This window comes from Accipiter gentilis, chromosome 29 (genome assembly GCF_929443795.1).
Source record: "Accipiter gentilis chromosome 29, bAccGen1.1, whole genome shotgun sequence".
Classification (NCBI taxonomy): domain Eukaryota; kingdom Metazoa; phylum Chordata; class Aves; order Accipitriformes; family Accipitridae; genus Astur; species Astur gentilis.
The window spans coordinates 4789024-4928136 of NC_064908.1; the positions used below are offsets into that span (position 1 = coordinate 4789024).

The 139113-nt window shown below is 52.0% G+C and overlaps 6 protein-coding genes across 8 annotated transcripts; 2 read left to right on the forward strand and 4 right to left on the reverse strand.

Annotated features, from left to right (window-relative positions):
- Positions 1-1366: 1366 nt before the first annotated feature.
- On the forward strand, positions 1367-44888 carry ITPR3 (inositol 1,4,5-trisphosphate receptor type 3). The gene is made up of 58 exons (XM_049833305.1): positions 1367-1803; positions 9853-9923; positions 13913-14034; positions 17238-17324; positions 17511-17669; positions 17802-17900; positions 18033-18116; positions 19076-19222; positions 19613-19708; positions 20958-21008; positions 21593-21735; positions 21917-22016; positions 22328-22488; positions 23197-23338; positions 23582-23743; positions 23890-24062; positions 24191-24310; positions 24473-24655; positions 24740-24991; positions 25256-25400; positions 25558-25705; positions 26015-26211; positions 26352-26481; positions 26767-26824; positions 27034-27199; positions 27365-27529; positions 27738-27806; positions 28256-28381; positions 28556-28678; positions 28865-29065; positions 29429-29680; positions 29778-29903; positions 30220-30345; positions 30466-30586; positions 31349-31533; positions 31671-31819; positions 31976-32084; positions 32256-32346; positions 32582-32751; positions 33417-33591; positions 33674-33858; positions 34216-34416; positions 34835-34945; positions 35245-35340; positions 35608-35709; positions 35999-36085; positions 36760-36870; positions 37402-37594; positions 38595-38720; positions 39245-39417; positions 39531-39695; positions 40183-40375; positions 40879-40974; positions 41418-41542; positions 41818-41983; positions 42696-42856; positions 43375-43536; positions 43878-44888. The coding sequence occupies exons 1-58, from the start codon at positions 1715-1717 to the stop codon at positions 43944-43946; spliced, it is 7995 nt and encodes a 2664-aa protein (XP_049689262.1). The 5' UTR covers positions 1367-1714; the 3' UTR covers positions 43947-44888.
- Positions 44889-45847: 959 nt separating this feature from the next.
- Positions 45848-49692, reverse strand: LOC126052520 (ubiquinol-cytochrome-c reductase complex assembly factor 2). The gene is made up of 4 exons (XM_049833311.1): positions 49486-49692; positions 47178-47252; positions 46748-46817; positions 45848-46026 (listed from the first exon to the last, which is right to left on the reverse strand). The coding sequence occupies exons 1-4, from the start codon at positions 49621-49623 to the stop codon at positions 45932-45934; spliced, it is 378 nt and encodes a 125-aa protein (XP_049689268.1). The 5' UTR covers positions 49624-49692; the 3' UTR covers positions 45848-45931.
- A 1290-nt stretch (positions 49693-50982) lies between these two features.
- IP6K3 (inositol hexakisphosphate kinase 3) lies at positions 50983-61228 on the reverse strand. The gene is made up of 5 exons (XM_049833310.1): positions 61017-61228; positions 55831-56053; positions 54618-54790; positions 53804-53979; positions 50983-52543 (listed from the first exon to the last, which is right to left on the reverse strand). The coding sequence occupies exons 1-5, from the start codon at positions 61213-61215 to the stop codon at positions 52073-52075; spliced, it is 1242 nt and encodes a 413-aa protein (XP_049689267.1). The 5' UTR covers positions 61216-61228; the 3' UTR covers positions 50983-52072.
- Positions 61229-70749: 9521 nt separating this feature from the next.
- LEMD2 (LEM domain nuclear envelope protein 2) lies at positions 70750-85713 on the reverse strand. 3 transcript variants are annotated; one of them, XM_049833306.1, is made up of 9 exons: positions 84041-85713; positions 82668-82708; positions 81880-81955; positions 80551-80627; positions 79823-79902; positions 77318-77463; positions 76161-76262; positions 75967-76069; positions 70750-74772 (listed from the first exon to the last, which is right to left on the reverse strand). In XM_049833306.1, exons 1-9 carry the CDS (start codon positions 85659-85661, stop codon positions 74622-74624), a joined length of 2397 nt encoding a protein of 798 aa, XP_049689263.1. In that variant the 5' UTR covers positions 85662-85713; the 3' UTR covers positions 70750-74621. The 3 variants fall into 3 exon arrangements, with proteins under 3 accessions (XP_049689263.1, XP_049689264.1, XP_049689265.1); XM_049833307.1 differs by lacking the exon at positions 84041-85713 and adding an exon at positions 83264-83868; XM_049833308.1 differs by lacking the exon at positions 84041-85713 and adding an exon at positions 82845-83868.
- An 82-nt stretch (positions 85714-85795) lies between these two features.
- On the reverse strand, positions 85796-94731 carry MLN (motilin). Its single transcript, XM_049832908.1, is given in 6 exon segments — positions 85796-86006; positions 88900-88918; positions 89843-89908; positions 91452-91560; positions 92962-93078; positions 94615-94731. Coding segments are annotated over 6 exon segments (639 nt in total).
- Positions 94732-111247: 16516 nt separating this feature from the next.
- LOC126052329 (green-sensitive opsin) lies at positions 111248-117322 on the forward strand. Its single transcript, XM_049832879.1, has 5 exons — positions 111248-111839; positions 113694-113862; positions 115419-115584; positions 115708-115947; positions 116159-117322. Exons 1-5 carry the CDS (start codon positions 111479-111481, stop codon positions 116288-116290), a joined length of 1068 nt encoding a protein of 355 aa, XP_049688836.1. The 5' UTR covers positions 111248-111478; the 3' UTR covers positions 116291-117322.
- The last annotated feature ends 21791 nt before the right edge of the window (positions 117323-139113 follow it).

Below are 139113 nucleotides of genomic sequence, written 5' to 3' on the forward strand. Positions count from 1 at the left end.
AATGAGAAAAGCATCATGCTTTTTTTTTTTTTTTTTTTCCCCTTCCAATATTGTTTTTACAGCAGGCAAGTTTTAATTAAAGTGAGGAACTAGGACACTTGTGCTGTCCAGAAGATGCTCTGAGGATGTGGTCCTTTTCCACCAGTGTTATACTGAGAACCTGGAGCTGCTCGCCCAGCCCTGCAGCATTGGGTTGACTGTAGAAGCGCTTCTTATGGGCTGCAGGGACCGGGTGGGCTTTGGAGGGATGGGGGGCACTCCTCGCTCACAGCTCCTGGTAGTGATGGGTGGGTTGGGTGCGGCAGTGCTGGGTGAACCCCGTGGCACTGTCAGGTCGGACAGGGCTGGGGACAGTGGCTGGAGTGTCACCCTGGCTTAGGGGTCCCGGGGGAAAGCTCCTGCGTCGAACAGGGGGAAGTTTTGTGCAGATGTGGCGAGAGGATGGCGAAGCGGGTATCAACTGCACCGGTTTGGGAGCGGCAAGCTGGCAGGAGCCGGCTGGGCTTCAGGAAGCCTCCAGTGCTCGCCTGGGGCGGAAAAAATCCAGTGAGAGCTGCCTTGTCCTCACCTGGGGCTTTCCCTGCTCCGGGCGGTGCAGGATCTCCGTGTCTGCCCCACGCTGGGGGAAGCGCTGGCCCAAGGGCAGCTCTTGGGGTGTAGGAGCAGGGATGGGGATGGAGAACCGCGGCTCCTCCTGTCTGGTCCTGCCGCAAAGCGAGGAGGAGGATGGAGCGAAGGGTGAGAGCAGGTCCTGGGGTGGCAGGAGGGGGGGGGCTGCGTGGGATAGGGGCTGGGTGGAGGAGCCGGGAGCCTCAGTTTCCCTCTGCCACGGGTGGGAGGATGCAGGGGGCTAGGGGGGGGAGCAGGTAGATCCCAACTGCACGGGCTCCTCGCTTTCGGTGGTGGATCCCGAGTGGGGCCGTGCTCGCCTTTGGCTGTGTCGGCGTGGGGGGGGGGGACGGGACACACACACCCACACACGACACAGATACCCCACGACCCCCATCGCTCCCGAGAAAACCCCGGGTGCCTTTTCCCAAGCGGTGGAGCCCCGGCCGAGCAGAGTGACTTGTAAAGACCCCGACGGGACCGGCTTGGGGGGGGGGGTGTGGGGGGGTCCGTCCTGGGGCGCAGGCACCGAGCACCCCGGGGGGGGGGGGGGGGGGGGCGAGATCCCACCCGTGGGGCCCGGGGACAGTGGCATGCCCCCCCCCACCCCCAAGGCGGGAGGCGGGTAGAGGAGGGTGGGGCCTCTTTTTGGGCATTCCCCCCCCCCTCGGGGCGGCTCCGGTTCTCCTCCCAGGCCAAAAAATATTTGCATGCTTTTTCGAGCAAGACTTCCTGCTCGCCCTCCATTGGCTGCAGGTAGAAAGCTGGGCAGAGACGGAGACACGGACAGCCGGACAGAGCTCATGCAAACCTCTAACTGAGCTTCATCCCCCCCCCCCAGTCCTCCTCCTCCTCCTCCTCCTCCTCCTCCTCCTCCTCCTCCCCGCGGCCGCCCGGCTCCCTTCCTGCCCAGCACATGTAAAAGTTGTGCGTGGGGCTCTCGCTGCCGTCCCGCTCCACGTTTGCTGCTCGTAGGGAGCCAGGGAAAGCCGGGTTGGGATAAAGCACCCACCCCGGAGCAGGGTTTCCCTCGCCCCATGCTGGATTTTGGGGAGGGGAAGGGAACTTCGAGAAGAAGCGCCGCCGCACCGGTTCGAGGGCAACCATGAATGAGATGTCAAGTTTCCTGCACATCGGGGACATCGTCTCCCTGTACGCCGAGGGCTCCGTCAACGGCTTCATCAGCACTTTGGGGTGAGTGAGATGTTCCCGTGTCTGCCCGCCGGCCAACCCGGTCCTGGGGACAGCCGGCCACCACGGTGGGATGGGGATGGGACAGGACGGGAAGGTGGTGCTGAGCCTTCAGCCCGGTGGGAAAGGGGGCCGGAAAGCTCTGGGTGCTGCTGCAAGGATGGGTGCAGGTGCTGGGGAGGGGAGGCTGTGTCCCTCCGGGCTCTCCTCCGGGTCCAGTCGCTGCCGGGGGCGGGAGGTGGCCCTGGAGGGACCCCGAAGCCCACCCTCTCCAGCAGCCGTGGCCAGAAACTGGTTTTCCCCCTATTAGCATCGTAGAATCGTTTAGGTTGGAAAAGACCTTTAAGATCATCGAGTCCAACCGTCAAGAGGCTGGGGGAGACGAAATGGGCTTAAGCAGCGTGAGGGTTGGTGGCATTAGGAAAGGGTTGTGCGTGTGGCTGAGTGGGATGGTTTGGGCGGCCGGGATCCTTCCTGGGGCACGGCGTGATTAAGTGCTTCCAGCCCTGTGTGGTGTGGCTGGAAGCTGCCGTCCCCTGGGACAGGCAGCAATGGCTCTTGCTGTCCCCAGTCAGGGTCCCCCACACCTGGTGGTCAGCGGGAATCGCTGCAGGGTCACCAACACGCGGGTGCCCATGGCCACCAAGTGCTGCTCAGGACCGGAGGGACCAGGGCACTGCCAGGTCCCGGCTGAGCCAACTCCTTGCAGCCTCCTGGACGTGTCAGCACGGGTGAGGGGATCTCGCAGCCTGAGCTGGGGAGACGAGCAGAAAGCTCGGGGACCCATCCCTCGTCCCTCCTGTTTCCATGCAAGCCAACGGTGCTGCGAAAGCAGCATCCGGGCAAAGCCAGACCAAGACCTTCAGCGATGCCCTTCTCCATCCACTGGCTGCTTGCTCCCGCCGGGAGTGTTTGCCGGGCAGCACGGAGATGCTGTGTTCCCTGTGGTGGTGAGGGCTCTAGCAGGGCCGCTGGATGCCCCTGGGCGTGGGTAGGTTTTTTCCTTACCCCGAAGCAGGGACCCAAACCTTGCCCACAGCCCCAAGCGGGTAGACGTGGGTCTGTGCCAGCGCGCCTGCCCCATGCTGCGTGTAGGAGAGGCTGAGCTCAGCCAGGAATGCTGACTTGGATGGGATTCCTGGGGCAGGAACTGCCCGGCTCTATAATCTGTGATGAATGCACTTGCTCCCACATGCCTATGTATAACCGGAGATGTACATACCTTCGCCTACACGTGTTCGCGCACCCAGCGCTGGGCACACGCAGCCTCTGGGTTAATGCCCACCGAAGCCTTCCTCCCAAGTGGCTGCGGGATGCTGCCCAGAAATGGGCTGCTGGGTGCAACTGGGTGCAGACCAGGGCACAAAATCCCTGTGCGTGCAACTATACGGTGTTGGGCAGAAGGTCCCGCAAGTGCAGGATGCAGGCTGGCTGTGCCCAGCCCTTCCTGGATGGGTGAGAGGACATCCCCATGGTCCTTTTTGGAGAGGTCTCCTTGTAGCTGGCCTGCTCTCCCAGTGCCAGAACCATCCCAAGGCAGGGACTGCAGCCTTGGCAGCTCAGCGCTGAGCACCACTCCAGCCTGTCTGTGAAATCCGGTCTGGAGGAGGCTCCACTGGGACCCAACACTGGTTATTAGCCCACGCAGCGTGTCCCAGTGGCTCACCAGGAGCTGAATTAAGAGGTGTTTAGACTCTTTGGAGCTCTGATCCCTTTGCATCTCCGGCCCCCAGCTCCCCCTTTTTGTCAGGTGCTTGTCTAGACTTACTTCCAAGGAACTGAAAAGCAGGGCTTGCTTCGAGAGCCTCTTCTCCCAGGCCCCAGCACAGCTTTTGCTGGGCAGCCCCACTTTCCCGGGGTTTTGCTTTCTCCGGGTTTTTTCCCGCCCTCTGAAATTGTTTTCCCTTGTGCCCCATGACCTGGAAGACCCAACCACACCTTAAATCACTCCTGCGATAAGGGACTGGGTGACTCACTGAGAGTGCTTCTCCCTAGCCCTCCTGCCACGGCTTGGGACCTTATTTAGCTCATTTGCAAGGCAAATAGCTCTACCAGCCCCACGCCGGGTGCTGTGTGCCCAGCTGAGCACCCTGCCAGAAGCCCTCCCTCCATTGTTCTTTGCAGAGGGACTGGTTTTGGCTGTGGGATCCTTGGTCTGCAGTGGGATCCTCTGTTTATAGGGGATGATACGGAGTGTCTCCAGGTGCTGGTCACAAGTGTCACATTAAGGGATGTACCCCAATGTGCTGGTGCCGTGACATCCCTGTGCCAGCATCCCGGCAGGGCAGTGAGCTCTTCCCAGGAGCGCTGCTGGGCTCCTCGGAGTATTCTGGCTGATACGGGTGTGCATGTCAGCTAAATACCAAACCAGTGGCGCTTACAGGTGGTGCTGCTGGGAACACGGGCCTCTGTCCATCTGTGCTCGGGATGCACCGCTGGTGGGAGGCAGAGCGGAGTTTGGAGTCGCTTGCACCAAGCTCCTCCGCAGCCGTGTTTGCAAAATGCCCGGAGAGGCTGAGGAAGGGGAAAGGGGTCTGACGAGAGCACGGGGAAGGAGTAGGGTGTGCGCTGGGGATGCTTCCTCCTGCCTGGATCTGCTGCAGCTCATGCTTCACCTTAAACCCATTAACCCCAGTGCTTCGTCACTGGTGGTGTCTGGCCCAGAAGCAGTGGGTCTGGGAGCCCTGCTGCTCCGGTGACAGCGTGAAACCCTGCCCTGGTCTGCCGGGAAATGGGCCAGGAAGGGTCTCGTCCTTCAGAGGGACTGGGTGCCATCGTTTGCAGGAGCTTGCCAGACTCTTAGCAGCTCTGCCATGAAAGTGGCAGCTTTCCTTTGAGCCCCCGGGTACCTGGGGGTACCTGGGGGCTGGACCAGTCACTTGCACAGCACCAGACTTCCCTCATGAGACAGGTGTCCCACGGTCAGTGGGATGCCTTGAAAAGCAACAAGGAAGCAGCATCAGGTCCCTTATTAACACTAAGTCTCAATTTATTTTACTTATTTTATTTTACTTTATTTTATTTTGCTTTATTTTACGAAGTGCTTTCCTCCTTTTGTACGGGGAACTTGCTGAGGATGGAGGAGGTTGGTGGTAGAGGTGGGGGGAGCCCTGCAGCCCCCCAGCTGAGCCTCTTCTGCTCCCAGCCCCTTGAATCCCACTGTCGAAGGCCCCCGGGCACAAACCCTTCCCTCCTGCACACCCTCTCTGCAGTGGGCGTTTGCTTTTAAGGAGGAAAAACATCCCACTGAAGGGTGGGGAGTACTCCTGTGCGCTCAAGTGCTGGGTTAGGTGGGGGAAACACTGAGCCAAAATACCCAAACTAGCTAAAATGCTGAAGACAGCCCAAAAGGAGAAGGTTACTTACAAAGTCCCACGGGAAGGCAGGGTGAGAGCTGGCCGCTGAAAAGCAGCAGCACCCCGAGGTGCCGGGGGAACGGGGGTGAGGGCAGCCACGCTGCGGGTCGCATCCCTCGGCCGTGCTGCTCAGCGCCCTGGGAGCGACACGGTCCCTCGGGGGAGATGGGGGGACGGGGTGGGTGAATTGGAGATGCCAGAAGTGGTTTGGGGGACATGGGAAGGTGCCCAGGAGGACTTTGTGAGATTCAGGGACCCAAGGGTGGTTTGGTCTTGCCTCTTGGCTCGATTTGAGGCTACTCTCGGGTTGGAGTTGGGGAAAGGCTCTGCGAGGCTGCCCAACTTCACCGCGGTGGCTTCGCTGCTGCAAATTAAATGTGTCTGAGGAAATGGCAGCTTGAAACAATTTGGGACAAAAGCAGCCGCCTGGGTCAGGGATGTGGGGTTGGCGCTGAGCAGCAGCTTTGCCTGGGCATGGCACCCCACCACGGGGAGCTTGTATGTGCAGCTGCTTTGCTGCTTAGGGACTATCGCTGGTAACTCCTGGGAGATCTGTGCTTGGGGAGAGGGAACTTTTGGGACTGGGTCTGGGATGGGGGGAACAGCCGCTGACGTGGAGTGCCCTGTGGGGATCATCCAGGCAAAGCAAACCAGTGGCCAAGCAGGGAAAAGACCTCAGAGACCTTGATTTGGTTCCTGCTCCAGCGTGATGGATGGGGTGATGCTGTGAGCCCTGGGAGACGCCGCTGTCATGAGTGTGCCCATCTTATCCTGTGTCCCTGATAAGCCAGCACTAAATGGCCGGAGCCAGAGAGGAGTAGAAATGCAGTGCAGGTGCCTGTGCTTGTCAGGGGGATGTGCTGCCCCATCACTGCCATCCCGGGGGGCTCCCAGGACCCACCGGGCTCTCGGGGACCGGCACTGTGGGTTTGCAGAGGGGAAGGGCCGGTAGCAAACCTGCCTGAATGGCACTTGGCTCTTTAAGGTGAAATAACACCTTTGATAGCTGTAATTTTGATTGCAGGTGGATTTTCAGGGTGGAGCAGTTCAGGGAAACACAGCTGGTTAAAGGGTAACTCCAGCTCTGCCGGGTCAGGACGAACTCGTCTCTGCGGGGAGAAGCATGCGAGGCCAAGAGCAGCTTCCTTCTCCCGGCACCGGGAAAGCAGGAAAAAAGCTGCATTTTTGTGGCTGCCCTGCATTCACTCACTCACTTCATTTTATTCCTCCCCATGGGCTCAGTGCCCATCCTGCACCCCAAGCTGGAGGGGCTGACCTGGCCCCATGCCCAACGGTGAGCTGTCCTCCTCCTCCTCTTCCTCACCTCCAGGGCTTGGTGGGCTTTGTAATGGGGTGCTCCTGCCTGGGTTGGGGCTCCCCTTCTCCCAGAGCATTCCTTCCCCGTGCATCCCTGGACCATGGCGTGCCGGAGCTCCCCTCGGCATCGGGTGCTCCGTGGCCGGGGAAGACTCCCTCCTCTTCCTCAGCCCAGGTTCAGCGTTGCAGGAGCCGTGCCTCCACGTCAGCCCCAGCTGGCCACTGTCCCCAGGGAGGCTCAGGGTGTCCGACCGCCACAGATTGCAGTGCCGGATGAGTTGCTTTTCCCCTGACCTCCAGCAAAGGCTCTGCCTCGCACGAGGCCAAGCGTGCTGGCCCCTGGCCAGGGAATCACTTTGTGCTCCATATTTTAAAGCATGCAGAAAACCCCACTGGAACCACGGCGATGACTTGCATGGCTTAAAGCTAAACAGATGCTCGCCCGTGCTTTGCTGGGCTGCGGGCAGCAGGCTCATCGATGCACAGGATCCAGCCCCTCGTGCTCCTTGGGGTTAGTTTGAAAAGGCAAAGCGTGAAGTTTTCATTGGTACATCCAGCCTGCTGCTTCACTCAGGATCTTCCTCCAGGTGCTCAGACACCAACAGCCCGTTTTCTCATTAACACCTGAGAAACGAAAGCCGTGCTCCGCGTGCCCGGCATCCTCCCCGCAGCTCGGCGCGGCAGCGAGTGCCCGCGCGTCCCTGCTGCTCTAATAGCAGAGGGAGCTTCGCTTTGTCCCATCCCGCTGCGGTAATGCCGGTTATTAGTGGAAGCGTGTCTTGGCCGCAGCAGTCACCCAGGTGACTCATGTCCACCCTGTCAGAATCCTTTTATTTTCAGCAATTTTTAACTGAAGAATGTTAGTCCAGAGTATCAGTTTAATAAAAATAACACTTTGCATTCCTGCAGAGCGTGTAATCCTAGGATTAAAGATGCTGAAGCGGCCTTGAGATCATTAACTAATTAAGACTTCCAGCCTAGCAGGTCACTATCTCTAATCCTGCCTGGTGAAGAGGTAACGCGGGGCATGGGGAAGCGGCAGGCGAATGCTGCAGGCAGAGCTGGTGTGGGTGGGAGGCTCCCGTGCTGTTTACTTCGTCACTGAAAATGGGCCACACAGGTCAGGTGTTTCCTCGGGGACCCCTAGCCATGACGGTGGAGGATTTTTATTTTTTAAAGTGCACAGATGAATTAGGCCCTCTGCTTTTGTAGGCACTGGTGAGAGCTGGGCATGTGCCGAGGGTCAGTGCTTTACTCCGTGAGCCTGACCCGTGGTTGGTCAGGGTTCGGCCCTCGGTGGTCTTCACTCCCAGCAGCATCAAAAGTGTTTGTTCCTCCCTGTCCCCCATCAAAGTAATAGTAATAGAAACCAAAACCACCTACAAGTGGCACCAGGGCTAGGCTGAGGCTTTGCATATCTCCTGTGGCCTGGGACGTGGTACAGTCCCTGTCCGCAGCTGCCTCTGCTCCGCTCTGGTTTTTCCTCTCTTTACCTCTTTCCCTGCCCTCCGGACCCTCCATGCCCCATAGGAGTTTGGGAATGTGCCTGACTGCTTCCCTGCTGTCATGGCCCATGGAGAAGGCATTGTGTTTGGGCAGCCCCTGGTCAGGAGCCCAAAACCCCTTGTGCTGCTGACCACGAGTGTTTGCAAAGCCAAGGCAACCCTGTCTGGCGAACAGCTCACCATGTCTTTACTGAAACCTCATGGGGTTTAGTTTTCTTTTTACAATCTGCTGGGTCTTTGCTAATTGTTTTTAAGCTAATGTTGCCACCAAAAGCATTAGAGAAATTGCTTTTCTCTCTTTATTTGAAATCGAAGGTTAATCTCTCCCAACCCTGGAGCTTTAAAGAGAGCAGAGTGCTGGTGGTGGGAGCAGTGGCAGTGCTGGGTGTTCAGAGCACCCTGCACCTCTGCTGCCAAGGATGCAGCAGCGCTGGGGTCCCCTGGGTCCCAATCCATCAATGTGGAGGCCAAATTCCTCTCTGCCGAGCTATTGAAAGGAATTTTCCCCTCCTCCGCAGCGGCTGGGCTGGATCTGCGAACGGGATATCTGTCTCTTTTTGCCAACCCTTTTGCAGCACAGCGTGTTCATCTCCAGCAATGTTTTGGCTGTTTGGTTTGCTGGGGGGCTTGAGAGTCCTTTGGGGAGCAGAGGGAGCAGCACGGGCTCCGCCGTGCCCTTTGCTGCCGTGCCACATGCACGCATCTCATTTCTCCAGGCTGCGTCTTCCCTCCTGTCCCAGGGACAGAGCTGCCCCCATGATGGATGCTCCCTCCCGGGATTCCTGCATCCACTCGCACACTCACCGGCTGCCTGAATTCAGCCTTCGCAGGTGGGGACACGCTTCTCACTTCCTCACCTGGGGCAGGAGCGTAGTTTCTCTCGCTGCCTTGCTTCCCAGGGGCTGGGAGAAAGCGGGCGAGCGGGTACAGCCTGTCTTGCTGGAGCACCGAGTTCCCTTGAAAGCCTCGTGGGACCGTGCAGACCAGCTCTGGGTGGCCCCGGTGCCGCAAGCCCCTCCGTGCTTTGGGCGCCGAGCAGAACCCTGTGCTGGGTTATGCTTTGCTGTTCTTGGTAACTTTGAAAAGCAACGTCCCACCCATCCCGAAATCAGCCTTCGCCACCAAAGGCCAAGCCTGCAGGATTTTGCTCAATGCTGGGAAAACAAAGAAGTGAGCAGGGAGGAGACACACAGCCCTTTGCATCTGATGGGCAGAGCCAGCACCTCTGATCAGATAATAATTAATAACTGGTTTTGGGGGGCCCCTGCCACCTCCATCTGTGGCACTTACACCCTCCATGTCCCGGTTTGGGGGAGCTCCCAGCCAGAGAAGGAAAACATTGAATGAAAGTTGAACTCATCACATTTTTGCCAGATTAACAGCGAAATAACGTTGCAGCCAGTGCACCGTGCCGGGGTGTGGATCCGGCTCAGCCAGGAGCTGGCCAAGGCAAGATTCGCTCCAGCGGGACGCGGGCATCGGAGCCTCCCGCATGGGTCACCGAGCAAAGGCCCCGGGAGCGTGGCTGACGTGAAGCATCGTGTTTCTTCGCTGCCGATTTGTATCTGCTGCTGTTTGCCCCGAGGGATTGGGATGAAAAATGCACGTGAAAGAAATGGCAGGTGGTGGCGAACAAGGGGCGACGTGTTCGGAGCAAGTGCCCGAGAGTGGCTGCTTGCTCCAGGAGCTGAGCGTTGTCATGCTAAATATTTATAGAGTGCAAATGGGTGGGAAACAGGAGATGCAGCTTTTGATGTTGCTTTAGGCCAGGTGACAGTGGTGCAGTGCTGTGGTTTGTGGCGAAGCCGTTCTGCTCACTGGGGCCCCGCTGTCATCTCGTTGACACCCTGTTCCTGCTTTTTGTCCCCTTGCAGGCTGGTGGATGATCGGTGCGTGGTGGAGCCGGCCGCCGGTGACCTGGACAACCCGCCCAAGAAATTTCGAGGTGAGACTGGGGCCGGGCTGGGGCAGCTCCATCGCTGCCGTGAGCAGCCTCGGGGACGATGCTGGCCCTGAGCATCCATGCCAGGGATGGGGACCGAGGTCCCAGCTATCCCAGCTAGCCTGGGGCTGGGAGGTGCTGCTTGTCTTTTGCGGAGGAGCCCAGAGCATTCTTGGACAGCCTCCATAGGCTTGTTTCTGTGGCTTGACCAAACCACCTACCCTCCTCTGTTTGCCTCTGGGGGCATTTATGCATTTATTGGAACCGCCTCCATGGTGGGATGCTCCTTGGGACCCCTTAGTCCAGCCCTAAGGAACAGGGGTGGCTGGGAACTGTTGTCTGCAAAGGTGGGCCTGATCATCCCAAAATGCATCCCTAGGGATGCTGGCAGCTGGGCGTCTACCCACCAGGAGCCAGGAACAGGAGGGGACAGACAGAGGGGCAGTTGCAACAGGCAAACTATTTCAAGGCAAGCCTGTTAGCACGCAGCACTAATTACATCTGCTGTGCTTGGCTGCACCTCAGAGAGAGCTGAGGGATTAAGCCACCCATTTATGAGGCAGGCAGGGCTCAGGGAGAGACGGTAAATCCCGATCTATCCTGGGCCATCACATTTTGTGCCGTGTTGTCTCCTCCGGTGCTAGGGGCCGCGCTCCTTATTTCCCATTTGGGCAAGGGGCAGCCCCAGGCAGGAATGGGCAGGAGCAGGCAGCCACGGCCAGGTCCAGGCGGAAAAGGGATGAGTCAGTGGAAGACGGGGCAGCTCCTGGCCTGTGGAAACAGTCTGGAGAAGCCAGGACGGGCTGCTGGGAAAAGCTTCCCCTCCCGCTTCCCCGATTTGCGAGCCCTGGGGCCGGTGAGGTGGCCTCAACCTTCGGGCTCCCCAAGGAGCAAACGGCTGCGCCGAGCCCATGGGCTCACATCTCTGCCCTATGCTGCACCTACCTGGGAAATGCTATTTTTGTGCCTGGCTGCCCCATGTGCTCCACAGGCTGCCAAATGCAGGGGAAGAGCCATGTCCCAAAGAGCGTTCCGGTTGGATTTGAGTGCCCGGTGCATGGAGTATATAGCTGGGGAGTGTACATAGAGCTGTGCTGTACAGTGAGAAATTTCCCCAAACCAATGATAGCATTGTTGGATTTGGGGATTGGTCTAGGGCAGCTGTTCCTTGCATCCCAGCTACTGTAATTTCAGGCCCCTTTTTAAAAAAATCTTTTAAAATATTGGCTCTCCACTCTGCTTTGTGCCTCCACCTTTTTCTCAGGGTGGCTTTAACATCCCACAGCAGGGTGCCCTGCAGGCACCCTTCCCCACGGGGGTCCCACCCCACGTAGCAACCTTCTTCTCTGTGGGAGCTGTTGCCACTAATTGGTACATGGGGCCGATTAACGAGCCATCCCACAGCTCCCCAGAGTCCCGCAGCCCTGCACAGCCCAGGGAGCAGTCCTGTTCCCCGACATCGGTGGACTTCCACCTGGGGCTGGATGGGAAGAACTGGAAGCAGCTGTGGGGCAGCCGGTGCAAACCTCGTCCTAGCAGCCACACCGTCTGTCTCCCTGCCTGGTCATGGGCGGGTGTTGAATCTCTTTTGCAGGCAAAGGTCTGGTCTAGACTCAGCCCCGCTCCATGCAAACCCTATCAGGATATCCAGCTGCTTGTTTTAATGGCCGGAAAAGTAGCGGTTTGCCTTCTCGATAGCTATCACCGCGAGGGAGGTAAAAACAACGGGCTGCTGCTGTTTCCCTGCAGCAGCAGCAAGAGGCTTAAGAGCATTTTCATGTGCTGTTGCTGTCCCCATATCCTGTGGCCGGACCCTGCCCTATCCTGCGTTGCGGTGAGCCGCACACGGGTCGTGCCGGGGCCTGGCTCAGCTTCCCGGTGGGAAAACAGGACCCTTCTCCCGGAGTCAGGTCCAAATGGTTTTCTGGAAATGCCAAAAGGCGAGGGACGCCTGGCTCGGTCGCCTGCATCGCACCGGGTCTCGGCCGTCCGAGAGACGCCTGGCACCTCTCAGTTATTTGCTTTTTTTTTTTGCGATTTCTTTCCCCTCCAAGGTTCTTCCCAGCCCCGCGTTCAGGCACATCAGGAAAAAAGCAAATAAAGCACTTCAATCCTGCGCTACGCAGGTGCTGTGATGGCTGTGAGGTGAGCCGGCAGCGAGACCCCTGGCCGTGCCGCTGCCCGAAATACCCCGCTCCCCTCGCTGCGGGTTTGCAGGAGGTTTTGCCTCCGTGGCCGTGCTGGGTCGTGGCAGGTCGGCTGAGCATCGCTTTGCCGAATTCCTCTCTCCGGGCAGTGCTGACGTGGGAGTTTTCCTCGGCTTCCCTCTTTGCTGCCTGCCGTCCATCTTGCAAAAAATTGTTGGTGCTGAGGCCTGGGTGCCAAAATCTCCAGCTTCCAACACAGACTTTGCTGGAGCCTTTCTGTGTGCAAATGGCTTCGTGCCTCAGTTTCCCTCCTTGCAAAACAAGGCTTAGTATTGAGACGGGGATACGAGGCAGCCCCTCCAGGCAGGGTGTACTTGAAGCCAGGGGTTTGATTTGCACCTATCTCTTAATAGCTTTGTTGTTTTTTTTAAACTCCCCCCCCCCAGTTTCTAGTTGCTACCAGGTCCTTTTGCAACCTAATTAGCAATTTAATGAAAACGATTTAAGGTGCTGCAGGTGGCCCAAGTTGTTTCTGTAGCCCTGCTCAGAGGCAGTGGGAGAAGGCAGCCAGGCATTGCAGCAGCTACGCTCAGTCCCCGATTAAAAGCCCGGCGTCACGGCCTGCATGGCATGGGATATGCCATTAGCAAATAGACCTGTAAAATGAAATGTGAAACTTGGCCTCTTCCCAGCAGCCCGAGCCGGTGAGAACTGTGCTCTGCGCTTGTTTGTTCGTCACTCCCAGGTAAATAAATACGTGCTTGCCAGCGACTCGGGACCGGGGCCAGAGATGGAAGTGATTTTTTTCTTTTTGTGTCTGAAGTTTCTGGGCTGCTATTTCAGGCGTAATTAGGGCGATCCAGGCTGCAGAGCCCTTCCTGCCCTCGCCCCGTGCAGCTTCCAGCCCCGAACGAGGGTTTGGGAGATGCAAGTGCCTCCTTGTCTCCAGACATCTGCTCTTGTGCTTCAATTCCCAAAGCCTGGAAGTGGGCGTCCGCACTTTCTGCCCTCCATCCCAGCCACAGCAGCCTGGGGAAAACCAGGGAAATCGGGGCAATCTGCAGAGCACGGATACAGTGCAAGTGTTTGGAGGAGCTGGGATGCAAACCTCTGCCCTTCAGGTCCCCAAAGTGTTTCTTTTAGGACTTGAAATGCAGCTGTTGACATACAGATTTTAGGAGCGGTTGCTTGTAGTTTCCAGCACTGGTAACTGAGGCTCCCCATGAGCTGTCATGGGAGAACAGCAGTGTGTTTGGAAAACCGGAGTATCCCGATGGCCCGGTCACTGCAGGGCAGCAAATCGTGATCCTGCTGGCTCCTCATGTCCGATGGGTAGGGTAGCAAGGGAGATGTGGAGACGTCTGCTCACGTCCCGGTCTCACGGTGCCCGTGTCCTGCTGGCTTCCCTGCCTCCCTCTCTCCCTCCCAGCGACATCCTCTCCTCCTTTGGTACAGCTGGGCTTCATCAGTACTTTTTCTCCCCCTGAAGTTTTCCTTCCCAAATTGCATAGCCATTTCCGATGGGAACACTTCTAATCGCGAGTCCAAGAAGTGGAGTCACTCCTGGACTCGTTATTTACCCTGATTTGAAACTGATCCATCAGCTAATATAAGGTGACGTGATCATCCACCACTCGCAGCCGTGTCTCCCTTGGACCCCCAGCAGCAGATGAGGTTGTGGTGGGTTAGGAGGACCATCTCCCAGCGGTGCTGCTGGGACAGGAGCAGTGTCCCAGAGGAGCACTCGCTCCTGCCCCTCGGTGATGTTGCCCCAACTGGGGACACACTGGTGGCTGGTGACCACGTGGCTGCTGCAGCCTCACGCTTGCCTTCTTCTCCTTCCAGATTGCCTCTTCAAAGTATGTCCCATGAACCGCTACTCTGCCCAGAAGCAGTACTGGAAAGCCAAGCAAACCAAGCAGGACAAGGAGAAGATCGCGGATGTGGTGCTGCTGCAGAAACTCCAGGTGAGCAGAGTGGATGGTCCCTGTGGGTTGGTGGGATGATGACATCCAAACCTCTCACTGTGCCAGCCCTGGTATGTTTTGCTTCCCAGAAAACAGCCTGCACGGAGGCCAGGACCTGCCCTGGGTTTTGCTGTCCTCAGGGTGTCCCTCTGCTCAGCTCTGTTGTCTCCTGTCCCACTGCCCTCCCTTCACCGTTGACCATTAGTCACAGCCCCATTTTCTAGACGAATGGCTCCTGTGGCTGTCAGCTCTTAATTAATCATGCCATACGGTGTCTAGTGAGGGGGTTGGGGTAGGAGCTCTGTAAGGTGCTTTGCGCTGGCATCTGCAGGACTGAGGGTTGTGGTTCCAGATAGATTGGCCCCCAGGGATGCATGCTGCACCCTGGGTTGCCCTTCTTATGCAATGCTCTTATCCAGCCTCCGATGTGAGAGGCAATTCAACTTTGGATCCTGCCACAGGCTCCCGACAGCTCTTTTGCTTTCGTGCCATGCCTGCTCAGGTGCCCTTAGTGCAGGGGCGAGCCCTGGGCAGCGTGGCATGGCCACACTTAGTCCATGCTATGACAGCGTGGGGTGAATATAGCGGTGACCAAGGAGCCACAGATGATTTTATTGCTCCCAGTGCAAGGGAGATGTCCGAGGGAAGACCTGCAGAGAAGGATCCAGGGGACTGAGCAGGCGGAGAGAGGAAGGGAGGGCAGCAATGCTGCTTTTGGGATGAGAGGTGATGTCCACCTGCCTTTCTACCCTTGCTGCTGTGCCCAGTCTTTGCTGTCTCAGTCCTTCTGACGCTCCTTGTGCAGAGGACCCCATGGCAGAGCGGGCAGAGGTGCTCTGTGAGGGCAGCCCCGCACCCCCCGCAGCACCCAGGGGTGCCTGGCACGGAGGAGGGAGCTGCTGTGGCCAGGACTTGCTCCAAAGGGCTGTGGAAGAGTAAGGCTCCTGTTTACTTCCACGAGGTTTGGAAAAGGCCCATGTTAAACATTGCATAATCGCCTCAGACAGCTGGCGAGGTCCCGAGGATGATTCATAAAACCAAAGCTCAGGAGAGATTCATTAAATCATCTCATCAGGCTTCAAGCCCAGCCCCACCGGTCCCCCCGTTTTGCCTTTGGGGAGCGAGGTCTGATGCAGTGTCCGGACAGGGCGTCCCGGCTTGGTTTGGAGATGCCGGGACAGGGTCAGTGCCTCCTGCCATGTCCAGCTGTGCATGGTCACTGGCGTATGGAAACGCTATTTTCCTGCTCCAGTTAGACTGTAACTTGTAATGTCGACAGCTGTACTGGCCACGACTGGACAGAGAGGCTCATTTCTGAGCCTGATTGATTGCACCTTGGTTAAGATTTGTCTTAAAGAGATTCTGAAATTTCCTTGCTCCTTTCTGCTGCTCCCGGTGTTGCCCTTTTGGCAAACGCTCCTTCGCATCCGGAGCGGAGCACTCGGGAGCCCGGGCAGGGAGGAAGCTCTCTGCAAAGCGCTGCCCGTGCTGCCACAAAGCCCCTGGACGTCCTGGCAGGACACCGGACTCCAGGCTGCGATTTATCAGCATCGGCCGCAGGCTGAAAACATCTTCCAACCCCCGGAGATAATTTCCTGAAGCAGAAGCAGCCCGGGTCTCGAGCAGAGAAACTCTGCCCGGCTGTCTGCAGTGCCCACGGTCGCCTTTCTGAGCTTGTGCTCTTGCGCTGTTGGTTTTAAGTGGGTTTAAGGCTCGGTGTTTTCTCTGCTGACTAATTGTAGGTACAGCCAGATGCAGTGCAGACACGCCATGGAGGCTTTCCTCCCGCTCTGCTGACGTCTCCCCATCCTCCCTGCACCGTCCTGGGCTGCCCACCCCAGTGTGCGTCCCTGACACCCCATCCTGCCATGGCTTAGGAACAGACCCTGTCCCATCCAAGGGACAGGTTGGGAACATGAGCCCCCATGGGCTTGTGAGCTTGGGACAGCCAGTTCCCACTCCCGGCCCCACTGGCTCTCAGCAAGGAAGGAGCTCAGATCTGGATGTGGATTTAGGGCAAGCCATGCTGCTGGATCTCTCACCGGAGCCAAGTTGCTCCATGGGGTTGTTGTTAAACTCGCAGCTCCACATCAGTTCGGGATTTCTCGGCAGCAGGCTTGTTTTCCTGATGGCAGCATCCACCACCATGGGGCTCACATCCCCAGGTGGCACCCAGAGCTGTGTGGGGACGGAGGGTTAACTAAAGTGGTGGCAACATTGAAAAGAGCAAAGGGTTTGTACTGCCACGCTGTGTGCCAGATGCGTTCAAATCCCCAGCATCACCTGCTCAGGCACTCGCGGACCGGCTGCCCCATCTTCCCAGTGCGGAGTCACAATTCCAGTTGTGTTTCCCAATTCCTCTGTCCTCAAGTGAAAGGGGATGAAAGCAGGATGGGAAAAGGTAGATGCTCTCCCAGCTCCATCCCTTGCTACCGTTTCCCATCCCAGCTGCGGGGGAATACTGGGCTGGTGCTGCCCAGGCTGTGCCTGGGCTGGTGCCGGGGCTGTCGGCGCACCCTTGCCATTCCCAGACAGATCTGCTGCGGGAGCAAGTTCCTGCCTTGCTCCACATACATCGACATCACTCCTCCGACTGTCAGAGCAACCGCATGGAAAATGTCTGTGGTTTTGGAGAAAGGGGCTGCAAGCAGTGCTGAGTAATCCACTCTTAGGGCATCTTGGCCAGTGGGGACCCATCCTGCTGCATCTGCTGCAGCAGGTCTGGACCTGCAGCCATCTCTGGGCATGGCACCGTGCCTTTTGCTTTTTGGTCTTGGTGCTGCCAGGAGCCTCCGGTCCCCACGGCCCTGCTGCAGTGGGACTGAGATGGGTGCGTTGCCCCAGTCCCTGGCCTGTGTACAGAGTCCCCTTTTGGCGCTGCCCTGTAAGACCTGCTGGGGTTTTGGGAGAATTTCAGTGCCATTTTGTCCCTGTCCTAATTTTTAAGTCCTCTGTTTAAAGCTTGCATGGACTTCATATGGCTGCTCAGGGCCACACCGTGGTCCTAGGCTGAGCTCTCAGATGCTGAGGACCATATTGTAGCTCTGGCCCGTGTTGTCTGGGGGACAGAGGGATGCTGAAGCTGCATCCCAGCCCGTCTTCTCCTCCCCATAGCTGAGGGTGCAGGTGGCCCCTCTTGGGGCTTGCTCCTGAGGAGTGAGGAGGGTGCTCCTACACTCAGCTCTTCTTCTTTTGGCATTCAGCATGCAGCCCAGATGGAGCAGAAACAGAACGAGACAGAGAACAAGAAAGTGCATGGCGACGTGGTGAAATACGGCAGCGTCATACAGGTACGGGCTCGCTCTCCCCTCCTCTGCGCTCAGCCGATGAGTTTTGGGGGAGGATGCACAGATCCAGCACGTGCAAGCCAGGCAGCTGCTGGGAAAGGGCTCACAGGATCCCTCCTGGGTATGACCAGCCCTGGGGACCGCAGGGGGCTGTACTGTCACAGCTCACCCCGGCGTTTGCCTTTCCAGCTCCTCCACATGAAGAGCAACAAGTACCTGACGGTGAACAAGCGGCTGCCGGCCCTGCTTGAGAAAAACGCCATGCGGGTGACGCTGGATGCCACCGGCAACGAGGGATCCTGGCTTTTCATCCAGCCCTTCTGGAAGCTGAGGAGCAATGGAGATAATGTGAGCATGGGGCCAAAATGTCCCTCAATGAAGATGTGCAGAAAGCGGCGTGCGTGCTGCCTGCCAGGGCTCGCCTCCCTGCGGGGTGCCCGGTCTCATACTTGCTCCCTGCTTTCTCATTTTGCTTCTCAGGTAGTTGTGGGAGACAAAGTCATCCTGAACCCCGTCAATGCCGGGCAGCCGCTGCACGCCAGCAACTACGAGCTTGCTGACAACGCCGGCTGCAAGGAGGTACGGGGAGGCTGGGCTGGGGCCAGGCTGCCTGTATGGGGTCTGGCTTTTGGGGCTTGCCTGTTTTTTTTTCCTTTTTCTTCCTTTTTTTCCTTGTCCCAGGGATCACGACCTCGCTCTCTTGCTCTTCAGGTGAACTCAGTCAATTGTAACACCAGCTGGAAAATCAACCTTTTTATGCAGTTCTGTGACCACATGGAGGAAGTGCTGAAAGGGGTAAGGAAGGAGGTTCAGCTGCTGCCGGCCACCCGGGATGTGGTGGGCTCCGGGCACCCGGCCCCGGTCCCCTGCAGGGGCAGGACGTGTGAACAGCCGTTTGGCTGTGTGACAAGGGTAGAGGAAAGAGATCCTGCCTTGAGGACCTTAATTTCTAGGAGAATTCATCACTTGGAGAACTTAACAGCAAGCTAGAGTTGGATATTTTAGTATCTCCTGGCAGCAGGTACCCAGGGGGGGCATGAAATTACCCTCTGCCTTATTGTATTAAATTGGCTCTCAAGGACAATATGAGGCACACGTAGTGCCAGCAGCAGCTTCTAGCTGCGAGGACAATTTTCAGCTGTTTAGCTGTGCAGCATGGCTGGCTGTTGCCTGGGAAAGGAACTTTCCCTGCAGAGCTATTGTTTGGGGCTGAGGTCCTCCAGGAAGCAGCTGGATGGATATTGATTGTTATGATCTTACAGACCCTCATCCCCAGGGGCCTCACTTATCCCTGGCTTCCCGCATCCACTGTGTCCTCCTCCCCGGGGCGTTAATGCCTTAAACACGTTGGTGAGCAGAGCCTCTGCCCCGTCCAGGGGTGTAAAATGGTGGGTTTGCACCTATTTTACAACCTGAGGAGGGGAAGCAGAGAGAAGTGACTTGCATGAGTAAAAGGAGTGATGGCGTTGCAGAGTGAAGGGTGCCCCGTGCCCATGCAAGGTGCCCTTCCCTGGGCTTAGAGGAGCATTTATGCTGCTAGAGGCAGGTTTTAGACCAGCTCGGGTAGGTAGAACTGGAAAAGCTGATGGTGTCCTGCGATGCCCAGGCTACCGTGGTCCTGGGAGCTGTGCTCTGCTCTGGACCACGTACACGGGGGATCCCATCACCATGCAGGGTGGGGGGTTGCAGGAGGAGCTACATCAGTCTGTAGGAGAGCCCCATCCCTGGGTCTCACTGCTGTGTCCCGGTGCCAGGGGGACGTGGTGAGGCTCTTCCACGCTGAGCAGGAGAAGTTTCTCACCTGCGACGAGTACAAAGGCAAGCTGCACGTCTTCCTCCGCACCACCCTGAGACAGTCGGCTACCTCGGCCACCAGCTCCAACGCCCTGTGGGAGGTGGAGGTGAGCGGGAAGGGGATGCAGCGCGTGTCCGTGGGCTTTCGGGGTACCTCCGTGGGTTGCTGCACTTTCACTGGGGGGCGGATGTTGCTAGAAGCAGTGGTTATTTCTATACATTTTCACTTCTGTTAGCCGAACTGCCCTGGTGAAAGCTGGTGCAAGGCTCGAGCTCCATGAGAGCACTGGGAACCAGAGCTGCTGGTGGTTGGGCACCAGTATCTGTCTGAGCTTTGCGCACCGAGTATATTTACTCGTGGCCCCCTCTGAGATAGGATGGAGCTCTTATCATCAGCGTGTTTGCCCGGGGTCAGCAGAGGCTGGGAGACAGGAACGGTGTCCCAGTTCCCCATAGCCCCGCGTGCCACTGGCTGAGCTCTCCTCTGCTTCTCCCAGGTGGTCCACCACGACCCGTGCCGAGGGGGAGCCGGGCACTGGAACGGCTTGTACCGATTCAAGCACCTCGCCACGGGCAACTACCTGGCAGCGGAGGTAAGGGGACAAAAAAAGGGTCACAGAGACCTGCCCTGCCCTTGAGAGGCTGGTACCATCCCTTATCCCTTGCAAAGGCAGTGGCCACCCACCCTTAGACAGAGCAGCGATGCCCAGGATTGCCTCTGGCCCCACTCCAGTTTGCTTTCGGAGGTGTCCTGCCCTGGGCTCCTTAGTGGCTCCTTCTTGCTTGCAGGAGGCATTGGCACCGGGGCTGGGAGCATCATCATCATTTGCCCATTTGCAGGGCTAGGCTTTCCGCCTGAAATCCCCCACTCCGCAGTGCAGGGGTTTGCTTGCCAAAATTGCTTTTCCTAGCTCCCTCCTCTCCTGGCCCAGGGAGGGCAGGATGGGGTGGCCAGGGCTTTCCTCTGTTTGCCTGCTCTGGGCCAAGGGACTGCACTGGCACAACCTCCTGGTAAGATGGAAGCGGGAGAGAATTCATCCTGCTGCGTTTAACTCTTCCTGATCAGGTTTTGCCCATCCTCATCCTCTGGTCCACAGCAGCATCCAGGGCTGTCCTTGCCTGGGAAGGGTGTGGGCAAAATCTGGGCCTGGAAACATCATTTGCCAAATTTTTTTGCTCCTGTTTAAGGCCAGCTCAAGGCCTCCTGATAGAGGCACAAAGAGGTTTCCGCACTTAGATAATGTGGTTTGTACGACACAAATGAGCTGCCAGGACCAAGGGAAAGACTGTTACACCCTGCTGCCAGGGGAGCAGGGATGTACCGCGGGGGATCTTGATGCACCGTGTACCAAAGGTGCTCCTTAGGCTGGAGAATACAACCCAAGGCAGCCCCCAGGGCCCTTTCCACCACTGGCAGGATGGAAAATAGCAAATGCTGGGGCTCTGAAATGGCTGCTTTAAACCAAAAGACACTCACCTGACATCTTCTGCAGAGGAAAGAAGAACACAGAATGATCCCCATCCCTGGCTGGTGCTGCCCGGCTTGTGTTGCTCACTGAGACCTCAGCCTGGGGCTTCAAGGGATTTACAGCAAGAGCTCGTCTTGCTGCAACACAGAGCCCTGGGTCTGCTCACCAGGGCTCACCCCGTCCCGCTCCTGGGGGACGGAGCGCTGTGCACTGGGTATGGGTCGCGTCCTCCAGCCCCATCTGGGCAGGTTTCCTCTCTCTGCGATGTGATTGAGGAAGGCAGGAGTAGAGATAACACCCCGTCCTCAGGGTTTTGGAGGGACCGAGTGGGAGGACTGATAGCTGTCTTTCATCTCCCTCTTTAACTTTTCAGGAAAACCCAAGTTATAAAGGAGACGTGGCTGAGCCCAAAGCAGCGCCCACGGTGAGCTGTGTGCAGCATCGCTAGCAGAAATGCTGCTGCCGCTGCCTGAAATCACGCCGTCTCTTAGACTCTGCTTGAAAGCAGGGAAATGCCCCAAAACAGAGCCTGCCGCAGGGACAGTGCCCGTGCCGTGCCGCCGGGTCCCGCTTGGTGCCGAGGCTGCGGCCGGAGGCTGCGCCGCTGCCCAGCAGAGCATCCCTGCGCTGTAGAGTAGCATCCCTATGTCCCGCTTGCGAGAGGACCCTGCCGAAATCTCTTGGAGGGGTCCCAGTGCATGTTGGATCCCCAGGCCACGGGGAAGCGCTGGTAGAAGAGAGATTTGGACTTTCAGGGGGTTTTTCTGTTTGCTGTTGGTGATATACGGAGAAGGGGTGGCCTCGTAGCTCAGGTGCATCGTGCCGCGCTTGTGCTCTTGCAGCCCCTCGTGCGTCTCCGCGCTGCGAGGCTCAGCCCGGCATCCGAGCGAAAGCTTCTGCTCTGAGCGTAGCCGCTGCGTGTCTCCTCCGATGCCGTGTGCGCAGGGAGGCTGGGCTCGGCGGGGCGGCCGCCCCACGCCGGGGTTAAAGCCCCTTTCCCTGGTGCAGGGGGGCAGCGGCCGTGCCAGCCGCAGGAACACGGGGGAGAAGATCAAATACCGGCTGGTGGCTGTGCCCCACGGCAATGACATCGCCTCCCTCTTTGAGCTGGACCCTACCACGCTGCAGAAGACGGACTCCTTTGTCCCGCGGTATGTAAGCACGTGCCGCTGCAGAGGGGTTGAAATAAAGAAGGGAGGCTTAATTGTGTGGTGTGAAACTTTGGCAAGTCTGTTCATGGGGCGGGGGAAGCTTTGCTGGGCGTCGGGGGAAATGGTGGGTGCTGGTGTGTCCACGTGGGGATCGCTCGCCAGGACACTGTGCCATTTGCAGGAACTCCTACGTGAGGCTGCGCCACCTCTGCACCAACACCTGGATCCAGAGCACCAACGTGCCCATTGACATCGATGAGGAGAGGCCCATTCGCCTCATGGTATGGCCCCGCTCCCTCTTCCCATGCGTGGATTTATCCCCTGCTCCCCAATAGCTCTTAGCATGCTCCTTCCCACCCAGCAGCCGGGCTTTACCCAGGGACTGAAATACCCTGATGATCCAAAGGGGTGGCTGGACACCAGCCTAGAGCCCATCCCGGTAACCTAGAGCCCATCCCAGTAACCTAGAGCCCACCAGTCCTTCTGATAGGGATGAACTGGGCCACTGACTTCACCCGGGTTGATGGCAGATGGTGGGGACATGCTTGGCATTGCCCTGTCTGTGTGATGCTGCTTCCCCATTGCTTCCCAGCTGGGCACGTGTCCCACCAAAGAAGACAAAGAAGCTTTCGCCATTGTCTCCGTGCCCGTGTCTGAGATCCGGGACCTGGACTTTGCTAACGACGCCAGCTCGATGCTGGCCAACGTGGTGGAGAAGATGAACGAAGGTTTTCTCAGCCAGAATGACCGGAGGTAAAAAAGTAATTTCCCCTGGGAGATGGGGCCCCGCTGGGCTCCTCCAGGGACTCTCCAGCATCGCTGCAGGATGGGGCCCCTGCCTGGGTCTTTGTGCCAGCGCTGTCTTGCTTTCCTGCCCACAACCCAAATCCACGCCTGCTTCTCCCAGGAGTCTGGCAAGGAAACCAGATAACGCCGCAGCCCCGCTCCAGCCCCTCCTTTGCCGCTAGAAAAATATCCGAGGGGCTGAGAGATGGCCCCATGATAGGGGCAGCCGGGTTAGTCATGGTATTATTTTTAGGTGGGTGGGTTCTTGGTGCTTCCTGAGCAAACACAGATTCCCCGTGGGACTGAGCGAGCCGCTTCCGCCCTGCCAGCCCGCCCTGTGCGGGTCCCGCAAAGATGACTAAGGGGGCAGAGGCGTTAAATCCAAAATACCCTGCATGAATCATAAGCAAGAGCCCCTGGCATTTACCCCGGCACATATAGTTTCCTTAGGAACCATAGGGGCTGTAAAACCTCTTGCTTCAGGGCAGCTATTAACCTAGAGCAGGGAGGGCAGGATCGGCCAGCAGCTTCCCTGGCAGTCTTTTGAGCCCTGAACGTGGGCTCTTTGGTCTTCCAAAATGTGCCGGCATCATTGCAAGGACCCCGAGCCTGAGTGGGCTGCGTGGGGTGGGTGAGCAGCCCCCCCCAGCCCACTTGCACCATGCCCCTTTGCAGATTCGTGATCCAGCTGCTGGAGGACTTGGTGTTTTTTGTCAGCGACGTCCCCAACAATGGCCAGAACGTGCTGGACATCGTGGTGACCAAACCCAACCGGGAACGGCAGAAGCTGATGCGGGAGCAGAACATCTTGAAGCAGGTGAGTGGCCCTGGGGCCCTGCATCTGAGCAAGGCGGAGGTTCTGCAGAGATGTCCTGTTCTGCCCAGGACCACGCTGGAGACCAGGGATCTGGAAAACCCCGTGGAGGAGGTGTAGCTGGTCTCCAGCTCATGCCCCAGTGGTGCACCAAGCCCTCCGGGCAAGCACGACTGCTGTCCAGCCATGCATGGGGGTGGTGGTGTGGAGGGGGACACAGCACTTATCATCTCTGCTTTTGGGCAGATCTTTGGGATCCTGAAAGCCCCCTTCAAGGACAAGGGCGGGGAAGGGCCCCTGGTGCGGCTGGAAGAGCTGTCGGACCAGAAAAATGCTCCCTACCAGTACATGTTTCGGCTGTGCTACCGCGTGCTACGGCACTCCCAGGAGGACTATCGCAAGAACCAGGTGCATGGAGGGGGGTGACGGGGGGAACCCCCATCCCGCCAGGTGTTGCAAAGCCCTGGGGGGTGCCGAGGTCTTGGTGGGGCAGGGGAGCATTGCCAGACTCCAATACCAGCCCTGTGCACTCACCGCCTCTCTGCCTACTCCAGGAGCACATTGCCAAGCAGTTTGGCATGATGCAGTCCCAGATCGGCTACGACATCCTCGCTGAGGACACCATCACGGCCCTGCTGCACAACAACCGCAAGCTGCTGGAGAAGCACATCACGAAGACGGAGGTGGAGACCTTCGTCAGCCTGGTGCGCAAGAACCGCGAGCCACGGTGCGTGTCCAGAAAGGCCCCGTCCCAAAGGGCTTTGTGCTGCGTGATGGGTGGGATGTGCCTCAACTAGAGGTGGAGAGAGCTCCTGGGGACCCCCCCTTTCACAGCAAGTTGTCTCTGTTCTGTAGGTTTTTGGACTACCTCTCGGACCTGTGTGTGTCCAACCACATTGCCATCCCTGTCACCCAGGAGCTGATCTGCAAGTGCGTGCTGGACCCAAAGAACAGCGACATCCTCATCAAAACAGAGTGAGTAGCCAAGGGGAGAGGTTGTCCACGTTCAGGCTTTGGTGCCTGGCCTTGCCTTCCACCAGCTTCCGCGGTGCCCTGGTAAAACCCTCGTCACCCCTTGAGGTGCAGCCACTCTCTGCCCATGGGAGCATCTCCAATTTTACCCCTTTTCTGTCCTAGGCTGAGACCAGTGAAGGAGATGTCCCAGACCCACGAGTACCTGAGCATCGAGTACTCGGAGGAGGAGGTCTGGCTCACCTGGACGGACAAGAACAACGACCACCATGAGAAAAGCATCCGGCAGCTGGCGCAGGAGGCCCGGGCTGGCAATGCCCATGACGAGAATGTCCTCAGCTACTACAGGTGATGATCCCGCGGCATCTTCTCTCCAGGTGAGGGTGTAAGGGTTGCATGGCCTCACTCCCTCTCCCCCTCATCCCTGGGCAGGTACCAGCTGAAGCTCTTTGCCCGCATGTGCCTGGATCGCCAGTACTTGGCCATCAAGGAGATCTCCCAGCAGCTGGGTGTGGACCTGATCTTCCTCTGCATGGCAGATGAGATGCTGCCCTTCGATCTCCGGGCATCCTTCTGCCACCTCATGTTGCACGTGCATGTGGACAGGGACCCCCAGGAGCTGGTGATGCCCGTGAAGTTTGCACGGCTCTGGACCGAGATCCCCACGGCCATCACGATCAAAGAGTGAGACACATTGGGGCTCGCAGCGGCTTTGAGGGACAGGGCAGGGGGTGGGATGGCAGATGCCATCTAGTGTAGGGACTGGCTTGGCGGTATTTGTGGAGTGACTTCGGTAGGTCTCAGCCTTCACAAGGAAGTGGGCTTCATCAGTCGGGAGCATCGCTTCTGGCCGTGATGGCTCAGCAGCTGCCTGGACAGTGCTCCTTCCAGGCTTGGTGCGAGGATACTCGCTCCCATCCAGCGCACCCCCACCATCTCCCCTCACAGCTACGACTCCAACCTCAACGTCTCACGCGATGACAAGAAGAACAAGTTTGCCAGCACCATGGAGTTTGTGGAGGACTACCTCAACAACGTGGTGAGCGAGGCGGTGCCCTTCGCCAACGAGGAGAAGAACAAGCTCACCTTTGAGGTGCGAGTCCTGCTGGCACATTGCAGGATGCAACATGGTTTGGCTGCGGCTGCCTCTGCAACGAGGGTGGCTGTGGCGGCATCCTTCTGCTCCACGTTTGTTTCTCCTGCTCAGCCCCAAGCACGGCGGGGTCTGGAGTTGCCTTGTCCTTCCCCAGGTCGTCAGCCTTGCCCACAACCTCATCTACTTCGGCTTCTACAGCTTCAGCGAGCTGCTGCGCCTGACACGGACACTGCTGGGCATCATCGACTGTGTCCAAAACCCCCAGCTGATGATGCAGGCCGTCTACAATGACGAGGTGACGGGTGAGTCCCTGCTCCAAAACCAGGCATGGTCCTGCACGAAGGTGTTTTCCATGGTCTGCCCAGTGCTTTCCAGTTTTGGCTGCGAGAAAACAAGCCGCTGATTTGCTGACATGGAAGCTTTGGCTGGGTCTGTACTGAGAGACAGGACGTGTTGAGCATTTGGCCATGCCAGAGAAATGGCCGGTCCCTCCTACTTGTTCTCTGATTAATATCTACAGCGTTTTCCACTCTAAGTGGGTCCTTCCATTGGTCCTCTGCCACCTCCCTTTCCACCTGCATTAACTCTGCCCACTGTGGCTGCCTCTGTAGGGAAAAACGTGCGGAGGTCAATCCAGGGCGTTGGGCAGATGATGTCCACCATGGTGCTGAGCAGAAAACAGTCTATCTTCAGCCCCCCGAGCCTCAGTGCTGGGTCTGCCCCGGAGCAAGTGGACAGAGGGAGGAGCGTTGAGAACGAGAACATTGTCGTGATGGAGACCAAGCTGAAGATCCTGGAGATCTTGCAGGTTGGAGCCGGTGGGGATGGAGGAGCACTGTGGAGCTGTGGGTGGGACCTGTGGGATGGGGTGGTATGGGGAAGACATGGTTTTCTGACAGCTGGCATGAAGAAGGCACTCACTTTTGCTTTCTTCTTTACTGCTGCCAGTTCATCCTGAACGTGCGGCTGGACTACAGGATTTCCTACCTGCTTTCTGTCTTCAAGAAGGAGTTTGTGGAAGTCTACCCCATGCAGGACAGTGCAGCTGATGGGACGGCTCCAGCCTTTGACTCCACAAGTAACTCTTCCACTTTGCTCCTGGTACACCTTCAACTCAGCAAGCCCCACAGGCTGGGGACACACAGGCAGTGGAGGTGACAGCTCCAGAAGCTCTCCAGCCACCACTGCTGCTGGCAGGGAGCGTGGGGGGGATCAGAGTTTGTGCAGATGGGGTGAGGTGTCCTGTGTCCATCATGGATGCTCGGAGCAGAGGCCAGGGAGCTGGGCTGGTTCCTGCGGGTTTCTGCCAATGCATGGGGATCCTGTTGGCTGCCCCTTCCATCTCCCTGTCCTCTCCCTTCAGCTGCAGCCATGAACCTGGACCGGATCGGCGAGCACGCAGAAGCCATGTTCGGTGTGGGGTGAGTCCTTGCCCCCTCCAGTGCGTAGTTAGCCTGGCCATAGGGCTCTTCCTCTCCTGTCCATACTGCTGAGGCTGAAAGCTGCAGGTGATGAGGAAGATGAGGCTCTAAAGGCTAATGCAGCTGTCCCCATCAGCCCCGAGGGGTGACTGAGTGTACGCAAGCTCCCGTGTGGCTGCTAACACCAAGTGCTTTCATCCCGGCTTCAGGAAGACGAGCAGCATGTTAGAGGTGGATGATGAGGGAGGGAGGATGTTTCTGCGGGTGCTGATCCACCTGACAATGCACGACTACCCGCCACTCATCTCCGGCTCCCTGCAACTCCTCTTCAAGCACTTCAGCCAGAGGCAGGAGGTCTTGCACACCTTCAAACAGGTAACCCCAGTGGGATGCCGCTCTGGAGCGCCTCTAAGCCCACGCTTGGCTGTGGGTGCAGGACATGGGATGAGTCCTGGTCCCTTTGCTTGGGAGGGAGGTCTGGGAGAGGAGAGGAATGGGGTTTGTGCCCCAAACTGGAGACCCCTGGAAATGTCGCGGCAGGTTCAGCTCCTGATCTCAGCCCAGGATGTCGAGAACTACAAGGTGATCAAGTCGGAGCTGGACAAACTCCGCACCATGGTGGAGAAATCGGAGCTCTGGGTGGACAAGAAGGGCAGCAGCAAAGGGGACAGCACGGTGGATGGGAACAAGAAGGAGAAGAAAGAGGTGAGAGCCCTGAGCAAGACCCTGGGAACTGGGCCAGGAGAAGAGTGGGAGGCAGAGGTGCAGGTCGCTTCAATCTAACACCTCTCGATGGGCTGTGCACCCCTCTCCCTGGAAGAGGAGGGTCAGGGAGGGTCTCGTGGGGTGTAGTTATGCCCAAGGCTCTGGAGAAGTGCAGTGGGACCCTGGTGCTGTTTCTGTCCCCTTGCAGCATGCTGCCGATGAAGAGGTCATTGCTCCAGGAGAGAAGAGCAGCGAGAACTATCAGATAGTCAAGGGGGTAAGTGAGACCGAATTCTGTCCCCAGGGTTGTTCCTGGAGGCACGGCCAGTGATGTCTGCCTGGCCTGGGCTCGTACGGGTGCACCAGCAAGAAGGAAAGGGTGAAATCATGGCAGGGATTTCCAACCACTCCTGTGGCTCAGTAGAAAAAGTCCAAGCCAGAGCTCGTTCCTGCCAGCTCGGCACAAAGAGGAGCCCTGTTACATCCCCAGGGTTCATGAGTGAGCCTGGCACTGAGGGGACTGGAGGGGAGGGAGTTGGTGACAGGTACGAGAGCTCTCTGCATGGCACTGCAAGGGGGATTTCTGAGGGGGCTGCCAAGATTTGCGAGTGATGCAGGGAGCAACTGGGTTTATGGAGAGCACATCTGGATTGCAGGCAAGCCCCCAGTGCTGGTGGCCATCCTGATGGGCTCAATTCCCCTCTGCCATGGTCCTTCTCTCCCCAGATCCTGGAGCGGCTGAATAAGATGTGCGGGGTCGGAGAGCAAGTGCGCAAGAAGCAGCAGCGCCTTCTGAAGAACATGGATGCCCACAAAGTGATGCTGGATCTGCTGCAGATCCCTTATGAGAAGGTAGGTGGGCAGAAGCTGGCTGGTCCTGAAGTGCCTAGGGCAAGGGGTGGGGGATGCAGGGACCGCCCTGCATGGCTGGATCCTTCAGCTGAGCAGGGCAGGAGGGGCAGCAGCCTGCTGCTGCTCTCCATCCCTTGCCAACTCCGGGTATTTCTCTTCTCTGCCCTTCATCAGGGTGATGCCAAGATGATGGAGATCCTGAAATTCACCCACCAGTTCCTGCAGAAGTTTTGTGCTGGCAATCAGGAAAACCAGGCCCTGCTGCACAAACACCTCAACCTGTTCCTGACCCCAGGGGTAAGAAGAGGGGACCGAAGGGTGGTCGCAGGCAGCAGCACTGGGAGAGACTTCAGTACCGCTCCTGGGGCTGAGAGCAAGAGTTACAAAAGCCAGGAGAGGACCCCAGGAGAGGAAGGGTCAGGGCAGGAGGGGAGGCTGTTCCTCACAGTCTGCTGGCCTCACTCTGCTCCCCTGGTCCCACAGCTTCTGGAGGCAGAGACGATGCAGCACATCTTCCTCAACAACTACCAGCTCTGCTCAGAGATCAACGAGACGGTGCCACAGCACTTCATCCACTGCGTGGCCACCCACGGCCGCCACGTGCAGTACCTCGACTTTCTGCACACCATCATCAAAGCCGAGGGCAAGTACGTCAAGAAGTGCCAGGACATGATCATGACCGAGGTGAGCACCTCTTCCCCCAGCCCATGGGGCGTGAGCGTGGGGTGTAGCAGGGCATGGCTCCTGGGGGGTGTACGGTTGGCTTCTTCCTTGAGGAAGAGCCTTCCCGGCCATGCTGGCTTCTCCCTGGAGTAGGAAAGATCTCCAGGAACTCAGTGCAAGGTTCAAGAGCCCATAACCGTTTTGGAGTCCCAGAAGCTGTGATTTTTTGATTGCATGGCAAATGCCTGGTTTTCCCTCTAAACGCACAGCCCCTTCGCTGGCTGCCGCCTCTCATCGCTCAGCTGCAGAGGACACCATTTTCTGCCTTGTTGAGGTTTCTGAGTCTCCTCCTCCAGAGCAGTGACCGCTTACCCTTCCCTGCAGCTCACCAATGCCGGGGATGATGTGGTAGTTTTCTACAACGACAAGGCTTCACTGGCCACCCTTCTGGAGATGATGACAGCAGCCAGGGATGGGGTGGAGGAGAACAGCCCGCTGATGTACCACATCTCACTGGTGGACCTGCTGGCTGCCTGCGCAGAGGGCAAGAACGTCTACACAGAGATCAAGTGCACGTCCCTGCTGCCCTTGGAGGACGTGGTGCGGGTGGTGACGCATGAGGATTGCATCACGGAGGTACGGGGTGCCCAGCGAGGAGGGTTACCAGTGGGTTTTGCACTGATTGCCTTCTCCTGACGGTGCCTGTGCCCTCCATCCCCGCCTCCCCTGGCAGGTGAAGATGGCCTACGTGAACTTCGTCAACCACTGCTACGTGGACACGGAGGTGGAGATGAAGGAGATCTACACCAGCAACCACATTTGGACTCTCTTTGAGAACTTTACCCTGGACATGGCCCGGGTGCGTGGGGAGGGTTGGGTGGGAGGGACACAGCAGCAAGAGCTGCTGCATTGGCTGGGGACGGGGTGGTGTCACAGAGGCTCCCTTGAATTCTGGGGAGCCGGTCGTGGGGCATGGGCACCATGGGGACTTGCGTAGCAGCCACACTGCAGGCTGGGGAGCAGTCAGGGCTCTCTGGTGTAGACGCAGGAGCTGTGTCACCAGCCACGTCCCTTGGCTCAGCAAGGTCCCAGCAGCACTGCATGCCAGCAGCATCTGGCCAAGATGCATGCTCGCCTCGTTCTGGTACCATCAGCATCCTCCCCTCTCCTCACAGATGTGCAAGAAGCGAGAGAAACGCCTGCCAGACCCTACACTGGAGAAGTATGTGCTGACGGTGGTGCTGGACACCATCAATGCATTCTTCAGCTCCCCCTTCTCAGAGAACAGCACCTCGCTGCAGGTAATGAGGTGCTGCATGGCTAAGCTTTGGCCGGGGAAGAAAAGGGGCTCACTGAGGCACCCCAAAGCAAGGTCTGGACACACCTTGCACTGATACATACCTGCCCGCTTTCTCCTGCAGACCCACCAGACCATCGTGGTGCAGCTTCTCCAGTCCACCATGAGGCTGCTGGAGTGCCCCTGGCTGCAGCAGCAGCACAAGAGCTCGGTGGAAGCCTGTATCCGCACGCTGGCCATGGTCGGTAAGGAGCTGCGCCAGAGCGATGCTCCGTTCCCCACGGACCAGGAGGATGCAGCCACCCTTGGCTGCCTCTGCTCCGGCAGCAAGCAAGAGCCATTGTCCCTGCTGCGGGTCTTGGCAGGGTGCCCTGACGAGAGGCTGCCGGCCAGGAACGGGGAGGTTTGGCTCCGGGGTGTGCTTTTTCTGAGCTACATCTCCAGATGTGACCAGGGTGGCATGGGGATAACTGAAGCCTGCGCTTGGCTGGGAGATCCCTGGTGTGTCCCTGCCGGTGAAGGGGCTGGAAACAAAGCCAGCATTTATGGTGGTTTTCCCTCACCAGGACTTTGCCCTCAGCCTGCTTGTGGCTGCCTGGCTCAGGACAAGCCTTGTTAGCACTGAGTCACTGTGTGGAAAGGATTGCTCGGTGGTTAGACACTGGGTGGGGATTTCCCTTTGTAATTGGAGGCAGGGTGCTTCTTACAACATCTCCATGCTGGGCTTTCCCAACCAAAAACTGGATGTGGTGCCTCTTTCCGTCCTACGTTGGGCTCGGGGGGCTGTGGGCAATGTTGTGCTGCAATGGGGAGGGATGGGTGGAAATACTCCACCACTCCGCCCCTCTCTAGCCTGGCGGAGTTTACTCTTGTATTTAACCCAAATTTTCTCTGCTGCAAATGACGAGCTGGTGAAGGGGTGCCCAGCCCAAGGCAGTGTGGTAGGACCCAGCCGATGGGGTGAGCTGGGTCATGGCTGTCCCCAACCCTGGCTCCATCTCCTGCAGCCAAGAGCCGCTCCATCGCGCTGCCCATGGACCTGGATGCCCACGTCAGCTCCCTGCTCAACAGCAGCTCCACCAGCACCGTGCAGAGGAACACGTCCAGCTACAAGACGGCCACACGGACCTTCCCCCGCGTCTCCACCACCCCCAACCAGTGGGATTACAAGAACATCATAGAGAAACTGCAGGTACAGGGCAAGGGAGGAGGTGGTGGCATGGATCAGTGCATGATAGCAAGAAGGTGTTGGTGTTGCAGGGGTCCCTCTCCCGTGCTCGTGTCTCCTAGGCATGCACTGACCCTAAAGGTGTGTGCTGTGACTTGTAGGACATCATCAACGCCCTGGAGGATCGCTTGAAACCACTGGTGGAGGCTGAGCTGTCTGTCCTAGTGGATGTCCTCCACCGGCCAGAGCTGCTTTTCATGGAGGGGACGGAGGCATTTCAGCGATGTGAGAGCGGAGGTTTCCTGTCCAAGTGAGGATGCTTTGCAATTACCCAGGGATTGCTGGGAGTTCTGGGAAGGGCTGGTGACTTTCATCCTTTGTGGGTTGTGCATCTTGGTGTGTGCCTGCAGCCTGGAGGGACCCCCTTGTCCCTCTCGGTTGTGTGACGGTGGCTCTGCTGTGCCAGGCTGGTGCAGCACACCAAGGACCTCATGGAAACGGAGGAGAAGCTGTGCATCAAGGTGCTGAGGACACTGCAGCAGATGCTGGTGAAGAGGAACAAATATGGCGAGAGGGTGAGCACCATGATCCCATAGCATGTCCTCAGCCCTGCTCCTTGTCTGTGCAGCCCCCACTTCCCAGGCTGGCAGTGCCCTCCCCGCTGCAGCCCAAAGGTGCTCAGCCCCATTCCACTCTAGCGCTGACCCTGGCTTTGGGAGATTCGTGACGTTTATTTGTCTTGGCAGGGCAACCTGCTGCGGAAAATGCTCCTGAACAATTACCTGCAGAACAAGAAGTCCAGCTCCAAAGGGGAAATCGTGGATGCTGCTGGGGGAGGTGAGTGCCCCTCTCCTGCACCTTCCCTGTCTCTCTGTGCTGCTCTCATACACCTTGAATTCCCGGCTCCCAAGCCGTGATGGGATCAGGTCTGTAGCTGGTTGCCATGCCTCCACCTCCATGGAAGTAAAGGATTTGGGGTGTTGAAGGGATGGGACTGAGATGCTCCTGGCAGTGATTTATTTATTCTCCTGCTCTACCACAGCATCACATCCATCCGTGTCCTCCCATGCAGGCCAAGACCAGGACTGGTCCGCTATCGCTGCTGTCCAGTGCCGGCTGGACCGAGAAGGGGCCACCAAGTTGGTGGCTGACCTCATCATGAACACCAAGAACGAGAAGATCTTCCAAGAGAGCATCCTGCTTGCCATCCGGCTGCTGGACGGAGGCAACACTGAGATCCAGGTGCTGAGCCCCGGCTGCACTTTGGGCACCAGTCCCAGGGGGACTGGGCAGCCACGATTTCATGTGTGCGGTGTAACCATCCCAGCACTTAGAAGATGTGGGTTGGCCCCTGGACAGCAAGCTTTGCCAAAATACTGTTCGGTTGCACGCGTTTGCTGGCTGTCTGGAGGAGGAACTGCAGAAATCTGTCTGGTTTTGAGTTTTCCAGCTCCGTGGCTGGGTCAGGCTTGAGGGCTGGATGCTGCAAAAGGGGCAGGTTGTTGCAGGTTGTTTCTGGAGTAATGCTGATGCCCTCTGCCGGGTATTGCTAAAATGGCTCAGGGCTGCAGCTCTTGGGTGGTAACTCATTGAAACCTTTATCCCAGGGAAGCCAAAAACTTGTACATGCAAAACCAGTAGGGTTCCAGGCCTGGAGCTGCTGTAATCACCGCTTGCTCTGTCCCTAACCCTGCTTAGGGTAAGGGAAAGCACAGTGGCAAGGTATGATCCACCCCCATAAATCCAAGAGGACTGTGATGTCCAGGGCTGTTGCAGGGAAATAAACCTGCTCACCAGGTTCCTTCGGGCAAGGTCTTGAGTGCCAGAGGCTACCAAATCAGAGGGGCAAGCAGGGACAGTTTGGACCCGGTGGTGGAGACTTGAAGGGCTGTCCTCCCTCCTCCCAGAAATCCTTTTACAACCTTATGACGAGTGACAAGAAGTCTGAGAAGTTCTTCAAAGTTTTGCACGACCGGATGAAGAAGGCGCAGCAGGAGACCAAGTCTACAGTGTCTGTGAACATGAGTGACATCGGGAACAAGCCTCGTGAGGACAAAGACGAGCCTGACCCTGGCACCAAAGGTATGGGGCCGTGTCCCCTTGGTAGGGCCAATGTCTGACTCATTGGATAGCCTGATGCTAACGAGGTCGGATTGCCCTCTAGGACGAGGAGACACCTTCCTGATGCCTGGCACCCCCTCCCGATTCCCGATGGCCATAGGATTTCGGAAGGGCCATGACACTGGGGAGCAGGGACAGAACAACGAAATGGGGGTGACGGTCCTGATCATGGAGCCCATCCTGCGGTTCCTGCAACTGCTCTGTGAGAACCACAACCGAGACCTGCAGGTTGGTTATGGATGGGGGTCAGGACAGAGGCCATGGGACTGAGGTGTGGGAAAAGCTGGGCTCTGCCCCAATTTGATCCAAAAAGCCATTGCACCAGCCACTCTGTGCCTCAGTTTCCCCATCTGTAAATGCACCATCTCTTACGAATAACTTTTGGTGGTGTGGAAGGAGCCGTTCACAGCACGACTGTGTCCGTGGGACTGAGTGCTGCTCTCGGAGGTCTGTACGTTACACGCCCCAGCCCAATTCTCCATCAAACTGTAGCTGGAGGGGACGTCGGGAGGGGGATCAGGACTGCCCCCCCCCCCCAACAAAGTGATGCTGCTCAGCCCCGTAACTGCAGATTTTGCTCGGCAGAACTTCCTCCGGTGCCAGAACAACAAGACCAACTACAACCTGGTGTGCGAGACGCTGCAGTTCCTCGACATCATGTGCGGCAGCACCACGGGGGGGCTGGGGCTGCTGGGTCTCTACATCAATGAGTACAACGTGGCCCTCATCACCCAGACCCTGGAAACCCTGACCGAGTACTGCCAAGGGCCCTGCCACGAGAACCAGGTCTGGGGGTATCCCTGCAGGTCTGGGTCATTCCCGACATGGCTGGGGCGTTTCACACTGATCAGGGATGCCAAAGGGAGGATTTAGGGGAGATGCGTGGGAAAGCAGCAGGGACAGGGCCAGCTTTTGGTTTCAGGGCGTGAACAGGAGTAGAACATGGGCAGCAGAGGATGTAGGGTGCACAATGAGTTAGGAGCTGCTGCTTGGCTAGATAATATGATGATGTAAATGGGGGTTAAATAATATAGTGGTGCAAATGGTGCCCTTCCCAGGGAGGCAGGGGGGTTGGGGCTCCCAAGGTAATCAGGCAGAGTTGGTGCTGTAGGCAGGGCACCGTTCTGGACCTGGGCTGCGTTGGAGGGTGAAGCTGGGAGGACCGGCAGCATCCGTGGGATAACACATTGCGTTGCTCCCCCAGAGCTGCATCGTGACCCACGAATCCAATGGGATCGACATCATCACAGCCCTCATCCTTAATGACATCAGCCCCCTCTGCAAGTACCGGATGGACCTGGTCCTGCAGCTGAAGGTGGGCAGAGCCTCGGGTTAGGATGGCGGCATGTGTGTGTGCATCACTGCGTGGGCTTGCTGGCATGGCTGTGGGGTGAGGTGGCTGCTGTAGTGGGGACTGTGCGTGTGTCAGGTCCTCCAGTGTGAGAGCGTGTGGGCTTGGTGGGACAGGGCTGGTGCATCTCCACTGTGTGAGGCTCAGCTCTCTTTAGTGCGGGGGGAGCTACAGCTGACCAGGGCAAGGGGGTTTCCATCCACTCCGAAGCCCTGGGCAGCGGCAGGGCACAGCTCCCCTCAGCAAGGACTTCTCCTCCCCAGGACAATGCCTCCAAGCTTCTCTTGGCCCTCATGGAGAGTAGACACGACAGCGAAAACGCCGAGCGGATCCTCATCAGCCTCCGCCCGCAGGAACTGGTAAGGGCTGACAGTGAAACACTCCCAGCCTTGCCCCACTGAGCCCCCAGCCTTCCCCCTGTCCCATTGCTAGACCTCTTCTGCCTGCAGGTCCTGCTGCAGTTTCTGGTTTGCAATCCAAAAACCATCTTGTCTGCCATACTGCTGGTCACCATCTTCTGCACAAGCATCCTCGCCTAATGGTTCTCCCAGAGCCATTCATGGCCAGAGGAGGAAAATGAGGCAAGGACATGGGGAGAAGCTCACTATCCCTGTGCTGCCTTCCAGGTCGACGTGATTAAGAAGGCCTATCTGCAGGAGGAGGAGTGTGAAAATGCCGAGGTTTCCCCCCGTGAAGTCGGCCACAACATTTATATACTGGCGCTGCAGGTACTGAGCTGTGACAGCAGGGACCCTGCCAGGCTGGGCTCCCCATGCTGTGCTGGGCTCCCACTCACTGATTTGCACATTTTTCTCTACATTTATTTACATTTCCTCCAGCCAGGCTGGCCTCCTTAGGGAGGCATGGCTGGGAAATGTGCTTTCGGCTCCTGTGAAAAGCCAGCCCCCAGGCTTGCCAGCCGTCCCGCTCCCCTGTGCACCCTGTGTCCTGCTCCCGTGTTCACCGGTGGCTGCTTGCCGGTCTGTGCTCACCCAGCTATTTCTGTCGCTCTTCCAGCTGTCCCGACACAACAAGTCTCTGCAGCAGCTCCTGAAGCCGGTGAAACGAATCCAGGAGGAGGAAGAGGAGGGCATCTCATCCATGGTACAGAAGGGCCTCGGGAATGGAGGCAGTGTGCCCTGACCCTGACCGGAGACTGCAAAAAACTGCTTCTCCCACCCTTGCTGAGTCACCCTGGGTTTTGTTGTTTAAGTTTTGAAGGGGTTTAGTATTCCCCAGGGGGACTAAAGAAAGAAAGACATATCAGTGTGCTTGTGGCCCAAACTACAAGCCCAACGGCATGTGCACCTTTTATGACCAAGCAGTGGAGAGCTGTATTTGCGGGGCTCCCCAAGGAAGGCTCAGCCGTAGGGTGATGTCCAGCTTGTCACAGGGACAGGCTGGTGGCCCTGATGGGGTCCTGCTGGTACTCGCTTCCCTTCAGAAAAGGAAGGGCTGAGTCCTTTGCTGTCATTTCTTGCCTATGTACCTTAGATGCCAAATGAGATTCAGCAGTAATATGATTTCCCCGGGGTTTTATGGGCATTGATTTGTAATTTGTGGATTAGCAGCATTTGGATGTAATTATTGCAGGGAATTGAATGGCTGTCACCTTAGGGAGGACTCGTACCCCTTTAGGAAGCTTTAATTCATTTGCTTTTCCCTGAAACCTCATCAGCTTTGGTAGCTTTTGAGGAAAGCTGTTGTCAGTGCAGAGTTAGACCTGACTCTCCCGGCTGAGGCCACTCTCATCCTCTCTTCTTCTCCCTGCATCCCAGCTCAGCCTAAATAACAAGCAGCTGACGCAGATGCTGAAGTCGACGGCCCCGGTCCAAGAAGAAGAGGAGGACCCGCTGGCGTATTACGAGAAACACACATCCCAAATTGAGGCAAGACCTCAGTTGGGTTGGGTTGGGTTATGGTTGGGTTGCCATTATGCACATGGTTGGTGAATCCCACCTGTGCTCCAGCTACCTCGTGCCTGGTTATTTTTCACTAGGAGTCTTCCCATCCCTGTGCCAGCAAGGAGCAGACAGGCTTTTTGCTTTGTAGAGGGCTGGAGGCGTTAGCAGAGCCCATGAGGAGCGAGCTGAGGGAAGGAGCTGCCCGCCGTACCTTTCTTTTTTCTCCCAGCAGTGGCGGGGATGCAGCCGATTCAGCAGCCCCATCCTTGCTTGTCGGTGCAGATCTCCTTGCAGATGGGCCAGCAAGGGTTCATGCGCTCTCAGTTTTCGTCCAGCACAGCCAGGGCTGCTTTTGCTGGGTCGATTTGAAGTGTTATAGACAAGTGGCCGGTGATATTTGGATCCCGGTGGAGTGGGAGGCAGGAGGGGAAGGCACAGCTGGGTCTAGGAAAGGAAACCAAAGCCTGGCAGGAGCAGGATCTAACGGCACCCTCCCCTTCACCCTGCTTCCTGCAGATTGTGCGTCTGGACCGAAGCATGGAGCAGATAATCTTCCCGGTGCCTGGCATCTGCGAGTTCCTCACCAAAGAGACAAAGTACCGGCTCTTCACCACCACGGAGCAGGACGAGCAGGGCAGCAAAGTCAGTGATTTCTTCGACCAGTCGTCCTTCCTTCACAACGAGATGGAATGGCAGAAGAAACTGCGCAGTAAGAGCAAACCAGACCTTCTCTTCGGGCTTCCCCCGGCCAGCACAGGCACTTCCAATAGCCCCTGTCGTGAAACTGGGAAGCAGCCCTGCTTTGAAAGGGCTGCAAACCCTGGCAGCAGCCTGGCAATCACATCTCTGAGCTCCTTGTGCCCCTTGCTCTTTAGAGCACAACACACTTGGCAGTTTGCAGGGACTGGAGGTTAATCAAGATCCCAGGGATGTACTTCCTCCATGCCTGTTAGTGCAGTTCCTCGGTAGTCTGAAATGCGTTTTACAGCACATTCCCTGGGATTACACCCGCAGGTGTTTTCCCCTGGAAAGCCCTCTCTTCATTTGTTTTCAGTTGCCTTCTCCAAAGCCAGGATCTAGCAGCTACATATGGGAAATAACACTTGTTTCTCTGCACCCTGCAGAGCTGCTTAGGTGCTTTCAGGGCTGCATTGGGACAGAAATCCTGGCTTAAAATAACAGGAGTGCAATAAAGAGTCACACTATAAATACTGTGAGGCAGCTAAGGAGTAGTGTAGCAGCTCTGAAAACACTTGCAGATCCGGTCAAAACTATCTTAGGAATTCGGCAGGAAACAAGTTTCCAGTATGGATGGGAAATTGCTGGCTGGGTCTCCTCTGGGACCGAGCACCAGCGCTGAAAACACAAAGACAGTGTTGTTTTGAAGGACGTGAGCAGTGAGGCTGTAGGAGATGGGAGATGAGGAGGGTGAGGAGGAGAATGGAGCTGATCTGATTCCAAGGTGCCAGAGCAGGTCAAAGGGCAGAGAAGCCAAGAAATGTGAGCAGTAACATTTTGAACGTGCACGGCTATTTCAGCAGAGGATGAGGGTGCTTTTATTAACATTTTGAAGAAAGTGGGAGACAAGGGCCCCCTCCGGGCCCGCTAGCTGTACTGAGCTGAGCCCTTTGGATGTCTGGGAGGACAAAGCCTTCCCCGGTTGGCACAAGGTTGGCTGAGATTTGTGTGTCTGCCTCCTCTCCCTCCAGGCATGCCGCTGATGTACTGGTTCTCCCGCAGAATGACACTCTGGGGAAGCATTTCCTTCAACCTGGCTGTCTTCATCAACATAATCATTGCTTTCTTCTACCCCTATGTTGAAGCCACTTCCATGGGTAAGTGCCCCAGCATCTGCTGCTCCACGAGGTGGAAGAAAAAGGGGACCTTCATGTGCAGGAAAACTGGTCGCCTTACCTGTACTCCCCCCACCCTCGGTCACCTTGTGACTTCTAAATCCCCAAGTCCTTTCTGCTGATCGAAGGAAGGGATTGAGTCAAGATTTCCGTTGCCAGCCCTCCCGCTCCTTCCTTGTTAGGGAGAAGTCTCTTCTCCCTGGGCTGCGCTTTCCGTGTTCGTAAAATGGGGGAAGCAATGACAGAATACGTACCCAGCTGTCAGGCAAAGCCTCCACCATTTACAGTGGTTTTGAGATCTTGGCTAAAAGGTGTTAGAAAAATGTATCAGTAAGAACCATCTTAGTCAATACTAGTCTTTGCAGTCAAGCATAATTTCTCTCTTTCTCCCCTCTGATAATCAGCACATTAGTTTTTCTGGACAGTCAGGACAGCAGCACAGTGTCCGACTGCCAGCATGCGTTTAATCTCATGCCATTTAATTGCTGTGGGTCTTCTCTTCCCAGGAGTGCTGGATTCCCCACTGATCTCGCTGCTCTTCTGGATTCTGATCTGCTTCTCCATCATGGCCCTGTTCACTAAGCGCTACGGTGTCAGACCGCTCCTTGTGGCACTGATCTTGCGATCGATTTATTACTTGGGGATTGGACTCACTCTGAACATACTGGGAGCTCTCAATGTAAGTTCTCCATATGCTGGAAAAATAGTGTAGCAGCCCATGACACGGGAGGCTGTTCTGCATTCGTAAAGTGCAGCAAACCCCACTCCCTCCCATTTCTGGTTGTTCCCCAGTTGACCAACAAGATTGTGTTTGTGGTGAGCTTCGTGGGCAATCGTGGGACCTTTATCCGAGGCTACAAGGCCATGATCATGGATGTGGAATTTCTTTACCATGTTGGCTACATCCTGACGAGCGTCCTGGGACTCTTTGTGCACGAACTCTTCTACAGCATCCTGGTACTATAAATGCAAAAGTTTGGGGCACAGAGATAGCCTGTCTGCCCTGTTAGAAGCTAGAAGGTTCCTGTGACACCTTCCAGGGGCTGATTGATAACAGCAGCGAGAACAATTCACTGTGCTCTAATCTTTGTGTAGGCTGATCTTTCTGCCTTCTGACAGTATCTGTTACTGTCTCTCTCCTGGTCTTCTGCTATCTCTCTCTTTCTAATCTCTACCGTGTACTTTATCTGGGTCAGCTGGGAGACAACGTGAGCTGGTGAGGGCAGAGGCAGGGTGCATGTGTCCTATTCTTGGCTCTCCTGCATAAGTCACTTCATTCTTCTCTGCTTCCCTACAGTAAGCTGGGAAACTTAAATGCTTTATGTGAAAGTTAGTCAAGGTCTGCTGAATGATCCAAGATCTCAGGATAAAAGGGGACGTAGGTAGGCCAGGCATTATCAAGAAAAACACCCCGCCGCATTTCTTTGCTCCTGGGTCCTTTCAGCTGTTTGACTTGATCTACCGTGAGGAGACCTTGTTTAATGTCATCAAAAGCGTGACACGGAATGGGCGCTCCATCCTGCTGACAGCCCTCCTGGCTCTCATCCTCGTCTACCTCTTCTCCATCGTGGGCTTCCTCTTCCTGAAGGATGACTTCATCCTGGAGGTGGACCGGCTGCCAGACAGCAAAGCCAAAGGTTGTTCAGCCCTTGCCCTCGTTGGCTGCGGTGCTTGGGCTGGAGAGGGGCCAGGCGGAACGTGGGTCCCCTTCTGCAGCTGGACCGTTGCATGAGACCCTGCTCCCTCCCCGCTGCAAAAGCATGCACGTGTCTCCGTGTGTGTGCATGCATCATAGGTTGTATACCCTTGGCGCAAACTCCTGGTAGCACTGGTTTTGGGGTTAGCAAAGACAGCTGCCTGTGCCAACTTAGGGACCTTGTGCTGCAGAGAGCAGGGTTTTGGGGCTAGGAGTGATTGCAGAGAAGGGGCTGGACAGCTACAAATGAAGTTTTAGCACTGTAGAGGTCTTACTGAAACTTGAGCAAAAGAAAAGGCTAGGAGAAGAATGCAAAGCAAGTTTTTTTTCAAGAAGGTTGACAGCTACAAAAAGAGGCAGTTGAAAAGCACCTATGACAGCAGTGAAGAGCTTTACTAAGGCAAGCTGATGCTCTGACAAGGCTGCGGTCTCCTTTACTTGTAGATGACCCCCTGGGGATGCAAAGGAACATGGAGACCTTCATGGAGTCATGCAGCGGTGACAAAATTAGCTGCTCTGCTGTGCCCACTGCCTTGGAAGGTAAGTGTGCTCATTAGAAAGGTTGACTCTGTTAGTGGCAGAGTAGGTTGGCTGCCTGGTTTGTCAGCGAGCTCAGAAAAATCCTAGCTTTTCAAAGATGGAGAGAAACCACCCACTTTCTGGCACGTATTAGGCAAGAGGCCTGCAAATTTTGCACTGACCCTGGCATAAAAAATGAAGTAGATTCAATTTAGTCATAAAGAAAGTGGGAGCTTCAGGAGCACTCAGCCAAACACCTCCATGGCAAGAAGCAAGCTGGAGGAGCGGCTGGGAAGTTGCTGGCTGGGAGATCCACAACAAGCACCTGCTCCCAGGAGATTTGCCACTGCATCACTGCAGCAAGAATCATCCCTGCAGCTCTGGCTTCTCTGTAATGGTCTGGTACTTAAGCCCTGTCTATGCTCTGTGTTTTTTTGCTTTTATTTCCCCCTCTGGTACTCTAGAAACAGATGCTGACCAGTGGGAACGTGCCTGTGACACGCTGCTCATGTGCATTGTCACTGTCCTGAACCATGGCCTGAGGAACGGCGGGGGCGTGGGTGACATTCTGCGGAAGCCATCGAAGGATGTGAGTTTGGGCAGTACGTGGGGACCCCTTTCTTCTGCTAAGTCCTGCTGTGTTTACTGCTGTGCAGCTGCCCTCCCTCCCTGGGAACTGTGACACCTCCAGCTCTATGCCCCACACTGCCCTCCAGTGCTTTCCTCCTCTCTTCCCCTAATCACGCCCTTTATTCCTTCTCACCTGGTACCCTCAGCCCGTGGCCCGTTTAATGAGGCAGCAAGGTTGGCAGGGCTAGAGGAGAGGTGTGCGAGACGCACATTTATCCCCTTCATCCATTACAGGAGTCCTTGTTCCCTGCTCGGGTTGTCTACGACCTCCTCTTCTTTTTTATTGTCATTATTATCGTCCTTAACCTCATCTTTGGGGTCATCATCGACACTTTTGCTGATCTGAGGAGCGAGAAGCAAAAGAAGGAAGAGATACTGAAGACCACCTGTTTCATATGTGGTGAGTTCTGGGACCTCAGTGTACAGGAATTGCCTCAAAGCTCTTCCTCTCTCCTGAGGTTGAGGGAAGAAGTTTCAGCTGGTTTCTGGTTTTCATTTGGTTCACAGCAAAAGTTAAAATCTGTTCACTGATGGGTCACTGCAGCGTGAGGAGGCTTAAATAAGGATACAAACTGAGAGGGGAAATTATCTGTCTTGTTCCTCGCCTTCTGTTAATGAGGTGTTAAACTAAAACACCACATTGTGGGGTTCTTGTCCCTGTGCATCTATCACTCCTGAGGCCATCACTTAGCGGAAAAAAAGCACCAGTTATTAAGGAAACAAAATACAGAAAACGTTCTGGAATGCTTTCAGTCATCAGAAGGCATCCAAAAAAAAAAAGAAGGGGAAAACCCACTAAGTCTAACTGCTGTTTTCTTAAAAGATCCACTGGGCGCATTTTATGCTTTTAGATATATAGGCAGGAAGCATAGCTAGTAGTACTTTAAATAGAAGCCGTCTGAATACACAACTGTGTTATTTCCACCGTTTTGGATGCTTGTTGTGTGCTAAATGCCAACTAATTATTAAAAGCACTTCTTGAAAGTCACACCTGGGAGAGGATGCAATTATCTGTACTTCCTTTCACATTCATTTGCTTGCTCACTTCTTACCTTCTCCTCCCCTCCCCATCTCCTCCCTCCACCTTCTCTGTTCTTGACTGCCTTTCCCAGGACTTGAAAGGGACAAGTTTGACAACAAGACAGTGTCCTTTGAGGAACATATTAAATATGAGCACAACATGTGGAACTACTTGTATTTCATCGTGCTGGTGCGAGTGAAGAACAAGACAGACTACACGGGGCCAGAGAGTTACGTGGCACAGATGATAAAGGTACGTGTCTTCTCAGGGTAGCTCTTTCACTACTGCAACCTGCCTACCCCGGGGAAATATTTGAGAACAATGGGCTTGCCAAAGAAAAACAGTTTTGAGAAGGAGCTTTTGGAAAATATTTAATAATGTTGTTGTGCCTTAGTTTGTTCTTAGCTGGTTATTTCCACTTTGCAATCTCAGCCAACAACACATTGTCTATTTGATGTTTTGTACTGTGTATTTAAGGATTGAACCAAGGGCAGAACCAAGCAGTAGAGAGTGTGACTTCAAGGTGATTCCAAGGCAAGAAGGGAGGGAGGGGTAATTTAGAAAAGAGAAACTTCTGAACTCAAGTCTAGAGGGCTGTAAGAAAAAAACTAGAACCATTCGTGGAAAACTCGCAAAGATACAGACAAGACAAGCCTTTGAGAGTTTCTTTAATCCCTAAGCATAGGCAGGCTTCCTGTGAAATCCTACCAGGTCTGTTCCCTCCTCTTCACCCCCTCTTCAATTCCCATTCTCCATGGTCACCTTTCCAGAACAAGAACCTTGACTGGTTCCCCCGGATGCGAGCCATGTCGCTGGTCAGCAATGAAGGGGAAGGGGAACAGAATGAGATCCGAAACCTTCAAGACAAACTCAATACCACGATGAAGCTGGTGTCCCATCTCACCTCCCAGCTGAATGAGCTGAAGGAACAGGTACTAAACACTTTTTAAAATAGGAACACTTGAGGAACACCTGACTGTAGAAACCCGCTGTCCTTGCCAAAATAGACACCGATTGCAAGGAACAGGAGGCAGAACCAGCTCAAGCCAGTACAACTTCAGATACAAAGCAAAGGGCTCCTGCAGCTCTTTTTTTGGGGGGGGGTTGGGGACACTTGGAACATGTGCTTTCTGATACAGCTAGAGTCCAACTCGCAGGGTTTTCTGGCAGACCCTTAAAGCAGCCTAGTCAGTCACACACTTGAAGCGCATGTTAGTGAATAGAAAGGCGGCCTGATTTCCTACCTCACTTTGTGTCCTTGTTTGAACTCTAGATGACAGAGCAACGGAAGCGCAGACAAAGGATGGGGTTTGTGGACGTCCAGAATACCATGAACCACTAAGACACAGAAGAAGCATCGGCTTCGCCCACTGAGGGACTACACATATGTATCAGCTAACGAGGCTGCTTATTTCTGGGTTCCATGCATGGATGTCACTGTCAGAGAAAGACGGACCATGCGGAAGGGCTTCACAGCCACCATTTTCCTTAGAGTGCTTGTAAGAAATTCAGGAACCAGGGACTGGCCAGGATTCCTCACAATACCTGGACCCACACTGTACTCTAATGCCCTTGTAGGAAGATAAATTATACAGGACTTTTATTCCTCATTGCAATAACTCTTTATTTTGCAAATGTGGAGGGTTGTATCTTTATCTCCATGCGCTACATTCTGATGGCCTCCCCCTCAGGTGTAGTGTAACTAGCTATAGGGCTGCAATATTTAACTTATTCCAAGAGTGGCACTAGTACATGTGGATCTTTGCAAACCAGCCATCGTATTTGCTGTGCCTGCTCCATGCTGATCCCTCTCCATTTAAAGAGTTCTGTTCATCACTGTGGTGCAGTAAAGAGGAGCTAAACTCAAGGAGACGGATTTGTTAATTTAACTCACCAGATGAGGATGAGTATCCAAGCTTGTACTAGTGTGAACTAGTCTTTTGCCTTCTGTGGACCAAGAATATCTGGGCAGGAGTAGTAGGAAACTGCAGGTTTACAGGAGTTCACTGTGAAGGGGTGTCCTGTGTTTTAGTTTCATCTCTGGTGTAATGTTTTACTTTTTTTTTTTTTGTTATTGTTGTTACTTAAGAACTGAAGTGTAAATTGCCTTAACTAAATTAAATACAAAATCATGTTATAATAAAAACTTAAATGGTAATGAAAGCTCCCTTCCTGTGCATTCTGGTATGTAATGGGGCCATTATAAATAAAAATACAGAACAACCCAAGGACCTGAAGCCAAATCAGGGCTGTATTACCCAAGGTACTCCACAACCCAATACTCTCAGCTCCAGCTGTTACATGTTAAAATGTAGTACGATGCTCCAGTCAGAAAATGAAGAAGAATGCTACCATGAAGAACTACCTTGAACACCAGCCTTGTTTTCTGAAGCTTTGGATTAGAGCCTGCTGCAAAGTTTCAAATTCTTTCACTACTTGCCAGGAAAACACTGTACAAATACATAAAAAGGAACAGCTGTTGGTGCTGCCCAGAGCCAAGCAGAGTCCTGGCATAGCTGTGTTCTAGACACTCATCCTTCCCAAGCCAAGCAGTGCTGCAGCCACCCCAACTGCAGTCCTGTGCCTGTGCCTCCCAAGAATAGACACTGATGCAACCATTAAAGCTTTAAAAAGGAATAAAAATAGGCCATAGCAATGGACTAATTACACTTGAAATTTGTTTATGGCCCTATATACCAACCTGTCATTAAAACCTATCTTTATCCCTCAAATATGTAGTAACCCATACAGAACCTTCTCTTCCCACTGAGGGAAACCAGCAACACACTACTGCACCATTTGATCGAATTCTCAAACTCTTACACTGCTCCACTGTCACCATGGTAAACAGTCACCCCCAGTCCTCTCCTGTGTCTTCTCAAAAGGAAAATAAATGTGACAACTAAAGTTATCCCTCCCTCGATTTCACTGTTACCAGTGCTAACACAGAGAAACACAAGCATAGCTACATTTTCACGTCATCACTACTGTTATCTTCAGAAGCAATTTTAAATCCAACTTGGTTGCACCTACTTGCTCTGCATCTCCTGGTTGTTCCATTTCTTGTAATAGAAAGGATCAGGTCTAACATCACAAAAGTTCCTTCCTCTGCACTACATTGCTCCAGTATGGTTTCAGCACAGATGTGTTAAGCTATCATCTCCTAGATTTTCAGGAAAAAAACCAGAGGGGGCACTAAATATGAAGGGTGTAAGGTGTGGGTCTGAAGAAAAATGCTGTTGCTAAGAGGAATAAATGGTTTTATTCATCATGGCAACATACAGTGCTTTAGGAATATATACAGCGGAGAATCTGGGAGTTAGCCTATCACTTCGAGTCCTCCTCAGGTTTCTTGGCATAAAACTTCTCTCGCAGTTTTTTCCATGTCCCTTTTTTCATGTCTTCCATCTGTTTCAGAACGTCTGCAAAAGGAGCGGAGAGAGAGATGGGGAAAGAGGAGGAAAAGTAGAAGAGCAAAGGAATGAAAGCCCTTTTATAAGAGCTTTGCTTTACATATATTTGCCTTTTTTGACTTTTCATCTTAATGAATTTCTATTTCAGGGCCTGAGGCAAGTTTGTTTTCCCTTCCAATCAATTGTGCGGGGAGTCCCTTACCACTAACAACTAATATTCACTTTCCATGCACTGCAATCAAAGTTAGGAACTGGAGCAGAACAAAACTGCACTAGCCTCCTACACTGCACTTCATAAAGGATCTGGCTGAGAGTATTTCTGCATCGTGGTGCCCTGTTTTCTCTCAAAGTCTAATACAAAAGAAGAAATACTGAAGTGAATTTGAACATGGTGAAACAGAAGCTGAGATACATTTCAGAATGACATAGCAAATGTGCATTTCTTCCACATAGCTCCTGCTATCTGATCTCAAAGAGCCCTTGCAAACCCTTTGCTGTTCGTGCCCAGTGCAAAATACAATCAACTTTTTGCCCTGATAGATTACTGAAGAACTCCTCAATTATTCTTGAACTTACTCCTCATTAAACATCCAATATACTTGCACAGCAGTCCCGTTCTGTCCTTTAGTCACAGGTGTTTAGTAGAAGTGATGCAGTGAACACCACAAAGACTAGAATGTACTTTATCTCCTGCACTGACTTATTCTTAAATCAAGCACAGTAAGAGTACCTGTTGCTAGTATCATCTTGCAATCTTCTACTGTAACTCCAGTGAAGCTTGTGTCTTTCAGGCGTGGATACTTCACAAGCGAGCAAGTAGGTGAGAGAAGGAGAGAGGAAAAAAAGATGTTACTTGTAGTGCATTAAAAAAGGTAAAAACATCACCATATGGTAGAGTCTGAGCTCATTTTCAGTCAAGCTCTAAGAATTCTCTTCATCCATACCAAGAACTATCATCTACATTGTTCACATGTGTCACAGAGGCCAAGATGACTGCAGCTTTCCTGGAGTGACCAAAGGCACCAGGTAGTGCTGCATCCACCTGACCACTCACTCGTCTGTTCAACATTCCCAGAAACCCTGCTGGGATGAGGCAGCAAACTGCAGTAGGTGGTGACTCACCCCCTAAAAGAGGGATGATGGCCAATGCCAAAGCTCACCTTGTTTTTGTAGTAGTTGGTGTGGATTCTGACTAAGCTCTCATACATTTGGTCACAGGTCTCAGGGTCAGCAATCTGGAAAGAGATAAAAGTATCAGACAAGTCCTATTTTAAACCTGATAGCAAAAACCACCTTGTTTCAAGGCTTGCGAGAAGGACAGTCAAGGAGCAGCTTAGGTGACTTCTCAGTGCAATGCAGGATGCTGGTGACCCCTGCTATGCTGCCTCAGAATGCAGACCATATTCTTTTCCCTCCACTTCTCACCAGCTTGGCCTACAAGACTGAGGCATGTGATCTCCAGAACAGACCTTAAACTCTGCTCTAAAAGATCTGACAGATCAACTGTGAATACACAGTTAATGAGAATACTGCTGGACATTTTTCTTTGCACTTTTATTGGCCAGTGCTACGAAATCTGTGAGACTTCTTGCTCACAGGCCAGTTTTGCCACCTGTTTCCTTCTAAAGCATCAAATAAGATAACATACAAGGATGGCAGTTAGAAAATCCCAGTGCAGGCTAAAAATAGTTTATAATTGATTAGGGAAAAGCAGCATGAAAGACACTGAACAGCTTGTGAAGGGTAAGTGGATTTCTATTTTGGTCTAGTAAGTTGGAAAGACCTTGCTAATACCTAAACCTCTGCTAGGTGCCTTGGACAGGTGCATCTGCCTTGCAGAGCCACCTATTTAGCAGCATGGATGGCACATCATCTTGGTTTTCTATTTTACAATGGGGGCCAACTCAACCAGAACGCTGCATTGCTGCTCGATGACATCAAACATAAAAGATTAAAATGGATACACGAATAAGAATAGTATCAACAGAAACATGTCAGGGTAAAATGACACAGCTCATCTGTCCTTGGGACACTTGGCACAGGTTCAGTCCAACGCGGGTAATGCCTCCTCTGTGCAAACTAGGAAAACTAAGGAAAGGCTCTCCTTATTCAGTAGGTAATGGCTGCTGCAGGAGAGAGGATATAGGGACAGACAGACCGTCCAAAGTAAGCACCAACACACTGCAGGAGATCTTCAGCTTAATGTATCTTGCAGTCACATTTCAAATGACCCCCTTAATGTTTTAAATGTTTTAGTAATGACAGCAGAAATAGCTATTAAATGGTAGCAGAAACAGTATTCCTCCCCACCCCCCACCCCCCGTAAAATCAGCATATCTTATTCCATGTGAATAAAACAGACATTAGACTCATAAAGTATTCTTTATGGTTCTAGTTCTTTTCTCAGACATTCCTCCTGCTGTCTGCCAGTACATTTCCCTTTGCTGTATTAAGCCTTTATACATACAAATTGACATCAGCGCTGCAGGCATCAATTTAGATTTTCAAGATGAGTGGCAGCTTTGGGATGTTGTAGCCAATTGGTGCAGCATATTCAGCTGTCTCGAGCATATGAAAAAGCAATAAGCACTTTCCGAAATGTCTGCTGCAGACTGTTCTGGTGACCAATATAGAATTAGGTGCTTATAATGGCCCCTTGAAGTAGAAAATGTATATCAGGAACACTGTTTTTATGCTAAGAAAGGGCACATTTACATTCCACAGCACCACCTCCAAGCCTGTAAAGGTCTGCAGCCCAAGTCAAACGTTAGCTTCTCTAATTTATAGCAGCACCAAAGCCTAAACTCCAACACAATTACGACTGTAGGCAGAATACAGTTTTACAACTGCTGCATTCTAACAGCGCCAGGCAATGTTGCATTTCACTGTGTATTCCACAGTGCATCACACTATCATCCTATCATTACGGTGAGAAAAACACACTTAACTAACTCGATTCCAGCACGGCGCTGACAAATTCACAATGCTTTGTATCTCACTGCCCTAACCACGGGAATGGGGTTCTCCGAAGCACGTAGTGCAAACCGTGCAAGAACTGGCTATAAACCACAGCTCGTTCTACGTGAGGAACAAGCCACGTGGCTGACTGGGGCTTGTCTTTCAAAGACGAGCAGACGGTTCAGACACCGGCCTGTCCTGGGCCCGGAGGGAGGCTCGGCGGGGTCCCGAGCGGACCCGAGGGCAGCTCGTTTCACAGCGGAGCCCCGCAGGCAGAACCTTCTCCTCAACCGCAACCGAGCGAGCTCGGAGGCGAGGGGCGCTACGGGAGGAACCCCGTATCAGCACCGAACCCCTGAGGTTTGTGCCCAGAAACCGTTAAACCGTATCCCACCCCCCACAGCCGGAGGTCGGGAGGGAAGAGGCGCCTGCGCGGCCCAGGCCCCGCCTCGCCGCCCCCACCCCGAACAGGCCGCCGCTGCCGCCAGGGAGCCCCCTCCCCGCCCTCACCTGCGTGTTCTCCCCCTCACGGAAGGCCTGCGCCACCCGCTGCCTCAGGAAGACGCCCAGGTCCCGCTGCCGCTTCGTCTCCTCCACCGGCCACTCCTCACAGAGCTTCAGGAACCGCCGGTACCTCGTAGCCGCCATCGCTACCGGCAGAGCCGGCCATGAAGGGGAATCACGTGACCTACGGCAAGCGAGAAGGGGGGGGGGTGTCAGGCGGCGTTGCGCATGCGCGGGGCCGTCTCCGGCGGGCGGGAGCCGCGGGTGCCGCTCAGCGCTGTCCCCCGGGGTCAGCACCCAAAAGAAGGGCTGGGGGCGTCCCAAAAGGCTGCCCCATCCACCTCCTCGCCCGCTCCCGAGGGTAGTCTCGGTGAGGGCTGGGAGAACTGCCAGGCCGGGCCCTCACCAGGCCCAGGCCGCTAAAAGGGCGGCGGTCGAGGCCTAGGGAGCAAGGCCGCTCTTACTGAGCGCTCCGAGGGCCATCCCCCTGTGGGCTCACAGCCTGCCCTCTTGTTTGTGAGGGGCAGCTGATGAGTTAGCCTGGCTTTGCCGCGTTTATTTGCTAGATTGCTGCCAAGCGTCCCGTTTTGCGCCGCTGGCAAAGGGATCTCGCTCCTGCGGTGTGGCAGATACCCGGGCCAGGCAGCCAGTGGTGTGTAACAGCTACCTTGATGGTTGGTGTCTGGCTGTTTTAAAACCTAGAAAGTCTGCTTATTTTTCCCCTTCTCTACGAGGAGCGCGTAAGGTTGTACGCTGACTCAGAGCTCCTCCTCTTGGCAGGCAAATGGTTAAATGATTGATAATCACATGCTTATCTATAAGGGGTGAAAAGGGAGGGAGCGAGGTGTTTTCTGTCACTATTCAAGCAACAGGTTGCCATTTTCTTTCCAGGAGCAACAGCATGCAGCCAAAGGGGGTGTTTGGCTCTGCTGAGGAGGGGGTCTGGCTGCTGGTGTCATGCTTTGAGCCTTCTTCATCCTTCCCCACTTTCAGACCTGGCATCCCAGTGCACGCATCCAGCAAGAGGCTCAGCAGTGATGCAGGTGCTGAGGTGGGTCTGTATAAACCTCATCAGCAGAGCAGGTAACAGCCACAATTAGCACTGATCACAGGACCATGGTGCAGTCGTGTGAGCCAGGACAAGTGATGACTCAATCCTTTCACTATTGAAGCGGAGTGTTTGTGGCTTTTTTTATAGTCATCTGAGTTTGTGGGCAAGAAATAATGCAACCCTGTGAACAATATCCAGTGAATAATGAGGTCTTCCCAGATGGACTTTAGGCCAAGTAAAATAATGCAGCTGGGCCAGATGACTTAAATTTTCCGGCTATAAATTGTAGCAATTCACCAGCTGTATGCAATAAAATACAAGTGAAGGAGTCTCCCTTGAGATCTGGTGTTTAAACCTGTGGAAATAACGACTCTCTTCAAAACATACAGCCCTAAACAAAAGATAATGTAACTTAAGGATGCTGCAGAAGTGAAAAAGAGATAGACAACAGGTGAGAGTTACTTAGACAATTTTATTTATATCCCCACTCCCCAGTAATGGGGTTCTGTAGCTCTATTCCTTGTGTAAGGACTTCTCTTTCAGGTTTCCCACACCATGCAGGAAGGAATTATGTTTGTTCCGTAATAATAAAATCTGTCCACAAAAGCTGTAAACATTATTTTGAGTCTTTTGTTATTTCTCCTTCAAACACACACACAATATTTGTATCAAAGAATTTCTAGGTGACCTTTAATGTTTAGTCCCTGACTCAACCTCAGACTTTTTTTTTTCCTTTTTTTTTTCTTTTTTTTAAGCAAAAATACCTCGACGTGAACGTTTTTTGTGACTGGTATCTAACAGAATCATCGCTGTCCCATACTTCCAGCCCCTACGGAGCCCCTTGCTTAGAAGGTTTCTGAAACATGCCCTGTTATAATCCCACAGGGATATTAAACCTTTGCGAGGTCCAGTTCTTGGTCTGAGGTCCCCCTGCTTTTATACCTTAAGCAGCACAGAACCTCTGGAGCATCTCGTACCCTGTGTTTCAACACCCGCGCTGTACGGAGACTGTCCTGCAGCACTGGGCGTGCGGAGTGTGAATGTCAGGGTGTGCATTTTTCTCTCCCGCTTGTGTCTTTTTGTTCAGCTCGTAGCGTTGAGCATGAGTTGAAAGTAACACTGCAATCTGTTGAGACCTGCCAGCTCATTTTAATAGTCTCACTCAAATGCACAATATCTCCTTTGCCTGCTTGGTTTCGTGAGCGTAGAGGTGAGCAGGTCCTATTTTATCATTAAGACTCCTTCAAGTAATGCTTTCTTTTGGCTCACAAATAAATCAAGGACAGCAGTAAAACAAGAAAGGAAAATAAATCTTCTGATTGATTGCAGACAGAACAGATTCTTTCAGCTCTTTGCTTTTTACGCTCGAGTTCAGTAATGGCACATAGCGTTTTTTGCACTTTCCTAGCAAGCTGTCCATGCTCTCATTCCAAACCGTGCACGTGACATCCAGCAGCTGCGAGGGTCCCATACAGCTGACCCAATGCGGTACTTTTCAGGGCTATCGGTCACTAGTAAATCCAGGCTATTTCACAGAATTTGTCATTTTCCTTCTGAGATACTCTGAAGGATTTTGATGAGATTCTCCAGGCCAAAAATATAGCCGTGGTCTGGCCCGTCATAAGTGGTGTGATTGCTTTTGGAGCCTTTAAAAGTGGTGTGGGCAAAGTCTATCATCCGGACATCAACTCTGGAGGGATTAGGGCCGTGTGACATGGTGCAGTTTGTTTTTTGGAAGTGAAGGTGATTATCCAAGGGTGCTGTGTTCTCCTTGTGCTCCTGTCCATCATAAATGATGAGAAGTGAGCTGGAGTAGAACCTGTAAGAGCTTTGCTTCCTAATGACAGAAAGCAGAGCTTTTAGCCGCAGGATGATGGGCTCCAGGAGATCTGTTCGGAGGTGGTTACCGTTGCACAGGAACTGGTGCAAGGTTTGCCTGAATCCCTCAGGTGAGAGTTTCCTTCCATAATACTTATCTTTGCAGAGAAAATGGCCAGTGTCCGCTTGGTAAACCTTGAGGAAAGAGAGCAACAATCCAGATTCAGTTGTTCAGTTTTCCCAAAGTTCTAGATTTCGCCCTAATCTAAAAAAGTTCAGAGCCAAGCTGACGAATGGGATACAGCTCCTCTGCAGTCTAGCAATATCTGGGAATGCTGGCAATGTTCTGCAGGCTTCTCGCCGAATCCCACCTCCTGTCTTTTCTGGAGATTTAAACTATTCAATTTAAACCACTAGTGCAGATTCTTGTTGTACTGCTATAAATTACCCCTTTGTGAAACCCAAATAGCTGTAAGTCATATCCGCGTCACTAGTGATTTACAGCATTTTCCCTCTGGCTATGGTAGGAGTGTGCAGTAGTACAGGAATACCCCAGCTTTGTGCCTCCTCGCAATACGTAATGCATGGGTAGCAATAATCTTGTTTTCTTAAACACAGAGAGACAAGATGTAGACAGAAATTTGTATGTGAGGCTCTGGTAACACTGAGTAAGAAATGAGGGAGTGAATTCAGAATTAGCTCACATGCCAGTTGTAATTTAAAGGATAATCTGCTCAACAGAAGGATGTCGGAGACCAGAAAGGGACACAGGGTTTGGCACCGAGTGTTTATGCTGCTATATATGTGCTTTATAATCATCATTCTCATAATTATCCTGCAGGCACAGCAGAACAACATTTTGAAACCTGCTTGAGAAGTGTGAGTGAAACAAATGCATGGTTTCAGTTTCTAGAAGGAAGGGCAGCGATTTTGAGCAAAAGGAACCATAATATTTAGCACAAAATAAACCCCTCGCTCTTGCGGCGACACGATGAGATAGCTCTGTGAAGGCGTGAGCGAGGCAACGGGATGCTTTTTTGTTTTTCTTTCTTGTGCAGCAGCCAAGACCTGAGCATGAGAGGGGCATCTGTGTTCATGTACAGGCAGATTCTCAGCTGGGGTAAACTGGTTCCAACTGCTCATACTGGTGGCAGTGGTGTGGAGTGACGCTTATGCAGCCACCACTTGTGAAAGCAGCCAAATCTCCAGAAGTCAAAGAGGGGTACGGGGAGAGGGTTACCCTATCTGTGCCATTTTCTACACTCTTCCCTAAGCATCCTCTCCTGTTTGAGGACAGGACATACAGCAGGGGCGCCAGTTCTTCCAGCCTATATTTGGTGGGAGGTAAGAATAAAACTGCTTCAATTTACACCAACGAAGAATCCTTTTAGATTTCCTGCTTGGTTTCAAGCCGTGTGTTGGGCAAACACCAAAAGGACCGAGGCTTCATCTTACCTGCATCCCACAGATGCGAACGCCCAGAGACGCAGAGGTGCTTTGTTCACACTTCTTGATGTGCCGGGCTTTCTTCTCTTCCGAGGCATCATCGCCATGCTGCCGGGTTCCCATCTTTAAGTCCAGGATGCAGGGGTAGTTGTATTTTGATACCACATTTTCGAGCAATAGAAACTCTGAACATGAGTTAAGGGAAACCCAATACTTTTAAATTCTAATTGAAAGAGGTCTTAAATCAGAGCAACTGCTGACGCTCTCTGTAATAGCTCACAACTGTAATGAGACTTTCTGAGCCAATTTTACCAACATGTCATTGCTATAGGCCCCTTGCTGCCAATTTCAGTTAATTTACTGTAGTACAGTCCTACCAATTAAAGCACCAACAGCTCTGTTCTCTAGTGACATGATAGCCCTGGGCTGTCAATCCGACACCTTGCCTCAGTGCTGTACTCACTCCAGTGGGTGTGGGGGAAGTTGTTTAACTGTATTACTCACATGACTGGTGGGTAATGAAGTGTAATAGGAAAATAAAAGGCGAGGCAGCTGCTAATTCCTATATAGTTGTGTTTTTAAATGTATGCCAAGGGGATCCTTGACTTATGCTGAATACCCTTTATGGGAAGTGGGGTTTTTTTTCTTTTTCTTATTTTTCTTTTTATTAACAGTGTGAGAAGATAACAGAGAAACTATATTCTGTATTTTCCCAGAGCCTGGGCAGGGAAGGGATGCATACCCCTGCAATAAAACATACACTGATTACAAGCTGTTGCTTGTGGCCAAGACTATGCTGGAGGGGAGAGAGGAAAAAGGATACGATGAAGTTTGTTCTCATTATGCTTGGAGGACATGCGGTTCAGGTGCTGCCTGTGACAGTGCAGTCCCCAGGGGTTGTAGCTCTTTCTTTCTGGCTGGTTGCCATTCGCATCTTCCAAAAGTGAATCTGTGCGATACTGAAGGTCTGTCCTCAATAGCATCTTCCCCGGGCAGCTAGACAAAACACACAAAAGTACACGTTTGGTTTATAAGCTCCAGAAGAGAGTATTCTCTCCTCTCCTCTTTTGTAGAGCATCAAACTTGATAAGGTAAATTTTCAGGGACTCTCAAAGGAAACATATTCATCATGTCCAACCTGCAGAGATCCTTTGTTACTCCGTAAAACTAATTTTCAGAAGGCCAGCTATTGCTGGGTGCCAATATTTTCTTTCATTATAATTTCAAAGCGTGCTTGACTCCTACGAAAAGCGCTGTTCATAGCACCAATGACCAGGAATCTCTATTTATCTACCTAACGGGCACAACACAGGCAAATTGTCCAACAATAGGAACGATTCTCAATTTAGAGGGACTGGCTTTGAGAAGGGGAGGGAAGGAGCGATGAGATTTGTTCTCCTTGGAGGGTCATTCTTTGGTCTCGCTCATCTAAAAACCGTAACTCCCATCACGCCGAGGGCAGCAGTTTCACGGTAGCAATATTGCACCCTTCAGTCATAGCTGACCTGGGTCTTTTCTGAACCAGTTGAGATGAAAGATGTCTTGAGGAAAGCCTCTGCAAGCCCTAAGGTCGCGGTGTGCTTGCAAGCACCGCAATGCCTTTCAGAGACGGCTCTCCCCTGGGACGGGGACAGGATCGAACCACCTCGAGGCTGCTACTTCTGGCTGGTTACCAGCAGAAGGGCATTACGTGCTGTGTGCTTGATGGCTGTTCTCATGGGACCTCTCCTCCTTTTGGAGCATGCTGCGCTCCGAGGAAACAGGTTTAAAGCAGTTTGAGGCACATATTTGAGGAACAGCATCTCAGCGGTAGCCAAAGCTGCCCCGCTCCATCCATAAGCCGGGGAAGAGATGAACCATGAAGCCACCAGGCTGGGCTTTGCTTTTCTTCACCTTGGCTAGGCATTGCTTTTGGCTTTTTTGCCTTAAACCAGGAGTCGTGCAACCAAAACCATCCCAGTTAGACCGTACCCAAAGCGGCAGGTGAGGACCAGGAGGAGATTGCAGGGAGCTTCCCACCCAGGACAGACCCTCACCTGTCTTTGAAGGTCTTGGTGACCTGCGTGTGATTCCACTTGACGAGTGCGTGCTCACTGCCGGTGCCGGTGCTGGCAGCCCATTTGCATTTGTGCCATATCGTCACCGAGGAGTCGCCGATGGCGTTATCCAGCCGGCCGCAGCTCTCCGTCTGCAGGCTGGGGCTGGCGATCAGGGTCAGGTTGCCGAGGCTGTCCTTTTTGAGGTGCACGGAAACGATGCCTGGACAAAAAGGGGGAAAACCAAATGAGAATAAGAATCACCTGGGGGTTACCATACAGGCTTGGCCACCATCTGCACCAACCTGAGGTGGTCCAGCCTTCCTGAAAGGGCTGGTGCTTAGCAGGACAGCTGCCTCCTCGTACTTCGGTGGCCTCTCACACTGATCCCGCTCTGATTTGAGGCCCAATAGCTGCCAATAAATAGTCTGAGACCCTGGAAAACAGCCTCAGGCTTTTCTAATGTTCTGTCCTCTCAAAGCTTGGCTTGAAACCTGCCTCCTCTGAATATCATGTTCCTTCATCCTCCATCCCTCCACTCTCCGCTATACCCCAAGTGACCCAGCAAAGACCCCCGCGTTGGACCGGGAGCTCCTGGCTTATTTATGACAAAGGATTTAGGTATTACTTTTTAAGACAGGGCGAGGTTGGAAATTATTTTCATTGGCAGGAAGCAAAGGGAGGGTTGGGGACAAGGAATTTTCCAAAGACAACCAGCATGCCAACTGCTTCCTTTAATTGGAAAGCCCCCATGAGCGAGGGCAGAGGCATGGGCATGGGCTGGCAGCGCTGCCCGCATACGTGATGCCCATACATTGTCATGGTCGTGTCCTTCCCCAAGCACCGAAGCCCAGCACCCAAACAGCCCACGGGGGGACCAGACCCTCACATGTCCGGTGTTCACACACAGGGGCAACGTGACCGTGACCTGAGATTATTCCTTTCCACCCTAAGTGCTTAAAACATCGTTGTGTATTTATTTTAGCATTGTAATTTTCCTTGACTCTAACAGGAATCGCAGGGCTCGAATGCCATTCAGCCCATCACATGTTTAACCCAGCCTGAGCCCATCCCTGCCATGGGGACGGCTGCCTCCGCAGTCTCAAATGACAGCACAGGAATGGCCGTGACTGGCATAGCAGACGGCTCTGACCTTTCTGGGAAAGGCTGATAACCACAGTCCCACTCCTGCAGCCCTCTGTCAGGCCTGTCTGAGCCTCTCATGGCAGCAGAAGCAATTTTAGAGCATCGCCCTTTGGGGCTCCGAGGGGATGCCAGCCACATGAGTCGTACCCTGCTGCTTTCAAGCCTTAGCTGCAGTAAGGCAGATCCAAAAGAGGACGGGCAAGACTGTTGGACCAGCAAAACTCGTCACTGGAAAGAGCCCCCGTTAGCAATACGTGGAGCTGGATTTTATCCAACTTCCCCAGGGCATCCTCACTTGGTCTGTCGGGCACTGCGGGGAGATGCATTTCAGCAGCTTTACAAACAAGGGAGCTCTGTTCTCCCAAGTAAATTTGCCGAAGCAAATAAATATGCAAACTCTCTTTTCTCCATTTAAAGTGAGATTATAGTAAGTAAACACAGACACAAGGATTTGCCCTCTCTGTCTGCGCAGAGTCCTGCCTGCTTGAGTTTTGCTGACTGACGGAGGTTTTCACCGCCTGAATTGCAGGAACCTTGTGTGTCTGCAGTCACCGGCCACCTCCGTTAGACTCGGGGTGCCCGTTCCTCCCCAGGTCCTGCAGCCCAAAACCCTGCAGCTCCAGCTGTAGTCAGATGCACTTCCCTCCTGCCCTCTGTACAGCCCCTCTGCTCAGGTACCACAACCATTTCTGTTCACTTTTGCTGTAAAATCAGCATTAACCCGAACAGTGTGCCATGACAGGCTCAGTTAAATCAGCTAATTTTGCACTGAAATGGGGGAGGAATATACACAGGCTGCTCTGCCAAGGCAGCTGGGGTGCTGGAAAACTTAATTAGGGGGTAAGTAATATTTTTAGCTATCTATCTCAGTCCTTTGCTCATGGTGATGGTGAGCAGAGGGAGCTCTGTCTTCCTCAGGCTCCATCATTACCCACCTGATCTTTCACTGAGTCCCATTTGTAAAAAACCCATATACAGATACCTGAGAGCAAGCAAAATTCCTACCAGCTCAGATGCCCGCTTTGAATTTTCAAGGGAAGTAGGCAGGAAAAAAATCCAGTGTATCTTTTGCCTAAATCAAAGCCTTTTTATTTTTAAAAAGTCACTGTGAGGCGAACGGAGCCCTCGATTCCAAATCTAGCACTATGCCTCAGTTATGGCGCTATAGCAGCCCGTAACCTTAAAAACTGTCCCAGTTACATATCTGCAAGTCAATGGAGCTGTGCTGATTTACATAGTGCTGACAATCTGGCCCTAAAAATGTTATATATAGCATGAAACTAAGAGTTCTTAAGTATCTTACATTAATATGAAAATTAATGGGGAGATTTTCAAAGGCAAGAATGAGCAGTTAAATTGCAAGGGAATGTGGTCCTCTCACTCCTTCCTGTTGAAAACTCTGTCTTCAAAAACCTACGTCTCAGCCTGAAAAATACATTTGTTTCTTGGTGTGCTTCCATATGAGTTTTGCATATGTCCTGCAAGTGACCTATGTATGCAGAACAAATCTATAACACATGGCTACTGACCTTCTCTTTTATCGCAACAAGGAAACATCTATCTGGTAGCAAAGGTGTATTTAGGTACTTGTCTTTGCTGGCCTTTTAGCGTCACCAAAGCCACAATGCCTCTCCTGTCCAGCACCAGCGAGACAGCCAGGGGGTATTTATGGGTGCCGTCACCATGCTAGTGGCATCCCAGTGATCCTCAGGAGCATTTTGCTATGTCGCTCTACCCTCGTGGATTTATTTTTAAATTTACAAGTGCATTTATTTACTGCTGCGGGCAATAGGAATCTGAGCAGAACTGGGCTTGAAAACAAGTCCGGCATCCCCTTGCAAGCTCAGCTCGGGGCAGGCAGAGGTTTGCAAGGGGCTGGTGGGGAAAAGCTGGTCCCAAGGTCACCAACCTGCCTGAAATGGTTAAGCGAGCGGTAGACATTTTTTAAGCAGCCGACTCGGTGTTAGATTGAATGATGACATTTGATCAACGTTGCACATAATGTCATCATTACATAATGGTCCCCGAGCCGCCCCCCGGCAGCCTAAGAATAGAGATGAGGAACACAGACACGTGTGAACGGGTGATGAAGACCTCAGGATTATTCCCCCTGATGCTCATCCCCCCCATCACCCTCGTGGGAAAATGTTCCACCTCTAATTTGCCTGGCATTCAGGGCTGGGACAGCTATAATCAGAGTAAAAAATGTGTGTGTGCCCAATGCCAAATTGGAAAAGAATTGCTATTTAATTACCCCTCATCGCAAAACTCACTGGGACTTGTAACAGAAGAGAAAAAGAAGACAAAAAGGTATTAATAACCGGGCCACCCCTGAACTGATAAGCTGGGCCTGCTTAACATCTTTATTAGAGAGACAGAGCAGGGCCCAGCTCTCCAGCACTGAACCCTGGCCCCGGCTAAAGAAAATTGCTTAGAGGAAGACTTGTTTTCATTCTTAAGCATCTTCTTAATATTGTCCCATAAATCTGCAAAGGCCCCTGACTTTCTGCGAAAGGGAAGATTGGATTGGAAGCACATCGAAATCGTGGCTGACACTCTGAGCTCTTTTCTGTAACGCTGAAGGACCAAAAGATATTTTAAGTTTTTACACGACAGCTGAGCTTCTCGCCTCTCACAAAAATCCAGGGTCAGGAGCTTTATGAGCAGCACAAGTCTGGCAGTAAAAGCAGAAATAGTGAGGGAATAAGAAAGGGAGAGAGGGAGGATGTCTTAAAAAAATACTAGGACTCCCCCCCCCCCAGACACCAAGTGCTGCTTTTCAGTAGCTAAGCTGAGAAATTCAGCTGGGAAAGTGGTTCAGGGCAAGGAGAGTCATGGACAGGGGAGGTGTTTGAAGGGGGGGACCGGGCAGTGTTGGGGGGCACCAAGCAGAGGGGCAGGCAGGACGCTCTTCCCTGTCCTGGGAAGGTTTCTCTTGTGGCAGGACAGCTCCCTGGATTTGATTTTTAAGAAGTTAAGTGGTCTGTACCTCTGGTTTCCCCGGGACCAGTGCTCACAGGAACACTGGGGGGAGCAGGGCTTGGCTAAGGTGGACCACCCAACAAAAGTGATGCTTGGGCTGGTTTTTGCCCTGGGTTGTTTTTTCAGGCTCAATATTTCCTGGTGGCCCCAAGGATCTCTCCCCCAGCTCATGCTAGTGCCAGCCCTGACCCTTTCCTTGCCCTCACCGACTTCTCGGCTTCTGACACAGACATTCACCTCCTTTAAAACCAAGGCCTGGAGCAATGGGGCCACGCACATGGGGCAAAGGCACCCGTAGCTCTGCTCCTGGTACAGAAAACCTTTCTTACCAGGGGATGCTAATTCAAAGCTCTGCTGAACAGAGCACATAATGTGTCAGATCTTGGGAACCCTCTTTTGAACAAGATTCTCCTAGTCCCTGCTTTCCTGCACCTATTCAGTGTAGCCATTTGCATGCCATCAGACCAGCTTATCCGGGGCCACGATCTGCAAAATCCTCAAAGCAAACACTGTTGGGAAACCTCATCCTATTCCTGCCCCCTTTTCTGTGTTTTTTCTGTGTTTACTCTCTCTGACCCACTCCTGCGCTGCCCAGGCTCTTGGCTGCCTGGGAGAATATCGTGTTCATGTACTCAGCCTCCATCTTCTCATGCCTGTCCCCCTCAAGAACAGACAAATTTCAGCCCTATTTGACATAACGGGACTCCCCAGTGTTACCAAAGCCGACCATGGCAGCAAGGGGATGGGCAGAGAGGAGGATCTCCTGGCGCCATCAGCCAGCTCTCAACCCTTATTAGACATCATAGAGTCCCCCCAGTCACAGAGAGCCAGGAAACCCTCCCAGTCTCACAGATCTGCTCCTGCGCACACTCTCACCTGGGAAGCATCCTTGCTCAGCAAAACCTGCCCTAGTGATGGGGCTCCACAACTCAGACCCAGCCTGACCGAGCCAGCCGGTACCTCCCACGCTGCCACTAGTCCCCTTATCCCAAATCTCAGGACTAATCCTCGCGACAACACTTCCAGCCCTTAGCTCCTTCCCCAGCATCATCCCTTACCTTTGTACTGGGGCGTGAACTGCCTCATGGCCAAGGGCAGCGACTGGTAGAAGCTCAGCTCCTGCGAAACCAAGGGCTTGCAGACCGTGTGCTCGTCGTACTTCATCATGCTCATATGGCCGCCCACCTGATGGACAAAGGGCTCCAGGAGGACGGCGGTCCTGCTCTCGCTGGGGTTCAGGGGGCTCTGTCCCACCATGGTGCTGGGGGAAAGGCGGAGGGGGGGCTCGCTCCTCTTTAGTAGCAGCGAAGGGGGATCAGAAGAGGAGTTTGGGACATAGTGTGCCGGGCCAGTTAACACCCACTCCGGGTTTTCAGCGATGGTATCTGCAAAACAGAGGGTATCAGGGAGTGTGAGAAAGGGGGACGAGCCACCGCAAAGCCACCATCCGTGCTGGCATCCAGGCAGGGCTGGGAGCACAGCCTGGGCTCACGCTGCCCGCCGCAGCCGGGGCCGGGCATGGAGGGAGCAGCCGGGTGGGATGAGATCTTTAAGTGCCCCAGGGGCTGGCACTGTCCAGAAAAGACCCAATTTAGACCTGTTGGGTGCAAAAGAAACAGAGGGGAATGATCGAGAAGAGCTATCGAGTTAATGCGGTGGCCTTGTCAAAGCAGCTGGATCAGGGCATTCCTTGGACCGGTAATGCCAGGTTATTAATACGCTGTATTAATGACACCCCTTGCTGTGAAAGAGCCCCAGTTTGCCTTACAAGACAGCGTTAATGATGGTCTTAGTCCTTCCCAAGCTAGGACATTCCTTGCAAAGGAGGTTTATTAGTAAAGCCTCTGCAAGCTCACGTCCCTGGGCGGTCCCTCGCCTCTTAACGCTGCTGATGGGGTTAGCAGCATTTTCTGCACCTTCTAAAGAAACCTCAGTTTGTGACATTCCCTGTCATTTAACACCAGAGCATTAGCAGGAGCGTTTCCTCCACCGTGCTAACACATGGCATGAGGACATGTCAAACCAGCACCGAGATGGTTCGCGCCCAAGCGCTGGCTCCCCTGAGCTCTCCAGCCCTGCTCTCTGCTACAGCCCGAAGGAGCATCCAGCAAGAGATCCGTTCCTGATTCTAGCCCCTGAGAGAAATTCCTCCTTGATTTTGACAGCAACAACCCCTGGCTTTAAAACAGTAAGGCAGGAAAAGCATGGACACGGACCACATCTGTGCCACACTGCCTCAGCAGCAGCACCCTGGCTTCTCTTGAAAGCACCCAGCAACACCCAGTCCTTCACTTTATTCTTTGCAAGAAGCCCAAGGATGGCTCTTGCTCTGATGGACTTCGGGCAGGGGAATCCCATAGCCACTGAGGAAGACAAAAAGGCAGCTGAGCTAATATTTACACTGGAGAAGCAGTCTGGCTTCATACTACTGAGGCAGTAAAAGCAGAGGAAGACACTCCAGACCCCAAACTAAAAGGGATGGGTTAAAAATAAAATCATCCTTTTGAGGACTGGTCCATGTTCCTGCAGCCCTCAAAAAGGGGTGTGCAGAGCCCTCGTTTCCCTGCCCCGTTAGCATGGGAGACTTTCTCCTTGTTCCTCCAGCTTCAGCACAGCTTGGGGAGTTTTGCATCCTACTTTTGCTAGCAAAACCCCAGTGCAGTAGATAATAATGTCTTTGGAAGATCTGTTTCTCTCTAGCAAAGCCCCCGGGATGTGTTGCGGGGTGAGTGACACTACCTCTGCCGACCCCAAGCCTTGCTGGGGCCGGGGCCGCACCATCACCCCCTCCTTAACCAGGAGACACAGAAGAGCAGAGGGATGGTGGTACCTCCCTGCTCATGCCAGGAATAAACCTGGAGTTTCCCATCGCGGGCAGCCAGGGGCCAGGCTGCTCCGGGGTCTCTGCAAGCAGGGCAAGGCTCAGCCTTTCCTCCAGAGCCAGCACTTAGATCCCGACCTGGGAGCTTTAACCACTGAAATGCAGCGTATTCCTCATCCTGCAACAAAGAGCCAAAGCTCTGCTGCTTAAATTTCCCCTTCACGCTCCTCCTGCTGCAATTAAACCACCAAGCAAACAAGCACTCAGTGCAGGTGCCCATTTTGGTTTTCGCCTGGAGGAGTGGGATGACGTGGGTTGAAGGCAAAGAAGGGCGAGAAGAAACACTCCTACCTTCAAAGCATACGGAGCAACTTCTTTACCTTCCCCAAGGTGTTTGTTTCCCCCCCCCCCCCCCCATTTTTCTATTCTTTCGTCACCACACACTTTGGAGAGGAATTTCTACTCTACAATTATCAGCCCGTACCGGCACGAAGGGAACAAAGCCAGGCCACTTAAACAAATGCTTTTCAGCCAGGGAAGAAAGCAGCTCTTCAGAGCTTTTCTAGAAGTTAATAAAAGCATTTAGCATTTTGTTAAGTTGCGGCAACTCTTAAAGAGGATTTCTCCCTTGAAAGCTGTAGGTTTGTTGTGTTTTTTTAAGTTTTTCCCTCCTCCCTTCCTTAAAAAAAAAAGGAGAAAAGCAAAAAGTGAGCAGATTTGTCATAACACCTCTTTGGAGCAGAGCACGCAACATGACTTCAGTTCAGTATTTATTGCTTCAGAGACAGTCCAAGGCTGAACCTCAGCTGACATAACACACAATTCTGGCAACCTTGGATTTGTGAAGAGAGTTGGGGAAAAAAATCCCACAATTTGATAAGGCTCTTATTGTTTTCTTTTAAGCAAAACTTGGAGCAAGATTTGCAGTAAGAGAAAGGGGCTCTTTTCTTTGAGTTTTTGTTCTGAAGCAGCTTGTCCGTTCGGAACAGATAAATGTTACCGCAAACACTTACTGAGCTGCTCTGAGCTACTCTGAAACAAGACACTCTTAAAATAAATCACTTCTGCTGGCTCAGGTTATCGTGAATGCCAAAAGATATTTACGTCACTAAAAATACACGGAATTACAGATAAATCTGTATCCTCAAAAACAAAACCAGAAACCTTGAATATTCTTCCCCTAGCTAAAAAAAAAAAAAAAAAAAAAAGCAACCCAGGCACTGCAGATGAAGATGAGTCAGAAAACATTGGGGAAGGAAAATACAGAGAGCTCCCCTCTCCAGAAAAAGAAACCAAGATACTTTAAAACATCTGCCTCTCCCTGGCTCTTCTCCCCGGTGACTGTCAGAACACACCACCTTCCCTTCCAGTGCATCGCAGCAGCATCGCTGGCCTGAGCCAGACTTTATTTTCTAACGATCGTGTATGTGTAACGAGGACCTGCCAGGCTGATCGGCACCGGCCAGGTCACGGCTCTGCCGGCAGCACGAGCCAGGGCTTGGGGGGGGGACGGATTGCCGGGTACCGTTACCCGCTGCTCTGCTCTCAATTAGGGCCAAATGTCAAAAGAGTCTGAGCTAAACAGGTTGTTTATTCCCAACTCTAAGCACAGCCAAAAGAAATCAAGCAGATTAAATTCTCTAATCTTTAATTAGTGCCTACTCCATCCTGTCCCAAGCAGAACCGTTGTGGCTCCGAGTCTGACGTGGGAGCAGAACACAGACAGCCCAGCCCTAGGAGAAAGCCCATGCCTCGTAAATGCCTGGAGTCCTCTTAGCAGAAATACTTTGGGATATTAAAAAGCAAAATCACTTTAAATACAAGTGCTCTGTCAGCATGGGACCACATTCTTAGGTCTTACATATCGTTGTCAGCACCTTCCCCTCTGGGGGACCCAGCTCTCCGGAGCATCCCAAAGCACCGTGCTGTAAAATTGGGTTTCAAGCACTGCAGGGGGCTGCTAATTTTATTTTTTTTTCTTCATTAAAAGGTGAGAAAAGAACATAGCTGTTAATTTGAAGAGATGTGTGTATCCACAGCTCTTGGTACGGCAGCTGACCTGGAACCAAAGCCAGCTCCTGCACCAAGCACCAGCCCAGCCCAAGAGTGAGGTGCGGGTGTGTTTTGCAAAGCCCCGTTGCCCCATTTCCCTTCAGTCTTTGGCCTCGTGCCTCCAAAATCCACAACGCCTTGGCCATAAGGAAAATCCTACCAGTTCCAGCTCAGCACCCATCCCAGCACAGCTCGAAGCAGACTCGGGCTGTTTGCACGGACAGGCAAGCGGCTGCAACCCTCAATGAACCTTCAGGTCTGCCTTTCCTGCTCTTCCCTCGACTACAGCCAAAGTCAGAAATAGTTGCAGGGCAGCACCATGCTGGGAGCGAAAAGCTCAGGTCTCGGCAAGAAATCCAGCTCTAACCATCCTGCCATAAATCCTTATGTGCAGAAACCCTCAGCTCTTTTATCTTACATTTCCTTTCCTGAAAGAAAATGATGTTCGTAAAGTTGATGACTGGTCCCCACGTCCCTCGTGAAGAAGATGCAAAGATTCAGTTTGCTGCACTGATGGATTTATTTGGCTGCTTTGCAAGAAGCAGCAGGATCTATGGGGAGGGATAGAAGTCACATTATCTTGGGCTGGCAGGGTGCTGACAGCCCCCTGCCCACCCCCCAGGACATGGTGTGGGGCAGCAGCGGGGCTGGCAAGGGCTGGGCTTCCCGGTGGGATGTGGGAACGTGCCTTTGGACCGCGGTAGCAAGCTTGGGGCTGCCGGCAGCACCGCAGGACGGGGGGACGCGGTGCCACTACATCCTGCAGGAAAGGGCACGGGTCCCCTCGCCCCCCTGCCCAATTTCTGCCTTTCACACCACCAAACACCATCTGCCCTTTTGCCGAGCATCCCCGCGCTTTCCGGCAATGCCACGAGCACAACAGAGAACCAAAAACCACCAGGCTCATTTTTTGCGGACCCCGTGTTGCTCCAGAGGTTCACACCAACCCCCCAGGTGCCGGCTGCCCCTCTTGCTCCCGTTCCTTCCCGCAAGCCACGGCTGTGCTCGGAGCCTTCCTAATAATATCCCACCCGCTCTCCAAAATCCAGTGCTTGTTCATCCTGCCTGTATTCATCCTGCCCTGGAAGGCAGCCGGTGCTGATGCAGAAGCCACCCTGGACCTCACCTGCTGGGTTTATGTGGCCGGTCCGGGCTCAGCGGCGAGTGTGGGCTCAGGGTGCTGCCTGGGCTGGGTTTCTTGCTGCTTCTCAGTGTGGTTCAAGTAGGAGAAATGAGGGAGCTGGGGGAGCCTGCGGACATTTGGTCAATCACCTGACTGCTGCCGCCGGTGTTGGCAAGCGCCTGGTATGTCCAGCTGACATCTGAGCTTTAACGGGGGGAGAAACACCCTTGGGTGTTAAAGGAAAACAAAGCCGCGTGTGCGAGAGGGCTGAGGATGAAGGGAGAAGGGGCCAGCCATGTGGTAGGCTTTCCAGAAAGCACGGCCATGTTCCAGCCACCTTGTGCAATAGTCTGTCCAGAAAAACAACTGGTGCTTTTTTCCAGCCTGTTTCCCACCGTACCACCTGCAAAAGCCCCCCCCACAACCAAGCTCGGCCCCACCGGTGTTTATCACCTCCCTGCGGCAGAGAACAGGGGGACGGCAGTGGGAGCGAGATGGATACCGGCTTCCCGGAGCTCCAAGCAAAGAAACCCATCGGCTCTTTGCTCTCTGCGTGGAGGGAACGTGCTGGGGTGATGCAGGGGAGGACAGGGCAGAGGGGCTGCCATTGCTGGAGGGAGGTGGCAAGAGGAGCTGGGATGCTGTGGGACAGACCGAACCGCTGAGCTAAAGGGGTTTGGCAAAGAAAAGTTATTTATGGCAAGGGAGGGCAGAGCATGGGGCAAAGGCATGAGGCGAGACCAGTGTTTGCCCGAAGCTGGGCAGCAGGGGAGTGGATCAGGGAGCAGAGCCCGCAGCCACCCAGCCCGGACCCTGCCAACAGCCTCGTGCAGGGAAAACTGACACCCCGGTGCTTTGGGACCGGTGGGGGGAATGGAAAAGTCCCAGGGAGCTTCCTGCCAGGGCCGAATTGTCTCCTCCAGCGCGTCAAGGACAGCACATACCCCCCTCCACCCGCTTCTGGGCATCCTCTCCAGCGTTTGCCGAGAGTAGGCGTGCTCCGGACACGCCGCACCAGCTCGTGCATCCCAGGAAGACAGGACCCATATATTATTTAGGGGATCCAGGCATTCCCCAGGACAAGAGGGGGTGGTTCCCACTCTCATCCGCCCATCCCAGGAGACTAAGACCAGTCCCCAGTGATAACTTCAGGACATTAGCAAAGCAGAGTCCATGACTGGGGCCCCGCGGGCTGCAATAGGAAAGGTGCTGGGAAGGCTTTGCAGCAAAACGGCAGGAGGTTGGGAAGAAAATGTCGATGTTGAGATAACGATTGATGGATGTGGTAATTCTCGCTAACTGAAGGGGAGAAAACAGGTTCATGAAGACCAGAGGGATTGAACTGATGGTGGGAGGCAGAGGCCAAGATAAAAGACAAGGATGAAACAAAGACCCTGATTCCTGAGCCCTGACTTCACTCTGCTTTATGCTGGAAAGTGCTTTTTTTTTAAAAAAAAAAAAAAAAAGCTTGGTTTCTGAAGGGAAAAAAGCTGACGTGGGTGCTCTGCAAGGCCAGCCATGGTGCATTCCCTGTCAACAACTTCTGAACCCATTGGCCAATCTCAGCAAAACGCAACAGAAGTCTCAAAAACTCGGGGTATAAATTCCCCTAAGGTACCTTGCTGCCTTCCAGCAATGGGTTGAAACGTCCCCACAATTTGTCTCTGCTCGGCATCACCTGCACCGCGACAACCCCGGAGCAGCTGGAGGCCAGAGCAGAGGACAGACTGGGAGTAAAAAACAGAGGGCTGGGGGAGACTGAGCGACTTTTCCAGTGAGGGTGCCTTGCTTGGCCATGGGGAACACGTTCCCCTCCTCCTCCTCCTCTCCACCATGTCATCCCTGACTGCGTCCCCTTGGCCGAACAGCTGAGCTATAGGTTATCCTTAAACATCGCTGCTGTGGGGTTGTGGAGAACTCGCACTTGATAAGGTATCCTTGGTGAGAGATGGAGGTTTTCAGTTTAAGAGGCAGCAGAGTGAGGAAGAGCAAGCCTAGACCTGGGGCTTTGGTCACAGCTGGGGATGCCGGTGCAGACCCAGACCCGGCTGCTGCCTTCTCCATCCCACCTGGGCTGTGGTCCCTGCTAGGCTTACCACCAAACCTCCTGGCTCTTCTGGGACAGGGGTACCGGTGACAGCCCAGAGCTGTCCCACGGCTGAAGCACCTCTTGCCTTTCAGCAAGCCAGGGGAGATCGCTGCAGGCACCAGCTGGCTCTCCTGTGTGTCTGGAAAGGGCTCAGCATCGTAGGACGATGGTCTGTGGGCCACTGCTCAGCATCACGGACCGTCCCAGCAGCAGGAACATGCTGGTTCCCAGCATCTGCTTCTCCCTTCTCCTGTCCCCCAAGTGAGGCTGGTCTTGGTGTTTCCTCCTCCTTTTCCAGGACGGATGGGGCAGAGCAGGTCTCCAAGCCAGCTCACCTTCACTGTGCCCACCACGAGGGTGGCACAGGCAAGCAGTCCCGAGATCCCTTACTCTGTCCTTCACGCGCTATAGCGCATTGCTCCAAAAGCCCCTGAAAAGAGAAGCCAAGCCAGTATGCAATCCCCAAACACGTCAGGCTTTAAATCTAATCATTATTGAGCTGGTAGGAAGGGGGCCAGGCCCATGCTGGGGGGTCCCTTGGGCTCAATGAGAGGCAGGACCGAGCACCCAGGTTTGCCCTGTGGCCCCAGGGAGCCCAGCACGGGCGGCCGGCTGCTGCGGCACATCACCGGTGCACACCTTTCTCCTTTGCAGAGGCCCGTCCTGCTGGATATCATATGTATTTTTAATGCGTGTGTTAATTGAAGCAATCTCATTTTTATGTCGGGCGTATTGCCGGGCCAGGAGACATGTCCTTTTCAGTTATCGCTCCATTAAAACAAGCACACGGAGAATGCCCAAGCCAGAGCCCGTGAGCGGCTGCGGGGTCCCCGCGCAGGCAGCTGGGCTGATTGCCGCTGCCGAGCAGCCACAGAGCTGCAGAGGCAATTACTCAGCCTCTTGTAAAAAGCAGAGCACTCTGAGAGCAACCCTGTCTCATATTAAAACTATGCTAATTAGGAACTAATTACGGGCACAAAGATATTATTACCCTTGGCTAGCCTGCAGGCTGCAGCCTCGGTCCTGACTCTAAACCTCTTCCAGCCCGGCACGGACTTGGGGCAGGGTGGGCATGCTGTCATTAAAAAAAGTGGAGGCCAAGCCTCGAGTGAGCCAGGACTGCCAGGTCCCCAGCTCCCGGGTAACCTCAGCACCACCCAGCCTCATCCTGACATGACCTGTGCGGGGCCCTTCTCATATGAAAGGACTAAATTTATATCTTGGGAGAGCTGGAATATAACTGTGTGACTGAGGTGAGACAAGGGGAGAGGATTGCCTTGGACATTGAAGAAAACCAACAAAAACTGCCGAGGACATGCAGGGAGCTGGCACCGACCCTGTTGTGCTGCCGCCGTCCTTTCCCCTCCTGCACAGACACCTATGGTGCAGGTTTTTCCCCTTCCCACCTCCAAAGGCTTTGGACCATCCTTATGTCTTTGCTGTTTTATTCTCCGTTCTCTCCCCAGCCAGGCAGCGGTGCCAGACGGGACCTGCACCCATGGCACGGTGACACCAGGACAGCCACCCCCCAGGCCAGGCTGGGTCACTCTCTTGCCCCAAGCCAGCCCCAGGGCTGGAAATGCCCTTTGTGCTGCTGATGGGTGCTGGGGCCTCACCCATCAGCTGGCAAACACAAGTAACCCCTTGTCGAGGTGTCCTTGATGCTGGTGGTACCTTTGGGAGCCCAGCTGGGAGCAAAGCAGGAGCTGCTTTTCCGGAGGCAGTATGGGGATCCCCCCAGGACCCATTTCTGAGCTGTTTTACATGGGAGTGGCTCAGCAGCACCCTGCAAGCCCAGCCCTGCTCCCAGCCCCCCTGCCAGCAGCTCCTCCCCACCCTAGGGTGTTTTCCTCCGCTGTTGCTGTTTGGATCCCGGGAGCTGTTTTGGAGCTGGGGTGTAAACACAGAAGCTGGCCCTACAGCAGGGCGAAGTGACACAGGGCAGGTGGTCTCCTCCGTCAGAGCGGAGATCAGCGGAGGCTCCCGTGTCCTCCTGCCACCCGAGAACATGTCCCTGGGCAGCCGCTGCTCTGCCAGGGGAAGGGGGAGCATGGGGGGGCTCCCACGGCGCAGAGCCCACGCTCTGTTCCTGGGTGAGACAAGCTCGAAGCCAAGCAAGGTTTCCACAACCCACTGGGGTTCTCCTCATTTCGGAGAGCCAATTCAAAGCCACCCGCGGGCTTTGCATCAGATCGCATCAGCCTTACAGAAGCGTTCCTACAAAAATAACGTGCTACTCTGAGGTTAGCACAGGGGTCCGGTCCCTTTGTTGGAGTCTGCTCTGCAGCTGCTGGCAGCCCTCTGTGGGGTAGGGAGGTGCGGACAGGACTCACACCTCGCTCTCTGCTGTAGCAAGGGTCCATTTATTAATGTGCACAAACCCCTTTTGCATCACCTACCCGGAGGCTGTTCTTTAAAGGTTGAATGAAGTCACGGTGGAAATCCCAGGGCAGGCATTGGGGAGTGATTGCTTCGGACAGGGGCTGTGCTGGAGGGAGACGCCTTCGGGCAGGACTCACTGGCCGTGCTTTTTCTTCTCCGGTTCACGTTGATCTTTCCAGGAGAACTGGCACAGAGCCCTGACTCCGCGCCCCATAAATAAGGCACAGCATCAGCTGTCATGTCAGCAGGAGACAAAACATTTAATGTGAAAGGCTTTAAATGGAAGCAGGAAATGAAAAGATAAAGGGCAAATTTTATTTTAGATTCCTTGTTGGTACATATTTTCCTTTTTGACAGTAAGGGGATGCGATAGCTTTATCAGACCACCGCTGGAGAATTTATTTATAGAAACTTAATACTTTGCAAGAAAGTGGGAGGGGGATGTTAGCAACTCCGGTTGAGCGAATGCAAGTTGTAAGGGGAGCAGGGCAGGGGGATGAAGAACACAGCTATTCCGTCTTCTTTGAATGGACCTGGGGTTCTGGGAAAACTGCTAGTACCACAGAAATTATCAATACAGTTTGTACAGAGCAAGCAGGAGCTTCGCAGTCAGGGTGGCATGAAACTAGTCTCTGCTCTCAAGATAGCAAACGAAAGAAGGGACACAGGGGGAAGACTATCACAGAAAACATCATGGCAGCTTGGTTGAAAGCAAACATCCTCTGGCACATGTAATTACACCAAACTGAAGACTATTTCCTTACCTTGAATATATATCAGCTGTAACTTAGCAACCTACACTGGGTAAAAGCATCTGAACAGGAGTGCAGGTTCAGAGGAGAGATTTAGCCTTGCATTCCCTTTTGTTCCCATACCTTAGCAACAACTCAACGCCAAAGAGGAAGTAGCCAGCTCCCACCAACTTCCACGGCAGCCACCGAGCCAACCTCCTTCTGTGCTAGTGGAAATCTCCCCCTTTGTCACCCAGACCTACGTTATGAAATTAATTAAACATTTCTCTAGCCAAACACAAGTGAGTCAACCATGTCCACAGAAGTTACACAACGATGATTCACGGACTACTCGTGCCGTTGCAGGAGTAGACTTTGAAGAAGTTGAGACTCGCAGTAGCACATATTCTGAGTCACTGACACTCAGGTGAGAGAGGAATTGAAAACGCTCAAGGAAACGAACCATGAAGTCAAGTCAGACTTGTCATCAAGACGTGCTTATGTGTCTTCTACTCACCAGGCAGCCTTGGAAGCCTTGGGGATCTGGTAAATAGGCTAAGACTTGACTTCTTACCTTTTTCCATGACCCATATCCCCGCTTTACAGAGCTTTGTAATAGCCTTGCTTAAAGCATATTAACCCTTGGGACACAAGGTGGGAAGCGATGTGTCCAGGACAAGCAAGAACCTGGGAGCAAGGGCAGGAAGGGACATCCATCCCACTGCAGCACCGTATCCAACACTTCCGTCATTACTTCCCAGTCTTCTTATACCATCACCTGGCACTTCACATCATGTCCCAAAAACCAGGCAAGCTAACCACAGCCTGAGGATGCCACAACACAAAGGATCAGCAGCTTGGACCAGAGTCAAGATTTTCTGCAGCAGCTGTTGACTTCAGACACCCAATGTGCGAGGGATCTGCCTTTCAGAGAATGAGTGCAAAACACATGAAGCTTGAGGCACTCTCATTCACTTACCACGGAGTTATTGCACCATCCCATTCCCTGCTTTAAATAACTGCTTTATTATGGGCCACAGGAATACTGATCTACCTGCTAAACTAATATTTAGTTTCACAACCCTCCAAGCCGTCAATCTCTACAAAATGCTGCTAAACAAGCTAACTGCTTTTCATACACACCTCTGCTTAATGCCAACTATTCCCAAAACAGATTTAATTTGCAACCAAACACTTCAGACTGCTGGCTATTGCGCCGAGATCACCGAGCGTCACAAGGATCCACGTTGTCTCATTAGGCTGTCATGCAATTCCCATGCCATCTTCGGTCTTATTCTTAGAAACTGTGAGCTCTCCAGAGCAGGACCTGTTTGATCTGCCTGAGCGAAAGCGCTTGGAACAATCTGTGACTCCTCAATAAAAATAAAGGTAACAAATTATTTGTAATAAATTTATTTTATATATTGATTTACAGAGCTAAACTGAACATATAAACAGCACCAAGCCAGTGAAATTTATTCTACAAAAACAAGTTTAATACAAAAAAGATGACTGCAATGCCTGACTCTTCACTTCTGGATTTGGATGGTTAAAAAAAGCTAACCCAAACCCCACAAATATTTTAAAAAGGCTTAAGAACGTAGGCACCGGTGTTTGCAAAAATTCCTACTGCAGCAGTGACAATCTCGCTACAACATTTTAGAAGAATCAAGGCTGCCTTCACTTTATCCCCTATTTTATTAACAGTGGAAGAAGCTGGTCATTGTCTTGAAGACAGCTGTTGCATCTCCTCTTCCATTCAAATGCCCTACACTTGCAACCAAAAAGAAAATACAGGGTAAGTCAACTCCACGCAGGGTATTTCCCATTTAATGGGAAAGATCTCCCCATGTTTTGTTCCTGGAGAAATCTGCTCTCTCCACTCATTTTAGTTGATGACCACCAGCAGGAGGTATGTAAGGAGTCTCTGCAGTCCTTCCACAGCAGCCTGCAGGGTACATAGGTGGAAAACCCCACCAAAGCCGGCAGTGGGGCAGAGAAGTGCAGACTTCATACTGGGAGGTGAGCAGGGACTAGCAGAAGGAACCAACCTTGTACGTGGCATCACCAGCCTGCAAAGCAGGGAGCAGGGCTTCGGCAGCCATCGTAAGCTAACCCAGAGCCTGAAGAGGAAGTTCTCCATGCATCCAGCGTCAGAAGTGAATGAAAGCATTCACACTGTACCCATGACGCTAAGGAGAACAACATCCACTGGTTACCCGGGTTCAAATCAATGCTGGCTTCTTTCTGCAGGTTTTACTAGCTTATGCCAGAAATTAGTTTGGTCCCTGCTGTCTTAGTGGTGAGCTGGACGGCTGTTTTACAATATTGGGAAGAGTAGATCAGCAGTATCTCTGCCTAGCCTAAACTGCCACACACTGGTGCTATTTTCTTTGAAACAAACACTCATTTGCTGGACATAAAAAGAAACTTAAGTAACCAAATTATTATAGATACAAAATACAACGCCTGTAGCACAGAGGATTCATCGCTGCTCCTTGTACCTATTGTGAGGCTGCAGGAACATTGACTTGGCAATCCCTGTACTGACACTCCAAGCGTGGTACATCTCTGCTCTGACATACAGCACACACATTGCAGCTGCCCAGGTTAAACATGTACATTCAGCCCTAATAGCCTTTCCAAAGCTGCTCTTTAATAGCCCATGAAGCAGTCCCTTTGGCTGTAGCCACAAGAAAGCGCTTTCTGAAGCTTCCTAGATCCTTTATTTTCCGCCCAAATTCCCCCCACCCCCGAGAAATCATAAAGCACAGAGACTGCAGACTTAGAAGTTATAACAGGGTCACAACCACTCCTCCATCCCACCCAACCCAGCCCAAACGACCAAGGCACATCAGACTGCCCTCCCTCTAGGACTACCTTCACCTGCCTTCCCCTCCATTTTTAAAGGGTGAAGCCGACACAAACAATTTCCTCGCTAGGAAGCAGCAAGTGCTTTCATCAATGTTTTTGTACAGATAAAAACAAATTCTAATAAAATGCATCTTAACTGCCACCCTAATGTTTCCATGGGAAATGTTAATCTTCTTCAAACACATTCCCTGATGGACGTTGCCACCAGTTGGCCTTTGCAGAATTGAGGTCAAATTTTAAATACCTAAGCTTTGTCAGAGAGATCCTAAGTCCCTTCATATTAGGTATGCTTTTTTTTTTCCTTTTTAAAAAGTTGTTCTAGGTTTGCTTCTCTACGGAAGCCAGGTATCTGCTGGAAGGCTAACTTTGGTGCAATTCTAGCTTCCCACCAGCTCAAGCCCATCTTCTTTCCAAGCCAACATTATTGCCCTGAAGTTTTGTGTGTGAAGATTTTCAGAAAGAAGAGCAAACAGATATGCACAATCCCCAAGCCTAGGAGATTAGGACCATGACCTGCTCTTTCCCACCACCAGAGAAGGGACTGTTCCCTTGCAGAGGTCCATATCAACAGTTGCTCAACTTCGCTCCTCCTCAGTGCTCTGTATCTGAGACGTAAGAAGGTTGAGTCCATCTCCACACAAGCATATCTTCTCCTGCTACTCTGTGCGACTCTGTCTGAATCCGTGACTCATTTGAAGCCAGAAAGTCCACAGCTCTCTCCCAGACCCGCTTCATTTTTTTTCTGCAAGAAACAGCAACAAACAAAATAAATTAGAATCATATCCTCATTGTTCCTTCCTGCTTACAGCAGTTGTGGCTACTGATCAAGCTACTGCTAGCTGCCTCCTGTTCCCTGTGCAGACAGTAAAGGAGATTAAACCAGAATTCTGGTTGAGAAGCGATTTCAGGCCAGGACATGAAAACAGAGGTCCTGCCTGGGTTGGGGCAGGGGCTGAGGGGAAGGAAGAAGAGACTCTCTGTCAGTACCAGTAATAGATGACTGCCCTGAATTTCAAGCTCAATTTGTATTGCAAAGGGACTCGATTAGCAAATTGCCCTCATCCTTCCTGCATGCAGAGAGATCTCAGACCAGGGAGGGCAAACTGAAGTTCACCCCCGTTTTGAATCAGTGTCTAGTAACTCTGGGCACCACACACACAGAGACAGGTTTGAAACAGCTGAAATTACCACCAGTAGGAAAGGAGTTTTGGGACTCATAAAGAGTGTGGATGTTTAAGACTTTGCAGCACACGTAGGGTTCTGTGCCATAGCAACATTTAACCAAAACACAAGAAACTTTCCTGCAGAGATGGAGCAAGTGGCACATAAACCACCGAGAACCAGGCTGCAGCCCTCTGGCCCCACCACCCAGGAAGCAACTATCTCGAGCACAATTACTTTTTGAAAAAGCGCCAAAACCAGCCATCTCACTTTATCTCCCTTTCAAGCTGCCCAACTCAAACTGGTAACTTTCCAGGCAGCAACATACACAACCACTTCAGAAGAGCCTCCCAATACCCTATTCAACTCATGGGAAGGTTTGTTCTGAAAAGCAGAGCACCTGTCGGGAGGATAAGGTACGATGGCCAAGAAAGAGGATAGCATCCTACACACATTAGATGAAGGAGAGAAAATCAGATGCTCCATGCCCAAGCAAAACAAAATCCAATTACTGTTTGATAGAACAATGACAATACACCTGTGTGACTGCACAAAATATCAGCCCAGGGACTGTCACATTAATCTACAGCAGGTTAAGACTCAGCCTGAGTTATGTCAAAATCCTTTATAAACTGAAAGGCCAGACACACTCTTCTTGCAGTCCAGCTTCCCATCAATTGTCTGCTCATGGTCTGTTGCCCTGTAACTGCATTTTTTAGCTGTGCTGAATAACATCATGCTGACAGATCTCCTTAATGAATAAAATCCAGCTCACCTGCTTTGAGGAGGGATGAGGCTGTCCCGAACATGGAAAATGCCAACATAGGGGTAACGCTCCAAATTCCGTTCCCATTCCTTATAGTGGTCCTGGACAACAGCTGGAGGACAAGAAGACAGAACAGTGAGAGACCTCAACACTGTAGAGAGGAGAACAGGGCTACTTGCATTTACAGAGCTACTGGATTCTACCTATGATCTTCTTCACCATTTCATACATGGCTTGTTCTTCTTCCTCCATCTTCCGCCAGCGATACCTAAGGAAGATTAGGATCCCCCAAAGAGTTACCAGACCTAGAAGAATAAAAACAAATGGAATTCCATAACTGACAGACATGTACTTGCTGGATGCTAGCAGTTTTATTTCTGACGCTGCCTCTCCCCAGAGGCAGCTTTCACTCCCTGCTACCCAGGCCTGCTTGGAACTGAATCCAAGCAATTAATTTTGTTCACTAGTGCAGCTGTACCCCACAGAAACCTTGGTACTGACAACATCTGCAGCAGAAGAGCACACATGGATGTGGAAAGAGGTGGTCGGAAGGCCTCGTCACAGGTTTTTTTTTCCCCCCAGCACCAGAAACCTCAGCACAACCACAGGGCTTCAATTCTCTAAGTCCCAGAGCTATCTCTTTGCTAGAGGCCTCCCCCACAATAATCACTTAGGAAGACTGTCAAGCTTCACTGCTCCGAAGATAGCTGCTTGATAAGGAAATAAAGCCTGGGGCTCCAGCACCAGCCCAAAATTCAGGAGATCTATATTGAAGGTTTAGCATTGACAAATGCCCCCATTACGACATGAGCTAACTTTAGTATCTCAGTCTCTACAATAAACATAACTATCCCCTTTCACCCCCACCTTGTCTGGCTAGATTATAAACTCTTCTAGTCAACACTCATCTCTGGTTATCACCTCGCTCAGTAAGACCTCTGTCTCAGCTGGGGCATGACAGACTATTCCAATAAAACCTCTAACACTGAAATGCTACAAGTCATTATTAAAGAGGCTACAAGACTTTGCAGCTTAGTGTAAGAACAGAAAGAAAACCCGAATCTTTTAGGTAGGTTAACACACTTATTTTGCAGACCATAGTAATGGGTACTTGAGGAATACCCAGAGAGCTAATCAGCTTGCTGATTTAAAGTACATGTTAAGCACTCACAGCACAAGAGCAGGTCTACAGGTCTCCCTCTGCTGCCAGAACAAAGGTTAATTAGAAATTAACTCATCAGCAGATTTATTTCACCTCTGTTAGTAATTTCATATGTCTGGGAGAACATTTGTGCCTGCACAAGTTCACCTCTACAGCTAGCAACGGGAGAGAAGCTGATTACTAACACCAATTACTTACACCAGAAAAACAGGAAAAGGTTCATAATGGCAGTGACCACCGCCCGACGGAAACGGCAGCCGAGCCCCATCTGAGGATGGGCTGATTCGAGACAGAACACTTCCTCCACTTTGGTAACTGGTTCCGAAAGGTCTCTGCCTTTCAACCTGATGGGAAGAGACAGAAAATCTTCATTGAAGAGAGCAGACACTCCAACTGCAGTCTTTAATCAAGATAGGAAGAACAAACAGACTGCGGATGCAGTAACTCGTTCTGTACACCACATAGAAAATACACCAACATCCTTGCAGCTCCTCTTTCCAGAACATTTTGGGACCGGCTGCTTAGCAAGGAATGGATATGGCTTTAGAAAAGGCAGCAGGGCTGGAACTCCCACTGGTAAACTGAAGTCTCCCTCTGCAGACTCTTTGACAGCACCTCTCAGCGTGCAGAAGATTAAACTTTAAATTGGATTCCCACCTCCCAGCACAGAGAAATGGAAATGTTTACTGAGTCACTCATCAGCAATTGCAGAGAGAGCAGTTGAGGGAGACTGTGAATGTCTGTGGAGGTTGTGCTGTTTTCCTCAGTACAGATGAGCATAAACAGTTTAGCTAGAAAAGTGACAACGCATCAACTGTATCTGCAGTGAGAACAGACACACCCTCGGAAAGCATTCATGGCAAAATCGATAACACATCCTCCTGCAAAATCACTTCTACACACCTGCTGTGCTATCCGATATGCTTTTAACTCACTTCTTTATATACAGATCTACCCTGATGTGGTTTCCTTATTAGATACTCTTAGCCAACAGGCATCAAGTAATCCAAGTGAGAGCCATCAGATTCAGAGCAATTGGACTAAAGGGGATTTTATTTTTTTAAGCTACTAATTCATTCTGTGTTTGCAATGAATAACCTATTAGACAAAGATGTTTTCTGAATTTACTAGTACACAGCTCACAAACTGCTGACAGCTTGTATTTGGTTACTGGATTCTACAGTAGCTGGAGACACACTGTTGTCTCCCACCCCCTTGTCTTATTTACAATCCAAATTGTAATTCCATGAAAATATTTAAAATATGCAGCAGAATCACCCAGTAGAGAGCTCATTTTCAGCTATCCCTCTCAGACTAGCGCCTAGAAAAATAATCTCGTGTAGCATTTGCTAAAAATGCCACCCGCAGGTTTTTAAGCATGCTGAACACTCATTCTGCACGCTATGCAGACTTCATGAAAGTTGATCCTTTTGGCCAACAGCCGGCAGAGTTGCTAATTATGAAAATAAAAAAATGGGACTGTATTGTATCACACGGCTCATGACATGAGCAGTACTCCTGTATAAAAATATGAATTTGAAAACTCTGGATCCCAGCGCACCTACAAATTCAAACGTGCCACTAAGGAAACTATGTCCTGTCCTGGGAATTTGCCACACATCAGTAATCAAAGCAGTAGTCACTGTCTGATCCTTAGATCACAGCAGCAGCTGCAGAAATTTTTTAGAGAAAAATCGAGCAGTGGGAATTCATACAAGCTATGCCCACGAACTCCAGCATTACTACTGTTAAAAGTCGTTTAATCAGAGATACATTTAGCAACGTTAAAACGCAAACAAATGTTAGACTTCAGAGTTAACACAGACTGGAGGCAGCCCACACTTCCCGGAGGAAGATAATGATGTCTGGAGACTCTGGATAACAGTCTTCCATTAGGTTATGGCCTAAATGTTGTATTTTTTACCTGAAAAAACTAGTTTTTCTGTTATTTCTCATACACTGAAGAGACTGCTAGCCAAGAAACCCAAGAGAAAAAAGCCCCACCGACGACTGACCAACACCTTACGTAGTCAGTCAGACCATTCATTTTAACATGTACTGCATGTTCTGCCAGAAAGACAACTGACACTAAAGAAAAGATACCATTCAACAATCCATTTTTCTCTCCTCCTCATCTGGACTTGCTCCAAAGGATACCAAAACATGGGTGATGTTACCTACTGAACAGGGCGCTTTGCTGTCCAATAAACCTTTTGGTCAAGGGATGCAGCGCCACACAATACTCTGTCTACAGTAACAGTACTGAAGAAAAGGTATCTTGGGAAAAGCAAGTATATGGGCAAGTCTAAGAAGAGTACTGTAGTTGCAAGACCATGGGCAGGACACCAGGAATACCACTTCTAAACCTTGCAGGAACCACAACACAACCGTTGATAGCCATAAGCAGCCCTGACCTCAGATTTACACCTCATCTGCAAGATGGCACGTTTGTGAACGCAATGTCCCCCAGCGCAAAGGCTGGGAAACAGACTCCCAAGGAATGAGCTCAGTTGCCAATTTTTGCTGCAGGGCTGTACTTTTCATTTGGAAGCTTGCCCAGCAAGCACTGACAAAGCCAATCCCAGATTATCTTCTGAAATCTAAAGACGTATGGGAGCTTTTAGGGCACACCACAGAGGATGTCAAATTACATATCAGCCAACACCGAGAAACATAACTTTGACACAGTGGGCTTCCACTTACCATATTCCTAAATCCTTGTTACTGTTTAGTATCCAGTGCAGGGCAGCTTCAAACTTCTGTGGGGAACTACCAGTTATATTCTGTTCAGAAGAATCCATAAGAAGGTTAGTTCTCCATTCATTTACAATACTGAATAACATTATTTCATTACAGTAGTGGGAGAACTCATTCTATGCTGTCTGTCCCAAGGTTAATTCTTATCATGATTCTGCAAACTGGAGGAAGGAGAACTAAATCCGAAGGTCTGTCTGGACTAAAGTCTTCTGACTATGGTAGATGATGCATGAAGCACTCTGTGAAATAACACTGTCCCAGACGGTTAAGACTAACCACTAAATACAACATAATCTTACTGGCAGTTTACCATGAAAGAAATGGAATGCTAGATCAAAACAGTCTGTCTTCTGACACTTTGGGGTATAGAAAAATCCTTCTTCTGCCCAGCCCTCAATCCAGAGAAATTTCTGGTTTCAGAAGACTGATGACTATGGTGAAACAACAAACCATTAAGTTAGATTTACAGGGGCTGAATCAGAGATGTAGGAGAAGATTATTTTCAAAAGAACTGCTGAGAACAGGACTGGCCAAAGGGGAAGTTAGAGATACGGGAAAGAATCAAAACAGGATGAGGAAGTAAAACAGATGGTGAATTGCTTTAGTATCTATTATTTATTGCCTTATAAGAGGCTAAGCACTGTTATAACAATAGCTGTTCACAGCCTACTCACCACCACGTGATCCCTCGCTTCACTAACCCAAATGCACTTGCTTTTTAGATTCTCAGGGTTTCCGCATTCAAAATTACCTGGTAAAAAGTAAAATAGAAATAATGTTTTGAAAAAAGCCCTTGAACAGTTCAGAAATACAATGAACTGTCTGGAAATGCTATCCTTTAAAATCGGCTATAGCTCTGGGCAAAATGATTACAAGGTAAGATTGATACTGTAGGCAGATAAGATTATGACTATTAATAAAATGCTCAACCACTGCACATAGGTTGGATAAGGGCAATCAAACCTCATGCTTCAGTATGTGAGCTACTCAACACAGAATGAGGGGGGGAAAAAAATGCTGTTTCTCCCCCCTGCAGAGTACATAACCGCCTCTCTGACCTCACGGCCTGCAGAGGGGCTCTTTCCATCAGGTATCAAACACTGCGGTGCTAGAGTTAATGATCAGCATTCAAAATGCTTCTAAGGAGCCTAAATCACATCTCTACCTTGCACCCAGGCAGAGAAATGCTAGCGAGGAACTAGATCTTCTAAATCTTGCTTCACAAAGTTGAATAAACAAGTGCGCTAAGAGACTACGCAAAACTGGTGGAAATTCTGCAAGTGCTGAGGTCTGATTTTGAAAAGATTTAGAAATTCTGTGAAGCTTAAGTATCTAAAGGCTTCAGCCTTGTTGAGGTCTGAAATTCAGAAAACGGAACTTAAGCACTTTTACCGATTAACACTGTTATACCTCTTGCTGAGTAAGTTTCTACTCATACACTGAATTTCTAGCAGCCTTCTCCAACACAAAATACTAGTTAGGGACCAGATTTGCTCATATGTAGTAGAGACTGGCTGAACTACTGTGCTTGGTTAGCTCCTCAGCTAAGAGAGCCTGTCTTACTCTGTATTGAGAGAGGCACTCACATAATCAGCTGCCACATTTCAGCAGAGAGCTGGCAATTTCTTAAATCCCTTTATTTGTACGAACAGATCAGCTTATGCTTATTGGCTCTGAGTGTCTTGAAGACAATTTCAAGATGCTGGTAGAAAAGAACCATAAAACTGAATATTTCTACCTCAAATTCCCAATATATCAAGTGCAAATAAGGACCACTCCACAGGAGCACAGTGATATGAGTGCATTAGCTAAGCACTATTCAGAATAAAAATAAACACATCTTTTCCTATTTTTCTATTACCTGACTTTCTCAGAGCTCTTCAAGTGGAACTGACTGTTCCATAAACCCCTCTCTTCAAACTGAGGTTAAAAATGTCCAGACAGCTGGGAGAGGCAGTTTGCTGAATGCTCGTAAGTGTTTTATAATGACAACTGGAACTTACCAGCTTGTATGGACAAGTAGTTATACAACTCCTGCAGCACGTTCATTATTATGTCCTTCTGTTTAGCTCGACAGAACTGAAAGTCAGAAACAGGTAACAAACACAAATAGAGTGGCAGCAACAGGACAGTGGTCAGACTAGCTAAAAATATCAAAACAAAATACTAGTAGTGGGGTTTGGCTCAGTCATGCACCACTAGTTCAAATTAAACACACCTGCAGCAAAGACCTACAGCTTCCGAGTCAAAAGCAAACTGGTGGCAATTTCAGAGGATGGACTAACTCCCCCAGCCCATAGCCCAGATTGCACCACCAGACATCCCCTCTGACAAACCACAGATGGATTCTTTGCCTCCAGAACATCACAGGAGATTAAGCATAACTCTGAGTCCAATACAAAATTTTCTCTCTCCTGATAGTATATTATGATAAAAGAAATAGGGCTGTACAAACACTTTATGATGGAGTTCAGGGAATTAGTTGGATTAAATCTTGTATGGTTAAAGCTGAACACAGCTTTACTGCAAACCAGTATCACTGCTGTTACAACTATTGCAGAAATTGATTCACATAATTGGGAATCTAAATTTTTATCTTTGGAGTCTCATATACAGTCCTAATTTAATCTGGCCCATTAATTCCAACTCATCAAATCATATATTTTCTGTAAAACGACAGAACTGATAATTTTACAGTGATACTGATATTAGTGGAATTTACCTAGTATAATTACTCTTCTGTGAGAATCCCCTATCCACAGTACTTGAAGATAAATAAATATATGCTTACATCATCCGTTCTTTTGTCACAATCCACAGGCAAGAGATTAACTATGAGAGAGAAGAGGAGGGCGAGTTAGCTGGCTGCAAAACATGAGCTTTGATCAAGAAAGTAATTATCTTTTTAAAAAAAAGGTTCTACTTTAAAGCTCAATGCTGCTATTCTTAATCTCACTCTACACAGTACCTTGCTATGCAAATAGCGCATTCAAAGCACTGCTTTGGTAGGCAGCACTGAAAGCAAAACAAATAAAACAGATGCAAATGATGAACCTTGTTCAGCTGGAAAGTAAAAACTGGGGTCTGAATGTTTTAATAGCTCCTTTTAAGTAGATGTTTCATGCTCCTCTACTACCTACTGCTTTGCACTGATCTTTTACAATCTAGTAATGCCTTTCGCTGCATGCCATGGTCACCTGAAATATCACGGTGATAACAGGGATTTAAATCAAGCCTCCTCAAGGCAAAAGCAGAGGATTTATTTTAGTTGGAGCTGTTAGCTCTGCAGATTATGGCCTCTGGTTTAACAGACCCCTCCCGCCCCAACAATTGGATATACACTGGCCACCAGTCCACCACGCAGTACTTCCTAGCAATCTTAATTACCTGAGAATTTAAAGACTTTCCAGCTGTGATGCAAGATTTCCTGCTTCAAAATACTATTGGTTTTGAAATATCTAACCAAGTTGTAAAGGGTGCATCAGAAATTTACTGACATTGGACAGTTTTATTCTGACTTTGAGAAAGCAGGAAACAGCTTTCCCAGCCCATGCAAAGTGCACAAAGACCTACAGGCACAGTGTGCCATGTTTCAGGACTCACACCTTCTCAACCACATCCCAAACCCCTTCTTCCTTCAGTTCAAAGCCATGAAGTGACAATATTTCCATCTACTCTAGCTGAGGAACTCTGCTTTAAAAACCGGGTGATGGGGAAGCCCCTTTTCACTTCTCAATGAAGCTTTGCCACACTTGAAGTGCTGAAGTACCAGTTCAACAACTGTACTTCTCACGTGGCCAAGATAAAGGGCTGTGCTGAGCAGAAGCTAACATTAAAAATACACAACAGGCAATTACACAGACATTATGTTACACAATGGGCACTCATAAAATACATCCTTGGCCAAGCAGGAATGTCACTCTCCATAAAACCCATGGTTTTGAAGAACCGAAGGCCGAACTCACTTGAAAAAAAGCACGCACATGACTTACTTTCCATGACTAACAACGTTCCTATGGGCAAGGGGAGATGGAAATGGGGACAGAAGCAGAGATGTCAAGTTATGGCAAAGAGAATGATAAATGCGATGGAAATAATAAAGGGAGGGCAGAAAAGAAAGGTGAAGAATAAAGTCTAAAACCAGGATTAAACCAGTGCACGTACAGTTCTCCTCTCTCCTGTCAAGCCAGCCTGACCCAATCATCTTCACCGCGAGGATGCCCAGAAAAATCAGCAGCAGCACAAAGCTGGCGAAGCAAAGGAACTGGGAGAGATAGTATTCAAGGCCTTTGCCCTTTCCTTCTGTCTGCTGCTTGGGGGCTGACCGCAACAAGTGAGTGCGGGAGGTTATTCCCTGTCCTGCCCCCGATGCTTCCCACCGGCTCCCTGAGGCCACCCCTGTATCGCCCATAGCCCTCCATGGGAACCGCCGGATCAATCCCCCTCCGCGGCTACCAGGGTTCAGATCCCTGTCTGCCTCCTTCCGAACACTGGAAGCCAAGTCCTCTTTCCCTCTCCCAAACTGGTGACTCAAAGCCCCAGGTCCTGCCGAGGTGCCCCAGTGGGTGCTGGGTGTCACCTCGCTTTCTCGCCTCCAGAAGCTGTTAGAGAAGAGCCCCTTCCTTTCTCCTGCTGTCTCCCACTGAGCTCGGGAGCTCTGCCCCCCAATTCCTCCTCCCGACATGCCCCAATGGCTCCTGGACTTTAGACCCTCAGTCTCATCGCTGGAAAGGGGTTTGGAGCTGAGCCCCCCACTCCTGCCTGTGGAGGTACCCCATGGGGATGTGGAGCTCAGGCCCCCAGCCCCATCCAGGGATGTGCCTGACCCAGCCCTGATGCCAAGTCCCCCACTTCTCTCTACAGATGGGCTCCACTGGGATGTGGAGTTTGACCCCGAAAACCTGTCCAGGGATGGCCTCAACCCAGTGCTGAGACCCCCACTTCTCTCTGTTGACATGCCCCACTGCAACGAAGAACCTGAGCCCCGAAACCCATCCAGGGATGGCTCCGACCCAGCGCTCAGCTCCTCACTTCTCTCTGTAAACGTGCTCCACTGGGACGCGGAGCTTGGCCCCCGAAACCCATCCAGGGACGCCCCCAGCCCAGTGCTAAGGCCCCTGCTTCTCTCTGCAGACGTGTCCCACTGAGACATGGGGCTCAGCCCCCCAGACCTATCCAGGCATGGCTTCGACCCAGCCCCAAGCCCCCCACTTCTCTCTATGGACGTATCCCACTGAGAGGGGGAGCTCAGCCCCCCAAACCCACCCAGGGATGCCCCCAGCCCAGCCCCGGCCCCCCCACTTCTCTCCACAGACGCCCCCCACTGCACCGAGGGGCTCAGCCCCCCAAAGCTGTCCCGGGACAGGCCTCCCTCAGCCCTGGAGCCGAGTCCTCCGCCCCGGCCCGGGGGGGACCCCCGGGAGTCCCCCCAAGACAGCCCACCACCCTCCCCAGACGTCCCCCAGTGGGACGCGGGCGGTTGCACCCCTTCCTCCTCTTCCTCCTCCTCTTCCTCCTCCTCCTCCTCACTGTCGCGGGCGGCCCCGACGGGGCTAAGGTTGAAGCCGGAGCGCTGCCGTGAGGGCGAGGCCTGCTGCGGCCTGGCGGGGGTGCGGGCCGGGCTCGGCGGTGCGCCGTGGCCCCTGCGCTTGGCCGCCGCCACCTCGGCCCGCAGGCAGCCCAGCTTCTTGACGTAGACCTTGCGGGTGGTGGCGGTGATGGGCCCCGGCCGGTAACCGAGCGCTATCAGCTCCCTCCGGAGCTCCGCGTCTGTCAGGTCCGCCATAGCCGCGGCGCTGACACCAGGCCCCACCGGAAGCGCTCTGCGAGTAGGGAAGCGCGGCCGCCATCTTGGGAGGGGCCCGCCGCACCGCCCCCCCCACCCTCGGGCGGCCATCTTGGGAAGGGCAAATGAGGGGCTCATGCGGCCGCCTCCGTCCGCACAGCCGGCGCCATGTTGATAAGGGAGGCGGGGAATGAGCGCCATATTGAGAAGGTCGTGGGAAAGAGCTGCTTCCCGGATACCGCTCCCGCCATCTTGTGAAGGCAGGGTCGCTGGTTCCGCCATGTTGGGGAGGTCGGGGGCCCTCTCAGAGAAAGCACGGTCCCGGGCGGGAGCTGTTGCTCATCTCTGGAGAGGGGAAAGGGGGGAGAAATGGAGAAAGCGAAGGGCAAAAGCAGCCTCAGCATCTGGGGCTGGCCAGTGTCAGCACTTCGTCACTCTGGGGGACCCCGCTCATGAGCAAGCAGGGAGCTTGAGCATCTCTCACCTCACTCTGAACAAGCTACACTCATGTTTTAACACTTTTAGGGACATCTATGAGGAGAAAGAAGTGTCTTTCCCAGCCACCTGCCACCCCCACACACACGTTTGCCTCATCCCTCTCATCGCTGCCAAGTTACAGTCATTTAACTGGCACCCGTCAAGCATGCTGGAGCTTTGCCACCGCTTTCAGCAGGATCAGGATCTGGGTCCTCGGAATATTTGCTGGGGAAGGAGGGTCCTTGCATACTTTGCAGCCTAAAAAGGCAAAACCAAGCATCGACTTGAAAATTTATTTTGGCAAGGTAGTGATGTACAATAATTGCTTTTTCCTGCTGCCGCCTATAAAGAAAGTAATGAAAGTGGCTGAAATACTGTGGTGTAATATCAGAATTTAATTAAAGATAATGAAAAAGTAGTGATGAATGCATGCGGGCTGTCTGTGCGTCGCTGTTTTTATGATCGACGCATGATACTGGAGTGGTGGAAACTTGGCGGTCCCTCAGGAGCGGGACCTGCAGCAAGTGGGAGATGGATGGGGCTCCGGGTGAGCTCAGCATGGACACCCACCGCTTGCTGCTGTGAGGCTGGGGATGCTAAACTGTGCCTCTGTGACATAAAAACTTCTTCAGGGATACCCCTCCTCTCACGCTCACTTTGCTGCTGTGCCCTTCTTGTTTAGGGCACCAGAGAAATCTTGCCTCGCTCTTCCTGATTTAAGCAAGAAAGCAGCAACAAGATGCTGAGATTTGTTAATCTGATTAGCAACAACAAATACATACTTAGTAGAGGCCAGGGAGCCCATTAAAAGAGCATACTCCATTCCGATGGGAAGTGTCAATGTGCTAAGCCAAGCCCGCCCCCCCCCCCCCCCCCGCTCACTAACAGGAATGCACAACTGACAGCTAATAATTTGGAGCAGTGTCTAATGTAAATACAGAATTAGAATATCCCCTTAGTACACAGCTTCTCTAAGCTCATAGCTTTCAATCTGGAGAAGCTCTGCCTAGACATGCAGATGCATGCTGGCATCTAAGCCTGAGCTGATACAAGTCCATGAATTAAGTGAACTCCTCTTGCTTTGGACAAAAAGGACAACAGCAAGAAAACTAAAACTATCCTTTCAACTTCTTTATTTCTGGAGGTCAGGAAGGTTACAGCAGGACAGAGTTTGGCCCAGCAGCCTCACTGAACGTCCTTCGGAGTGGAGAACATGGGAGTGCTGCTCAAGAACTGGAGGGCTGGGAAAAAGCTGTGATTCCTTTGAAAAAGGGAAGTTGGCAGCGCCTATGCTCAGCAGGAACAGATGCCTCTTCTCTGTGGAGAGAAATCCACAACCCCTCTCACTTTTTCCCTAGCAAGACAACCCTCGGGAGCATCCCTGCCTTCCCTGGAAGGTATCTGGACACCATGGAGAAGGCAGCAGAAGACAGCCCTCTGTCTCTCAGATGTGACAGAGCCTATATGCCCACGGACAATCACCTATTTGTTCCCATCACCTTGCCCGCAGTGCCGATGATGAGGCTGACGGTGGATTTTCTGCCTTTTGCAGCCTCACAGCTCTGGGCAGCAGCAAAGGCTGCCGGGGTGAGCGCAGGCCTGCTGATGCTGCAGATGGGCTGTGATGCTCAGAGATGCTCGACAGTGAAAAGCCAGTTTCCCAGCCCACGGTGTAGCTCTCAAATATCTTGGCTGTAAATATCCTGAGCTGGATGTGGGAAGATGGGACAGCGAGGAGGGGGCAGCCTCCACCTTCCCTGCTAGCCCAGAAGCTGCCTTAGGCCTGCTGGCAGTGACTCAGATATCGAATGGCAAGAGCAGGCGTGCCGTGCCGTCTGCTTCTTCTCTTGAAGTAGCAAGACGGGACTGGTGTAAGCAGAGGGGTAGAAATAGATCTGCACCATCTTCATAAGGCGCCTGAAGAGAGGAGTGTGCTGCACCCCAAAAAGCACGGGCAGCAGATGAACCCTTCTACCCCTAATTGAGGGGCTCCTGAAAAAAACCCGACATCCCACCCCCCTCTTCTTATCCCATGGCATTTGGACGACAGTCCTGCATATGTCACCAGGGGAAGTGTCAAATCTTACTTGGGAGCCGACTGTGCCAATTTAACACCCTGTCACTCACAGCCACAGCACAGGTGTGACCCAAGAACACCGCTTCTCATCCTCCCGATCATATGTCATGTCCTCAGCCTGCCATGCTTCTTATTAGGTTAGAAAGTCAGTGCTGATTTCATTCTTTTCTCTCCTCCTTCCCCTGCCTCTTTCCCCCAACCGTTTGGCTGCTTATCCTGCCACAAAACTTTTGTTTGGTTTCTGGAGCTGCAAGATCTTCCTACCTGCTTGCAGGCATGGACTCAGGTGCTGCTGGCTGCTAAAGCAGCCTTCCAGGGCACTGTGGATACAGATCTGTCCTGCAACTTGGAGACCATTTTGCTTCTTAACAAGAGATATAGCCCTGACAGTGGGAGTCATGCCTGGGAGGATGGTTGGAGTCCATCCATCTTCTTCTTCCAGCAGAAGAATATCTGCTCCTTTCCCACTATTCAAGCCCCTGTGACTGGAAGGAATTTAATAGCAAAAGCTGAAGGCCCCCTTGCACTTTGGTGCCTGTTTGAACAGCTCAGTTATTGCTGCAGGACAGGACACAGTGTTCATATGGTTACTGTCAGAACCAGCCATACATCCCTGAACTCATTTATAGCTGGGTCAACTGGGAAGAGCCATTGGCACAACCAAGGATGGGGGTAAAAGCAGACCTTTGCCGCTGCAGCTTGTCTGGGCCAAAATGTAAGAGCAAAGGGAGATACCCTAGCAAAGTCACATTGGTGGATCTCCTTATGGAAGTGTCTGCAGCATCAGCCCCACCATCACCATGGTGGGAAATGGTCCAGGAAGCAAATCCAAGAGGCTCGTGTTCACTTTCTTTCTTGCTATCATTGGGCAACATTCCTTCCTAGATGGCACAGGGTGGAAAAAACACTTGAGTGAAAGAGCTGGGCAAGAGGGGATGCTATAGAGACAGCTCTGACCTGCAGTGGAGCTTATATAGGTTTTTAGGAGCACTCTGCCCCTCAAGGGGAAACTCTCCTTGTTTTCCCATGGCAGTGCAAATTTAAACCTGGGGTAAAGGTTTGGGTCTTTCAGAAGGGATGAGTCAACAGTGCTCCCTTTGAAGCAAACAGCCTTGTCTCTGATCTCGCTGAACACCGGTGTAAATGCGGTGCAGCTTCTCCAGTGACTGCCATGCTGGATCTCCCATGGATATCACTCCACTGCAGAATGATTTGCACTGGCCAAGCTCCTAGCCCAGCAACACATGCAGTTGCTTTCACTTTCAGCCTAATGGAATGTATTATTCTCTATCTTACAACCGCTCAGACTCATTTATAGTGATTTTATAGCTCAAACTGCCTCAGCAATAATCCCTGCAACCTTTAAGTTACACTGAGCTGATCAGTCCATGGACTAGGAGTGTGCCGTTGAATCAAATGTTAAAGCTGGAATCCACTCCGTGCTGGATGTTGCATTATACATTGGGAGATTTCTTTTCTGCTAAGGGATGGCTTGCAGCAGAGAGCATACTGAGGAGTGTTGTTCTAGCACAAACACAGCTATTTAAATGAGCCACAGTGAGAACAGAATTTGTGTTAGGTTGGGAGGATAAAATTGGATTGAAATTGGATATATTCACATACATACCATTGATCTCATCTGTCCTTACTTTACATATGTTGGATTTCCTGCTGCCAATACAGAGGAGCAGCTCTAAAATAAGCCGAAGGTATGTAAATGGAGAGCAGTATGTTCAAGTGGAATTATGATTTCACCTCTAGGTTTGTTTGAGATGCAGAAATAAGGCCAGAGCTCTGCATTGCTTCACACAAGCTGTGCTGGTTCGCACCATAGCTATAGGAGAGGTGCTCCTCAATTATATTCAGATATATATCGCCTGGGTGAGTAAGAGGGGGTTAAGAGCACAGGTAGGAACTGCAAATCAGGGCTCCTGCTTTCTCCTAGCAGTGTGGGAGAGAGTGCCCTCCCGCGTCCAGAGTGTGGAGCCTGGTTAGGGACACCCAGGTCCCCCACACAACACTACTCATCCTACACTTGTGTCAACCAGTTTGGCTAGGAGGTCCGGTAAATATTTGCCTCAGTTTCCCACATTGCCAAAAGGGAGGGCTAAAACTCATTAGTCCACAAAGATTAATTACTCAGGCTTTGCAATGTGCTTTGCACTTCCCAGAAGGACGGTGATATTCTCTAGAACTGGAAACCCTCCCTCTCTTCTTTCCCACACTTGCGGCTTGCCATCTGTCTGAGAGGCATGCAGAAAAGAAGACACAAATCCTCCATTTAATTATACTGCGCATTTTATTATCTCACCTCAGATTTTGTTGTTAATCTCTTTTACAGATTTCATTTACATAAGTGGAGTCTTTTAGCTTTAGCAAGCTACATCGCTTTCTTTTCTGATTCTGCAGATATCAGTCAGCTGAAAAGAAAAGAAAGGAAAGAATAAGTGTCCTTAAATTTGTCATTCAGTCTTTCCTAGGCTTTATATATTGTTTCCTCCTCTTCAGCTCCCCAACTAAAAAGCTAGAAGGCAAACTGAAGTCAGCACAGCCAAGACAGAATAACAACTCCCACAGGGATAGAGGGGACCTTCTTGTTTGGAACGTTTAAGCCCAGATAAGACAAAGGTCCAGAGATAACTCTAGTGAGACCCATTCTACCATCCCTCAAGTCTGCAAGCAGGAATAGCTGCATAATATACTGCCTCTGGATATTTTCTTTTGCAATTCCCATACACTAAGAGCAAAGTCCAGGGCTGGATTTGTTAGCACTCAACACCTTGAATTGCAGCTAATTCTAGCTGTAATTAAGTGTTAGTGTTAAGTCCCTGTGCAGGGAGCAAGGTGTTCATGTTTGACTGCAGGTGTTGAGCTGCCTCGCAGGTGTAGCTTGCGTTATAAGCTCTGTTGGAAATTGTACCCTGAAGGCTGAGGACTTTTTGGGAGGAGGAGTAGGGAAGTGGGAAGCAGTGCCAAGGAGAGCTGCTGGGAAGTGTTGCAATGCTGCTAACAGTCAATATCAGCTCTAGGGCACAGACAGCACCCTAGGAGAGTGAATAACCTTCCCAGCAGAAGAGTGTGTACATGAGAGCTGGTGGGGTATCTGAGGACTCTGTAAAGTGAGCAAACATGACACAAAAGCCCTTCTGAGAAATATAAATATCTCCGTGACAATGAGCTGGTGAGAGGAGGGAAAGGCAGAATTCCCAAGGCAGAAATCAACCTCCTGACCATACCGTCTGGGGTGTCCTGTAACGTCTCTGCTAGCAGTTTCTCCAGGACATTTTGGTATTTTTCCAGATGCCTTGGGGTGAGCCACATCCCAGCTCTGACAGGAACAGCTAGCTGTGGAGGAAGCCAGAAAAGTCAGAAGGAGAAGATGAGGAGAGCAGAGGGAGGCAGGTTGGGGTGCTTTGACCCCACTTTGCTCAAGTCAGTAGAGGGCCTAGGCTGATTTGAAGGGAAGAGGATGATCTTTATATGGGTAAAAGCAACATTTTGAAGTCATTGCAATCTTGTGCTGTTAAGAATGCCAAAGTTTTCATGCATTGGATCATCTATGGGTTGACTCAGAAACACAGATAAAGGTACCTCCTGGCAACAGAGACTGTAAAGAAGAAAATTGTTGAACCTTATAACCCTCCACTACCTCACGCCTTTACCCTTGAAGCCGTCAGCTTTACTGATGCTGGTGAAGCACCCTGCCTTATAGTAAAGACTGAGGATGAGACTTTGTCCTGCCTCCAGACTGACTGACTGAGCCAGCTGTGGCTCAGATGCACTCAAAGTAAATAGAGTTGTTCCGGTCATGACTGGAGGCACAGGAGGGCTTGTGGTTGCAGCAGGGAGGGGTGTTAGACACTGGGATGTGCCAGTTATTTAATGCTTTGAACTGTGAATCCTTGCTGTTTAAATCCTATTATTGATCATTGGTGCACCACATTTGCAAGAGCACTTGCACATTAACCTGCGCCTTGGCAAGTTCCAGTCTAGCTAGTCCCGCTGCCTGTCCTGCTCAGCCTCTCCCACAGTTTGGGGTGGACCTACACACTCCTTTTGCTGGCAGAGAGAATGGCCGAGCTCACCACAGGAACGGCTGCACGGACAGGGCAAAGAATTCCTTGTATTCAGGTGGAAAAGCACAATTTTCAGACCTGGCTAATCAGGTAAGCATGCCTTTGAGGGCTTAGAGTGGCACTCAAATCCCTAAAATTGGCAATTTTCTGCTCTGTGTATAGACTTTGGGGAGGTGTGGCTGTATGGGCCCAAGTTTATACATAAGGTCTTGCCAGTGCAGAAGACTGTGAGATCAGAGGTGACACCGGGCAGCTAAACTGGAGCTGGGTGAAAAAGTGACAAGTTAAACCCAGAGCTGAAGCAGAGCTGCAAATTCCTGCTTTGCAGTTGGCTGGTGTTCACTGAATAGCAAAGACAGACCTCATGTTGTTTCCATCTTCCTAAGGGAGAAGCCAGGTGGGTCTGAGGGTTGACCAGGCTGTTGAATGTCCAAGATAATTTGTAGGGTGGATTTAAAACCCTTCTCTCATGCAACCTTGCTCAGTTGCCTGGCTGGGCTGGCAGGAGACGGGTAGTGTTCCTTTATATTGACTGTGAGCTCCCTGATAACAGCCGCTGTCTTCTCAAGCAGCACCACCAAACACTCCTCAGTGTGCTGAGGGCTGTCTCTTGGGCTACTTGTCCCCCTGTGTGTCCTCGTGGGCTCCTTAGTTGTATGGTTCAACGTACCTGGATGGTCTTGATCTTGTTGACATCTGTACCGGATTGCTCAGAGAAGCCTTCCTCTTAGAGCTGCTGCAGTGAGGTCAGGGATTTCTTCTGCCCTCCTTCGTTCCTCTCCTTTTCCTGCAACTTTACAGTAGAGAGGAAACGGGGCAGTGGTGCTGGGAGCAGCATCGTGTGGGTACCAAACCTGCTCTGCACCGTATCAACAGTGTGATGCCCAACAGCCAAGAGCCGGCGGAGCAGGGCACAAAACCAGAGGGACTGGAGGTCTAACCGCTGCCTGGAACCAATGTGGCATCCTTACCCAGGGCCACAGCTCACTGGAAAGGGACCCATCAGCTGTGGCCAGCATGGCCTTGGGGACTGTAATTTTGACATGCAGCAGGGGCTGCAATGTTGGGTGTAAGGTCAGGTTACAGGATTGCATGTAAAGATCTGTAGCAAACATGACACTCCTAGGCAACTACTTTGATCTGTGCAAGATAACACTGTCAGCAGGATGTGGTAGCCAAGTATGCTGACCTTACAGAGCTATTCCAGAGGCCTGGTCCTGGTGCTGTCCTGTAGCAGTGGCAATGAAGTTTAATAAAAGCCTGCACAGCCTCTGTGCAAATGGAGAGCTCTGTACAGACATTACATGTTTTACCAGCCTTTCTTGCAGGTCTCTAATGTCAGTGCTTTCCCATTTATGGGGCTAAACTTGGCTTCAGGACCCTCCCTTTCTTCCCAGGCCAAAGAGAAAAGCCAAAGTTGCTTTGGGATATGACAAACACGACAGGACATGTAAAATGCAGTGAAGGCTGTGGTCAGTGTCAAACTGCCTGCTTGCTTTGCACTTCCTTTGGTTTGAAAGTGTGCTCAGAGGAGGAAAGGCAGCCTTTTGAAGACTGATTTCACCCACGTACATCTAGGAGACCCTCAATCACTAGCAGATACATAGCTACAAGGGTTGTGATGTATGAACAATCAATCTGGAGACCGTGCGTGGGTCCCCATCATCTTCCTCAAGGAGGCTGAAGGATGACTGTACTCCCCACAAAAAGCAATTGCTATCCAGTGAGCAGATAGGTGTTGGAAACAAGATTTCTCCCCAGTATCAATGGGTTGCGTCATGTGGGGGAAGCTCACTTCGGCTGTGTTTAGGATGATGCAGTCTCTGAGGCTGCCTGCCTGACACCTTTCAACAGTATTAGTTTCACATCAAAAGAAAAAACATTCTCCTCTCTGCACATCCCAGAGGTGACAACCATCTGGAGGATGGTTAATTATTTGTTACAACAAAAAGACCCATCAGTATGGTGATGGGAGGCTGCAGCTTCTCTACAAAAATTACAGCCAGTAGCATGGAGGAAAGAAAAACAAGACCCACTAGCTGCAGATGATAACCCACACAGGTCTTTTAGTTCTTCTGTAAAGGCGTTCAGGCTCTTCCTTTCTAGTCTCACATCTTGAAAGTTGTCTCTGCCCTCTCCCATAGCCCTTAACTTTGGGACAAGTGAAGGACTGCCAGTATCATAGTATCTCCTATTTGAACAGAAGGCGCAGATGATGGGAATGACAGTGGCACAGTGTGCACTGACAGAGCTTGGGGGATGAGGGAGGAAGAAACACCTTTCCTGGTTTATTCAGGGCTCCAGCCCCTGTCTTAGGGGTTACCTGCATTTTCTGGAAGTCACTCTTGGTGAAAAAGGGCATGAAGCCTTTGGTCTGTTCAGCCAACATGGACACAACATACACCAAGAGCAAACTGACCACCACCTTCTTTGAAATCATCGTAAGAGTCTGAATGACACAGGAAAGAAGATACCAGTGTGATAGTAGAGAGGGCCATTTGACAAGAAACTCCTTTGGCTTTTGATCAGCTGCAATCAAATTTATCCACCAGCTAACTAGAGGTATATTTACTTCTAGTTGCTCCTGAGCTGAGAAAAGAAGTGTCTTGACTGACAATTCTCCTCTCAAACCTTTTTCTGTAATTCTCCTCTCCTCTCTTGAGCAACATCTCCAGAGACTTCAAGCCCAACCCTTCAGTACTGTTAAAAACTCCTTCTGTTCTGCAAGCTTTAGCCCTCTAGCTGTCCTGGTTTAAGGCCTGCACACATCCAGAGCAAAACGCTCCCATCAATCCCACTGACAGCAAGGGAGACAGAGTGATGCTGTAAGAGAGAAAAACCTTAAGACAGCTGTTTTGATAAATTTTGTTTTCATATTCCTCACCCCCGAAAACCTTCCTTGATGGACTGAATCTTTTAATAAGCCTCACTGGGTCCAAGAGAGCTGGGAAGGGCATTTGCCAGCCTGGCTCCATAAAAGCCTAGTATAAAGGGCTTTAAAAACTACCTTCTGAAGTGATTTAACAGCAACTTCACGTCAGAAGAGGACTTTCGTAAACATTAAATGTTCTCTTTAAATATTAAAATATTCTCTCTGGATGAATTTAATGAAGTCTAGTCCCACTTACTCTTAACTACTCTACCTGATTGGAGCCTGATCCTTAATTAGTTTAAGAAACCTCTTGGTTTGGATGTTATTGAAAAGACATTGTTAGGTCAAATTTGACCCTTAAATTAGATTTCCCATAAATATCAGCTAGTATTGAACCGAAGGCCAGTGGAAGTTAATAAATATTCCCTTTCCATAGCACTTGCCAATCACATCCCTCCGCTGTGTGCCAGGCCACCTGCGTGATGATGAGCAAAGGAGGCTGTAGCTCCTTTCCTCTCCCTTGGCACTGCTTAGGGCAGCTCAGGTGCCATCTTCCCCCTGCCCACCCACACTGGGTCATCAAAGCTATCAACTGCACGGGGACATCGCCCTGAGTGACCCAAGCAGATGCACTGTTTGCTGTAGTGATCAAAAGAGGATTTCTCAGGCTCTCCCCTTGTAATACAACATGTTGATATGCATATGTGCTGATAACATGGTGTTATATCAGTAGCATCAATCTTTTGTGCCTCTTCATTTGTTCTGATACGACAATAGAATACTGCCTTATATGAAGAAATAAACCCAGTCACTTCTTTCATCTCTTATTGACTACCCCTCTGTGAATTGATCCACTCCTCCCTCCCCTGGAGAATGCCCCCCCCCCCCCCCATTACTCCAGTCAAAAAATGTCATTTCTGAATGTCCCTTCCTTATTTTGTAAGCAGGACATGTCTTTCAGACCTGACATCTCTAGCTCAATGCCTCTCCAGGCAGATATGTACTTTGTTGTTAGTGAATTTTCTTCCCAGCTACAAAGAGAGAGCACAAAGCAGGAGGATCCCAAGATCAGCATCAGCACAACAAAGTACTGCAGTTGCATGGGGCTGGGCGCAGCATTGCCCAGCTCTGCTTATGCCTGCGTAAAATGGGGTGAAATGCCAGTTTGGGGGCAGAAGGACTGAACATCCACATGGTACTGGTGTGTACACAGTGACAAGACATTACATTTATCTACTGAGCTGTCTTCCAAAAAAATCAAATCATTACTGTCAATAGGAACTCTCTGTGACTCATTTTCTGTCTGTTCAAAGCAGCTCCCTGAGTGCAGAGGGCACCCAGGTCTCCCTGCACCTCTGCAGCATGCTTCAGTGTCTGCTGGGTGCTCACGACAAGCAGGGAGGCAGGAACTGGGGAAATCGATGCTCTATGAAAGAGGATAAGCAGAAAGCACCTTTCCGCTTGTTTAAGCATCGATTTTGTTTCCTCTTTTGTCAGAGCTCTCTCTGCTGAACCCAACACATGCTGGTAACACCAGCACCTATCGGAGCACCCATGAAGTGCCCACCCCACTGAGCTTGCAAATGGGAGCAGAGACCAAGCACCTACCTGACAAGCGCAGCCACAGGATGCTGGAGGTCAGATCTCTTCTTGCTCCTGTGCATGCCTGGATGCTCCTGCTGGCTTTCCCACCCTTTATATATGTGTAAGGGCACTGGTGTGCAATCACTTACCTGCACGGGTACCCACAGTTCCAGGAGAGCTAACGAACAGCTACCTGCTGTGCATTGAAACAAGTTTGCTATACAGGGAATGTTGTTATCTGCATTGGATTTTTAGGAGTTTCTTGCTTCCAGGAAGATCACCTTTCCTCCCTCCTCAGGCCTCTGTCTTTAGGCTGTTCTCAGTGGGTACTGCAGTGGGATGGGGGATCTCTGCCTCAGTTTCCCCATCTATAAGATGGAGAAATTCCTCTCTCCCAGCTTGTCTATTTAGCTTATGAGCCCTCCAGGATAAAGCATTTCTGATGTGAGTGTACCAGTGGTAAACTGATGCTTGTGTCTTAATTATATTTCTACTGTAATGTGGACAAGTCATGATAATGACAAACAATGTTGCCACAAAATAAGCATAGTGCAGAATGAATTTTGACGCACCAGCATTACAAAAAGCCATGGCCCTCATGGGGGACTTCAACCACACCGGTATCTGTTGGAGGGACAACGCAGCAGGGCATAAGCAATCCAGGAAGTTCCTGGAATGTGTTGATGATAACTTCCTTCTCCAAGTGATAGAGGAGCCATCGAGGAAAGGTGCTATTGCTGGACCTTGTTCTCACCAACAAAGAGGGACTGGTGGGGAATGTGAAGCTCAAGGGCAGCCTTGGCTGCAGTGACCATGAAATGGTGGAGTTCAAGATCCTTAGGGCAGTGAGGAGGGTGCGCAGCAAGCTCAGTATCCTGTGCTTCAGGAGAACAGACTTTGGCCTCTTCAGGGATGTGCTTAGTAGAGTACCATGGGAAAAAGCCCTGGAGGGAAGAAGGGCCCAAGAAAGCTGGTTAATATTCAAGGATCACCCCCTCCAAGCTCAGGAGCAATATGTCCCAACAAAGAGGAAGTCAGGCAAAAACACCAGGAGGCCTGCATAGAGGAACAAGGAGTTTCTGGGCAAACTCAACACAAAACAGAAGCCTACAGAGGTTGGAAGGAAGGACAGGTAGCTTGGGAGGAATACAGAGAAACTGACTGAGCAGCCAGGGATCAGGTTAGGAAAGCTAAAGCTCTGATAGAATTAAATCTGGCCAGGGATATCAAGGGCAGCAAGAAAAGCTTCCATAGGTACATCGGTGGTAAAAGGAAGACTAGGGAAAATGTGGGCCCTCTCTGGAAGGAAACAGGAGACTTGGTTATCTGGGCTATGGAGAAGGCTGAGGTACTCAATGACTTTTTTGCCTCAAGTCTTCACCGGCAAGTGCTCCAGCAACACCACCCAAGTCACAGAAGGCAAAGACAGGAACTGGGAGAATGAAGAACTGCCTACTGTAGAAGAAGATCAGGTTCGAGACCATCTAAAGAACCTGAAGGTGCAGAAGTCCATGAGACCTGATGAGATGCATCCATCCATGGGTCTTGAGGCAAGTGGTGGATGAAGTGGCTAAGCCACCATACATCATATCTGAGAAGTTGTGGCAGTCTGGGGAAGTTCACACTGACTGGAAAAGCAGAAACATAACCCCCAATTTTAAAAAGGGGAAAAAAGAAGACCTGAGGAACTACAGGCCAGTCAGTCTCACCTCTGTGCCTGCCAAGATCATGGAACATATCCTCCTGGAAATTACAGTAGAGCACATGGAGAATAAGAAGGTGATTGGTGACATTGCTTCACTAAGGGCAAATTGTGCCTGACAAATTTGGTGGCCTTCTACAATGGGGTTACACCGTTGGTGAATAAGGGAAGAGCAACAAACGTCACCTACCTGGATTTGTGCAAAGCATTTTACACTGTCCCGCATGACATCCTTGTCTCTAAATTGGAGAAAAATGGATTTGACAGAGGGACTGCTTGGTGGATAAGGAATTGGCTGGATGGTCGCACTCAAAGAGTTGTGGTCAATGGCTTGATGTCCCCAGTGGAGACCAGTGATGAGTGGCATTCCTCAAGGGTTAGTATTGGGACTGGCGCTGTTTAACATCTTTGTTGGTGACTTGGACAGTGGGATTGAGTGCACCTTCAGGAATTTTGCTGATGACACCAAGCTGTGTGGTGAGGTTGACATGCTGAAGGGAAGGGATGCCATCCAGAGGGACCTTGACAAGCTTGAGAGGTGGGCCCATGCGAACCTCATGAAGTTCAACAGGGCCAAGTACAAGGTCCTGCACATGAGTTGGGGCAATCCCAAGCACAAATACAGGCTGGGCAGAGAATGGACTGAGAGCAGGCCTAAGGAGGAGAACTTGGGAGTGTTGGTTGACAAGAAGCTCAACATGATCAAGCAATATATGTTTGCAGCCCAGAAATCCAACTGTATCCTGGGCTGCATTAAAAGAAGTGTGACCAGCAGGTCGAGGAAGGTGATTCTCCCCCTCTACTCCGCTCTTATGAGACCCCACATGGAGTATTGTGTTCAGATCTCAGGCCCCCAACATAAGAAGGGCATAGATGTTTTGGAGCAAGCCCAGAGGAGGGCCACAAAGATGATCAGAGGGCTGGAGCATCTCTCCTATGAATTCAGGCTGCGAGAGTTTGGGTTGCTCAGCCTGGAGAAGAGAAGGCTCCAGGGAGGCCTTACAGCAGCCTTCCAGTACCTAAAGGGGGCCTGCAAGAAAGCCAAGGAGGGACATTTTACAAGGGCACATAGTGATAGGACAAGGGGTAATGCCTTTAAACTGAAAGAGGGTAGATTTAGATTAGGTGTAAGGAAGAAATTCTTCACTATGAGGGTGGTGAGGCACTGGAACAGGTTTCCCAGAGAAGTTGCGGATGCCCCATCCCTGGCAGTGTTCAAGACCAGGTTGGACGGGGTCTTGAGCAACCTGGTCTAGGGGAAGGTGTCCCTGCCCATGGCAGGGGGGTTGGAACTAGATGATCTTTGGTGCCCCTTCCAAGAGAAACCATTCTATGATTCTATGAAAAAGAATAGATTTAAGGTAATAAATCCCTTGGGCAGGATCTAGAGCTAAATATTAAAATAATAAATAAAACTATACATCCTAAATCTATCACCAAAGAGCTTTATAAACTAGGCAGACAAGTGGGGAGATATCAGAGCAGTCCAGGGGATTTATCTGTCCATTTTGAGTCTTCATATGGCCCCTCTTACCATCATAACTGAGCACCTCACAGTCCTGGACACACTGACCCCCCACCCAGGGACACAAAACCATGCACTGACATCTCTCTCCAGACAAATGAGGTGCAGAGAGCAAGTGACTTGTGTAAGGTCTCATCTTTGCTCTTCCAAGACCATCAGACAGGCACTGATGCTGGAGGGTTTGGGATCAGGCCAGAAACGTCCTGGTGCTTCTCACAGATGGGTGGCTACGCACGAGGAAACCTGAGAGCAACGAGGTGAGATGCAAGAGGAAAAAATGAGTTTGGGAAGCAATGAAATCCTCCTGCATCAAATGGCTTTATGGGGTATTATAGCAGGGTTGTGTGGCAGCATTCCTGCCTGACTGATTGAAAGCTAAACACTGGCAGTATTTGCTGGAGACAAGGGGGAAAGAGCTGTTGCCCAAGCCTGTAAAGTGACTTTTCTCACCTAGCTCCATCGCAGCTAGTCAATAGAACGTGTACACACTGTGCCACATGCTGGTCCTCACAAGGAACTTGCTGCTGTCACTACAGTCAATAACGCTCAATTTGGGCTAAACCCCTCCTTAAAAAATGTGGCAGTCACTAAGATGCTTCCCAGATCCCTGTGCATTTACTGCAGCTTACCAGGCAATGAAGTGGTCCTAGCTATAAAACTTCCAGAGAGGTCAACATAGTTTTTTCTCCCTGGAACCATGTGTATCTGTGTTGATGAAAAGGACATTACACGATAGGTTAATTCCCCCCCCCACCCCCACCCCCCTTTGCTAAAGAATTTGTGCAAAGCCCATTGACACTGGTTCTCATTTTAATTGACTTTTCCAGTATTTTTTGCGTGGTTATGATGGATGCAGCTGACGAGTCAGCAGATGGTGTTGGGAAGTGACAAATTAATTACCAAGAAAGGTCACTTTTTCAAAGCACTAAACTTTCCCATGTCTTGTCCCCTTTTACCTCAAAAATGTGGCTGGCTGGCAGGTTTCCCATCCATCTGCTATGAAGCTTTCTGCATTGGGAAGGACAACCTTTAAAATAAAAAAGGAAGATGAAAATTAATCATATCTGTATTAGCTGAATGCTGTCTGCCAGGCTCACCTCTTAATTATGCAAGAGTACTCAAAAAGGGACGGAAATGGAGAGCTGAAAATAGGGGACCTGGCTCTAAGGCTTCTTCGGTAGAAGCACCAGAGTGGGTGGGAGCAACAGGCACCTTTTTGCTGTGGGTTTGTCCAGTCCATGAAAGCAGCTTTTGGCATGTCCTCATTGCCAATGCAAAATGAGGATAAATGAAAATAAAAATCACAGCTGGAAATCTCACTCCCTAGCATTATAATGCAAAAAAAAAAAAAAATCCATCCTGCTGCAGTTCCTGTAACAATTTGCAATCTGCAGGCCCCCTGAAACTCTCCTGGTTTATGAAGCAAAATTGCAGCAGAGGTTAGAAGCTTAACAAAAATATGATGTACAAAATGGAGTTGCTTGCAGTTCTGCTCATACCTAAAGTTAAACGTTTGCCATAATTGGAGTAATTTTAACAGGAAACTGGCAGTAGTAGTAAAGTCCATTAAACCATGTATCAATTGCAATGTCAAGGAATCAAGGGAAAATGAGTTCCCTGTGCCAGCGACACTGAGCATTTGTCTCCATGTCCTGTACTTTTCCCTCCAAGTTGCTCTGTGCTCGGGGTATTTTGGCAAGTAGGTTGCATGAAAAACAGGAGATAGAAGCCAATATGAGTCTGAAACTGAGTTTCAGCCCTAGGCTAACGCAGCAGGCGGAGAGCACACAGGGAGAGTGTAAAGGACTGAAATCCTGCACTGCCACTCTGCCTGACTCTTGGTCAGGCATTAGAGTGTCCCCCAGCAAAGCTTGCAATTTTGGGGTGACCGTCAGAGCCATAGCACTAGCCCTGACAGCCACAGTGGGCCAAATCACCTTCTATTCCCTCATATCTGACAATCTCTTTGGATGGGTCTGTCATATAGGAGAAGGGAGGACATGGCTTTGGGCATGACCAGTTTGCTCTCACAGCCCCACCGGACCCACAGCAGCCATCAGGCTTGGAAAAAATGTGTCCCTCAGCCCCAGTTCCCCTTCCCGTTGCTCATGGGAATATCTATCTCACCCTGCTCACTTTAAATTATTTTTGCTTGGAGTCAGATGGGTCAAAAACCTGGCGCATGCTCTGCTGAATTGAACATCTGCAGCCACACAGCTGAAGTTGACATGGGTAAGGAGTTCATTTTAGGCTCCCTGCTTTGGAAGTAGGAGCAGAAAGCTCTTTCTCACAGCCCAGGCACCATCCTCCAGCTGCTGTCTCTGCATGGACACGTTACAGATTTAGCAGGCGCTGCCGTCTGTGGCTGCTGAACGCTTCTAATGAATAAAGCACCAGTGGCAAATTTCAATGCAGTTTTCAAAATATTAACACTAGATAAATATTTGAAGAATCACAGGCTTAAAACACATGCTAATTTGCAGCATAAATATTTTAAGGGCGCAGACTTCCCCCTCCCGTCCCCCTGCTTGCCTGGCACCCACTTCAATTTCTCCCCACTGCTCAGCGGTGTAATTCACGGTAATTTGCGGCTGCGCAGCCGGCTGGGTGAGAATCGATAGCAAGGATTTAACTCCTGCTGACTCCCAAAACCAGTTCACTCTCGTTCTAGCAGCAAATAATGATCTCTTAGATTAATGGGGAATTTGCCTTGTGCTGTTTCTCTCTCCTCCCACTCTGCCTGGTTCCTACAGCCAACCCAGAGACAGGAGGCTCTTCTTGCTGACAGCAGTGAGCTGTGGATAAGGTACAGGTCAGACACGGGGAAGGAGGTGAAGGTTTGGATGTGCAGCAGAGGATAGGGAGCGCCCCACCACTTGCCTTTCAGAGGCAGCTATCTCAGTTTTACCTGCAAACGCAATGCTCTGTAGCTCTTCAGCGTCAACATCTCCAAGAGACCCCAGAAGGAGCAGCATCTTTGCAGGAGACCTATCTCCAGCAGGATTGCACTGATTTACATCCTCAGCAACTCACTGAGCTCCTCTGGGTCTGCAACACACCTGCAAGAGCTTCCCACAGGCATTTAAAGCCTGATAAATGAGCGCTGCACCCTGTAACGCCAAAGCCTCTCTGGAAACCAGGCCTGAGGTGACCTGAAGTAGATACCCTGAAATTGGGAACACCTGGAAATTCTGCCTGCTGCCTCTCGATGGAAGGACAAAAGAAAGAGGAAATCATGTTTCTGGACATAGCCTGGATGAATTTAGCTTCTCTACCAGTGGTGGAGGAGACAGGCACTGGCCAAAGTGTTCTATCCCAGAACAATTGTCTTCCTTTGGAATTAAAATAAATAAATAAATACAATCCCCCTTTTTTATAAAACATATTTCTGTGCTTATAAAAACTTTCTAGTCTCTCAAACAAGGAAAAAAAAAATAAACAAGAGAAAAGTGTTTCCTTGCTTTGTTTTTCTTCATTTTTGGTCACTCCTTTGCCATTCTCTCCCCAATCTGGAACGAGTGAAGAGAGAAAGGAGAGGAGGTGAGAAAACAAGATGGGATGCATCTCATCTGTTTCCATTTTGGTTTTCAAATCCAAACCACCGGGTTTTCACTTGAAGGCTCAGGAATATTTTTAGGAATGGTAGAAAAATGCAGTTTCATGTGCAGTGAGGGGCTGTGGCTGGCTCATCCCTTGCAGATGGCTGCTCTCGATTCGCATCCCGCCACCCTGACCTCCCGGGATGCTGCAGATGCAGGGCTTGGCTGGTGGTGACCCAGGGGCAGGTGAGGTGCCACAGCCAGAGATGGGAGACCCTGCCTTCATCTGATAATCCGAGTCCCGGGCTGAGGCTCTGAGGCAAGGAAATTACTTAGCATTTCAGAAAAGGAGCTCTCTACCCCACTCACAGGGAATATTTATTAGATTTGATGAAAGAGCAATTTAGCCTTTACACACACCAGGCACCCACTGACCTTTTATTTTCTTATTACCTCCTTTTACCCCCCCTACTGTTCCCATATCAAACAACAATATATCAGGTTAAGCATAGCAAGACGAAACACTAAGGCACCAAAAAGTGTGTTAAATCGCTGCTTTGCAGGGCCGCTTGCACTGTCAAACCAGCAGGAGGATGATGTATGATATTCTTGCTCACACATGGGATGCAGAATACAGTCCTGTGGTCACCGTTGCAGATGAAGTTTGCGGGTAAGCCCCGTCTCGCTGCAGAAGGCAGCGGTTGTTTTGCTGAGAAGGAAAGAGGAGGTAAGAGCAGTCAGGATCCAACCACCAGCATTTGCAGTTGTTGTCCATGGAGATTATCTGTCCATGGGAGAACGGTAGCATGAAAAGGCATTGCTGTGCTCAATGCTGCCAGCTCCCAAGAGATTTCCTGATACAGTGGACTGGATTATGCTGGATGCCCAAGATTTATCAGTGCTTTCAATGGAGAGTCCCCCTTCTCATTCCAGAAACCCTCAGCAGTTAATAGCAGTTTATCTGCAACAGGGGAGAAGAGTTTGCTGCTGCTTTATCTCCTTTCAGGCTTTCAAGGCACCAATTCATTCTGCAAAGCAACAAGGAAACAGGGTCAGATACCTTCAGGGCGAAAAAAGAGACAGCGCACATGGCAAGTCAATGTGCTCACTAGTGAGTGTTTCTTGTGGGAGAAACCTGGTCATCAGCGAAACAGCGGCATGTGCATCCCAGCTGGGACATGGGGCCAGGAAACCAAATGGAAAACTCTGACAACAGCAGTAGGATCTGCAGAGACATTTGGGCCTGTCCAGCCAAGTCTGATTCCAGCACAGGACTCAAATTTCATAAAATTCCTATTTAATCCATGGATATTTTTCTTAGGTGATGAATAGCAACCTCAGTGAAAGCCTCTCAACCACAAAAGGCTTCAGAGAGCTAAACAATAAAGATTGGGAATTAAGGAGAATGCATATTAATGAAAGAAGTGGAAAAATCAATCATTTTTCCAGACAATCCTGCCATTGCTTTGCTCACCTGCGTGGGGCTGTTGCATTTAGCTTTTCTCTTGTGTCATGCGGGGTGTAGGAGCTCCTGGGCAGGACCACATGCTCAGAGGGTTCGTGCAGAGATGCAACTGCTGCACGAGCAATGCAGAGGCTGGAGGGAGCACACGTTGTATGTGGAGAGGAAAAAGAGGCAGCAACCGGGAAGGGAGCAGGAACTGCAAAAGAAGAGGGTTGTTGTATTGACGTGGGATTCAATGTGCAATAGGAATCAGTGCAAACCCCTCCACTGGTTTCAGTGGCTGCAGGTCAAGAACGAAGCAGCACAGCCCAGAGCCAGCATCGTTATATAAAGGGATGGGGAGAAGCCTGGGGTGGGCTGGATGGAAGAAATGAATCCAATTACAGGATGAAGGGCAAAGGGAGAGAAAGGACACGTTTGGTCTGGAGCAAATCCCTAGAAGGTTTTAAAGCAGGGACAGCAAGAAGCAGACAAAAATGAATTGGGGTACAGGACACCCAGCCACCACCAAGAGGAACAAGGGCTTCAAAATGGGGCAAAAGACAGGGGATAGGGCTATTCAGCTGGCTGAGAGTATGGCCAGGGCAGCATCGTGAGGGATTCTTCCCTGGACACCCAAAGTACCACCACGACACGGCTTTTCTGGGAGCTGGAACACTAGGTTGGCTGTTCATGGTCCCATAGGGAAATTGAAGCAAGGAGCCAGCCCAGCCAGTCACCAGGGAGCAGCCCTGCCGGAAAGCAGAAAACAAGCAAGAAAACCCCAAATTTCCTCTGTACTCTTTCCCAAAAGATTATAATCCAGCTGGCCGTGTCACAGCAGTCTCCAGGCTTCCACAGAGAAAACCAAGGGCTCTGCACTAGAAACGAAAAGAAATTGACCCAGTTATGACAAAACGAAACAGCATGTATAAAGCATCGCTGCAGAGGGCTACAAACATCCACAATAAGGCCCTCAGGAATAACAGGGTTCAACTTCAAATGAGATTTACAAATTAAAAATAAAAGAGCTGGATTATTGCTATTTGCCTAAACCCCCTTTTCTGACTGCTCAGCCATTCTCAAAGCTGGGCCATTGCAGGGGCTGCTGGACGCTGCAGAACAAAGGTGGTGGTGCTACGCTCTTGCAGCCCTCTAGAATTAAATGAAAGCCTTTCTTTTGCCTCTCCAATTTTGCAGTTAAGCACCTGCCACTACTTGGGCAAAGCAGAGCTTGGAGAGAAGAGCTGGACATAGATCCCTGACTCCCAGCTCTCCCTGTTAACTCCTGCCTAACACCTGCCTGGCTCAAATAGCCCATAAACCAGAACAAAATCCAGCAAGGGATTGACTGCAGTTTGCAGGACAGGAAGATCTCACAGGAGCAGACACCTTCTTCTCCCTTGCATCAGCCATCACCCTCATCAGAGGATGGCTTGCTCCCTTGCACAGCTGCTAACATACAGAGAAGTGTGCTTGTGCTGCTTGGATTTGCGGGGCTGTGCTGGCTGCTCGTCCTGTGGTGCTGCGTGGCTGGTGAGACTGTCTTGCAAACCTGCCTACTCTGCTACAGCCCTGGTTTATCACCTAGTTAGAAGTGTTGACAGCACCACACGGAGCGGTGCAGGTTCACAGCTGAGCCAGGATTGCTCAGCTCCTTGGCAAGAAAATGATAGGTCCCAAAGACTTTCTATCTCTCCAAGGAAATCCTACAATGATTGTAGAGATGTTACCTGGATCAACAGCAGGAGCAATAGCCTAGGAGGTGACAGGGGCCTGCTTGCTTGCAAATACCATGCACATGCGATGAGGTTGGCAGTGGTGAAGCTCTCCCCACTTTTCAGCTGCCTTCTGGCTCTGGTGTATCCACCCCGTGCGAGGCTGTGCTGGTGGAGAGAGCCTGGAGGAGGAGTTGTGATGGGGAACCTGCATGGAAAACAGGAGGTGGGGTTCCTCCTGCCCAAACCTTGTGGGTGCAGCCCCTTGGGGAGCTACGAGCAAGGCAGGAGACAGGCTTCTGCGCACTCTCATTTTTGGGGACAGAAGCAAGGACATGGTACAAAGAATCTCCCCCTGCACCACCAGATCCTTGTCCTGGATGGACACAACCGTGCAAGCCCAGAGGAGCGGCAGGCAGCCAGCCCCAGCATTGTGGGTGCCGGCAGAGGGCATGGCTGCCTCCTCGGAGCCGCCAGCCATGGCCGAGTTAATCTCTGCTGGGGGAGGAACGGGCCCACCGAACCAAATTGTAAATACATCTGTGTCCTCCTTCTCCCTGCCACACATTTAAATCTATTTGATCCACTCTAATGGATTGATCTACAAGTTTGTGCACACACATCCTGCTTTGGATGGGGCAGCTGGCAGCACCTCGCCCATCACGACCTGTCAGCTCCACTCAGCCTCACCTCTGCCGGGGAACGAATCCAATTACAGGATAAAGGGTTTTCTTCCCCTCCATATGGTCTCTATAGCACTCCAGCTTTATCTTTCTTTAACCCGTTTCCTGGTGAGGCAGCTCACAAGCCCGGCATAAGCGGCTCAGCGCAGCGGCCACGCGTGGCTGCTATCTGATATGGGGAAACGAGGTCTTCCCAGGGCAGCTGGGGGTACCGGGAGGCACTGTAATATTTGCACCTTCCTCCCTCTTCTCCTGTCCACCAGGGAGGAACAAGCCCCTCCAGAAGGGTGATTCAGGGCAGCATGTTACAAAACCAGCCAAAAGCACAAAAGTGAGGTCAGCACCGTTTTGCATTCAGCATCGGTGCTCGTGGCCAAGGTTTAAGGTCCTGTGCATTAGTCCATCACCAGAATTTAGGCACAGATGTTTGCTTCATGACTGATTTCTACTGCTTTTGTGTTTCTCTACACCTTACTCTGCAAGTCATTCCCTGTGTGCCCTTGGGCAAGTCGCTCCTGTGCCTTTGCCCAAGCAGCAATGACGTGCCTTGCACAGGGATGGGGAGAGGCACCCCAAAGGGCTCCCAGCTGCTACTGCTCCGGGAAACCCACCTCCCCCAGCACATCCACGTGGTTTGCTCTGCCTGTTGCTCAAGCCCAGTGAACCAACCGTATCAGCTCAGTGCAAGTTAGTTATTTGATTATAATTATCATTTCTTGCTTTACACAGGACATGAAAGCCCAGAGCAGCTCAGGGCTCCGTCACGCAATATGCTGACAAACAATGAATAAGAGACAATCTCATCTCAAAGAGCTTAGCAAAGCAGAAAAAAGCCTGCAAGAAGGAAGAAACCCCTTCTTTTTCCTAAGGACAAACACAAAGAAAGCAAGCCTCTCCTCTTGCATTAAACAGGGCCTGAATTTTGCTATCGCCTTCTTTGTTGTAGAGTCAGCACAGAAGACAATTGAGAGCTCTCTGGGAGAGAGCCTATAAAGTTCCCCTGCTAAGAGACACCAAATTAAAGGCATCACTTTCCATTTCTGCGACAGAGACGAAGAGGGAACTGAGGTTGCATTCAGGACACGTTGTGGAGGCACCAGCTATCCTCTCCGGTGTCATTTTCCTGCACTGAGTTTATGCGAGGCCTTCAGCATCACTCCGGCTGTCGCTGACCTGCAGAGAGCTCTAAATCCACCAGCCTCAAGGTCGACTGAAACAGTGGCCTCAGCTCACAGAGGGAGAAAGCTGAGTCCATGAGGACAGCTGGGAGGGGACAGCCCCCTGTTAGCACAACAGAGGTGACGCGGGCTTACCTGCTCCATATTCAGCTCCCAAAAAGGGGAAAGGTCCTGGTCCAGATCTGGTTGAAGGTCAGGTGAAAGTCCTCTCGGTCCAGTTGTTGGCAGTTCTTGGTACGAAAGGTTTCTGGGTACCACATATGAAGCCAAATCTGCACCATACCTTAGCTGAAAGAGTGGACAGAGTCCACTGATCCAGGAGAAAAACTCTGGAAAAAATACTGCTGATCGTTTCCCCCACCACCCAAACCAGACTGTTATTTCACCTCTTCTCCCCACAGCTGTGCTTTGTTTGTACAACTCTGTACTCTTTAGAAGTCGGAACACCACAAAGATGTGGCAAAAGTCTCACAGAGATGGGAGGTGAAAATTACTTTCTGGGAGATGAAAATTAACTTTCCCATGAGATAACCGTGTTTGTATACAAAACCTTGGAGAAGCACCAAAGCTTTCAGATGCTGCTAGCACTGACAGCAAGGTCCAAGTCTTTTGAAGGTGGACCATCATAGTGAAATCTTTTAGCTGAAAAGAGTTGCTTTCTTCCATGGAAGCTGGGACGAACACAGTGGTGTTGAGATGCACATCTGTTTATGTGTATTAGTGTTTCTGGGTTCTCCTTTAATATTCAACTAATTCTGCAAAAATGTTCTCAATCTTTGTACATCCAGAAGCCTGACTATGGCCAGGAGAGGCATGAAATACCTCCAGGGCAAGCTTTATGAGAAGTAAGGCCATGGGACTTCTCCACAAGAAACTCTTCCCCCCAAGAAAGACCTAGACTGGGAATTTTATGACTGGTAGATACACAGGACATGCAGTGAGATGCTTCAGAGAGGCACAGACATCCCATGGGGAGTCCTTGTCACAGGGCACCCGAGGCTGATGTGACCCACTTACTCTCACCATGTCCTAGTTCTGCTCCTCTTGGATCTCTGCAGACAGATCAGCAGGTCAGCAATTAGGACATCATTCATCCCACCCATACCCTTTAGCCTTCCGCTCCTGTCATCTAGCTTTGAGACACTCCAGTCTTGCAGAAGACCTCATTCATCCAGCAAGACAGCACTAACTTTTTCCATCCACCTTGTCTTGGCAGAGGGCAGTGGTGAGAAAGAGGCTAACAGATTACCGCATTAACAGATCAGGGCCATTAACGCCACCAGATGTCAGAGATTAATGGAAGAGCTTCACTAAGGCGCCTTAGGCAGGTCTCCTGGAGAAGGAGCTCCCATGACCCAGAAGGAAGAAATGGGGAAAGAGCTTGGATAAGATGGAGCATTGGTGCTCCAGACTGGCACCAACCCTGCTGAGAAGGGTTTCACAGTCTCATGTGCGCTGGGATGGGGATCCCACACCCCATAATGAGTGCTAGGAGACTGGGAGAAGCTTCTTTCCATCCTGCTTGCTCTCCCAGTGTGGCTATAGGCTGGTGCTGGTCTCTGCGCTGTCTCTGGAGGGAATTCAGGACATCAGCATTGCTGAGGCTTTACCTTCCCTCCCCAGGGGCACTCAGGTCCTACTTCTCCAGCAAGTAGTGGCAATTGGTCAAGCTGGTTTTAGAGCTGTGGCTAAGGACCCTCCCTAAACCCCGCCAATCCTTGCAAAGATGCAACCCAGATTGGTGTCCCACTTGCTGAGATGGGGAAGAGGCTCAGGGGGGAAATGATCACCAGCGGCTCCCTGGGAGACAGGGAATCGCGGGGCTGATTGTGCCACATCCATCCCTGCTGGATGGTGTACTCCCTGCCAGAAAACCTTGGAGGATCAGCTGAATAACATACATCCTTTAGCCCAGAGAGGAGGAAAGGCAGAGGAGGAAATTCAGTCTTTTGCACTCTAGCACAACCAGTGTGCATGATTCAGGGCGTAATACAGACCTGCCCCCAAAATGCTGTGTTTACCAAGATTGCAGCCTTTGGGATGGGAAGCAGTTTCCCCTCCTACTTTTGCCCAGCTCTGTGCACAGAGATGACCCTTGGCCACATTAGCAGAGCCACATTAGCAGGTTTTGCTCTGTGATGGGGACACGTATCCGTATTGAACCAAGCACCCAAGCACAGAGCAGCCAAACAGCCAGCGCTGAGCCAACTGCTCAGACCTGCAGAGCTCAGTCCAGTCTTCCCCTAGTGACGTCCCGAAGGTCAGTGGGGCAGATCTGGGCACTCCCCAATTCCCAAACACTCCCATGGAGTCCTTCAGCCACCCAGGGACACCCCAAAGGCTGAGACCTCCTGTGGACCCGAGCACGGACCCATTTCCCCATCAATCGCCCAAAGCAGCCGCTCTCCAACTCACCACCACTCCTCCTACCTTTGCCCCTCTTCCAAAGTGCTCCCTACCCCATCCCTTCCTCCCCCCAACTCCTTAAACAATATTAAACACTTAATGGCAATTAATACGCTTTAATGCAGGTTTTGGGGCCAACTGGCTGCTTAGAGGGTGCTTAAACCATCAACCCCTCTCAATCCCGTTGCCCTTGTCATACAAAGTTAGCCGAGCCCCTAATCCAGCCTCCCCCCGCGCTCCCTCGAGGAGGCCGAAGGGTATAAAACCTCCCCTGGCACGCGGGCACTGCCAGCCCTTGAGGCGGAGCAGGGGCAGCGCACCACCTCCCGTCCCCTCGGAATTTACTGTTGTTCTTATTAATTAATTCTTTTTTTTTTGAGGGGGGAGGATCTTTTAGTTGGGTATTTTTCAACATTGGGGGGTGGGGCTTCCTTTTTTTTTTAATTGGGGTTGAAGCAAAATTATTTACAAAACCAGAGCATTTGATTTTTTTTAAAAAAACTTAAAAGCAAAGCAGCTGCCATAACATTGGCAGGATGAATGGGACGGAAGGTATCAATTTTTACGTGCCTATGTCCAACAAGACAGGGGTGGTGCGAAGCCCCTTCGAGTACCCTCAGTACTACCTAGCCGAGCCCTGGAAATACCGCGTCGTGTGTTGCTACATCTTCTTCCTCATCTCCACCGGTTTGCCCATCAACCTCCTCACCCTCCTGGTCACCTTCAAACACAAGAAGCTCCGGCAGCCGCTCAACTACATCTTGGTCAACTTGGCAGTGGCTGACCTCTTCATGGCCTGTTTTGGCTTCACGGTCACCTTCTACACTGCCTGGAATGGCTACTTCGTCTTCGGCCCTGTCGGCTGTGCCGTGGAGGGCTTCTTCGCCACGCTAGGAGGTAAGGGCTGCACGGTGGGAGCTTGGGTCTAAGGGCCAGGCCTGACAGTGAGTGATCTTGCTTCTTCAGGGCTTTAGGAGCCCAGTTCCACCCCTTCATCATGCTATCGGAATGGTTGCGATGCCTGCAGCATCCCTTCCATGCAGAAAGCCATCGCCCACGCCGCTGCGGTGTCGCAGCTCGTTGCATGGGGCAGAGCTCGCCATGCAAGGCGCTGCTTCCCTGCGGCTTAAAGATGGGGATAAAGAGAGAGATTTATGCAAGTTTGATCTTGATGCCAAGAAGCACCCATTGCACAATTAGCAGGGCAGCTGCAAAGAAATGAATGCCAGGAAGGGATCCTTGTTTGCAGGATCAAGCCTGGGGTCATCTGGTCACGCTGCCCAGCGCGCATGCAGGGGGTCTCGCACTGAAGTTGCAGAGTTAGCAGAGACCTGCTGGGGATGATCACACCACGTCCTTGAATCAATGTCAGTCATCTTTGCCAAAAGCCTTTTCCTGGGAAAGCGTGAAACATTTGGGAGGGTTCAGGGAGAGAAGAGACATCCTTTGGGAGAGACCACTCGGGAGAGGGACCTCACAAAAGGGGTACGGGCATGGAGAGGAAAAGTTCAAGACAAGGAGAGGGGTCGCAGCTGATCTAGCGGCAAAAGGAAGATGTAGCAGCCCTTAACCAGAAGAGCAGAGCAGCAGCATGGAGGGGAAGGAGGATTCAGGGTTGCACAGAGCTAGGGAAACCAGGCCCAGGCTTTGCAGCAATTGCTCAGCTCTTGTCCCAGTTGCACCCAATTTGGGTGCCCTTGGGAGCTTCCTTATTTCATTTCTCAGGGAGATGAGAGCCGCTAACACTTCGCCCTGCAGAAAGCCCCCATGCAAAACAGGGAAAATTCATTTTGCACCCCGTGCCCACGCAGCCAGCCAGGCCCACACAACACCTCGTGATGGATCTGACAACTGCTAATCCTTGCTGCAGAGATCCGTAACCACTGCGAGGACTTCACTTCTTTTCCCCTAAATGGGGCAATTTTCCGCAATGAAGCTGATTTAAAAAAAAAAAAAAAAAATTATATTTTGGAAGGCAAAAGCAAAGCTAAATGTCATGATTCAAGCCAAGGACAGGCTTGGTCTTGCAGTCAGAAGATCATATGGTTCTGCACCATTTCTGATCAAGTGAGCCTGTGGGCTTTCAGGCAGCATTATTTGCCCATCCAATGGTTGTATCTAGTAAAGAAGAAAGAGGTTCCTGTTCACAGGGAAGAAAGTTTGATGGGAAGTAGTCACTGTGCGAGCAGCAGGTCTCCAGTGAATCCTAGCACAGGGTGTAGTTATCAGCAGATTATCACAGCTGGGGGCATTAGCAGGCTTACAGCACCGACTAAACGCTCCCAATCCCCTGAAGTTTAATTATCCCTTATAAATACATGTGCACGCATGCCCACCCACACAGCCTCCCCCGTACACCTCCCCCTGATCTAGCACTGGTGGAAGACTCCTGATATACACATTTAAAGGCATCAACAGGTTTGGACACATCTGGTATCTTTACCAGAAATTGTGCTTCCTCGCGGCCAGGTGGAATTCACCCCCTTGATTTTTAGATTATTAAAATCCCCATGATGGTTCCCCTTCATCACTAGCATCCCGCTGTGGCACAGATGCTCCGCTCCCAGACCTTTTGCACGTTATGGCCAGGAGATTCTCAGTTATTAAGTAGGATGCTGGTTAACCCTTCCTCATCCAACTCCTCAGTTCCCTCTGCTCTTCGCTGCAACCGTGAGACCATGAAGGGAAGAGATCAACCCCAGAGAAGCTCTTACGACCACCGTACGCTCTCTCTTTCTCTCCATCCCACAGGCCAAGTTGCCCTGTGGTCCCTGGTCGTCTTGGCCATAGAGCGCTACATCGTCGTCTGCAAACCCATGGGAAATTTCCGCTTCTCCGCAACCCATGCCATGATGGGCATCGCTTTTACCTGGATAATGGCCTTTTCCTGTGCCGCTCCACCCCTCTTTGGCTGGTCCAGGTGAGTCAAAGGATGCTCAGCAGCAGCACCAGCTGCTGTGCAAACACCTCCAAGTGGGAAAGGACACGAAACTCCAGCTGAGAGAGGCAATGGGGCGAGTCAGGACAGAAATGGGACCTCAGCTGTCAGTCCCACGATGGCTTGGTGTCCCCTAGCCAAAGGCAGCCACAGGCTCAGCATCTCCAGCTGCAATAGTCCTTTACGTTCTGCAGAGAAAGAGGGGCTTCAACAGGCACAGCTCGTCTCACCCATGCTGTGAAGAGCCCATTTCTCTCTGCAGACCATAAAGAGCATTTAGACCACCAGGCCAGCAGGCAAGGCTGCTCAGGGGAGGCAAACCTGGCCTTGCTGATGTGCTGTCACCCCAGCATTGCTTCTGGGAGCCCTGCAGCGCCTTTTCCAGCACCCCTGCCCCACTCTCCCCATGAGCCCATCTGTCCTGCTCCTGACACCGCAGCACATTTCAGCTCCGCGCAACAAATGCCCCGCTCGGATGCAGCAGCCCCTCAGTCCCTTTCCCTGCTCCAGCCTTACTGCTCCTGAGCACCGACCAGCACCGTGCAGCCAGCTGCAGCCACACGCTGCAACTCACCTCTGTGTGGAGCAAGGGACAGAGCCTGAGGGGTGAGGGAGTGAAGGCTCAGGATTCGGGGGTGAAAACAGAAGCCGTGCTGGCTGCTCAAGCCACAGGCTACTCACTAGGCTACAGTGAATGTGGCCTCCAGGCAGCTGAAGCCCATCTCTGGCCCTTGCACACACCGCATCCCTGGGCAGGAGCCGACACAGCAGCCAAAGGCCACCTGGAGCATAAGGGAGGAGGTTGAGGAGATGGAGGTGATTTCTCTAAAGCTGCAGCTCCGGTCCCTCCTGACACCCCACTGCAGAGCTGCCCTGTGGGGTCATAGCAAGCCCCTACCAGCCCTTTGGGCACATGCAGGAGGTGGCTTTGGGGCAGCAAAGTCCCTTTACCATCCACCTGCGATGAGGCACAGCCAGATGGTCCCTGTCTAGCCTTGAATTGGGATCCCTGCCCAGGCAGCCGGTCCTTGGCTCCGAAGCAGACCTGAGCTGCATTCCTTTGAGCCAGCCCCCCTCCAGACACAGGCTGTGCATCCCTTCACCCCCGTGTAGCAGCGTGGACAAAGCCCTCTAGAGCTTGGATCCACCAAGCTGGCGGCTCTCATCCCTGCTCGGCATCCCTCCATCCGCAGAGGATGAGCAGGTGGCTCCCGGCAGGCAAGTGCTCAGCCACGTAGGAAGGAAATAAATAGCCCATTCCCCGTGGGAGGGAGCGAGTGTCACAACAAACCGATGCTACGCGCCCAAGTGCAATATGTCGGCACGGCTTGTGCCGGCCCCGAAGGAGCCGCGCGCTGCAGAGCCAGCGAGGCCGGGTGCACGGGGTGCAGAGGAGAAGCCAGGGAGGAGCTCGCCCAAAACACACATGCCACTCTTCGAGCATCCCCTGTCCTTTGAGAATTCGGTCCCTAGGTTGAGCCCCTCCTGTTTCCCCCAGGGAGGGTCCTGGTGAAGATCCTAACCTTTCTCACTGGCAGATACATGCCGGAGGGGATGCAGTGTTCCTGCGGCCCCGACTACTACACCCACAACCCTGACTACCACAACGAGTCCTACGTCCTCTACATGTTCGTCATCCACTTCATCATCCCGGTCGTGGTCATTTTCTTCTCCTATGGGCGACTCATTTGCAAAGTCCGAGAGGTAACGTTGGGAGGGGATGAACGGGGATGAACGGGGACAGGGTGGGCAGCTCAGGCAAGGGAGGGGAGATGGTCTGGGGGTGGAAAGCTGCGGGGTGCCCCTCACCACCCGCCCTGCCCGCAGGCAGCTGCCCAGCAGCAGGAGTCGGCCACAACCCAGAAGGCCGAGAAGGAGGTGACGCGGATGGTGATCCTCATGGTGCTGGGGTTCATGCTGGCCTGGACGCCCTACGCCGTGGTGGCGTTCTGGATCTTCACCAACAAGGGAGCGGACTTCACCGCCACGCTCATGTCAGTGCCTGCCTTCTTCTCCAAGAGTTCCTCCCTCTACAACCCCATCATCTACGTCCTCATGAACAAACAGGTGAGATGCCCCACGTCATGCAGGGTGAGCCTCTGCCCTTGGCTTACCAGCATGTCTGGGGTCACTGCAAGCACCTTGCTCTTTCCCAGAAGTGGGTGAATCTCAGCCTGGTGGGAGCAGCAAGCTCAGGGACTGTTGGGGGCTCTTGGTCCCGCAACACATCCCTGCTGGCCCCCGATACCATCGTTTTCCATTTCTCTCCCCCCTTCAGTTCCGTAATTGCATGATCACCACAATCTGCTGTGGAAAGAACCCCTTTGGAGATGAAGACGCCTCCTCTGCTGTATCCCAGAGCAAGACCGAGGTCTCGTCCGTCTCCTCCAGCCAAGTATCACCTGCATAGACCATGGACAGTTTGAACTGGGGTGACCTGCCCAGCTCGGGGACCAAGACAGACACCCACATACCCACAGTCTCATTTCACGCAGTCACTCCCTTGTGCACCGACACCTCCCCCTGCACAAGCAATTCGCTGTGCACATACTGCAGTAGTTTCCCCCCCCATGTGCAGACCCCCAGCCCCAGGCACGCTCACTGGGACACCCCTGCACCCACTGGTGCAAACACAGCACTCTGAGCTCTTCCACACTGACACAGCCCCTTGCAGGGGAGCCCAGGACCCTTCCCCAGCTCCCAGGAGCTGGTCAGCTTTTGGGGACCTGTCCCAAGCACCAGCAAAAGCCCCTGCTTTGTTCAGATCACGTTAAAAGGGCAGCAGCCAGTGCGAAACCCCAAACTGGAATATTTTCCTCCCTTCTGCCCTGAAACACGCTCCCTGCTAGCATCCCCTTTCCCTGGCGCTCAAGGGAGTGTTGCAGAAGCATTCAGCCCTCATTTGCAAAAATTAAGTATACTGAGAAAGCACCATTGCAAAAACCCCAGAAGCAAGAACCCATGGCTGGAGCGGTCCCAGCTGCCCCTTGCCAGCACCCGAGCCTGGGGCTCGCCAGAGCTGCGCACCCCGGTGCTGGCACAGCCGATGGAAATCAATACCCGTAGTCTTTATAATTCAATATAACAGATGGAGCTGTGAGCGGGCTTTGCTTCAAGCCTGACTCCCTGTATCCCCAAGACAACGTTGTAGATATATTTTTTTTGTCTTGGAACCTGTAAATATTTGCTCACATACTTTGAAGTCTCTATCTTTCTCAGCCCTTCCCATTCTCCTCCTCCTTCTGACTCCAAGGCAGAGAAACCGTCTTTCACCTTCGCTCCTGCTGGCCAGACACGCACAGCCAACCTTGGAGGGTGGGACAGGTACCTGAGCGCTTTCCTGTACATATTTTATAAATAATATCGTGTCAGCACAAGGACTTCTACACTCAAGAAGTAGGGATTAAAAAATAAGAAATAAACAGAAGCAGCACAGAGAAAAATACAGATGCTCAGTCCTTGTCCTTTTTCTTGCGCTGCGTTGACAAGATGCTGGTGTCCAGCCGAGAAAGTGCAATGCTGCTGTTGGAGACACAAGCCTGGAGCTGTCCTGAAAGCCATGGGAAGGGGGATCTGTGGGTTAGACCAGCCCCGATCACAGAGGGGAGAGCAGTGACCACCCCCAGCAAGGTGACAGCTCTGTTATCTGGAGCATCAAAGGGGTTTAGAGGCAAAAAGAGACACAGACAGTGCACAGTGCAGCCGACGCTTGTGCCATGGCCCTCGCCGCCCAGCCTACCACCAGCCGTTATTTTTTGGTCCTTTAATATTTAAGCATCCCCCACGTAGCCTTAAATAAAGCTTCAGCAGAGAGCTTTTTGCAGAGTTCAAGTTCCCCTCCCTGCGGGGCCCTTCGAGTCAACGTCATTAAGGAATTGGCAGAGTCAGGGAAAAATTGTTCCCTGTGTCAGTGAATTTGTTACCGAGCTGGCTGGAGCGCAATCCCGAGTGCATTTGCTGCTGGGGCTCTCGCCCTCTGCCACCCTCCGCCACCCTCCCTGTTCAGCACACACACACGTCCCCTCTCAGGCATTTTTCCTCCTTTTTTGGTCCGAAGTAACAAAAACCAGGGGGAACCCCAAGGCTTGCCCCTGGGATGGGAATGCAGGAACAGAAACCACCTTTTGCTCCAAACCACCAGCACAGCCGTACGCTGGGGAGGGGGGGAAGGATACTGCCCTCAGCCCCAGCTCTCCAGGCACCCTCCTGCCTCTGCACCCGGCAGGACTGCGCCTGCATCCATCCGAATTTGGGGCTCCTGGCCAGGGCCCGATGCTGGGGTCACCGCAGGAACAGGTCTCGGCACCACTCCTGCACCGACAGCTACGCTGAATAATTCATGGCCCGCTCTCCCCAGGTCTCGGGAGCCTCCTTTCCTTCGCCTACAAAGCAACAAGCCCATTTCCTTTTGTTCTTTGAAGAGAGGGAGAAGCAGAGGAGCGGAGGCATCGGGGCTTTTTTATAGTGAGTGATTGAACAAGCCGCGTGCGAAGGAAGCCTCCTCGGCATTGCTTATCTCACCCCCTAGACTTTTGAGTGCAATATATTACGGGAACGCAACCCTCCATAACCACACACCCTGAAGAGAACACGGTGCCTGGCTGCGTATTCCCCCACACTTTTTTCTTTTTTTTTAAATGCTGCAGTTATAGTTGAGGGCTGTTTGCTTTTTGCTGCCGTGCAGAAATGCTGGAAGAATTCACAACGCCGTAGCAGACCCTGGAGGGGGATAACTGCAGCCCGTGACCCCAGCGGGGAGCTCTGGAGAGCCGGGGAGCTCCTCGGAGCAGGCTGAGGCTTTGCAGCCGATTTCCCATGGGCACAAGAGAGATGGAGCAGAACGCCCCAGCCCCGCGGTGCTGGTGCTGGCCGGGCAGCGGCAGATGCCGGCAGCGATGCCTTCTGGCCCACCCCACCTGCACTCAGCAGCCAGCTGCCTCGCCAGATGTGTCACCCCCCCCACGACACCGCAGCGGACGAGCGAGCGCCGTTTGCAAAGCCGGCGGAGGTCACGAGCACCCGGCCTGCCCTTGCAGCCCCGGGGATGCTTTGTAGAGGGTATTTTCTCCAGCAGAATAGTTTTACCTCCTTGGTGCATCTACCTCGCTGCAAGGAGCCTTCTTGAGGTGGATATTTTGCCTGGACCGGCTGTGTGCGTGTGGTGACCTGAGCACAGCTGGCTGGTGATGCTCTCAAAGTGCAGGCAGCTTGAAATCAGACAGATTGAAGTCCTCCACGGTGCAAAGGAGGAGCTGCTTTATTTGGGGCGGAGGCTGCAGATGGGAATAAAAAGATAAACCCATCCTAAGAGAGCAACCCCACTGCCTCTGCCTCCAGCCCCTCTCTATCCGAGGTGGCCCCGCAGCAGCAGCTGATGATGATGCTCCCCTCTACTTGAACAAATCCCTGCAAAAAATTAAAGCCTCCAAGTTGCATCACTGGTTTCTCCAAAACCATAGGGATAGGGGAGGAGTGCAACAGCCAAACAATCTGCAACCAAAAGCTGAAACCTCATCCAGCCTTCATTGATTCAACCTTTCAGTAGCAGAACCCATCTCATCAAAGGGGTTTTCCTTTTTTGTCCACCTGTCCTTGTTTTAAACACTGTGCTTTGGAGGTGTGAAGTCATAATTTTCTTGCAACTGCCCACCAAGCCGTACTCCCCTCATTTTTCAAATCCAGGGGCTTTTAAAGATGTTCTTTATCGATCCAACACTTATTTATATGCGAACAATAGGAGAAGATGGTTAGTTCAGTTATTAAATTTAGAGAGCTGACAAAAGCAATCAGAAGATATATCACTTAATAAGAGATTAAGAGGGAAACAGCAGGAGCCCAGATTTCTGACCCAGTGTTTCAGATTGTTTTATACATGTATATCTATGTATTTTTACTGCTCAGATGGCAACATAATAAAATGATACAATTGCGCGCTTTGCCCACAGGGTTTTATCACTAATTGATTTTGCAACAGCTCATCTAATCTCAATTCCAAAAGCTTTTGTGTGGGCTGCATCAAAGGCGACTATGGTGTCCAGGGGCATCTATTTCCTGGCAGAGGGAAACCCAGGCCTGGGGGGCTGCAGCCAAACCAGGGAGCACGATGGGCACAGGAGCTCGGTCCCACCATCTTCAGTGAGACAGAGCCTGGGCACCGGCCACTCGCCATCCTTGGCATGAGGAAGTCATGCCCGGCCTCTTCCTCAGCTCAGCCTGCGACGTTTGCATGCCCCAACCAAAACTACCAAGGGCTCAGACCTCGTGGCAAACTGAGCTGGCTGAGGACCCATGCAGGATTCAGCCTGTCCCCATCCCAGAGAGCCGGTGGCACATGTCTCTCCTCACCCTCTCTGCTGGGACCATGGCGTGCTGTCGCTACTGCTGGTGCAAGTAAATCAGTATTTCCCATGATTTGGAAAGGCAGACAAATGGGAACCTGATTTCAAAATTCCTTAACTCATTTTCACACAGTTAAGCTTTAATCCATCTTCATTATGTTTTCTTTTCACTAAAGCTCCTCATATTACAAGGACAAGACATCCAGTGACAATTATTGTTCTTTAAAATTTGATGAACTTCATATGCAGATCAGATCTGGGCACGGCAGACCTCTTGGCATATCTATGAAATAACTATTTGGTTAAATAACCTGGGGCAGGAGCTACCTTTTAGGACCCTTGGACAACCCAAACCTTTCCCATACAGGAAATACTCATGTGCACCAGCCCCAAGGTGAGCTGGGAGATCCCCAAAGTCCCACCCTTGAAAAAAATCACTCAGGAGTTCTTTCCACTTTTCCATAAATACATTGATATTTTCAGGCACTGCTTGCAATCAGGAAGAATCATTCCAGCATCACTCATTCATAACAGATAATTGCACACAGAGCAGGTACCATCACCTTCTCTGCTGTTGGCCTGAAGTTGCTCAGCAACCCCCCGCTGCTACCACCTAAATTCACATGCAATTGAGGAAAGCAGCCAGACTTCGCCAGCAAACCGTGACAGTTGGAAATTCAGGCCCAAAGGGCATTTCAGTGTCTAACTCTTATCCCCACTGCAGCTGGGATTGCTCCTCCTTACCCAAGTATTGCCATCATCTGTTTTAGGAAAACTGCAGTAATTGGCTCAATTCATTTTAAATCAGTTATCATTTGTGCAAGCAGCAGTCAGGGGAAAAGCAGCTTGTAGTTAATAACATCCCTAATTTGGAGACATCCGCAGGGACGAGGAGGGAGATCTCAGCAAGGGGCCGTTCTTTGGTCCTTGCCCCGCAGCGGCTGCAGCTGCAGGGCGCAGACCGAGATCCTGCACCAAAACACAGGGACAGGCACGGGGCATGAGGCTGTGAGGTTTGAGACGGGGTCCTGGCCCGGTGCCATGCCGTACAGCACTCATCCTGCCCTGGGGCTGATCCCCTTTAGGCTGGGACACTGCTTTCTGGGGTTTCTCCTGGGACAGGTTTATCACATCTGAGTGCAGAAGCAGCAGCCGGGTTGCCGGAGGGTCTGGCTCTGTCTATTTGTCTCTGCCAAAGGAAAAACATCTCCTTGTCCAGCCACGCCAGCAGTTCTGGAAACAACAAGATTAAGATTAAAAAACTCCCCCCCTTCCCCCTGTGCCATCACACTCATAGGGCTTGGGGGTCCAAATCCCACCCCAGCTCCTCTCTGGGGTGCATGGACCCTGGTACCATGGGGAAAAGCTGCCCCTCATCAGCAAAGCTGTTGGGGTTAAAGCTTGGGAGAGGCCAAGATTTCCCCCTGCCAGTGCCAGAGGCACAGTGCACAGCCCCGACAGCCTCTCCTCCAGGAGGCTGAACCCAGGGAGACTCAGGCAGTGTTTGCACCTCCCAGGAGGGTGCACGAGCACCCACATTTGTGTAATTTCCCAGCATGGACATCCCCTGCCTGTGCAAAGGCTCTCCAAATCCATCACCGCTGCCTGTGTCACGTTAGCAGCAATAAAAAGATTCAAACAGCAATTCCTTACTTTTATGAACAAATGGCCCTGGATGGATGATTCAGGCAGCATTCAATTCCCCAGCAAGAAAGTGTCAGCAAAAACCCAGCCTCTTTCATGTAGGTGGATAACTGCAAATAAAAGTAGGGAATTATTAGCACTTAATACTTGGTGGTTTTTTTTACTCCCTAGTGCTCTTCTCTGGTAGATGCCAAGCACTTTAGATAAACTAACAGGCAGGGGGGCCCTTGCTAAGGGGAGATGCGTGGATCGTGGCGATAGCTCCAGACACCGAGACCCTCCCCATACCACTGCCAGGGCTCTCCTCCAGCCTGCCCCCTCCAGAGCCTCTTTTCTCCCCCCCCAGCCCCTTCTCCCATTTCCTCCCCTCACCCCTGCCCTCCCATTCACAGCTCTCCGCCACCAACACAGGAGTCTCAGGACCCCCAGCCCCACAGTGGCACGAGTCCCCAGCCCCAGGGAGGGTCCAGGGTGGCTTCCCCATGGATCTGGGGCTGCTTGTGGCTGTGAACCAGCATGGAGACACACACGCCAGCCTCCTCCAGACTCTCTATTTCTCCTTCATCAAGACTGCCTGTATTTTTCTTGTTCATCAGACTGACAAATGGGCAGAAAACAGACTTCTGGCTATTTCCTGTGCAAGCTGCCCACTCCTCCTCTCCCCTTGGTGATGACTGAGAGCTGAAGAAGCAGGAATAGCATATAAATTTCCTCCCTCCTTTAATAAATACCTCTATTACCTAGCGCTTTCTCCCAGCTCTCTCCAGCTGGCTGCTGCAGGCTCCTTCTCACTCGCTTGGTGGCTTGCTGCCCGCCAGGCAGACGTGATAAACTGAAATTCTCATTTCTACGGGGAATAAACAGCAGGACCAAGCCAGGCTGGCAGCAAAGGGCTGGGGACAGCACCAGAGGGGAGAAACCCCCTCTCTGGGTTCTGTCTGCAGCTTTGCATCATCTCATGGGGAGCCAAATGAATTAATTTAGTAGGGAAGGTAGGGTTGGGGCTTGTCTGACTGCACGGCAGCAGATCGCGTCCTCTTTTTGGATAACCTGCCCTGGTCCCGCGGGGGAGGAGGATTCCCACAGTCCCCAGGGACCCTGGTGCTGTGGGTGCAGCTGGGCTTGTCCCAGGCACCACCGTGCACCTTGGGGTGGGCCTGAGATTTAATGCAGGAAGGGCATAAGGACAAACCATGCTTAAAATCTCACTGAGATGATGCAGGGGGAGCAGGAGGGTTTGATGGCGGAGGTAAAGCCGTCACAGAAGTGATTTGTGCCCTGGTCAGCAGTGAGAGCGGTTTTGCAAGGCAGCTTCTTCCTGCTTGGGAGCAGAAGTGATGCAGGTGGCTTCTGCTGGAAAAACACAGATGGCAGAAAAAGTCACATCTCGGGAAAGGTGAAACGCCTGTCTGCCACCCCTGCAGGCGGCTTCCAGCATGGGGAGAAAGTGGGACCCCCAAAGGAAGAGGCATCATTGAGGTAGGGAGTACAAAGAGATCCCACATCCATGCTGAGACAACCCTGTCCAGCTCAGGGCCTCTGGAAACCCCACTCTGGCACAACTGGGGTGGCAAGGGACAGTGTCTTGGTAGCACTGCAGCCAAGCATCCTCCCCCTGCAAACCCCTGGTGCCCCAAACTCCCAGGTCCGTGTATCTCCCTTCTGCTGGGGGCACAGAGCAGGAAGGGAAAGATGCCCCCGACTCACACGTGCAATGCAATTAGGAGCATTCAGAATATACTTTAAAAAGCATGCAGAAAAAGCCATAAAAATACAGAAGCCACATGAAGTGAGCTGCAGACCTTGGGGCACAGGGCAACCCGTATGATTTTCAGCAAGACGGGAGCGTCCTTGCAGTGGAGACAGCTTGGCATCAGCACAGCTCTGCGGGCACTGTTGCATCTCTGCCGCCCAGAGCTCCCTGCCCAGGACGTAGCAGCACCGCACGACAGCTTGTTTACAAAGAGACCCTGCCCAGAGGCGACTCCTAAACACATTTCACTCCATATGATGCTGCAAAGAGACATCAGAGAGCTGGGATTTGTCCCCTGCCTTGCTTTACTGTACAGCGTTTGCATGCATGTCTGAGCAGGGCTGCTGCCTCACTCCAGCCCGGCTGGGCTGCTGCTGCAGCAGGCAACCAAAAATGTCCCGTGCAAAACCAAATTCCCATCTTCAGCTCAGCTCTGGTGCATAAGTGAAAAGAAGCCAGGAGGCTGGCAGCGTGACCCCTTGCTGGGTTTCTCCTCCCTGTACCTCCTTTTATTCCTAACCTTTTCCTGCAGCTAAACCCAGGACAAGGCTCACTTTGTCAAATGAAGAAAGCACTGCAGCAGGACAGCAGACACCTTGCTCCATCCCAGCCCCTGCTGGTCTGTAAGACAACAAGTAAAAGCCATCAGCTTTTTACATGCCCAGCATCACCAACAGACCCTCAGGGGATCAGGCTATTCCCCCTCTGCATCGGGCACATCCCCGCACTTTATGAAAGTGGAGTTGCTGCAGTCTCACCATCCCATCTCCCACCCATCAGGCGGGCAGCATTGCTGTTCCCGTTCCCTACGGCATAACACCCTGCTGCAGCCCGCAAGCCGCCCTCACAACTGGATTGATGGTGGTGCTTTGCAAAGCCTGAAAAAACCCACCTTAAAAAGGAGTATTAGGGGGTGGCAGCCACCCAATTTCCCCCATAGCCAGCAATTGGTCTGTCTCATCCGTTTCCTGGAGTCTATTTAACTTCTAAATTTAACAAGCTCCTAAACAAGTAATAGCAGCAAGTGGCAGCGCCCGGCTCCCAACCTGCAAGTGGCATTTCAGGGGCCAGGCCGCCATCAGCACGAGCAATAGGAAATTTCTCAAACGTCTCTTTGATTTATGGCTCTAGTTAATTCTCCAGGAGGCCTGAAAGCTGCCCCGAATGCACGAAACCTCAGAAGGATAAATAATTTACCAGGTGGTTAAATATTCTTTAAGGTCTAGAGAACATCAGCAGGAGCACAGATTTCGGGGGATAACGCAAAACTACAAATTGAGAACAAAGGGCAGGAAGGGGTGGCCTGAAATGGGCACGACCATCAGCTTGGTGCTGAAGGAGCACTAGATGCAGCAGCCGAGCTGATGCCATGGGAGGGAAAGGACCAGAACATCCCATTGCTGCTGCATCTCCATCCAGCAGGATCAGACACAGCAGGCAGCAGGCTTAGCCAGGGTTTTAGGGGAATATCCCTCCCAGATGTGCCCTGCCAGCTGTGCAATGCAGATGTGCAGTGTGGGGTGGGCTGCCCTGCCCGTGCTAAAATAATTGATGAAATGGGGAGCAGGGAGGGAAGCAGCGGGAGGCAAATACCCTGGGCGTGCAGGCAGGGGAGGCTGTCTCGCCTGGCAGGGCTTGAGCAAAGCCACGTCTTGCTTCGGACCACGCTGACGCTCGGGGCAGAGCAGCCCCGAAACACACCTGGCACAGCCTGGTGCCCTTGGAGGCCACGCTGGAAGGACACAGCATTTTGGCAGCAGACTCTTGTGAAATGGGATGTCAGGTGGATGTTTTTGCCCCCCCCCCCCCCCCCCCCCCCTTGCTCTTTCTCCCCCATGAAATCCTCCCGAGGCACAGAAATCGGCAAGGTACTTACACCCTGCGCTGGAGGGGAGCGAGTAACCTTTGGGCTGATGCCGGAGGAAGAGCACGGTGCAAGAGCCACCACTGACCAAAGCAGAGGGATGAAGAAGAGAAACCAAAGTTTTTTCCCCTGCAAGCCTCCCAGCACCATTTCAGCCTCAGGTCAGGATGGTTTAGGACTCCCAAAAGCAACAGGGCAGCCCTGAGCCCCGCCGGCAGCCCACGGTGTGTGGCAGCAGCCCACGGCAGACGCAGCCTCCAGCATCCCCACGGTACCGGGACCGGCTGCCGGGGAGCCCGGCAGAGGTAGATGGCAGCAAAGCCTATTTCTTGCAACAACCGGGATGCGACAGCCCGGTCCCCACTCAGATGCCATCCAGCCATACGGGCCACCGCACCGAGTGGGTATTTACAGACCATCCAAGTCCTTCGCTTTACCCACGGTCTGAGTTTTCCACCACAGCTCCTTTTCCCTAGGTTTCTCTCCTTAAGCACGATTCAGGGTGGATCTTAATTTCTCCTTGGTTAGGATATGTCAAGCAAATTAGCCAGGCAGGTGTATTTAAAATACCTCTGTGCCTGATGCTTGGTTCCCTGCCTGCCTCTCCTCCTTTGCCCTTGTCTCCGGAGTGGGGCATCCCTGGGTACTCACACAGCGACAGCCAAACTACTGCCTTGAATTCAAGTTGGGGGGGGGACAGTGCTTGTCCTTTCAGGGAACACACAGCATTTTGCTGTCCATGACTTGTCCTGCTCTCCGCCTTGCAGGGAGATGATCGACTGCACTCCCTCGCTATGTCTTCAAACCCCCTTCCAGCCCTTTGGTTGATTTTTCAGGTGCTTGCTGTGGGTCAGCACATGATTGAACAAATTGAGCAATGCTTTAGGGAACAGGTTCCCCCAAAATTCCTCCCCAGAGGAGCCCCATGGGGTCCCTGCCCCTGCAGGTCCCATGCCAACAGGGAAGATGAGCAGGTCCATGTCTGCCAAGGGCTGGGAAGGGGAGCCCACACTCAGTCCCTGTCCCACAGGGTTTATCATAGCTGCCCCAATAAATGAATAATGAATAATTCACTGTTGGCTTTTGCTTTATGAAGTATTCATTGCATTTGAGCTTCCCAGGGTAATTAACCATCCTATGAGCCCCGTGTAACACAACCCAGCCACAATCCATCTTCAACACTTCATTAGCAGGTCCCCACGCCACTTCAATAAATTAAAGTGGAACAAATACACAAACGAAACTTTCTGCTCCCTGGGACCCCCTGACCCCCAGGAGACTCAGCTATTGCATCCCCAGAGGAGGGCACTTCCACGATGGGAACACATGGCTGGGTGTCAGGATTGGACCAGCACAGGGCAGGCACTGTGCTGCTGGGAACAAGCCACGTTTCCCCAAGACAAAGCAAGATTATTTTGCAACTGGCTCAAGACAACTGATTTCTCCTAAGTCCTGAGCAACCCCAATCCTGACACGTTAAGGCCTGAGCTCTCAGCAGTATGGGGGCACTAGCACCCCCAAAATCAAGCCTTACAGGGGATCTTCAGCAGAGACCTCCCCTTGAGGGCTAAGGCTTTCCCCTCTTCTTGCAGAAATAATACAAAGTTTTACCCCTTCTCCCCACCCAGCTGCAACACCCCACCACTGAATTACCCACTCTGGCTTCGCAACTCATCCACGCTCATGGCCCCGGCACACCAGGCTGTCGTCACCGCTCCAGACCCGTCCCATCCCACATCCAACAAGGCACAATGTGGACTGATGCCTGCTGCAGTCCTGGATCCATGCGTTGAGTTTTGCTCCACTTTGGGCAGCTCCAGAGAGGCACAAGTCATTCATGCAGCCACCACTGCCCGTCTCAGCCCACAGGTGAGCCCACCACAAGGTGACACAGCCAGCGATAAACACAGACGGGAGTGGGACTCGTCGCTTTGATAGATATGTTAAAATTTCCTCCAGCCTCCGTTGCTGACTCAGCCCTTCTGACTTCAATAATTTACAGCAATAAACAGCAAGATAAGAGCAAGCGCGTGTGGGACTCAGCTAACCCGGGCGAGATGAGCGATGGCTCTGCCGACAGCCCTGCTTGCAGGGATGGCACCAAGCTCAGCGTGTAATTAAAGCCGGCTTCTGGAGCCAAGCTCAGCTTGCACCAAAACGTTCAACCCCAACCCTTGACTGCAGAAAGAGCCTTGACTCAGCCGAAGGGGCAAGTGCCAAACCCCAGCACTGGGGTCTCCTGCAAGGGTCCTATCAAAGCCCAGAGGAGCATCTTACCAGCTCCAAGATCTCTGCATGGCTTCACCAGTTCCTCTCCCTACAAAACCTCACTGTGGTGCAACCAGCCCTTTATCAAGGGCAAAGCCCTGGGTGTGCCCTGCCTGCTGCTAAAGCCCAAATCCCCCCAGCTGGGCCTCAGCCCCCTTCCGACACCCGCTGGGGCTGCCAGCCCCCTCCCTCGCCCTGCTGCCCAGCTGAGCCTGCCCTGCTCCCTGCCCTCCTCATGCCCTTCTCTGGCAGCTTTACACCTGCTTTTCCCTGTTTTTTTGGAGGCAAGCGGGGCTGCCGGGCTTGTCATCTCTGCTACCGCTTATTGCTGCTAAAGATGCATATTCCCAAGGATCCAGGCCTTGCCCTTTCCCGTCACGCCTGTTCTGCCTCTCCCAGCGTGTCCCTGGTGCAGCTGCGACCGGTCTCATTTCTCCTTGCCTCGTCAGGCACCTAATTGAATTGCTCCCCCGATCCCACCAGCTTCACCATGCAAAGCCTGAGCGGGAATCTCCATTTCCCGTGTGCTGCTCTCCGAGGGGCTGCCTGTGTGCATGGGCATCCCAGTGATCCCAAAGCTGGCTTCTCGTGTCTGGTATCAGCCCAGGATGGAGTGGACAGTGAGATGTGAGACCCCAAACCTGGGGACAAAGGACGTGGTGGTGTCCCCTCCGTAGGGGCTGAATTACAGCATACCCATTGCTAAGAGTGATGGTGAAAGAAACTGATAGCCCTGAGCTAGAAAACTGATGGGGTTTTATCTGAAAGTAACTGAGCAGCTCAACGGAGGGCATCCTCTACGTTAGGAGAAACAGCCCGTGCAGCTCGGCTCCTCTCCATTGCTGGAGGAGATGGGCTGTCCTTGGGGAGCTACTTCCACAGCAGCTCAAGCAAATATTGCCCTAATAGGGAGAGCACGTGCACTAAATCTGGAGCCGTATATCCTGGCCCCAGGCTAGACCATAATATACCTTCCTAGACCCGGTACATGTGTCCTATCTTGTTATAAGCCATGGTAAGGAAAAAATTTAATAAAACTACTACATGGCAAAAAAAAAAGCAGTGATGCTTGACGGAGATGTCTGCCCAGGCGGTGCAGCCTCCCGTGGAAGGGCTGGGCTGCACATCCCAGTGGGGATGCCGGATGAAATGAGGCGTGGGGCTATCCCGGTGCCAGAGCCGGGATGGAGGCGATGGAACTGCTGCGGCCCCTTCGACAACCGGCTCCTGTGGCTGAGCAGGGCCGGAGGCAGCAGGAGCCACAGGTCGGGGTTTCCAAGTGCCCTGTCCCACGGCCACGTGTCCTCCTGGGTGCCACCATCAGCTGCGGTGTCTGATTTAGGATCCATGCAGGGCGCAATCTGCAGATGTTGGTATTTGCTTTAACGCGCTGCGTTTGCCAGGCAGAGCCAAGGCATGCAATTTTCATTATATGATATCAACATTTAGCTCTAGCGTTGGCAATGTCAACCCTAATTATTTTCAAGAAGTCTTGAGGGCTGTGGGGATAAATCAATATAAATAACAGGTTCATAAACTCTGAATCGTGTTCCTAACAGCATTATGACTTTAATTTGAATCTCAGAAAGAAGGAACTTTGGTCAGGTGTCCCCCTCCCTTCATCTTTCCCTTATTAATCTTTGCTGGCTGTTTGTCCTCATCCCCCGCATCCCCCTAAGGAGGATGCTGCGGGCTGAAACAGGGAGAGGAGCTCGAAGCTGGGATGGCTCCGTGCTTTCCAGCAGCAAAAAGGAGATGGCGACCTGCCAGTCCCTCCCCAGGCAGGCACACGCATGGGACCGACGGACAGCCACCGGTCTGTGGCCGGATTCGGGGCCGTGATGCTCTTCTCCCCGGTGCTCGGGCAACCTTCTCCTCCCCGGGCTGCGGCGATGGGGCTGGCTCGCCTCCCCCGCCTGCGGTGCAGATGGCCCAGCATATGGGCAGCCTCCCCTCGCGCTCGCACCTTGTAAGCAGATTCTGTCAGGTTTAAAGAGGAAAAGCTTAATTAAGCAGTTGTGTGTGTACAATTACATCCTTAATTATCTCTACGTTTCCCTTCTTTGTTGTTTCATGTTTGCGGGAAGTTTGGTAACAATCAGAGGCGACCGTTCCTTGAAGCAGGAGCTTTTATTTCTCTTGTTTTCTCTTTCTCTCTCCCTCCTGCCTTCGTTTTAGGGATTTTTTCTGAACTGAAGTGAGCTGCAGAAAGAGCCTCAGACAGGCAAGACCCCGTGAGCCCTGAGCCCTCCTTGCCAGAGAGCTGGGACCGGGTTCCATCGTCCTCAGCTCCTGCTTCAGTACCCGAACCAGAAGCAGGTTTCCAGAACTGCTGCACATGCAAAGTGCAAATTGAGCTGGTAAAAAGCTGGTTTAGCCAATTTTTATTATTTCATGCATTTGTGCTACAGCAACACCAATGCTCCAGTCCAGCACAGGACTAGCTGGAAAGCACCAGTCCTCGCTCCAAACACCCTCGAGAATAAATAGACCCTGCGAGAGCATCATCGGGAGTGATGCTTAATTGCACCCACACCCAGGGACTTGCATCCAAGGGACAGCTCTGCCTAATTAATTCCTGCAATTAGTCCACTCCACCCCATTTCCCAGCTTGGGCCACCTCTCCATCTTGCAGCACTCAGCAAGCCAGGCATCATCCCCAGGGACATCCCGGTGTCCCCTCGCTGCCTCCTCGCTCCCGGGCAGGGTTTAGAGCTGCCTGCAGAGATCAGGGACAAGAGGTAGCAAAAGCAACTGGCTTAATTTGTGGCAGTGCTTTTATTTTATGTGAGGAGCACTAAACAGTCATAAACATCCAGAGTTAGATATCGGAGCTGGGAGTAATTTTATTGTTTGTAAGTCCTCGAAATTTTGCCATGTTTATGAAGCTTTTATTAAAAATAACCCCAAACTCTCGCTTCTCTAATTGAGTGTATTTCAAAAAACACATGCCTGCTTTTAATACGCTGGTATATTTATATCACCATCAGTTAATTTTTATTTACCTTGTAGTGAAACTCATCTTCATCCTTAATTCCCAAGCCCATATTTGCTTTGAAATCAGAATTGGACCTAACAATCAGCCATATATTTAACGTGCCATCAAATTTTCAGTTCCACTTTCACAGCTTTCAAACCAGTCAGCTTAAAATACAGCAGCGATCCCCTTTTTCCCGGAGTACCAGCAGGCCAGGCAGTGAAAATGAATCTTCATGCGGCTGAAAGATGTCAAGTGCTGGGAACGAGCCCAGAGAGAGCAACAGAAATGATTGGGGGGCTGCAAAGCGAGACCTGCGGGCAGGGATGGAGAATGCCAGGGTTGAGAGGTTCAAAGAAGATAGAGGGGAGATACGATCACAATTTTCAAAGGTGCAAGAGCGCTGCAGGAGAGGAGAGGTATAATCTGTCCCTTGGGTGCACAGAAAGGACTAACGGGGGTCAGAGGTGGAGAGATTTAGGCTGGGTGGGAGGAGAAGCTCTTTGGAGGGTTGAGCGGGGGAGAGGGAGGCAGACGGGGAAGTCTGGGGTCTTTGGGAAGAGGCAGGAGAAGCGAGCGGGAGTGTTGAGCAAAGCACAACCTCATCACACCCACACCCGCGCTCTGTCCCAGCCCCGAGAAGGGGCTGCGTCCAAGTCTGGAGCTGCAGACGGGGTTGTGGAGTTGGCCATCCCTGCCGCCGGGCTGGGGGGAGGCAGAAAAAACTGGGGACAACCCATTTTTCCCTATTGCCAAGTTTCCCTGAAAATCCGCTCACTCGGAGGGGCAGCAGGGAGGCTCCCTTACGTCTTTGGAGCACGGTGGGACATCAGCCTGTCCCTGTCCGCTGTCCGCCATCCGCCTGCTGCTGTGCTGAGCGTGACATCCCCAAACGGTGCTCGGGGCAGCTCCGCTCCCCCCCTGCCCCACTCCGCTCCCCGTCCCTGCCACTGCAGGGAGGAACCACAGCGATGGAGGCCTAGATCCTTGATGTTGGCAAAGAGATTAGAAGACAAGTAGATCACAGCTTGTAATTAAACACCCGGGGAGGAGGTCTGTGATGCCGGAGAAGCCTTTCATCCAGCAGTCAAAGCGCAACCTCCCAAGGGATGCGGGGAAGGCACCAGCGCTTGGAAGCTTTCATTGATGTCTCACCCCATCCTGACTCCAGTTATTGGGTGCAGCAGGGAGAGGCTCTGTGCGAGGATCCAGCAGCATCGGCATCGGGATCAACACAGCAAAGTATCTGCTGCTTCCACCCAGTCCTCAACATCACCATGCAAGGGCGGCTCGGGATGCAGGTGATGCTCGTGGCTGGAGCACAGGGTGGAGAAATGCATCCGAACCCCAAAACCATGTCCCCGCAGATGCCGAGGAGCTGAATTCATGGAAACCAGGGCATGCGCCGCCCGGCCTTCTCGCCTTCACTCCAATGCCTGCTGCTGACCTGCCCAGGCATCGTTGCGCTCTTCGGCCAAGCACGCTGCAGAAATTAAACCAGGCAACACCGACAGCAAAAAGCAAACGCAATATTTTAAAGTCCTTCCCAGCATAACAATCTCGGGTACTATTAATAACACTTGTAAGGAGTAGTTCTTGAACAGATATGATTTTTATCTTGATGGTGTCTCTTTAAATCATTTTTATCCCCACGAAGTTTGCAAGAAGCATATTTTCTGTGTGCCATTTATCTTGCCAAATATCCACCACCCCTGTTTATTACTCACTCCTCCGTTAACCGTTACCAATGGGACTGGTCCCCACCCTCCACTTTGGCGCTGGTTCCCAGCTCATGATGCTTCTTTTCCCTCCCTCCCTCCTCCCCACAATTCCCCTTCGACATGTGTTTTATTGGTGGCAGCAAAATAATATCAAGTGCTCAAATCTCTGTGGCTGAGAAGTCATCAGGAGGTAGGAAGGGGTGTGCGCTTGGCTGCCAAACATTCTTCCTGTCTTTGCTCCTCTCATTTCTTCAGTTAAAATTCAAGTTCATAAAAAAGCAGAAAATTCTGCATTTTTTCTCTCCAGAAAAGTGGCCATAGCCCCTTTGCTGCTGCAAGGAGCTCTTTCCAAAACAAGCCGGTGCATCGCGACATCCTCTCCCTGCCGCCTCCCTTGGCTGCTCCGCACCTTCAACATCGATTTTAGAGGCTCCAGACCCCAGGAAGGGATCCCTGGAGTTATGACAAGCTGTTGGGATGGGTGGCTTTGGCAACTTCTTAATAAATTCCATGCAAAGGCAGCCTTGTGGCTCTTAAATCAACCCCCAAAGGGTGCACCCCACAGGGATACCACCCTGAGAGAAGAGAAGGGGCTTGCAGGGGTATTCACTGGGGCTTCTCCGGCAGCGGCTGCTTGGAAACATCTTGCTCTTTGCCGCTGGAGCCAGCGGGGTCGGGAAGGCAGCGCAGCCGTCGATGAATCGATCGGCACATCAGCGCACGTGGAAGCGAAGCAGCGAAGTGGAAACGCGGCAGAGACGGGGAGCAGCGGTGCCGCCTGCGGCTGCAGGGGAAGGGGACAGGAGGAGGGTGCGGGGACATCATCGCCCACTGTGGTGCTGAGGCTGCACCCAAGGGAGCCCTTTTTTTTATACAGGGGAGCAGAGCCCAGCCACAACTCCCTGGGGATGGGCTCCCGGCTAGCAGGAAACAGTGAACACAGTGAAGAGTGATATCATTTGGGACAGCCCGGATGGGACAGCACAGCCTCAAGTGCAGGGCTCAAAGGATATTTTTTCTCTGCCACTGCCTTGCAGGGGCACGAACTGCCTCAAATCCACGCTCCCTGCCTGAGCCACCCCCTCCCCTCTCCATTTGCAGCTCCTTAATCTTTCCTCCACGGCACGGAGACTTCGGTAATTGCCAGGACGAGCAGCCAGAGCTGGCACACCACGTCGGTCCCTTGTGCTCGGCGGGCTGCAGTCCTCAGGGAAGGACCACGGAGACAGCGACTGTTCGATCAACAGCTGAGTTCACAGCCACAGCAGTGTCACTGGCTGTCCCCAACAGCGTCCTCGGTGCGACAGATGGACAAAAGCACGTGAAAACCTTGGGGCAGGGAAGGCAGAGCCAGGCAGCAGGAGGGGCGGTGGCAGGGGGCATTCCTGCTGTCACATCCATCACTTACTTGGAAATAGACTTTTTTAGAGGAGAACTGCAGAGAAAGGAGCAGATTCTCCGATACAACTTAGTAAACACCAATCCTGCTTTCAGATGGCCCATGCTAATCTCTCCGTAGGGCTGAACTCACCCCGGTGCTTGGGCTGGCACAGGGAGCCCAAAGGTGGGTGAAGGCACCTGTCTGAGCAGGGCTCTGGGATGTAGGAGATGCAGGCACAGCACCAGGACCCTCATGGTTTTAAATGCCTAAAAGAAGAGCATCCCCATCGGGGACTGTGGCCTTGGAGGATGCAACACAGTCGCTTTTTCTGCCCAGCAGCCCGGGCATGCCACACCGGCTGGCATCGCACGCCGAGACGGAGGAGACAGCAGAGCAGAAGGTGGAGCAGCCCCGGGTGAAAGCAATGGGTTGCAGCACATAATTTAATTGGAGCGAAATGGGAGGAGGGAAGAAGGAGCACCGCGCCGAACAAAAAGCAGATGAGAGCCGGGAGTAATAAAATATTCCAAAACTAGATTAAGAAATTACAAGTGGGGAAGGCAGAGCGCTGGCTGGGCACGCGGTCCTGCTGCAGCTGGGACCGGAGCACACACCTCCCTATGGTATTGTGTGTTTTTATCGGATGAGGCAGCTTGCCATCCTGCTGTGAAAATGAATCTGCTTTTGGTGTATGATTAAAGCCAAGCACTCCCGCTCCCCTTGTTTCTGAAGGCTTCAGAGGCCTTTTTAAAGGAACACCTGTTACCAGGACCTGGTTAATGACTCATTTGGGGAATACTTGAGGCTCTTCTATGCTTAATAGGTTTTTCATGAGCAGAGGAAGGGATCCAGGAGAGACCGAGGCACCTGGAAGCAGCAGGGTTTGTCAGTCCCCATGAGGATTTGTTGCTCGAAGCGATTGCCTTCGTCCCCGGCCCCGCTCTGCCCCGCAGGGACGGGGACCACGTCACGCAGCCGGGCTTTAGCTGGCACACCAGGGAGGTGTTCCCAGCCTGCCGGCAGCGAAGGAGCTGGCTGGCTGCTGATGGGCCTGGGAAAGGCTGGAAATTTCCGGGTGCCGACGAAGCCCAGCCTCGCAGCCGGCCCAAGCGGGCGGATCGGCCGGCTGGCAGCTGACAGCTCCTGACTTTTGCAGCGCTCAGCTGGAGCGATAAAAATGAGATTCGTTATCTCCTTCCTAACACCAATTTTTGGTGAAAGACAGGAGTACCCTGAGTGTTTGCATTGCCAGGCCCAAGTGACCTGCCCTTCCCTACACTGGGCCAGCAAGAGAGTTTGGGGTGGTGCAGGCTCCATCTCATCCCGCTCGTCCTGCCGAAAACCCATCTGTGGGGATGCCCACCCGTTAGCAGGAGGCTTTGCTGCACGGCCAACCTGCAAGTACCATGCACCGGCGTTGTGCCGGGGCAGACAGCACCGGTGGGAGAGGTGAGGTCCAGCATCCATCACTGTGTAGAGGGCATTGGTACTGGTGGATTTGGCGTGGCTTTGTAGGAAGGTGCCTTGAAACCCCACCATAAAGAGTCGTCCGCAGCAAGGACCCCGTGCCCCAGCCATGCAAGGAGCTCACACAAGCCACATCCTTTAGGAAGGACAAGAAAGTGCTCAAGAGGTGGCAGACAGTGAGCAGAGGGAAACCACCTTGCTGGAAAATGAGTCCTGGCGGTGTCGAGGGCCAAGCAGGGGCTCTGCCCACAGGCTCCAGAGCAGCTGGCGGAGGAGCAGACGCTTCTGCATATGAAACGGGAATGGCTCCTTTTGTAGGAAGTTTTTCCTTCCCAAGGTGTGGGCAGAAGGCACCTCCCCGCTGTCAGCAGTGCTGCCGGTGCCTGGCAGTGGGTAATTAAAGCCTTTTATTTGGTGCCTGGAGGCACAGAGGCATCAAGGGCTCTTATCAAAGAAGAAACCCAGCGGGCTGGCTTTGTGCAGAGGGGAGGAAAAAGATGCCAAGGCTGCCTGTGTCGGTTTAAAGAAAGTTTTGGCTTCATTCTCCTCTCCTAACTCTTTAAATCCACCTTGTGAACAACTAATCCACGTTTATAAGTTGCTCTGCAGCTTTCAGTTGGGTAGAGGCCAACTCCCCCTCCTGCAGTCAGGGCCAGCATAAGCGGTCAGCCCCGGCACGTGGCTGAGCAGCTCCAGCCCTTGGCAGTGGTCCTCACTCTTCTCTCCCTCTGGATCAGGGTCTGCGTTCAAAGGCCCCGTGGCTGTACGTGCTAAAGGGAATTTCTCCCACTCACCCCAGATATGCACCTTGCATGGGATGGTGAGCCAGGGGTTCCTCTAAGCAGCTCTGCCGTTGCATGTGGAGACACTCAGACACCATCTGCATCGTGCAAAGGACAACAGCAGCCGCTCAACATGGGCAGGAGGATCTGCATCTGGGGATGGGAGGGACAAACAGCACCCCAAAAGTGCTGGCAGAAGTCCTGGCTGCAGCCCTGTAAGACACACACGTACAACGCTGAGGCCACACACAACTCGGTGCATTGTATGAGCAGATGCCCGCTCTGCTGCGGCACCCCAGGCACAGTGCCCTGAGAGTGGCATCCCCAGCCCAGGTCTGGGGCACCCGTGCCTTCCCCACAGGGTGAACATGCCAGGTCAGGGCTCAGCAGCCCTTGTCTTTTGGGGAACAGGAGGAGCACGGAGGGGATGTGGACGGAGCTGCAAGGTGGAGTGAATTCTCTAGCTCTCAGATATAAGGAAAAATCATAATGTCATTTATCATCTTTAAAGATACGCAGAGTTGGCAAGAGAATGAATTCTTCTTCATAAGCCAGTTCCCAGGATATTTTTACTGTGCATCATAAATTATAATACCTTTTTATTTTTGCTTTATGGCCTGTCCCTCGCCAATTCTGATGATCTACGTCCTCACTCCCCCCCCGACTCCCCCCAGTGCTTTAGGAACAATCCCTGCCTGTCTCTCTCTTCCTCCCATCAGTTCCCCAATCTCTCCCCTTCCACCATCTCTTTTTCCCCTTGTCCACCCACGCACTGCACCAAGACAGGGCTGGAGAGCTGTGAGCATCCCCAGCCCAGCGAGGAGCAAACGGTTGGCACCTCCGGGCTACTACAGAGCCTTGGGCGAGCGTAGCCTGTGGCCACAGCTCCAACCCTCCACTCTTGGAGCAGCACAAGCCCCCATGCAGCAGGAGGGAGACCACTGCTAGCTCCTGCTAGTGCTGTACCAGCCCAGCAGCTCTCTCGGGACCTCCTCGGGTTGCTAAGACAGCCTTGAACATATCCTGCCCCAACACACCTTGTTTTACAGCACAACTCCAGATGTTTTCAAGGCTTCCTTAGCTTGGCCCTGCTTCAATGCAGCCTTCTCTCTGTTGTGCACGGTTTTTGAGTCCTGTTCGGTTTTCTGCACCAGTAACAGCTCAGGAGGGGCAGTGGTATGGGCCAGGGTGGGGATTTTGGCTTTGTTTGCATCTGAAATTCAAAAGGGAGCAGCCCAGTGCAGGTGAATTTATGTAAAACTGAGCAGCCCTGCCTGAGACAGCTCAAGTGCTCCCCAAACCCTCGGTATGAACCTCAGAGGAGATGTAGCCCACCCAGGACAGCATTTCACGCCACCATCGATGGCTGCTTACCGCTGTGGTGATGTCTGGGAGCCCACGGAGATCCCACTGCTCGGCTCAGCGTCACCATGTCCGTAGCACAGCAATCTCGGCAGCCGTCGCTCGCTGCCAGCCTCACCAGCATCCTCCCGTTCCCACCGCCGGACAGGACCAGCCCAGCTGAAAGGTGCTCAGGGGTATTTCCCCCAGCTCCTTTCTTTGCAAACCCCTCTCCCATTGAAGAAAGAGCAGTTTGCAAACCACACTGGGTGTGCACACACACACACACACACACCCCCCGCAAGAGAGGGGGTACAGCAAAACGAAGAGACTTTTTTAGTGGCTTCAGCATCCCTCCAACAATTACAGCCTGACACTGCACCCACGGTGGAAAATCAGTCATAAAGCAGAAGACAGAGGGAGGAGAGGTGAGTGTTTATCCCTGAGAAATATGGAGATTTGCCGCGATGAGGCTGGCTAAGAACATTACATTCGGCATGCTAAGCCGGAGAGTTTCAGCAGGTTTATTCAGGGCTCAGGCGTTAGGCTCCCTATCAGGAGAGAAGCTTTAAGCGTGTCAGGGATTTACAGGCAACAAGAGAAGAAAACAGCCGGCTCCTTGGGAATAGCTCGGCAAGGCTGACGTCTCAGACAGGACTGTAATTTCCTTGCACTATAAGATGTTTAGGGGCAGTGACTGCCTTTCTGAGGCCGATACGGGATTTCTAGGACTAATGCAAAAAACCTCAGTCACAGTCATTCACATTTTCCATCTTTTTTCATAGAAATTTGTAGCCTGAGCTAAGTGCCTGGCAATGGGAAGTCGCTTTTGCACAGACCCGTGTGGATGCACCCTCCGTGCCCTTAAAACCAGCACGTGGGATGGGCAGAGAGGAATAGCAACTGCTAAATGTGTGGCTATGGGCTGCTGGCAGCAAGTCAGCAGCAGGATCGGAGCTGCGCTTGGCTCCCATCCTTCCCCACCACATCTGGGGCTTTGCTGAGAAAAATTAAGAGTAGGAGAGCAGGTTAACAGCCAGGAAAATTATTGCTAACAACACGACCAGGGGCTTGTTCCTTCCCTTTTTATTGGAGACTGAGTGATTACTTGTAGGTAGTTAAAAGGCAGGAGCTGTGTGTTATTGCAGGGGATGCTCGGGAGTAACGGGAGGCTAATTAACGAGCAGCTCTTGCTCGCTGCCGGGGGAACGTTCCCAGGGGCCGTGCTGCAAGCGGGAAAGCGACGCCAGCAGAGTGGGTTTGAGCGAGTGTGTCGAGGTAGCACGGCACGGGTGGATGGAGGAGGCTGGGAATGAACCTGTTACTCTGCGAGCGATGCTCCCGGCCAAGGTTTTGCATGGGGCACAGGGGGCTGAGACACTCGGGGTTGGGCTGCAGAACAATTCAGGCCAAATTCACACTCCAGCCCTTGGAAAGGGAGGACCTACGAGGCTCGTAGGCACCCACCAGTGGGTTTTGGTGGAGCAAATGGGACATCTCAGCCTCGCTCAGCCCTGGTGCATCGGCTTCAGCGTGCACCGGGCTCAGGGGCTGCCTCTGAACGCAGCCAGGCCTGGAGGGTCCCAAATTGTGATGGGGCTGTAGAGATGGGGGCTGGAAGAAATGGCTCCATGCATGCCCTAGGACATTTCTAAGCAGATGGAAACAGGAGAAGACCTATGGTGCTTGAGGACATT

Coding starts and splice junctions, on each gene's coding strand:
- IP6K3 (XM_049833310.1), bottom strand. CDS start 61,215: ATGGTGGGACAGAGCCCCCTGAACCCCAGCGAGAGCAGGACCGCCGTC. Junction 54,791..55,830: donor ACCAAGACCTTCAAAGACAG/GTGAGGGTCTGT, acceptor TGTTTTGTCTAG/CTGCCCGGGGAAGATGCTAT. Junction 53,980..54,617: donor TAATGAGAACAAACTTCATC/GTATCCTTTTTC, acceptor ACTCATGTTCAG/AGTTTCTATTGCTCGAAAAT.
- LOC126052329 (XM_049832879.1), top strand. CDS start 111,479: ATGAATGGGACGGAAGGTATCAATTTTTACGTGCCTATGTCCAACAAG. Junction 113,863..115,418: donor CCCCTCTTTGGCTGGTCCAG/GTGAGTCAAAGG, acceptor TCTCACTGGCAG/ATACATGCCGGAGGGGATGC. Junction 115,585..115,707: donor TCATTTGCAAAGTCCGAGAG/GTAACGTTGGGA, acceptor CCCTGCCCGCAG/GCAGCTGCCCAGCAGCAGGA.
- LEMD2 (XM_049833306.1), bottom strand. CDS start 85,661: ATGGCGGACCTGACAGACGCGGAGCTCCGGAGGGAGCTGATAGCGCTC. Junction 76,263..77,317: donor CCTTTTCCTGTTTTTCTGGT/GTAAGTAATTGG, acceptor TTATTCTTCTAG/GTCTGGTAACTCTTTGGGGG. Junction 74,773..75,966: donor CTCATCCCTCCTCAAAGCAG/GTGAGCTGGATT, acceptor TGTTTCTTGCAG/AAAAAAAATGAAGCGGGTCT.
- ITPR3 (XM_049833305.1), top strand. CDS start 1,715: ATGAATGAGATGTCAAGTTTCCTGCACATCGGGGACATCGTCTCCCTG. Junction 17,325..17,510: donor AATACGGCAGCGTCATACAG/GTACGGGCTCGC, acceptor TTGCCTTTCCAG/CTCCTCCACATGAAGAGCAA. Junction 39,418..39,530: donor ACATACTGGGAGCTCTCAAT/GTAAGTTCTCCA, acceptor GTTGTTCCCCAG/TTGACCAACAAGATTGTGTT.
- LOC126052520 (XM_049833311.1), bottom strand. CDS start 49,623: ATGGCGGCTACGAGGTACCGGCGGTTCCTGAAGCTCTGTGAGGAGTGG. Junction 47,253..49,485: donor GTGAGGGGGAGAACACGCAG/GTGAGGGCGGGG, acceptor ATCTCTTTCCAG/ATTGCTGACCCTGAGACCTG. Junction 46,027..46,747: donor CAAGATGATACTAGCAACAG/GTACTCTTACTG, acceptor CTCCTTTTGCAG/ACGTTCTGAAACAGATGGAA.